The sequence below is a fragment of the Loxodonta africana genome, chromosome 3 (assembly GCF_030014295.1).
Source record: "Loxodonta africana isolate mLoxAfr1 chromosome 3, mLoxAfr1.hap2, whole genome shotgun sequence".
In the NCBI taxonomy this organism is placed as follows: domain Eukaryota; kingdom Metazoa; phylum Chordata; class Mammalia; order Proboscidea; family Elephantidae; genus Loxodonta; species Loxodonta africana.
In genome coordinates, this window is record NC_087344.1 from 143,177,329 (window position 1) to 143,321,507 (window position 144,179).

The 144,179-nt window shown below is 38.6% G+C and overlaps 1 protein-coding gene across 3 annotated transcripts; it reads left to right on the forward strand.

Moving 5' to 3' along the window:
• The first annotated feature begins 25,278 nt into the window (after positions 1-25,278).
• Positions 25,279-99,436, forward strand: ARHGAP29 (Rho GTPase activating protein 29). 3 transcript variants are annotated; one of them, XM_064282237.1, is made up of 23 exons: positions 25,279-25,371; positions 37,248-37,484; positions 54,569-54,703; positions 67,474-67,570; positions 68,129-68,201; positions 70,378-70,426; positions 70,866-71,003; positions 71,997-72,061; positions 72,479-72,589; positions 72,680-72,760; positions 72,931-73,119; positions 74,019-74,156; positions 82,252-82,409; positions 82,990-83,129; positions 83,324-83,428; positions 86,212-86,310; positions 87,873-88,012; positions 88,295-88,483; positions 88,764-88,901; positions 93,100-93,326; positions 94,686-95,013; positions 95,145-95,241; positions 97,628-99,436. In XM_064282237.1, the coding sequence occupies exons 2-23, from the start codon at positions 37,280-37,282 to the stop codon at positions 98,518-98,520; spliced, it is 3,795 nt and encodes a 1,264-aa protein (XP_064138307.1). In that variant the 5' UTR covers positions 25,279-25,371; positions 37,248-37,279; the 3' UTR covers positions 98,521-99,436. The 3 variants fall into 3 exon arrangements, with proteins under 3 accessions (XP_064138307.1, XP_064138308.1, XP_064138309.1); XM_064282238.1 differs by having other exon boundaries at positions 94,761-95,013; XM_064282239.1 differs by lacking the exon at positions 37,248-37,484 and having other exon boundaries at positions 25,321-25,371.
• Positions 99,437-144,179: the final 44,743 nt, after the last annotated feature.

The window sequence follows — 144,179 nt, forward strand, 5'->3', positions numbered from 1 at the left end:
ATGACTAACTGTGTGGTCTCTGGGAAAATTGGGCTGGGCTTTCCTTATAAAATAAAGGAGAAAGGAGCAGATGAGCTCAAACAACCTTTCTGACTCTGAAAATTATGAAATTCTCATTGGAAGAACAGATCTCATCTTTCCATCTTGTGGGTTGTTTTGAGGATCAAATGAAAAGATTTGCTCCAAAGCACAGTGCCATCCATAGAATAGAATACACATGTTAGGTGTATTGGTATTTGCTTTCTTATCTAGTCAGCATTTGGCAAGATAAATGGAAGCAAAACAATAGCAGAAAATATTTACTCTTCCATTTTAAAGAAGGAGGGAAACAATTTAAGTATCTAGAGTTATTTATAGTTCTTTAAGGCAAAGATTTGGTGAAGCAATTAAACTTGGCATGTGTTAGCATGTTGATTACAAGGAACTAATGTAAAATTTTTGTCAAGCAAGGCAATGTGAGTCTCTTAGTCTGCTTAAAATTTTCAAAATGTTAACAAGCTAATCTTTTCTAAAAATAAATCTAGTGTTTGGGTATACACTATTATTTTATTTAAATCTTTTAATTTATTGATTAATTCCAAGTACTTTCCCAAGGACTAGGGAAATAGTGGTGAACAAAACAGGCAGAGCCCCTTCCATCATGGAGCTTATAGTCTAGTGTGTGTGTGTGTGTGTGTATGTGTGTGTAGGGGGGGCAGAATAGAAAATATACAAATGAATGACGCTATACTGTGTCTGTAAGTATAAGTGCTATGGGAAAAATTAAAGCAAGGCAAAGGAGATTTAAAGCATCCTGAAGGGAATGCCTCAATGACAGGGAGAATTTGAGGAGAGATCAGAAGAAAGCAATTAATGAGTTACGTAGGAGGAGCCCATTCCAGGCAGAAGAAAAAAGAGGGTCCTTGGGGATCTCTGGGGAATAACCAGAAGACCAGAGCGGCAGCAGTAGAATAAGAGGGATGAGCCCCCACTATCTTTTTCTAAGAAAAGTATTGTCAAACATCTTAATTTTAATGTCAATTTTCATGCAGTCCAGCACAAATTCTTTATTGAACTATTTTGTTCTGTGCCTCAGTTTTTTCCATTGGTGTAATGGGATGATAATAGTACCTCACTGGGTTGTTGTGAGGACTAAATGACTTAAGTGTAAAGAATAAATCAAAAGTGTCTAGCACAGAGTAAACCATGAAGGATTAGTTCTTATTACTATTATGGCAATGATCATCATCATCTTTTTGTTCACATCAACATCAATAATTATGTTTTTAGGCCAATATTATTTTTTTCACAACAAACGTTAGTTATTGGGAGAGTCGTCTCACTTCTTAAGACATTAGGTAGGGCCATAGTATATGGTGGCTTAAGTACAGAGGTTTACGTCATCAAATAATCTAAAAGTTTGAGGTTTGAAATTCAACACTTTGATCTAGACATCAAATGAGTATGATATCATATTCATACACTCATTTATGGCTTTTTTACTTAAGTTTTTCTTTATTTTTTTTTCTAGCAATCTTGCTTCATATCCTCTCCTCAGGACAACACAATTCTTGGATGTTTGCAACGTCTTTTGCATTCATTTCGAGCATGTGGTCTAAATTGATTCCTTGTTTCTCAGTTACAACCATCATAGAATCAAGATTAATAACCTGCTTGGTGAGTTTTGTCCACTTTGGAATCTGGAGCCTTTGTATTCATTGTGGCCCGTCGGCTCTTGTTCTTTCTAAATGCTCCAGGAGTGAGGTCAAGGACAGCAGCAGTGACAGGGAGCTGGCCTGCCTTTAGGCTACCCCTTCCTGCTTTCATTATTTCATCTTCTCTCCCAGGCATTTTAATCATGGTTGAGGAGAATCTGAAAGTCGATTTAAAGCTTACCAATGTATTCCCAATGCTAAGGACAATGTCTGGCATGTTGGTGGTCCTCAATAAATATCTGTGAAATGAATTGAAAATAGGATAAGCCTGGGCGCATCCTGTTGCACCCTCCTAAACAGGACTGTCATTGCAGGATGGTTGAGAGGGACAGCACCTGCCCACTGTGCTGTCCTGTGATGCTGGGCTCCCACCTCCTGCCCACAGAGAACATCTACCAGCACCCTCACCTCAGGGCACAGGATAGCTGGGCAGGTGGTCTCCGCAGGTGGTTTTATAGCCCCTGAACTTGGATTAATGTTGTTGTGCACCCTTGAATCAACTTCAGACCCAGCGACCCCGTGTGATGGAGTGAAACTGCCCCGTAGGGTTTCCTAGGCTGTAATCTTTATGGAAGCAGATTGCCAGGTCTTTCTCCCACAGAGCCACTGGGTAGGTTCCAAACACCAACCTTTTCATTAACTGCTGAATGCTTAACTGTTGAACGACCAGGGCTCTTTTTTGTTCCAAAAGATACAACCAAATCGAGCAGACTCACGGTTTAAAAAAAAAAAAAAATGCAGGATTTGAATTCCTGGGCCCAATGGTCATTCTACCAATACTCCTCCAGAAAATACGTAGTAGGGGCCCATTCTGAGCCTAGCACAGAGCTGTGTAGTACTGTAGGTACTATAGTGCCTATATAGTACAGTAAAAAATGTAGTACTGCAGAACTTCAAAATCTAATTAGTATAAATAAACACAACCAAATAAACGTGGCGTAAAAAAAACGAGTGCCACAAAAATGTCACTTTATGTACCAGGTCATGTCAAATGGAATGATTGATTTTCATTAAGGAGAAAAGCAAGTTTTCTGAGCAGAGGCGTTATCCTATCTATCGTAGAAAGAATGAAGAACATTTCAATAGGCAGAGTGTTTATCTGTTATTAATATATACTGCAATTATAAAATAGCAATACTACACCAGCTGCCATATACGCTGCGTTATTAATCCATTATGCAGTTACGCTTCTGAGTTTTTGTTTGTCTGTGACTCTCCTCCACCTCCCCAAAAAGGGATCACGAGCCACTGTAACCATGAAAACTTATCAGTATAAAACAAGCTGGCTTATAAGGATGGTTGAGGGCATACTCTGGGACACTGAATTTGGTGGCGTTATTGCCCTTTCTTCCTTTGTTTCTTTGCCAAACACCTGAGCCACCTGTGCCAGATTGCAGATTTTTGAGGTTCATTCTTTCTCGGTTAATGATTATTTTATTTGAAAATGGACTCTGAAAATGTTTTCAAATATCATATTCCTCCCCACTAACAAAGAAGAGTGGAGAATATGGCAGATATTTAATGTATATTGAAAAAGATTTAAGGGGAGGATGAGATTGAGGGACTTTTCTATATGAGCTTTCCATAACTTTACTCATTTATTAAATCTAATATTTATGGAGTGCCTGATACTGAGTTGGAATCAAATTAATGGCTATGGTTTTTGTTTGTTTGTTTTGTTTTTGATACACATCAGCACAGACTAAAGAACCCATTGCGATTGAGTCTATTTCGACTCATAGAGCGACCCTATAGAACAGAGCAAAACTGCCCATAGGGTTTCCAAGGAGCAGCTATTGGACTCGAAGTGCCAACCTTTCAATTAATAGTTGGAGACTTAACCACTGCGCCAGGAGGGCTCCTAGCACAGACTAGGGGAAGGGTATTCTTGGTAGAGTTGTTTTGCATTACTAATATGTATTCTCACTATTCAACAGTAATGCCATTCTTTTCCCCCCATATAGGATGTGTTACTGATCTAACATCTAGTTAAGTGCTTTTCCCATCTTGTTGACTAATGACTCGCATTACTTAAGGACCATTTAATGGTAAGAAGCTAGTATGAATGCAAGGTTAGGGGGACATGTGTTCAACTAGTGTTTACTGAGTACCTCCTATGTGCCAGGTATTGCACGTAACAGTTAATGTTTTGAGTAATTTTGTCTTCTGAAATTGAAAGACAGTCGAAGACAGAAAAGAGGGTGCCAGTTTTAAAGTTAGGCACAAAATGTATTTTTGTTTCTAAATGGAGAAGGAGGATGGGGGAAGAAATTTATTCTGTCCACCTGAAAAATGTCCACTTAAACATTAAGGACTGCAGGCCTGATCCCTGCTGGAAGGTGTACAAGGTGACTTGTCCCTAAGGTTCGCTCCAGCCGCCCTGCTGCCACCCGCACAGGGCTTTAACACGTCCTGCAACGTTGGGGGGCAATCAGCAGACTGGGGCGCAGCTGACGGCCAGCACCCGAGAGCCCGCAGCCGCCCCACCTGCCAGAGGGCGCTTAACCCCGCCCCCGGGAGCGCGGACCAATGGGCTGGGCCCCGGGGGGCGGAGCGCGTCCGAGTGGGCGGTGCGAGGCTCGGGGGCGGGGCGGCCGCGGCCGGCGCGGTGGTGGCTGTAGCGGCAGGGGCGGCGGCGGCGGCTCGGCCGGGCGTCCGCGGGCCGTGGGGGATGGGGGCGGCGAGCTCCAGCCCTCGGCGGCGGCGGCCGTAAGTGCTGGGCGGGCGTCCGCGTCCGGGACGCGGGATGGAGCGCCGCGGTGAGTGTGGGCGTCGGCTCCGGGCGGGGGTCGCTCCGTACGGCCGTCCGCCGTTTGCCGTCCAGGGTCCGGGCGGCCCACGCGGCGGCCCCGGGGGAGGCGGCTGCGGGCTGCGTTGGTGGCCGGAGCCCCGCGGGCCGGGGTCGGACGCGGCGAGGGGCGTGCGGCAGGCGGGAGCGGAGGAGCGGGAGGACGAAGCGGGCGAGCGCGCACTTGGCGGACTGCGGGTTGCGTCCATAGTTGCTGCGACGCCGCCCGGGCCGCCGGGGAGAGGCTGGTGGGGGGACTTCCCTCCTCTGCCAGGTTCCCCGAGCGTCCCGCAGCCCGTCTCCCCATGCAGAATTCAGGGGCTGCTTTACAGGGATTGCTTCAGAGTCGTCAAGTTCGCCTTGCTCGCTTGGGATCTTTTTGGAAGTTTGGTTGCGTTTTTTGAAATTTCAGTCTGATAAATGCGAAGGCTTATGAAACAACAGACATCCCGCGTTCCATATTTGCCTTTTCTTACCAGACATCCCCTCACCTAGGCTCGGACTGGTGCAGGGTGGTGGTACCCAAAACACCCCCCTTCCGGTTCTCTCCAAGTGCCCCTGTCTGCTGCGTTCCTGTCAGTCTCTCCCCATCCGTGTCTTTCTTCCTCTGGTTGCTGTGCCTTCACTTACCCCTCCTCACCCCTGCCCCATCCACCTCTTCCAGCCCTGGTCCTACGACCAGCCTTGCACTTTGGAAAATAAAGAATTGACTGTCGGAGGATTGCAGCTACTACAAGGAGAGGGTGTCACTGTGAATTCTGGCCTGGATGTTCCAGGACTCTGACCTCCCCGTGCTCGCGGAGAGAGGAGTGAGGGCGGGCGGAGAGGGGGCCTTGCTTTGGCCGGAACAGAGAAGGCAGGGATTTTCCTTGTTTAAGCCCCTTTGAAATGTCCAAGATCTGTCTCGCTTTTTCGCCACCACATCTCTTTAGAGACCAAGGGTGGGTTCCTTTACCACCCGCTCCACATGGAGTTTTTTGGATCCTTTACATTCTCGGTCTTCTAAAGGTGAATCTTTGGGGGTACTAGAGAGTGTTTCTTGAAAGCCCCAAGGCAGTGGTGGAGCTGAATAGACAAGGAGCTCCCCCTGCCCGCCCCCCCCCCCCCCCCCCCGGTTACTTACCTTTTCCTTACCTCTTTGGAAATTACCTTTGCCTCCATATTCAGGGATTTTTTTTTTGGCGGGGGGGGGGGGGAAAGGGGGTGCCCCCTCTTTAAGAAAAAGAACTCAGAATTAGATATGAAAGATAATATTTGGAATAAGTAAAGAAATCACAACAAATTATACGAGTCTTGGAGATTTGGGTCCCTTTCTTCTGAGATTTTTTAGGAAGTTTGCCAGAAATGCGTACTTAGAAATGCTTCCTGATTGTAGGAACTGTGCAAGTAGGCACCCTGAAGCTTAAGCTTCATTAGCTTTACAGTACATAGCCTGTGGTCTCATGGTTCTGAGAAGAGTTTAAGAATGAACTTGAAGAAAGTAAGATAGGCCCAAGAAAGTAAGATAGGCCCCCGGTAGAAAATGTGTCGGTCCCCGAATTGGCAGGAAATAAAACTTTGGCCTAGAGAAAGAATATACTGTCCAGCTAATCTATGGTGGTTGGTTGTTCCCTGCTCTCCCCACCTCCTTAAATAGAACATTCTCCTAAGCACCTTCACTTCAACACCTCACATAGCAGGTTCTGTGTAAAAGCCTTTGACCCAGGAATGTGGACTTCAGCAGTCACTGATGTCGGTCCCAGGGGTTAGTACCACAGCAAACAGAACTTATGGTCTGAAACGAACCCAGTAAGGATTTTCATTCCTGTGCTCATTGCTGGTTTATTCAGCATTCACTCAAAGAATCTAGTGTGATCCCACTCTGTGCTAGGCAGGGTAGAGATGGACAATACCGAATAAATAAGGCCCCAAAAAAAAAATTTTTTTTTTTTTTTTAAGACATAGTAAAGGAGCCATGGTGGTGCAACAGTTAAGCACTCTGCCACTAACCATGGGTTGGTGGTTTGAACATACCCAGTAGCTCCTTGGAAGAAAGACCTGGTGATCTGTTTCCATAAAGATTATAGCCTAGAAAATCCTAGGGAATTTTCTGTCACGTGGGGTGGCCGCTATGAGTCGAAAATGGACTCAGTGGCACACAGCAACAGCAAAGGCGTAATAATGTGAGCTCCCCAAGAGAAGTGTGCCAGGTGGCCTATGGAGAAGTACAAGGATGATGTATTTTCAATGGCGAGAATGTGAAGGTTTCTTGGAAGAAGTGATTAGTTTGTGTTTGAAGTTTAGAGAATGATTGTAATTAGCACAGAAGCGAAATGGTCTTTCTGGGTAGTTCTGATCCAGCTTTTGTGTTTCTATTTTTAAGCTTCTGAGGCTTTTTTTTCTCTTCACCTCACCGCTAGCATGGTGATAAGCTGCAAAAATAAAGGCACTTTCACGTGTAAAGAAACAAAAGCCCCCACTGATTTCCTTCAAGTCAATCCTGACTTTGGCCACCCCCAGTGTGTAGAGTAGAACTGTGCTCTACTGAAGTGCCTCTGGGTGGATTAGAACCACCAACCTTCCAGTCCAGCATTTAACCATCTGTGCCACTCAGGGACTCTGTGTGAAGAAAATGGGGGATTTAAAGGGAAGGTTAGGAGCCCATTCTGGTATAATGAGGATTTTTGGGGGGGAAGGTTTACACTTTATTCTTTGACTTTATTATTACTCTGATAAGCAAATAAGCCACCTGTTTCAGAGAGCAGGCGTTTGATGCCACTGCCTCCCTGTATAAGAATATATATAGTTTAAATGTCCTGAGACAGTTTTCAAATAACATAGTCCTCCTTTCTGAGAAAGAAGATAGAAGAAGTGGGAGATATTTAATGTATTTTGAAAAGTCTTAGGGAAGGGAAAAAGTTGAGTTTGAGGGACTGACTATTCAAATAGAACCTCTCATAATTTTAATTATAATTTATCTAATATTTTTGAGCAACAGCATGATGTCAGATTTGTGCAAAGCATTTGTTTAGCTTGCTGGCTTTCAAATGGTTCTGTTTTCTGAAAATGACAGGATTAGATCAGCCCTGAGACACATATTACATGTATGCTTTGCTAGGGAAAAGCAGAGGAGTAAAGGGGAAAGAGGGAGTCCTGGGTGGTGCGAATGGTTAATGTGCTCAGCTGCTAAATGAAACGTTGGAGGTTCAAGTACACCCAGAGGCACCTTAGAAGAGAGATCTGGCAATCTACTTCAGAAAAATCAGCCATTGACAACCTTACAGGGCACAGTTCTACCCTGACACACATATTGGGTCACCGTGAGTTGGAATTGACTCACCAGAAGCTGATTTGAGAGCAGTGGTGGGTGGTTCAGTGGTAGAATTTTTGCCTTCCATGTGAGAGACCCAGGTTTGATTTCTGGCTAGTGTGCCTCAAGCTCCAGCCACTACTTGTCTGTCAGTGGAGGCTTGCTTGTTGCTGTGACGTTGAACAGGTTTTACTGGAGCTTCCAGACTAAGAAGAAAGGCCTGGTGATCTACTTCTGAAAAATCAGCCAGTGAAAATCCTAGGAATTGCAGCAGTTTGATCCCACTGTGCATGGGGTCCCCTGAGTTGGGGCAACTCAGTGACAGCTAACAAAAACAAAGGGGGAAGGAAGGGGATGGGTCTCTGGTCTGAGATGGGAGAATCTTAGGCTAGCCCAGAGTACAACCGAGGAGTAGATTCTTTTTTTTTTTTTTAAACAACTTTTTGTTACAGAACATTTCAAACACACAGGAAGATAGAATAGTATAATGAACTGCCATTTATTCAACCCCAATTTCAAAATTTATCAGCTCGTGACCAGTCTTGTTTTATCCATGTGATAGTATGCCGTCAAGTTGGTTCTGACTCATAGCAACCCTACAGGACAGGGTCAGGTGCCCCATAGGGCTTCTTAGGCTGTAACCTTTGTAGCAGCAGATTGCCAGGCCTTTTCTCCTGAGGAGTGAATGGTGGGTTTGAACTGCTGATCTTTTGGTTGGCAGCCAAGTGCTTACCTGTTGTGCCACTAAGGCTCTTTAGCCTGACTCATTCTGTCCTATTATTTTGAAGCAAATCCCAGACATCATGTAATTTCATCTGTAAACATATCAGTGCATTTCCAAAAAGACAAGATTGCTTTTTAAATACTGTTACCGTTATCAAATATCCAGTCAGTGATCACATTGACTTAAAGGTCATTTCTTTTTTGAACAGTTTTTTTGAGTCAGGATTCAGATAGAGTCTACACATTGTAATTGATACGACACACACACACACACACAATTTATGGAGGTATAATTTACATATGATGACACGTACTGTTTCTAAGTATACACTTTGAATGAGTTTTGACAAATGTATACACCCATGTAATCACCACCACAGTCAAGATACAGGGCAATCCCATCACTCCAAAAAGTTCTTCATGCTTGTTTGCAATACCCTCCACCCCCACACCACCACCTGTTTTGTCTCTAAAGATTAGGTTTTTTTCTAGAATTTCGTATGAATATAACAATACAGAATATATTCTTTTGTGCCTGGCTTCTTTCATTTAGCATAATGCTTTTTGAGATTCATCCATTATTTTTACAATATTATGGGTATTTATTATTAAGTGGTTAAGAGCTTGACGTCTAACCGAAAGGTCGGCAGTTCGAATCCACTTGGAAATCCTATGGGGGCATTTCTACTCTGTTCTGTAGGGTCGCTATGAGTCAGAATCGACTCGATGGTAATGGGTTTTTGAGTATTGTTAAGTAGTATTCCATTGTAAGGATATATCACGATTTGTTTTATCGATTTATCTGTTGATGGACATTTGAGTATTTCTGGTTTTAGACTATCAGGAAAATTTCTATGAACGTTTGTGTACATGTTTTTGGGTGGATGTATTTTTTCATTTCTTTTGGGTAGGAGAAAGAAACTGCAGGCTGTTTCTTTAGTGTTTCATTCTAGCCAAAATTTAAAATTCTGGTGGATGTTTAGCGGCATCTCGTTGTAGTTTAAATGTGCATTGCACTGATCATAATGATGTTGAGGCAGTTTCTTCTCATTTCCAACATCATTGGTGTCAGTGAAATGCGAATTTAAACCACAGCGAGGCACCACTAAATGCCTTGGAGTGCTGTTTCATGTGCTTGTTGCTCAGTCCTCCGTCTTCTTCGGTGAAGCGTCTGTTCAGATCTATCACTCCTTATTTTATAGGGTTGTTTGTTTTTATTATTGAGCTGTAAGAGTTCTTAATATAATTTAGATGTAAGTCATTTGTAAATATTTTCTTCCATTTTTGTGGCTTGCATTTCATTTCTGAATAGTGTCTTGCGAAGAGCAGAAGTTTTAAATTTTGAAGTACAGCTTATCAGTGTTTTCTGTTATGGTTTGTGCTTTTTTTTATGTCCTGGAACACTGTTCCCTAGATTTTGCCCGCTTTTCTTTTAGAGCAGGGATGCTCAAACTTTTTCTTAAAGGACTGAGAGTAAACATACCGTCTGAACTACTCAGCTGTGCCATTATTGCTCAAAAGCAGCTATAAAAACCTGATTCCGACTTCTGTGCACCTTCACGTGTTACAGAGTAGACCTGAGCTCCATCGGGTTTTCTCGGCTGTAATGTGTATGGAAGCAGATCGCCAGGCCCTTGTTCTGTGGCGCCTTTGGTTGGGTTTGAACCACCAGCCTTTGTTTAGTAGTTGAGCGCAGTTTGCACCACCCCAGGAACCGTAAAGCAGATAAAGACAATACACGAACAATTGGGCATGACTCGGTGCTAAAAAAAATTATTTACGGAAACGCAACTGCCTCCTCTAGTCTCTGAATCTGACAGATTGACGGTTTTAGGCTGTGTGTTCATGCCTGTGGCGTGTGAGGGGTTACTCACTGAGCATGCTCTGAAGTGGAGGTTGAGATTAATTCCCTGGCCCACCCCATGTGGGCATTATTTCAGTATTATTTATTGGAAAGATTACTTTTCCTCCTATCAAATTACTTTGGCGCCTCTGTAAAAACCAATTGGATATTTTGTATTATATCTGAACTCTATTCTCTCCATTGGTCTGTGTCTTTTTTTGAGGTCAGATAGTGTATGTCCTCCAGCTTTGTTCTTTTTGAAAACCGTTTTGACTGTAATAGATCTTTTATATTTTCATAAAAATTTTAGACTCAGCTTGTCAATTTCTACTCCACCCCCTACCCCCCACCCCACCCCCCCAAAAAAGCCTACAGGTGTTTTGTTTGGAATTGCTTGAAGCTATACCTCAATTTAAGGAGCCCTGGTGGCACAGTAGGTTGGCAGTTCAAGTCCACCAGGCGCTCCTTGGAAACTCCATGGGGCAGTTTTACTCTGTCCTGTAGGGTTGATATAAGCTGGAATCGACTGGACAGCAGTGGATTTGTTTTTTGTTTGTTTGTTTTGGGTGGCACAGTGGTTGACTGCTTGGCTGCTAACTAAAAGGTCGGTGGTTTGAACTTGTCAGCCTCTCGGAGGGAGAAAGATGTGGCAGTCTGCGTCCGGAAAGATTACAGCCCTGGAAACCCTATGGGGCAGTTCTACTCTGTCCTATACGGTCGCTATGAGTCACAAGCTATGAGTTGGAATCCACTTGATGGCAATGGGTTTTTGGTTTTATACATCAGTTTGGAGAAAATTGACATCGTAACAGTATTGAGTCTTCCAGTCCATGAACTTAGTATACCAGTCCATTAATTCAGTTCTTTAATTTCTTTCAGTAGTGTTTTAATAGTTTTTAGTTTAGGATCGTGTGCATATTTTGTTAAATTGATCCCTTAGAATTTCTTGTTTTTTTCTGATGCTTTTGTAAGTAGTATTCGTTTTTAAAATTTCATTGTCCAATTGTTTTGTTGCTACTATATAAAAATAAAATTGATTATAGTATATTGGCTTTGTATCCTGTAACCTTGCTATATTTATTTATTAGGATTTTTTAGGTACACAAACATATCACCTCTGAATAAAGAATTTTACATCTTCCTTTCCAATCTGGATGCTTTTTCATTTCTTTTTCTTACTGTCCTTGGTTCAGACCTCCAGTAACAATATTGAGTAGAAGTGGTGATAGTAAATATCCTTGCCTTCTTCCTGATTGTAAGGGAAAACATCTTTCGTCATTGACTGTGATGTTCACTGTAGATTTTTTGTAGATGCCTTTTATCATCTTAAAGAAATTCCCTTCTATTTCTAGTTTGCTGACTGCTTTAGTCATGAATGGGTGTGGAATTTTGTTAGATGCTTTCTCTTCATCTGTTGAGGTGATCAAATGGTTTTTCTCCATTGAATGTTAAGCTATGCTTGCATTCTTGGAACAAGCTGCAATTGCTTATGATGTATTATCTTTTTTATATATTGTTAGATTTAATTTGCTAATTCTGTGTTAAGGAATTCGGTCTGTAATTTTCTTTTCCTGTATGTCTTTGTCTGATTTTGATATGACAGTAATGCTGGCCTCATAGAATGAACTGGGGAGAGTTCCTGTCTCTTCTGTTTTCCAAAAGAGTTTTTATAGGTGTGATATTACTTTAACTGGTTGGATAGATTACACCAGTGAAGCCACCTGGGCTGCAGTTTTCTTTGTGGGAAGTTTTAGCTCGAGAATTCAGTTTCTTTAATATATATGGGGTTACTCAGATTTTCCGTGTTTTGTGTCAGGTTTGGTAATTTGTGTCTTTCAAGGAATTGTTCTATTTCATCTGAGTTGTTTAATTTATTGGCATAAAGTGTTCATAATATTCCCTTGTTATTATTTTAATATCTGTAGGGTCTGTACTGATGTCCCTTTTATCATTTATGATATTAGAAATGTGTGTTGAATTCTCTTTTTTCTTTCATCAGTCTAGCTAGATTTTGTCAGTTTATTTGATCTTTTCAAAGAACCAGCTTTTGGTTACATTGATTTTTCTTTATAGTCTGCTTTCCATATCATTGATTTCTGTTCTTATCATTATTTCCCTTATTTGACTTTGGGTTCAATTTGCTCTTCATTTTCTAGCTTCTTAAAGTAGAAGCTTAGATCCGGATTTTAGATTCTTTTTTAAAACGAAGTATTTAAAGCTGTACATTTTTCTCTAACCACTGCTTTAACTGTGCAACTTACACATTTTTATATGTTTCGTTTTCATTTTCATTCAGTTCAAAATATTCTCAATTTTCTTGTGATTTCGTCTTTGACCTATGGGTTATTTAAAGTTTGTTTTATGATTTCCAGTATTTGGAGATTTTCCAGCTATTTTTCTGTTACTGATTTTAAATTTAATTTTGTTTTCATCAGAAAACATACTTTGTATGATTTTAGCCCAGCCTGTTGCTGTTGAGTCGATTCCGACTCGTAGCGACCCTGTAGGACAGAGTAGAACTGCCTCATGGGGTTCCAAGGACTGGATGGTGGATTTGAACTGCCAACCTTTTAGTTAGCAGCTAAGCTCTTAACCACTGTACTACCAGGGCTCCTGTATGATTTTAGTCCTCTTAAATTTATTGGGACTTTTTTATGGTCCTACAAGTGGTCTGTTTTTAGTGATTATTTCATGTGCATTTGAAAAGAATGTGTATTTTGCTGTTGTTGTGTGGAATTTTCTGTGTCAGTCAGGTCAAGATGGTTGTTCAAGTTTTCTGTATTCTTATTAATTTTCTGTTACTTGTTCTACCCGTTAATGAGAGGTTTGTTGAAATCTCAGTGACCATTGAGGATTTGTCTATTTTTCCTTTCTGTTCTGTCAGTTTTTGCCCCATATATCCTGAGACTCTGCTTTAGGGGCATATAGTTTTAGGATTATGTATTTATGCTCAATTGACCTATTTATCATGAAATGTTTCTCTTTTCCTTTGGTAAAATTCCTTCTCTGATATGATAGAGCTATTACAGCTTTCTTACGATTAGTATTTGCATGGTGTATCTTTGTCATTTTACTTTTAATCTATTTGTGTCGTTATATTTGAAGTTTTTTATAGACAGCATATAGTTGGGTTTCACTTTTTTTCTTTTTAATCCAGCCTGACAATCTCTGCCTTTTTATTGGGGTCTTTAAGGTATTTATACTTAATGTAATTATTGATTTCATTGGGTTTAAGTCTGTCATCTTGTTGTTTGTTTTTTATTTGTCCCATTTGTTCTTTGCTTCTTTTTCTTTTCCTGCCTTCTTTTGGATTAATTTTTCTAAGTTCTGCTATGTCTACTATTGGCTTAATAATTATACCTTTAAAGATTTTAATATGGATCTTTAACTCATCAGTCTACCTTCAGATAATATTCTATTTCACATATAATGTAAGAATCTCGCTGTATACTTCCATTTCCCTCCTTTTACTTGGTGCTATTATACATTTTACTTCTGTATGTTATAAATGTCATTTAATAAATTAAAGAAATATATAAAATGAGGATTGTTTTGAAACTTCATTTTTGGTCTAGAATACATTTTTCTTTAGGACTAACTTAGATGTACCACTAAGGCATGACCCTTCTGGGGTCTGTCCTGAATGCCTTCAGTGTTCAACAGGTCTCTCCATTCTGGCTGATGAGAACCCAGTCTCTTAGCTCTGTGGAGCTATGGGAGTTGTTTAGCTACAGCTCTCTGGACGTTCTTTACCTATCCTTGTGAAGTTACATCCTACATTTGTGCAGCTTAGTCTTCAGCAGTAGAATTAAGAAATTGCCTATGTAAATTTCTGGAGCTCTCCCTCTGCCTCCGCATAGCTGTTTCCCTGGTATTTTGTCTTTCAAATTCCAGCTGCCATACTCTCCCTGAACTATGATTCATATCTCCTCAATTTAGCAAGAGTGCCATGCTCTGCTTGCCTCCCGCCTCCACATGTCATGGTGCAGAATGTGTCTGTAGGCAGAAAGTTGGAGCAATTGTAAGGCTCACCTCATTTGCATGTGACTCCATCTTTCAGGGCTGTCAGTAGTCCAGTGTCTGCAGATGATATTTTATATATTTTGTACAGTAACTAGTTGGTTACAATGAAGTGGCAAGTCTGGTCTCATTTATTCTTGTTCATGATGTATCTATATTTTTTTAATCTAGAGATTTCCCTTCTGTATTTTTTTCTTCCAACTTATTGAAGAAACTGTTATTTGTCCTGTAAAATTGCCTACAGTCTAGGTTTTGCTGGGTGCACCCTTTGGTATAATTTGGTATAATGTTCCTCTGTCCTCTATATTGCTTATAAAGTTGTAGTTGAATATAGAGCAGGGTTTTTCAACCTTGGCGCTATTGACCAGTTAGTGCCATGAAATTCTCTGGGGAGTTGTCCTGTGCATGTAGGATGATTAGCAGCTTTCCTGGCCTCTACCCACTAGATGTCAGTAGAACCCCTTCCCCAGTTGTCTCCAGACATTATAAGATGTTCTCTGACGATAAAATCACCTAGGGTGAGAACCCTGATCAAGAGACTTGATCAAATTCAAGATCACCTTTTTTGGCAAGACTCCTTCACAGGTACTGTTGTGTTTTTCCAGTGGCAAGCAAATAATATTTGCTGTTTTGTGATGTTAGAGGCCGTTGATGCTCAGTGAGTAGGTTCATTAATTTGTCGTTGTTAGTTGCCATCTAGTCAATTCCGATTCACAGCAACCCCATTGTGCCATAGGGCTTTCAAGGCTGTGACCTTTCAGAAGCAGATCTCCAGGCCTGTCTTTCAAGGTGCCTCTCTGGGTGGGTTTGAACATCAACCTTTCAGCTAGTAAATGAGTGCTTAACCGATTGCACCATCCAAGAACTGAGCATTAATTCATTAGAGATTATAAAATGGTGATATTCTAATTCTGTCATGCCTCCTTTGTTTATAAGGTGAAATACGTGTATAGAGAGAAACTTTCTGGGGCCAAGAGGTCCTCTTCAGCATTGCCTGCCTGCTCCTTGACAGCTGCTGTCCCTTCTCCCCGACTCCTGTCCAGCTCCGGTGAGGACGACTCTGTGTTTTTGGTGGTTGTGTCAGTCTGCTCACATTGATCTTCTGAGGTTAGAAGGGCATTTTCATCTGAGGTATTTTTGGTTTTAATGATGCATCATGATGATGGAAAGACATTTGGGCTTTGAAAGGCTTTATGTATTGTGTGTAAGTTTAGTGTAAGAAATCCAATAGCAGAGTGGAAGAGGAGTATTTCTTACTTCCTAACTTCCTCCATGGTAGGATTGGCCTCACCTCCTCAGAGTTCTACCTTTTGGGGGCAAACCAAGAACTGATGTTCACCTCCTTTTGTTTTGAGTCAAGATATAGGTCTTTGCTCTGACTCTTGTCTGTGCCACGCCCTCCCCCCGGTTAGTCCTTCCTGAAAACTCCAAGAGTCAGGTTAGGAGCTGCTCAACTCAACCTTAAGTGATGGTGTATGGGCACTGCCTGGCATTAGGCCCCTGCCTTCCTGTTTCTACTTTTCTTCCTACTCAGATATTTTTCTCAGGGTTCTGGAGAGTTTGAGAGTAGAGTTGAAGAAAATGAGATAGGCCTGGGTGGAAAATGTTTAACTCTCCCGGAGAGACATGAAGTAGAAGTGTGGCTGAGAGGAGGAGCACCTGTCCACTGTGTTCTCCTGTGGGGTTGGACTCCCCCACAGAGCATTCACCTCCATGTCTGCACCTACGCCTCAGGGGACTGAACAGCCAAGGCAGCCCTGGCTCTAGGATCTGGTTTCGGCAGCCACAGCTTGGATTCCAGGGGTTAGTGCTGAGTGGAGCGAAAATTCTGATAAAAATGCACCCTGGAAGAGTTTTCAGTCCTGTGCCTACTTGCCATCTTCGCTGTGGTTATTAAGAAAAGTTCCCAGAGGGCAGTTTGTTCCAGATAACTGTGTGCTAGGTGTTCAGTACTGAAAATCTCACTAGAATCCAGTAAGGACAAATCTAAAACACCAAATATATGTGGCACAAGACAAAGCGTACTATAAAGGCCCCAGTAAAAGTATATACCGCCCCCCCCTCAAAAAAAAAAGCCAAGCCTGTTGCCATCGAGTTGATTCTGACTTAACAGCAACCCTATAGGACAGAGGAGAACTGCCCCATAGGGTTTCCAGGGAGCAGCTGGTGGATTCAAACTGCTGATCTTTTGGTTAGCAGCTGAGCTCTTAACCACTGCACCACCAGGGCTCCAAAGTACATACAGTGCCCTATACAAGTGCACAGGGGAGGGAGACTGTCAGTGCAGAGGATGAGCAGGCTTCAGAGCAGGGAAGGCGTTCTATCTGGATAGGATCATGAGCCTGATTTCAATAGGCATAAAAGTGGACAAGGGCCATTCTGGACAGAGTTGTTATATGTTGCTAGTTTATAGTATTAGTGAAGTTAATACTGTAAAATTATGAGTTGTTATGAGGTGAAATGTTATAGATGAGATCTTTAAATTTTTATTTAATTCTTTTTTCCCCAAGTTTTGATCATGAGCCACTTTTATCAGTTGGTACCAAACTAGCTGGCTTATTTATAAAAGACAGTTTAAGGCATATGCTAGGACACTGGTATGGGGTATTTCACCTCGTTTTGCTATGCCAAATAAATGCATCCCTCTGCCCAGACAGCATTCATTTGATGACAATTCTTCCTCACAGGAGGGCGGGAAAGAAGATAAGGCAGTTAGTTGTAAGGTTTGTGTCTGAGAGGCCAGGACGCTTGGGGTAGGGAGTGACTGCTGGGCCCCCCTCCCCCCGCCATTAGGCTGTGTGTACGTGTTGTAAGTCAGTCTCCCACTGCCTAAAGCCCCAGCTGGCTGGGTCACTCACTCTCCCAACCCCCTTACCGGCCTCAGGGCCAGGACGGTGGACGAGAAGCTGGAGCTCCCATCCTTGCCTCAATGAACAGAAGGAGGGAGGAAGGGAGCAAGTAGCAGAAATTTTGTGGTCATCCTCCCTTGGATTCAAAGGTTCCGAGGAATGGACCTATCCTGTGAGACAAAAGATGCAGGAAATTGTACCTGGAGCGTTTTTTTTAGTTCTCCTGAAGTTAGGTTCTGATGATGCAACTACTACTACTTGAATTTCACAACTTCCTAGGAAAAACTCAATGGTTTTATAAATAATGTAACACCCCTGTGCTGTCAAGTGCCATTACAATGCACCATCAGCGTCTTCCACTGAATCTGACAATTCACATCATGCAGAAGGTTTTTAATTTCCTGAAAAATGGCTGGACAGACAAGTTGCCCAGGGCAGGGAACTGGGAATACTACAGGTAGGATTGACTCTAGTATGTTCCATTTATAATCAAATAGAAATCATTAAGTGGTTTTTGAACCAGTTAATAAGTCTGGAAGGAAGAAAATACTAAATACAAACATATAAAAATATATAGCTGCCTTGAAATCTGTTGAATTAAATCCACCTGTGTGCCCAGCTGCAGCACCAGGTGCCTCAGGCAGGACTGTAGCAATGACTGTGCTCAGTGCTTAGTGCACCCCAGGCTCCGTTGGAAAAGGCCCCAGGCCAGCACTCTGGCTGCCTGGGATCTCATTCACAACAAATCTACTGGGTGACCTTGCACAAGTTGCTTAGCCCTTTTTTGTCCCTTAGTTACTCATCTATAGGTAAGGATGTACGTATATCCATAATAAGATTATATCTGGGAGAATAGAAAAGAAAACCAAAAAAAAAAAAACCAAACCCAGTGCCATCGAGTCGATTCCAACTCATAGCGACCCTATAGACAGAGTAGAACTGCCCCATAGTTTCCAAGGAGCACTTGGCGGATTTGAACTGCCGACCCTTTGTCTAGCAGCCGTAGCACTTTACCACTGCGCCACCAGGGTTTCCGAATAGAGAAGAGCACTATTCAAATGCAGGGTTTTTTGTTTTGTGATTATGGTATAATACATTTCTTCCCTCTCCTTTTTTTCCCTAAATTTTATTTAGTTTGTTCTTGAGACTATAAACAGCAAAACATAAACCAATTCAACAGTTCCTACACATACAACTTAGTGACATTGATTATGTTTTTCAAGTTCTGCAGCCATTCTTATCCTCCTTTTCTGAGTTGTTCCTCCATCATTAACATTAACTGACTGCCCCCTGAAGTTCATATCTAACCATTCAAGTCCCTGTTATCGGTTTGGTCCCATATAGATAGTTCTTAAAAGAGCATAATGCTCAAGGCAGATGTTTTTTACTAGTTAAGCTAAACTACTGTTCGGTTTTAAGATGACTTCAGGGAATATTTTCGGTTTAAGATTTAAAGATTATATTAGGGCAGTAGTTTCAGGGGTTCATCCACCATCCATGGCTCCAGAAAGTCTAGAGTTCCTAAGAATTTGAAATTCTGTTCTGCATTTCCCCCCTTTTGATCAGGATTCTTCTATGGAATCTTTGATCAAAATGTTCAGTAATGGTAGCCAGGCATCATCTAGTTTTTCTGGTCTCATGGCAAAGGAGGCAGTTGTTTATGGAGACAGTTAGCTACACATTCCATATCTTCTTCCTATTCCTGACTCTCCTTCTTCCTCTGTTGCTCCAGGTGAATAGAGACCAATTGTTGAGCCTTGGATGGCTGCTTGCAAGCTGTTATGACCTCAGGCACTACACAACAAACTAGGAGGTAGAACAGAAGCACTAAACAAGTTAAGTGGGATGTCCCATGAAACCATGACCCTAAACCTCTGTACCAAGGAACCAAATTTCATGAGGTGTTTGGTTGTACATAAGCAGCCTCAGCAGCTACTCTTTTTTTTTTTTTTTTTGTCATTGTTGTAACTATATCTATCACACAACTTTTGCCAATTCAACTTTTTACAGGTGTACAACTTATTGACAGCAATTACAATAATTGACTGTGCAACCCTACCCTTAATGCAATTTTACCATCATCATTAACTCCTTTTTCCCCCTCCCTCCCTCCTGACCCTAACCACTAATAAACTTTGGTCTCTATATATTTGCCTCTTCTTGTGTTTAGTATAAATGAGGTCATAAAATATTTGTCCTTTTGTGACTGGCTTATTTCACTCATCATAATGTCTTTAAGCTCCATCCATACTGTAGCATGTATCAAGACTTCATTGCTCCTACTGGCTGAGTAGTATTCCACTGTATGTATGTACCACATTTTATTTATCCATTTATCTGTTGATGGGTATTTAGGTTGTTTCCTCCTTTTTGCTATTGTGAATAGTGCTTTAATGAACGTTGGTACATAAGTCTCTTTGAGCCTCTGCTTTCAAGTCTTTTAGGTATATAACACTGAGCATCTTTTCATGTGTTTGGTGGCCATTTGAATGTCCTCATTGGTGAAATGTCTATTCAAGTCCTTTGCCCATTTGATGATTGGATTATTTATCTTTTTGTGGTTAAGTTGTCAAATTTTTACATATATTTTGGTTGTTAGATTCTTGTTGGACATATGGTTTCCAAAGATACTCTCCCAGTTGGTGGCTCGTCTTTTCACTTTTTTGGTAAAATCTTTTGATGAACACACGTTTTTAATTTTTATGAGGTCTCATTTATTTTGCTGTCTTTTGCTGTTTGAGCTTTTGTTATTATATTAGATAATCCATTGTTGAAAGCTAGGCTTGACAGTGTTGCCCCTGCTTATCCTTCTGAAGGTTTTATGGTTTTGGTTTGCACAGTTAGGCCCTTAATCCATATTTAATTTGTTTTTGTGTATGGTGTGAGGCATGGATCCTGTTTCATTTTTCTGCATGTAGAAATCCAATTTTCCCAGCACCATTTACTGAAGAAAATCTTTCCCCATCGAAGGTACTTAACACCCTTGTCAAAAATCAGTTGACTTTAGATATGTGGGTTTATTTCTGGACTCTCAATTCTACTTAATTGGTCTATGTGCCTATTGTTATATGAGTACCACACTGTTTTGATTACTGTAGTTTTATAATATGTTTTAAAATCAGGAAGTGTTCTGATTGTTTCTTCTACATTGTTCTTCTCTTTCAACATTGTTTTAGCTATTCGGAGCCTCTTGCCATCCCATATAAAGCTGAGGATTGGCTTTTGTATTTCTAAAAAGAAAAACCTGTTGGAATTTTATCAGGATTGCATTGAATCTGTAGAGCAGTTTGGGTAGTATGGACATCTTAACAGTATTAAGTTTTCCAATCCATGAACATGGAGCATCTTTCCATTTATTTAAGTCTTTAATCTCTTTCAGCAGTGTTTTATAGTTTTTATTATGTAAATCCTTCACATCCCCAGTTAGATTTATTCCTAGGTAGTTTATTCTCTTAGATGCTATTGTAAATGCAATTTACAGCTAGAAATCCCTTTCTGATTTCTCATTGCTGGTGTATAGAAACCCAACTGATTTTTGTTTATTGACCTTGTTCCTGGCAACTTTGCTAAGTTCCTCTATTAGCTCTAGAAGTTTTCTTTGGACTCTTTGGGATTTTCTATATATAGGATTGTATCATCTATGAATAGAGATAATTTTACTTCTTCTTTTCCATTCTGGATACCTTTTCTTTTTTTTTCTTTCTTTTTTGTCTTACTGCTCTGGTTAGGATTTCTAATACAGTATTGAATAGAAGTGGTGAGAGCAGGCACCTTGTCTTGTTCCCGATTCAAGGGGAAAGCTCTCAGTTTTTCTCAATTAAGTATATTGTTGGCTGTCGGCTTTTCATATATGCCCTGAATCATATTGAGGAATTTCCCTTCTATTCCAGTCTTCTCTGGGGTTTTCATCAAGAAAGGGTGTTGAATTTATCAAATGCTTATCTGCCTCCATAGAGATGATCATGTGGTTCTTTTCCTTTGTTCTACTGATGTGATGCATTATGTTGATTGATCTTCTAGTGTTGAACCATCCCTTCATTCCTGGAATAATTCCCGCTTGGTCATGGTGTATGACTCTTTTAATATGTTGTTGGATTCTGTTTGCTAGTATTTTGTTGAGGATTTTTGCATCTATATGAGTAAGAGATTTTGTCTTGTAGTTTTCTTTTTTTGTGGTATCTTTGTCTGCTTTGGGTATCAAGGTTATGCTTGGTAAAATCTTAGAATGAGTAGAATGAGTTAGGGAGTATTCGTTCCATCTGTCTTTTGGAAGAGTTTAAACAGCATTGGTGTCAGTTCTTCTCTAAATATTTGGTAGAATTCCCCAGTGAAGCCATCTGGTCCAGGGCTTTTTTTTTCGCTGGGAGGCTTTTGACCTCTGATTTGATCTCTTCAGTTGTTATGGGTCTGCGGAGACTTTGTTTCCTCTTGAGTCAGTTTGGGTGGGTTGTGTGCTCCTAAGAATTTACCTGTTTCATTTAGGTGATCCGGTTTGTTGCCATTATACTTGTTCATAATTTTCTGTCATAATTGTTTTTATTGGATCAGTTGTAATATTCCCTCTTTTGCTTTTTATTTTAGTTGTTTGCATCTTTTCTTTGTCAGTCTAGCTAAAGTTTTGCCAATTTTATCGATCTTTTCAAAGAACCAACCTCTGGTTTTATTGATTCTTTCTATTGTTTTTCGGTTTTTGATTTTATTTCTGTTCCCATCTCTTTTATTTCCTTCCTTTTGGTGGGTTAGGCTTAGTTTGCTCTCCTCTTTCTAGTTCCTGGAGTTGTTGTGTTTGGCTGTTAATTTGAGATTTTTTTCTTTTTTTTGTGTAGGCATTTATTGCTATACTGATGGTTTTACTTTTATTTATCTATTTTTTTAACATTTTATAATTTTATTATAAGCCAAGAATTTTGGATTTGCAGAAGGATATTGTTGCAATAATGTGCTTTTCATACTTGAAATTTATTTATATGATATAAAATTATTTTTTTAAACAAAATGCAAGTTAGGGAGGATTAATAAAATTATTCTTTAAATTTAAATATGATCCTCCATTTTTGAGAATGTTCCCAAATGTTACCATCCTCCTTACTAAGAATAGGGGTGGAGAAGACGGCAATAGTTAACATTTTTTTAAAGATTTAAGAGGAAGGTTGAGATCGAGAGACTTTTGAAAATTTCCCTGAGATAACCTTACTTATAATTTAACCACCTAATATTCATTGAGGACCTGCTGCATGTCAGGTCCTGTACACAATAGTCGGTTGTTTCGGAGGCTCAGAGGTAGATCTGGTGAGGAGTGTCTTGAGACTAACTCAAGGGACATTTGAGAGTCAGACTTTTCTTTTCTTGAGTCCCCTGAGGGTTGCCCTGCCCCCCACCCTCCTTGGCCTTCAGAATCCCGTCCTCTTCTCCTATTGGTGTCCTTCAGTTTTGCATCATCAAAGGTTTCCAAGGTGAGTATCCATGGTACATCTTCCTCCTCAAGTAGGGTCTGAAGGTGTGTTTAGTTTTGAAGTGTCTTTTCTATCTCTAGTACGTTTGTCCTTTGTACTGATGTGTTTGGAGTTTGAAAGGGTAAGTTTGTGCAAGTTTAGTGTGGAAAATCAACTGTGGGTCTCAGGTAACTAAGGAGCTTTGGGCTCTCATATTTGTCTTTTCCATGTATCACCAGAAGGACCAAATTGGTTTCACTTCCCCAGAGCTCTTCCCTGCATGTATTCAAAGGTGTGGGAGACACCTCTTTTCTCTTTACTGGTAAATAGTTTCTCTCTTTTTCTTTCCTTCTTCTCTCCTGCCTGTCATCTTCTCTCCTTTCCTCCTTCTCTCCTCTTTTCCATTATTTTCCCCCACTTCTCAGTCTTTTTATTGCCATCCCTGCTCTCCTCTTTTTGCCTCCCTCTTACTATATTTGTTACTGTTTTTCCTTCCCTTCACACCCACAACCCTTTTCACTCTTCACCTCCCACTTCCCTGTGTCTACTGCCCTCCTTCTTTGCCTCTCCCTTCGCCTCTCCCTTCTTTTTATCATCCCCTCCCTCCTTGTGTTCTCCTTACTGCCCTATTTCCCTATACCCCACCCTTTGCCCTCACTCCCCTACAGGGCCTTTTGAATGTTGCCGGTTTGAGGTCAGTGACTGCAAGTTCCTCTAATCAGGAACCTTGATTGGGAAGAAATCTGTTTTATAAGGATAGTTCAGGGCATATGCTGAGATACAGTTGTGTAGTTTTGGTAAAGGTATTATACTTTCTTTTTTTGGCCTGGTTATTCCTCTGCCAAATGACTGGACCCCTGTGTCCCAGGTAGCAGATATTTCATGGTCATTTTTCCTTGGATTCAAAGAAAAAAACCTTTTTAAAAAATGCTGTGATTTTTGAGAAACATTAGAAGTGCAATAAACCTAGTAAAAGGGGATGGAGGAAATGACAGGTAATATTTAACACATTTTTAAAATGACTTAGGATGGAGATTTAGATTGTGGAATTTTCTCAAATTTCCCTTCCACATCTTCTTGATGATTTAGACATCCAGATATTCAATAAGGGCCTGCTTTGTACTATGCCCTGTGCACACTAGTGAGGAGGGAGCACATCTGAGGAGCAGACTTTTCTCCCTTGGGCTACCTGGGGGTTGCCCTGCCCCCATCCTCCTTGGCCTTCAGAATCTTGGCCTCTTGCCCCATTTGGTTTCCTTCAGTGCTGTCATCACTGGTTTCCAGGATGAGTGTTCATGGTATGCCCTTCTTTTCCACTGGAATTTGAAGGCATGTTTGGTTTTTAGGTGTCTTCACTATTTCTATTGGGTCCCTATGAGTAGGAATTGACTAGATGGCAACCGGTTTGATTTTTGTTTTGTTTTGTTTTCACTATTTCTAGTGCTTTTGATTTTTGTTTTGTTTTCACTATTTCTAGTGCTTTTGATTTTGGTACAGTTATGTTTAAGGCTTATTGGGTAAGTTTTAAAAAATTAAGTCTGAAAAATAATTGTGGAGCCAAGATGATGAAGGAGCCAATGGTTCTCATGTTTATGTTTTCAAGGTAACAACTTAGAGCCTAACTGGCTTCACTTCCCCAGAACTGTTTTACTGTGTGAGAGGTGTCCCTTTCCCTTTCTCTATCAATGGGTAGTTTCTCTCTCTTTATCCCCTCTCTTTGTCTCTCTTATCTTCCTTATCTCAGTCTCCATCTTATTTTCTCTTTCTCTGCCTCCATGTATCTCTGGGTCTGTCCCTGTCTTCTTTGTTCTTTCCATCTCTCTCTCCTGTCTCCACAGATGTCTCTCCAGCCTTCTCACACGTCTGTCTCTTTCCCTCCTGTGTTATTTTCTGTCTCTGTCTCACCACCACCTCCACCATCACGCTGTTTCCTGTCTTCCCCTCAGGACCTTTTGAATGTTCCAGTGTCATGGCCAGTTCCGCATTAATCAGGAACATAATCCATTTTATTGAGGGGAGTTGTTGGTAATACAGCACAAAGTAATGTAGTTTTAAATAAATTTAAGAGGGCGTTTGATATTTAGGGACTTCCTCAAGTTTACTTGTGAAAACCTTACCTATGATCTAATCAGGATTGTGCCCTTCATCCTCCTTTTGGCCGGAGGATTCCTTTCCTCTCTTATTCGTTTACTTCAAGTCAGGCCATCATTAGTTTCCATGGTGAGACTCCATGGTGCTTTTTTTTTTTTTTTTTCCCATTGCGTTAGAAGGGGATTAGAGAGGTAGAAAAGGTGATCAAAAGAATTAGTTTATAAGAAATGTAGATTATCTCAGAAGCCTGATCATTAGGTGATTTGTCCCTAAGGTTCGCTCCAGCCGCCCTGCTGCCACCCGCACAGGGCTCTAACACGTCCTGCAATGTTGGGGGGCAATCAGCAGACTGGGGCGCAGCTGACAGCCAGCACCCGAGAGCCCGCAGCCGCCCCACCTGCCAGAGGGCGCTTAACCCCGCCCCCGGGAGCGCGGGCCAATGGGCTGGGCCCCGGGGGGCGGAGCGCGGCCGAGTGGGCGGTGCGAGGCTCGGGGGCGGGGCGGCCGCGGCCGGCGCGGTGGTGGCTCGGCCGGGCGTCCGCGGGCCGTGGGGGATGGGGGCGGCGAGCTCCAGCCCTCGGCGGCGGCGGCCGTAAGTGCTGGGCGGGCGTCCGCGTCCGGGACGCGGGATGGAGCGCCGCGGTGAGTGTGGGCGTCGGCTCCGGGCGGGGGTCGCCCCGTACGGCCGTCCGCCGGTTGCCGTCCAGGGTCCGGGCGGCCCACGCGGCGGCCCCGGGGGAGGCGGCTGCGGGCTGCGTTGGTGGCCCGAGCCCCGCGGGCCGGGGTCGGACGCGGCGAGGGGCGTGCGGCAGGCAGGAGCGGAGGAGCGGGAGGACGAAGCGGGGGTCTGGAGCAGAAGATTTTGATCATAAAGCAAACAGAGCGGTTACTGCAGACTGCATCGTATTCTAAAAAACTTTACTCCTTTAATCCTCACGACATGTCCGTGATTATTTTCCCTGTTTTTTTACCTGGGGGAAAAGGTTAAAAACCTGCCTAAGTGCATAGACTAGTAATTTGCAGTCAGGATGAAACCCAAGGCAGTTTTGCTCCAGAACTTGTGCTGTTGACTACTAACTTCAGAGCCAGAAAGTCTCAGTCCCTCTCCCACCTGCCCCAGTTGCAGTCTTCACCCCAGTTGGGTTCTCAGTCCTGAGGTTTTAGGGTTTCTGGGATGCATGAGTTCTCCTCGTTTCTGTCTTTTGAGTTGAGAAGTGTTTGGTTCTAAGGGTCCTCACTTTCGATGGTTTGCCCCAATCCTGTTGTGGAGGTACTTGGAGTTTGACAGCTTTATTATTATTATTATTTTCACTTTGATATGTGAGTTCAGTTTGAAACGTTTCAAGGTGGAGCTGTAGTAACTGACCAGCCTCGTGTCTCCGTGTTTATCTGTGTTTACTCTTTTAAGGGAGAATTGTTCTCATACCTTCTCAGAGGGCAAGGTTGTTACCTGCTAAAGGTTAGAGCTGAGCGCCCCTTCCCCCTTCTCCAGTCTCCTTCACTATCTCTCGTCCGTCGCAGTCGTCGTCTGCTGTCCTAATTGGTTGATCCATTTTCCCTCTGTGTTTAAATCCTGGGATGAGAAACGTGCTCTTTGACATGAGTAGTTGTGGCCGGTCAGGGAGAGCCCTGCCTGCCAGGAATGCTAGACGTTGTGGAGACGTGGGAGGCTAGTCATCTTCCTCTTTTTCAAGCGTGCTGGATTCGAACTGCGCAGGAATGAAGTGTGTGTGTATTGCATGCCTTCCTTTAGAAGTTATAGTTACTGCGTATTACTAATAAAACTGTTTCTGATGTGCCCCTGTTTTGTTTTTGTTGGGGGGTGCTTTAAATGTAATCGAAGACTTCAGGAATGATCTCTTGTTACTTATTTTTTAGATCTTTTAGCAGATTCTTACTAAATCAGAAATTGTGCTGAAATTGCCGATTTCTGAAGTATTTGGTAATTTTTCCTGAGGTAAAAATAGTAGAATGGAATCTGTGAAGCATAGATTTGGGGCAGTTTTACACTTCAGTTAGATAGCCCAGTACCTAAAATAAAAATAAGTCCATAATGACGTTTTTGGAGAGGGGATGGTGTGTGGGATTGGAAGACATTTGATTGACATAGGCTACTGAAGTCTTGGAAAAGCTTTGTTTCGGGGCACTGGGAAGTTAATGTTTATATTTCTAATGCACTTATTACTTAGAATTTAAAACATACAGAGAATTTTGTACAGTAATTTTCTGTTTGATGCAGAGTTCTTTGAAAAGTGAGTAAAACATGTTTTTAGTGTTGATGGTTTGGAGATAGAAGAGTTACATGAGAATTAGGAGAGTTTCACAGATATTTTGCTGAGCAACCTGTTTGCACAGTTCAAACTTCACTTGGAAGCCTCTTAGGTTTTCACAGAGTCACTCCAGTTTCTGGGGTTGTTTCCAGTTGCGTATGCCTTGCACACAATCTACAGATATATTGCAATGAAGCCACATCTCATTTCTTGCTTAACTATACATAATTTTACAAAGCACTGCTAGTAATAATAGCTAACACTTACTGAGTCTTATGATGAGACAGGCACTGTGCTACATGCTCTCCATGCATTCTTATCTAATTTAATTAAAGTACAAGTTGCAGTCTGTTAGTAACTGCATTTTATGTTGCCACCAACTACAGAACATTCATTTTGACAATGGGAAAGTAGTACTTACAGTTTTGAAAAAGTGTATTGTCCAAACTTTTCCAATATCATAGTTCAGTTTTATGAAAGCTTGGATTGTTTATACTGATTTTATACTTTTTTCTGAATTGTAATGTTTCCTCTTTTTAGCTTGAAATATGAGAAGTTGTAAAGTACGTATAACAGAATTAGCACATTAATTGCCATAATGCTGACTAGAGGTGGAGTATAACCCTTTTTAGCCCCCTTTGCTGGATTATTTTAGTCTTGACTAAAAATGTTCAAGCATTTTTGAAACGTTTTTCACATTAGTAACTTGGGGTTACTAATTTGACATGGAATTACTTAAATTCTTTTTCTGAGCTAGGTGAAATGTTTTATTGCTCGTGATATATGTCTTCAAATTTTATAAATACCTTTACTGGTGTCAATGACCAGTTTGCTAATCTAAATTAACAGCTGTCAGAATTACAAAGAATGACTTTATTAAGTAAGGTACAGAAGCGATAAGATTTGCTATATTCACAGTCTTCTTAATTAGTTACTTGTAAAAGAACTGCCTGAGCAAGGCATTTGAGTTTTGTTTGTTTTTCTTTTGGGTATAAAAATAGTGCTCAAAAAGTTGTCCTAGTTTCATTTTAGAAGTTATCCACACTTTTGAAAGATTAATGTTAGTTAGGTTTGAAACTAGTTTAAATGTAGAAATTAACCTTCTCAGAAATAATTTGGGATTAACAAAAGAGTATTGAATAAAGGACCATTAAAAGTGATTAGAGATGTGTTGGAGAATCCTGAGGAGCCCTGGTGGCACAGTGGTTAAGAGCTTGGCTGCTTAACCTAAAGGTCAGTGGTTCGAATCCACCGGCCACTCCATAGAAGAAAGATGTGGCAGCCTGCTTCCATAAAGATTACAGCCTTGGAAACCCTGTGGGGCAGTGCTCTTCTGTCCTGTAGGATCACTGTGAGTTAGAATGGACTTGATGGCAACAGTAACATGTGTGGTGAACCCTGTTTAAAGGAGTGGAGAAACAATAGAAATTCAACTTTGATCTCAGTTTTATGTAATTTTGCCTTCACTCAGCTTTGTGTGCTTGTTTTATTTGAGTATCTTGTTTTATAAACTACTGTTTTTAGAAGTAGATTTTTAAAATAATTTATATTTTCCCCTCGAAACACTGCAGTAACCCAGAGTTGTCCATTTTTGTTTCTATAAAAATTAATTGAAACTTTATAAGTAAACGCCCATTTATTATTTATTCAGCAGATAGTTTTGGGTAGTTTATCCCTCATACACCAAGCAGTGTGCTCTAAGAAGAGAACACATGGTTAGCAGATAGACATGGTCTTGATTTCCTGGAGATTATAGTCTAGATGGGAAGACATGAATCATCTATTTGAACTGTGATACGTGCAGTGATGAAAAGTATAGAATGCTTTAGAGCATCCAAGAGGAGATTCTGCTCTAGTTTCTTTGGGGGCGGGGGGTGAGGGTCCAGGAAGTATGGTCTTTGAGCTGAGATCTGAGTAAACATAGGGGAAGAATTATTCCAGGCAAAAGGAACTGTAGAGATAGACAGGCCTCTGAGCTGAACAGGCCCTGGTTTTCAAGCTATAGAGTCATGACCCATTTATAGGCATGAAATCCATATGGTAGATGGCAGTAAGTGTTTTTGAAAGCAAAGTGGAGTAGAAGAGAAAACATCGAGGGCATCATATAGATACTTAGCCAGAATCTGTGTTGTATGAAATAAATCTATTATATCCTCACACAAACACATTCAGACACACAGAACGTTCAAATGTGACATACTTAATGTGTGTATTGGCTCATGATGTAAAATTATTCGCTACTGTGGGTCACAGGAAACAATCCTATTGAAAGAATGAAAAAAAGGTGTTGAGAGTCAGGAATTGTGACTTCAGATGACACTGCAGAGGTCTGTAGGAGCCACATTTCACAATGTTGAGCCTTGGACACAGTAGCTTCTCATTTATCCTATGGAAGGGTTTTTAACAGAGAAATATGATGATATTTATGTTTTGAAAAGTTAACTCACTGTATTTGGAATGGGACAAGAATGGATGAAGGAAGACCCTTATGAAGTTAGTGCGGTAGCTCAGACAAGAAATGGTAATACATACTAGTGTGGTAACATTGGAGATAGAAATGGATAGATTGGAGAGCTATAGATGAGGAAGTAAAAATCTATGGAGTTGGGTAAAGTGTAGGAAAGAGTAAATGATATAATAATAAGTGCCTGGAAAACAATATTAAATAAAACGTTCTGCAGTGCATTTCGTAGGAGTCCTTAGTCATTCTCCCATTTTGAAAGTATTGAGATAATCCAACACAAAATATTTGAAAACCATTTTAGTGATAGTACGTGAGCTAATTTAATTTCTCCAGTCATTTCCTTTTTGATTTTTAGAGATACAAAGAAAATCAGAATTCTTAATTCTGGAAAGGAGAAATGTTTGGATGAAAAGGAAACAAACTAAGATTTTCTTGAGTTCAACTGTGTGCCGAGATTAGGTATTTTCACGTATGAGATCTTTTGGTTTTGTGAACCCTTATAATCTTCCTGTAGCCTATAAGCAAATTACTGAAGTCAAATATCTAGAAAGTATTAGAACCAGGATTCAAATCCAAGTCATTTTCACTCTTACAAATTGTCTTTTTTACTATAGTATCCTGAAATTTGGAAACCCTGGTGGCATAGTGGTTAAGAGGTATGGCTGATAACCAAAAAGTCAGCAGTTCGAATCCACCAGGCACTCCTTGGAAACCATATGCGGCAGTTCTGCTCTGTCCTGTAGGGTCACTATGAGTCAGAATTGACTCGACAGCAACGGGTTTTGTTTTTTTGTTTTTTTAGTTTTATCCTGAAATTACCAAAAACAAACAAACTTGCCTTTGAGTGAATTCCAACTCATAGCAACCTTACAGGACAGAGTAGAACTGCCTCAAAGGGTTTCCAAAGCTTTAATCTTTACAGAAGCAGACTGCGGCATCTTTCTTCCACAAACGGGCTGGTGGGTTCAAACTGCTGACCTTTTGGTTATCAGCTGAACACTTAACACTGCACCACCAGGGCTCCTTTATCAAAAATCCCAAAAAAACCCAGTGACGTCGAGTCGATTCTGACTCATTGCGACCCTATAGGACGGAGTAGAACTGCCCTATAGAGTTTCCAAGGAGCGCCTGGTGGATTCGAACTGCTGACCTTTTGGTTAGCAGCCGTAACACTTAACCACTACGCCACCAGGGTTTCCTTATCAAAAATAGTACCCCAGTAATCATACATTTATTTACTCAGCCAAATAGGGGGAAATCAGATTAGTAGATACCCTTAGATCTAATTTTAAACAAACAAATATTCTTCATGAGGCTTGATAACACTTGTGTGTCTGTTCGTGTGTAACTAGGGAGAATCACCTGTAATTGATTATTTTATGTGCTGGACACTTGTAAACCATTGTCTCATTAATCCTTACAGTAATCTGATGAGGTAGGTGTTGTCAGGACGTTATGCCTGCTTTACAAATGAGCCTGCCAGAGTGAAGAGATGATAAACAGCTGTAAGGCCACATAATACCTGATGGAGGATTCTGAAAAAAAGGCTTTTTATTCTTTTCAAAGCACACATTTTATCTTTATTTATTGTGCTTTAAGTGAAACTTTACAGTTCAAGTCAGTTTCTCATACAAAAACTTAAACACACATTGTTATGTGATGCTAGTCGTTCTCGCTGCAATGTGACAGCACACTCCTTCTGTCCAGCCTGTATTTCCTGTGTCCATTCAGCCAGCTCCTGTCACCCTCTGCCTTCTCTCATCTTGCCTCCAGACAGGAATTGCCCACAGTCTCGTGTGTCTGCACTAGGCTAAGAAGCACACTCCTCACCAGTATCATTTTATGTCTTATAGTCCAGTCTAATCTTTGTCTGAAGAGTTGGCTTTGGGAATGGTTTTAGTTTTGGGCTAACAGAGAGTCTGGGGGCCATGACCTCTGGGTTCCCTCCAGTCACAGACCATTTAGTCTGGTCTTTTTACTAGAATTTGAGTTCTACATCCCACTTTTCTCCTACTCCATCAGGGATTCTCTGTTGTGTTCTCTGTCAGGCAGTCATTGGTGGTAGCCGGGCACCATCTAGTTCTTCCGGTCTCAGGCTGATGGAGTCTGGTTTATGTGGCCCTTTCTTTCTCTTGGGAGCATATTTTCCTTGTGTCTTTGGTGGTGTTCATTCTCCTTTCCTCCAGGTGGGTTGAAACCAATTGATGCATCTTAGATGGCTGCTTGCTAGCTTTTAAGACCCCAGATGCCACTCACGAAAATGGGATACAGGATGTTTTCTTAATACACTTTGTTACGCCAGTTGACCCAGACCCCCTGAAACCATGGTCCCCAGACCCCCGCCCCTGCTACTCTCTTCCTCAAAGTGTTTGGTTGTATTCAGGAAACTTCTTAGCTTTTGGATTAGTCCAGTTGTGCTGATTTCCCTTGTATTGTGTGTTGTCCTTCCCTTCATCTAAAACAATTGTTCTGTATTATCTAATTAGTGAATATCCCTCTCCCTCCCTCCCCACCCTGGTAACCATCAAAGTATATTTTCTTCTGTGTTTCAACCTTTTCTTGAGTTCTTATAATAGTGGTCTCATACAACATTTGTCCTTTTGCTACTAATTTCATCCAGAGTAATGCCTTTCAGATTTCTCCATGTTGTTTCACAAATTCATTGTTGTTTATCATTGCATAATATTCCATTGTGTAAATATACCATAATTTGTTTATTCATTCATCCGTTGATGGGCATCTTGGTTGCTTCCATCTTTTTGCTATTGTAAGCAGTGCTGCAGTGAACATGGGTGTATTCATGTGAAGGCTCTTATTTCTCTAGGATATATTCTGAGGAGTGGGATTGCTGGATCTTATGGTAGTTCTATTTCTAGCTTTCTAAGGAAGCACCAAATCTATTTCCAAAGTGGTGTACCATTTTACATTCCCACCAGCACTGTGTAAGTGTTCAAGTCTCTCCACAACCTTTCCAACATCTATTTTGTGTTTTTTGGATGAATGCCAGCTCTATTGGGGGGAGATGGTATCTCATTGTAGTTTTGATTTGCATTTCTCTAATGGCTAATGATCATGAGCATTTCCCCATGTATCTGTTAGCTTCCTGAATGTCTTCTTTGGTGAAGTGTCTGTTCATATCCTTTGCCCATTTTTTAATTGAGTTATTTGTCTTTTTGTTGTTGAGGTTTTGCAGTATCTTGTAGATTTTAGAGATTAGATGCTGATCGAATTTGTCATAGCCCAAAATTTTTTCCCAGTCTGTAGGTTGCGTTTTTACTCTTTTGGTGAAGTCTTTGGGTCAGTGTGTTTGATTTTTAGGAACTCCCAGTTATCTCGTTTCTCTTGTGGTGTTTGTGCATTGTTAGTAATGTTTTGTATACTTTCAATGCCATGTATTAGGGCTCTTAGTGTGTCCCTATTTTTTCTTCCATTATCTTTATCGTTTTAGATTTTATATTTAGGTCTTTGATGTTTTGAGATAGTTTCTGTGCATGGTGTGAAGTATGGGTCTTGTTTCAATTTTTTGCAGGTGGATATCCAATTATGCCAGCGCCATGTGTTAAAGATACTGTCTTTTCCCCATTTAACAGACTTTAGACCTTTGTCAAATATCAGCTGCTCATAGATGGGTGATTTTATGTCTGGATTCTCAATTCTGTTCCGTTGGTCTGTGTATCTGTTGTACCAGTACCAGGCTATTTTGACTACTGTGGTGTTATAATAGGTTCTAAAATCAGGTAGTATGAGGCCTTCCATTTTGTTTTTCTTTTTCAGTAATGCTTTTCTTATCCAGGGCCTCTTCCCTTTCCATATGAAGTTGGTGATTTGTTTCTCCATCTCATTAAAAAATGCCATTGGAATTTGAATCAGGATTGCATAGTATCTGTAGATCGCTTTGGGTAGAATAGGCATTTTCACAATGTTGAGTCTTCTTATCCACAAGCAAGGTATGGTTTTTCACTTATGTAGGTCTCTTGGTTTCTTGCAGTAGTGTCTTGTAGTTTTCTTTGTATAGGTCTTTTACGTCTCTGGCTAGATTTATTCCTGAGTATTTTATCTTCTTGGGGGCTATTATAAATGGTGTTGATTTGGTGATTTCCTCTTGGAGGTTCTCTTTGTTGGTATAGAGGGATCCTGCTGATTTTTGTATGTTTACCTTGTATCCTGATACTTTGCTGAAATCTTCCACTAGTTCCAGTAGTTTTCTTGTGGATCCTTTAGGGTTTTCTTTGTATAAGATCATATCATACTTCTTCCTTACCCATTTGGATGCCCTTTATTTCTTTTTCTATCCTAATTGCTTTGGCTTAGGGCCTCCAGCACAATGTTGAATAAGAGTGGTGGTAAAGGGCATCCTTGTCTGGTTCCTGTTTTCAAGGGGAATCCTTTCAGACTCTATTTAGGATGATGTTGGCTTTTGACTTTGTGTAAATGCCTTTTGATATGTTGAGGTGTTTTCCTTCTGTTCCCATTTTGCTGAGTTTTTATCATGAATGGGTGTTGGACTTTGTCAGATGCCTTTTCAGCATCGATTGATAAGATCAGGTCGTTCTTGTCTTTTGTTTATTCATGTGGTGGATTACATTGATTGTTATTCTAATGTTGAACCATCCCTGCATACCTGGTATGAATCCCATTTGGTCAAGGTGAATTATTTTTTGATATGTTGTTGAATTCTATTGTTGAGGATTTTTACCCCTAAGTTCATGAGGGATAAAACCAAAAAACCAAACCCAGGGGCGTCGAGTCAAATTCTGACTCATAGCAACCCTATAGGATAGAGTAGAACTGCCCCATAGAGTTTCCAAGGAGCGCCTGGCAGATTCGAACTGCCGAACCTTTGGTTAGCAGCCGTAGCACTTAACCGTTATGCCACCAGGGTTTCCTCATGAGGGATATTGGTATGTAATTTTCTTTTTTTGTGGTGTCTTTACCTGGTTTTGGTATCAGGGTTATGCTGGCTTCATAGAATGAGTTTGGGAGTATTCTATCCTTTTCTATTCTGAAATACCTTTAGAAGTAGTGGTGTTAACTCTTCTCTGAAAGTTTGGTAGAATTCTCCAGTGAAGCTGTTAGGGCCAGGGCTTTTTTTTTTGTTGGGAGTTTTTTAATTACCTCTTTAATCTCTTCTTTTGTTACAGGTTTGTTTAGTTCTGTCTCTGTTTATGTTAGTTTAGGTAGGTAGTGTGTTTCTAGAAATTGTCCATTTCCCGTAGGTTTTCAAATTTGTTAGAGTACAATTTTTCATAGTATTCTGTTGTGATTGTTTTAATTTCAGTTGGATGTATTGTGATATCACCCATCTCATTTCTTACTCAGCTTATTTACTTAGTCTTCTGTTTTTCATTTGTCAGTCTGGCCAATGGTTTATCGATTTTGTTAATCTTTTTAAAGCAGCAGCTTTTGGTCTTGTTAACTGTTTTGATTATTTTTCTATTGTCTAATTTAATTCTCTAATTTTTATTATTTTCTTCTGGTGCCCAAGGGCTTCTTTTGCTGTTCTCTTTCTATTTGTTCAAGTTGCAGGGTTAATTCTTTGGTTTTGGCCCTTTCTTCTTTTTGGATGTGTGCATTTATTGCTATAAATTGACCTCTGAGCACTGCTTTTTCTGTGTCCCAATGGTCCTGGTAGGATGTGTATTCATTCTCATTTGATTCTATGAATTTCTTTATTCCGTCCGTAGTTTCTTCTATAACCAAATAGTTTTTAAGCAAGGCATTGTTCAGTTTCCATGTGTCTAATTTTTTTTCCTTGCTCTTTCTGTTACTGACTTCTGCTTTTATGACTTTATGGTCAGAAAAGGTGTTTTGTAATATTTTGATGTTTTGGAATCTGTTAAGGCTTGCTTTATGGCCTAATGTCTGGTCTGTTCTGGAGAAAGTTCCATGTGTGTTGGAAAAGAAAGTGTACTTGGCTGCTGTTGGGTAGAGGGTTCTGTATATGTCTATGAGGTCAAGTTGGTTGATTGAGGCATTTAGATCTTCGTGTCTTCACTGAGCTTCTTTCTGGCTACTCTGTCCTTCACCGAAAGTGGTGTGTTGAAATCTCCTACTATTATTGTGGAGCTGTCTGTTTCTCTTTTCAGTGGTGTTAGAGTTTGTTTTATGTATTTTGGAGCCCTGTCGTTGGGTACATAAATGGTATGTATAATGGTTATGTCCCCCTGGTGTATTGACCCTTTAATCATTACATAGTTTCCTTCCTTATCCTTTGTGGTGGATTTTACTTTAAAGTGTATTTCGTCAAAAATTAATATTGTCACTCCTGCTCCTTTTTGATTGTTGTTTGCTTGATATATTTTTTACATCCTTTGAGCTTTAGTTTGTGTCTTTAAGTCTAAGGTGTGTCTTTCATAGGCAGCATATAGACGGATCATGTTTTTTAATCCATTCTGCCACTCTCTGTATCTTTGTTGATACATTAATCTACTTACATTCAGCGTAATTTTTGGTTGATATGAGTTTAGAGCTTTCATTTTGACGTCTATTTTTGTGTGTTGTTGACAGTTTCTTTGTTCCACTTAATTTTCTGTGCTGAGCCATTTTTCTTTATTTTCTATTCCTCTTTTTCATTGTTATTGCTTCTGTATTTGCTGAGTCTATGTTTTTCTTGTTTTTCATTTTGATGTGTAGGATTTTTAGTTTCCTTTGTGGTTACCTTAATATTTACCCCTATTTTTCTAAGTTTAAACCAATCTTTTATTTCTTTATATCACCTTCCTCTCCATATGAAAGATCTATGACTACATATTTTAGTCCCTTTTTTTGTTTTAATGTCGTCATCTTTTATGTAATGACATGCCTGTTTCCCTATTTTTAGCTCTTTAACTTTGGTTTATTTTTGTGATTTCCTTATCTGGTTGGGTTGATATCTGGGTGGGCTGATACCTGGTTGCTCTGTCCTGTGTTGTAGTTTTGGGTTGTTATCTGATGTTACTAATTTTGTAACTAGAGGACTCCCTTTAGTATTTCTTGTAATTTTGGTTTGGTTTTTGCAAATTCCCTAAATTTCTGCTTATCTGGAAATGTCCTAATTTCACCATCATATTTGAGAGACGGTTTGGCTGGCAATTTCTTTCCTTCAAGGATTTATATGTGTCATGTCATTGCCTTCTTGCCTGCATGGTTTCTGCTGACTATTATCTTCATTTTTGAAGGTGATGTCCTAGAGGGAGAATGTGCTGTTCCACTAAGTGACATTTCAGAACAACTTTAACAATTACAAAAAAAAAAAAAAAAAAGAACTGTAACTGAAGGGTCAAGGGAAGTGATAAAGAGCATGGATTTTGGAGTCAAGACAGATCTGGGTTTAAGTACCAGCTTCTCCATTTACCAGTTGAAAGCCTGAACAAATTCTCTAAGCCTGAGGTTCCTCACTTGTGAAATGAAGAGAATGGTAGTTCGCATATCATAGAGTTGTCAAGATTATTGGCACTTAATAAGTAAAAGGAAACTCTGGTGCTGTAGTAGTTAAATGCTACGCTGCTAACCAAAAGTTAGGCAGTTCATATCCACCAGGCGCTCCTTGGAAACTATGGGGCAGTTCTACTCTGTCTTATAGGATCGCTATGAGTTGGAATCGACTCAACGGCCCTGGGTTTGGTTTGGTTTTTTTTTAATAAGTAAAAGCTGGTATTAGTAAAATGGTGTTTTTGTTTTAAATCGAATACTAAGGTGGGCTGTGGACTGTTGGTGAAAGGCTAGTATAATGTTTCCCCTGCTTGATGTAGTATTTGCATTTCTCATTTATTTTTTTTCTTTGTTTGTTTCTCCTCCCCCTTAAGGATTTCAGTTTTTCTGACTGTTATATGAAAGGATGATTGCTCACAAACAGAAAAAATCAAAGAAAAAACGTGTTTTGGCATCAGGCCAAGTGTCTACTGATGTTACGACTTCTGAAATGGGGCTCAAGTCCATAAGTTCCAACTCCGTTTTTGATCCGGATTACATCAAGGAGTTGGTGAATGATATCAGGAAGTTCTCCCATATGTTACTATATTTGAAAGAAGCTATTCTTTCAGGTTTGTCACCTATTTTATCTTAGCATTCTTACTGGATAGTGTTTAAAATTTAAAATGCCGACCTAGCTACAAATATGTGTGTATGCAGTGGTAGGAACAGGGTATTCTGCTTTAGTTATTATATGCCCACCCCTAACCCAAATGTTTATAGTGTAAACTTTTTGATGATCAGATAAAGTGCAGTAGACAGTAGAACTTTGGTGAAGGAACAAGAGTATGAAAAGGAGTACAAGAATACAAAAAACAGCCTTTGGTTCTGAGCATTTGGGTCCATCTGATACAAGGAAATTTTAAATCATTGGAATTTTAATGGTAACAGTGCATTGGTTGGCCTTTAATAAGCAGACTTTATAATTTACATTGTTTACACTTTTGCATTGGCACAGCTTTTCATATTGTTGCTAAAATTTATCTAGAGTGAATTTTTTTGTCTGAAAAATCAAACTTTTTTCCTTTTTTCCCCTTCTTTAACTCTTCCTGAATTAGGGGGTCACCAAAGAATTCATTCTCTGTCTAGTTAGAAATGGATAATGGAGCAAGAGACTTGAATCTCTTGAAAGACTATGGATATATGTGCATTCCCCGACTTAATCTTAGTATCTAAGTCTTTTAACTCTTAGTGTCTCTTTGATATCCAAATTTGATGCTAGTAATAATTGATAAAGATGGATCTGTTCCTTTGTAACAAGTAGCAGTTCGTTGCTATATTCATAATGATATGTTTTTTAGATGTAGAAAAATGAAGATACCCAGTATTTTCATATTTATGTAGGACCCCCTGGGACTTCATAGAAATTTATGAGATTTCTATATATATAATTTTTGGGGGGGTATATTTTGGTTATATGCTAAATATTTATTTTCTGGTGTATATTCCAAAACCGAAAAGTAAAAGCACGTCTCGTGCTTGTACTAAATGCTGTTTTTAATGAGCTCCTTCTAAGTTTCAGGTTGAAAATGCCCAAGATAACTGGACTTGTAGTCTCAAAATTTTAGTATTTGAAGTTTTCTTAAAACAAGAGTCATACATGTCATTCTTTTGAGACTATGTAAACATAACTCAGAAAGTTGTTCATATTTCTGTTCATTTTAATAGCTTTATTTTAAGTCTAATTATGTATTATTAAATGGTGAAAAAGTTACTTTGTTACTGTAGAAAAATAGCATAAATATTTCAAGTATTATACTGGTATTTGAGTCCCTGGGTGGTGCAAATGGTTAAGTGCTCAGCTACTAGCCAAAAGGTTGGTGGTTCAGACCCACCCAGAGGCTCCTTGGAAGACAAGCCTGGCTATCTGCTTCTGAAAGGTCATGGTCTTGAAAACCCTGTGGAGCATTGCTACTCAGGGGTCACCATGAGTTGAAATCTGCGGGAGAGCAACTAACAACAACAACATGCTGGTATTAAATTTCCTACCAAAATGGCACATCTGCCATTCATTTAAGGAAGCAAGATTTGTTCTTAACTGGGTTAATTTTTTTTTTAATTTATGCAGTAAGATTTATTCTCTTTTGGTGGAGAGTTCATTAACTGGATTAATTTTTAAGGTGAAATGTGAAACAATTTGCTAACAGATCATTTACCTTAATTTAGGGCAAAACTTGATTTTATTTAATGTGTCAACTTAAGTTTGATAATATACGATTTTAGTCAGAATTTCTACTTGTTTTTATTTATTGTCCTTGGGGGATCTCATATCCTTTAAAATTCCCATCTTCACATTTATCCCTTGTTTTACAAAAAGATAGTAATTTAAAACAAGTTGGACTACTTCTTATCTCCAAAAATTATTTGAGTTTCAATTTGTGAGTAGACAATTCAGAGAATAGGGAGAAAGAGGACTGAAAGTTGATCCTAAATGAGAAAAGAGAAAACTGGTAGTAAGTATAAGATAGCAGAAGGAGACTGTCTCTTGAGATAAAAGGATGTATATGAAAATATAGTCACTGAAATTAATTTTGAGAATCTGTGAGGACATTATCCTTTTAATAAGACAGCCAGTACATCACAACTCAAATACTAGATTGTGTTGCTAATAATCATAAAGCTTGCAATTATGGCCGGTAAATTTGAAAAAAAAGGAAAAACTATTTTTTTGAACTGTCATTGAAAAATAGCATGCACATGGCCAGGGAATTTACATGATTTAACTTTCAGGTTGACTTAATGCCTGATTGATTCTTCAATCTGAGTTAAGAGGATATATGCATGTCGTTTAAGGATAAATCTTGGATTTAACAAGAATTTGTTTTTGGGTTTGGGGGAGTACCTTTAAGGTCAGTCTTAACAAACACTGGAAAGTTGGTTGATTTGCATTGACAGAACCATTTTTGTTCTCCTTAAGCAAAAAGTATTTATAACTGTATAAATTAACCCCATTTTAAAAGATTGGAAAAATGCTTTATGATAATATGCTTGTGTTTTATTTTGATTGTGATTTTTAGCTTCTTAGAGTCTCAGACTAATTTGTATTTACTTAACAAAATTATTATGAGGATCACATGAGATATAAGCTTGAGAAAAACAGATAAAAGGTTTAAATGCTGTAACTGTTTAAGCTGGCCCTGGTGGCGCAGTGGTTAAGAGCTCAGCTGCTAGCCAAAAGGTCATCAGTTCAAATCCACCAGCTGCTCCTCAGAAACCCTCTGGGGCAGTTCTACTCTGTCCTACAGGGTTGCTGTAAGTCGAAATCAACTCAAGAGCAACAGGTTTGGTTTTTTTTTTTTTAATTCATTTTATATGTTTGACTCAATGGCAACGAGTTTGGTTTTTTGGTTTATAAACATAGGTGATGGTTTCTTCTGGAGACTGAGAAATATCCCTGAGCTTTTGCTGTTTTTTAGTTACCACCACTGCTGTAAACTGTGGCTAGGCAGCAAAGAGCTGTTTCACTGTTTTTCTTTTAGAACGAAGGAGCCTTGCCAATATCTTGTCATTGGCCCTGCCAGTATTTTCTCTTTTGCCTTTTTAAGAGGAAGAATGCCAAATTTTGGGCAGTTTTATTACTTTTTAACACGTGTGTTAGCTGTTAAAATGTTTAAAAGTTAGCTTTTAAGAATATAGACCATAGATAAATAATTAAATCCTTTTTGGCCTACCCAGAATACTGTTTTCCATATGTGCTTTTATTATTTGCCTGTCATGAGGCATAGATGTGCAGTCACTTGACTGTTGCCTCAGGTGTTCAGTCATACGGTTGAGGCTAGGTTTAGATTAATAGCTTTGTGATTGGTTTATGGCCACCCTTCCCATTCTCTGAACTAGAGCTATAGAAATGATATGTAATTGTACATGGTGCTGTATCTTTTACAGAGTATGCTCACATGCACACAGTATTTAATCACATAGTCCCCATAAGGGAATGTCTTCTTAGCCCTAGTTTATAATGACATATATATATGTATGTGTGTGTGTGTATATATATATCATTTAGATTATGTGGTTCCAACAGTCTCTTACTGCTGAAAATTGGTGGCCTGGAGACTTGGAACCCAGAGGTCATGAATGCAGAATGGTGTGTTTTTCCATACCATCTCAGCTGTTTCACCTGGCAGATACTCTATAAAAACACTGCTCAGTTTTCATTATTTCAGTAGCCAATTCTATATTCAATGGGGATTATCTACACTTGTGCTGTCCAATATGTTAACTGCTAGTATATGTGGCTATCTAAATTTAATTAAAATTAAAAAAAAATTCAGCTCTTCACCCGCAGTAACCACCTTTCAAGTACTCAGTAGCGGCTTGTAGCTAGTGTTCACCATATTGGACAGCGAAGTGTGGAACGTTTCTGTCATCGCTGAAAGTTCTGTTGGACAATGCTGTTATAGACGTTTGACCTTTATCAGCATCAAGAATATTGAGATGATTCTTGAGCTATAAATATTTTTTCCTCTCTATAGCATTTAAAGGATTCCTGATGGTGCAGTGGTTAGGAACTTGGCTGCTGACTGAAAGGTTGGCAGTTCGAACCCATCCGGCAACTCCATGGGAGAAAGGCATGACAATCTGCTTCCATAAAGAGAACAGCTTAGAAAACCCTATGCTGCAGTTGTACTCTGTCACATGAGGTCGCTGTGAGTTAAAATCAGCTTGGCAGCACCTAATAGCAACAACAACATAGCATTAAAGGGAACCTAGAAAAGTTGATATTGAAGCAAATTAAAGAAAACTTTACATAAAAGTGAGAACTTCTGCTTGGAGTTTGTATGGAATTCCCTTTTTGAATTACCTTTGGAGTCTGTAGGTTTCACATCCTTCTTTGGTTTGAAGTAGTAGACCTGTTCCTAGCCAGTTTATTTAGTTGGGTCAGATTGATAAGAAGGGGTGGCAGAAAGAGCCCTGGAAGGAGAACCGCGTGATCTACGTTCTAGATCTAGTTCTGCTACTGATTCACTTTGGAATCTGGCTTAAGTCATTATGCCACTGGCCCCAGGTGCTATCAGTCTTATGATTCTGTGGTTTAAAATTTGATTGGAGTTGGAGATCATACGTTGTTTTGAATATTGACAGTTCAGAGCTGGAAAAAACAGCTCAGTGTTCGTTTTTAAATTATATCATGCATCCTCAACCGCATTCCCTAGGACTTTTTAAATGAGGCTTTTATGGTAACTGTCTTAGGAGTGGAAACCCTAGTGGCATGGTGGTTAAGTGCTACGGCTCCTAAGCAGTTCAGATCCACCAGGCGTTCCTTGGAAACTGTGGGGCAGTTGTGCTGTGTGCTGTAGTGTCGCTGTGAGTCGGAATTGACAGCAGTGGGTTTGGATTGGGATCTTAGGAGTGGTGTTTATGAAAATTTCCTGAGTGAGAATTTGAAACTGATATTGCAGTAGTTGTTGAGCTGATTAAAAGAACAAGTGTCTGCTGAAGAGCTCTGGGCCCCCTAATAGGGTTAAGGTATGTGTGCAGTTTGACTCTGATTTTTTTATTGACAAATAAAATGGAGAGCTTAAGTGGGAGTTCAGAGTACTGTGAAAAGACTCACTCTTTCTTTGATAGGATAAGTGATAGTATCTGGTCATTCTCCTTACACTACTTGTTTCTAGGAGGAGGTTACTTTCTAGTCTTATACAAGTGGCATAGGTGGAATTTCAAGTTTTAGATCTCTATCAAGTGGAGTAGTGGTTAAACGCTATGGCTGCTAACCAGAGGGTCGGCAGTTTGAATCAGCCAGGCTCTCCTTGGAAACTCTATGGGGCAGTTCTACTCTGTCCTGCAGGGTCACTAGGAGTTGGAATTGACTCGATGGCACTGGGTTTTTTGTTTATCAAGTGTCATTAAGGTGCGTTATGAATAATTATGGGGTAAATTTTGCGTCTTATATTAAAATGCTCAAGCTCTCGACACATTTGTGTTCTGTTTAATTATGACATGTACATCAATATACTCTCAGTGTATCAATTCAGGTTTTTAGTTGCCCCCCAAGGAATAATGTGATCTGAATTCTAAATAACAGTAATTATTGTTCTAGTTTATACAGTAGTTTTAAATTCTGTTTTTTGTGGCATACCTATCCTTTCCTGATTGGACCATCATTGAAGGAAGCTCAAAATCTGGGAATTTAAAAAGTGCAAGGCTTTTAAGTGGGTGATAAGAATAGTGCGAAACAGCTAATTTTTCTCGTGGTCAGTGATTGGAAGTGTCCAATGTTGGTATAAAAAAATCTATGAAGGAAAATCAGCAGTTCGTGTAATGCTATGTAATTTTGAAATGGATTTCATCAAAGCTTCTGTGACTGACGCCTTGTTTTTCTGTTTTGTTTTTTAAATAGACTAGAAAAAAAAAGATAAAAGATTATCAGTTTCACATAGTTAAGTTCTGTAGTTTAAAAAAAGGCTTTCTAGTTTAGGGTGTCACTTTTCATTTTGTACAGGCATAGCTCTGACCTCATAAGTGATAGCTTCCGAGGCAGTTTGAATCTACCAGCTGCTCCTTGGAAACCCTGGGGGACAGTTCTGCTCTGTCCTATAGGATCACTATGAATCGGTTTGGTTTTGGTTCTGGTAAGAGAGGTATGTTAACTTTCTAAAAAAAAAAAAAAATTATTGAACAGAAGAAGTCAAATGAATGTTTAATGCCATTAAGCAATATGTTCTGTTGCGAGGGGGAAGCTCTGGAAATATTTTCAAAGTCTTAATGAAAATCCTGTTAATGCAGTTTTTTTTTTTTTTTTTCCTGGATGAATGTATTAAAAAAAAGACAGATTTCAATTAGTGTTAATTTTCCCTTTGGTGATTGTTTCTTAACTTTCAGCCCTCACAGTGTGCCAGGTGCTTTATGAAATATTAGAAACGCTAAGTTGCCAGCTTCAGATCGGTCCTGCTCTGCTGTCTCTAGCAGTAAACATCTGTAGAAGTAATTTCCAATGGCTATCACTTAGAAGGAGTGAAAGTGAGTGTTAACAGGGTATGACTTAGTGGCTAGTAGGTGTGAAATGAATCTTTGAGGAGTGAAGTATGAAATACAGGTAACTTACTTATCATGTGTGTAAGAATTTCCTCTTCTGCACTTGCCTAGAATTATATACATAACTTAGCACCACTTGTAATAGTAACTGGCATATTCAATTGGTAGTTAATAGCCTGTTAAATCACAGATTACACAGAGTACCTGTCATTAAGCCATCACTTCTTTAACCAGGGCAGTATCACAGTGACCAAGAGCACAAGTTCTGGGGCCAGAGTGCCTGAGGTGGCATCCTCATTCTGCCACTTCCTAGTTGTACAACCCTGGGTCTGTTACTTACCTCCTCTGTGCCCCAGTTTTGACATCCATAAAAGAGAGATAATAGTACCTATACCACAGGGTGGTTGTGAAGATTAAAAGAGTTAGTTAGTATGTGTAACGTTCTTAGATAATAAGGGTTTTTAAAATCAGCTTTTATTATTTTTATAATCCTGAGGTACCTGGAAGAAAAGAAAGGTGCCTATTCCTTAGGCTTCTCTTTTATCCTTAACTTCAGAAGTCATTACAGAAAAAAAAAAAAAAGGGAGTTTCCTAGTAAGAACTTCCGAAGCTTTTTTTCCCTCCTGGTTTTCATTGCTTTCCAGAGAGACTGATTTTTAAAAATTACTGTCAGTTTTTTTTTTAATCAAGGAAAACATGTTTTTTTCCCCCTTCATTTATTTATTTAAGCATTTCCATGAAGTGTTTCAATATAAACACTGCATTATTGTGTTAATGTATGAGAACCAAAATGTGGAGCTGCCTAATCTGTTTTCACTTGATAAGCTGAATGCAGCAGAAAATAAATGGCATAGTTGGGTGAAACCATAAGTTAAAAGTCACATTACTATTCTAGATAGCTTTTTTTTTTTTTTAGTGTTAACACTTTGGTTGACTGTCATATTCATACATATAATATCCTTATAGTATAAAATCATTACCTTTGCAGTGTGGCCATTATAAAATTTTAAAAAATATCTTTAGTTATATGATTAAATATTGCTAACTTTACAGCTACAGAAATATTTTTCCAAAATATATCCTCATTACTATTTAAGAGTCCCTGGGTACATAAACAGTTAAGCACTTGACTACTAGCTGAAAGGTTGGTGGTTCAAACCCCCTCAGAGGAATGCAGAAGACAGGATTGGCACTCTGCTTCTGAAAGGTCACAGGCTTGAAAACCCTGTGGAGCAATTCTCCTCTGCACACATGGGACCACCATGAGTTGGAATCAACTCGAAGGCCTCTAACAACAACAGTACTATTTTATATTCAAGTAATTCAGTAATTGAAACTTTATGATCAAATGAAATTGAAACTTAAATCTAAATGAAACTTAACTTTAGTGTTTCTTTTTCATTAGCCAAAATATTATGGGACCTGGCTGTATTTGTTATTGAATTTAATTCTGTGTGAGATAGATCTGTTTTCAGATGTGCTTAGTTTGAATGGCTTACAGATTTAATAGTAATAATAGCTATGTAAATACACATGTATACGTTATAAACTTTTCATTTCTGTTAATTTATTTTATATTCATAACAACTTTATAAAATACATAGAGCAGGTGTTTTTACTGAGTCCATTTTACTGATGAAGAATCAGTAATCAGAGAAGTTAAGAGTTTTGTCTGCTTATTTCAAGAAAGTGGCAAATGAAGGATTGGAACCCACCTCTCAATCTAAATCTGTCCATCACACCAAGCAGCCACTTACCTTTTCTCAGTATTTGAGAACAATTACATTTTCTTTTGCTTTGCTCATTTTGCTGCTAATTTTTTTTTTTTTTGGAAGGGGGGAAAAAATAGTGTTGATGAAGGAGCTGCTTAATTAGCTACTAGTAACAAAACTTTAAACATTTTTTTTGTTTTCAGTTTAAGAGGCTTTTTGTGTTGTAAAAAGAGTTTGAGATAGTTTTATTCTGTTATGAGGGAAGTAAATATGTGGTAAAAATGGAACACGAGTACCAGTTATGAAACAGATAGTTGAACTTGCTGATGACACAGGTCTCAGGTGAAATACTGTCAGGATATACTGATGTCCTGGTAGTTGACCTTTCTGCCCAAATACATAAGAAAGTTCGTGAATCTTGGTGTTGAACATTTTATTTAGTTGTTGTGTTCATTTCTGCTGGTTTATAGGCTTCAGAAGTTGTTCAGTCACAGGAAACTGGAATTACTTATAGGGCACTTTGAGATACATCTGAAACTCCTAAGTAACTCAGTTACTGTTTTTCAGTATGTTAATTTGGTACAACTTCATTATCTATTTAAAAGTGCTTCTTTGTAGGAACAAAGAAATTTTAAGCTGGTAAAACATTTATGCTGACAGTTATTGGGGTGTTTTGCATTAATTAAAAAAAAAAAAAAACAAGCAGAGATTCTCAGGACCTTTTTATACTCTTAAAAATTATTGAGGACCCCAAACAGTTTTTGTTTATGTGGCTTTGTCTATTACTGTTTACCATATTAGAAATTGAAACTGAGAAAATTTTTACATATTTAATAATTTTGAAATCTATTTCAATATATTTAATTTTATTGACTCTGAGAAGGCCAGAATGTATTACCTTGGTTTATTTAGACATTTAGGTCATTAGTGTTTTGTAATATCTTGCTTGCTGCCCAGCACTAACTTTTGAATAATGATGGTTATTGTTGACACTTTTTGAAATTAAGCTTAGACTTAATCGACGAAATATTCTTAAAGTATTCCTCAAGTATATTAACATCTGGGGATTTTATCATGGAACATCAGAATAGGGAATAGAAATGCCTGGCTTTCCTTTCTCTCTAAGCATCACATATGTCAGGTTTAAAAAGAATATGGTACAATGCTTGAGTGACACAAGGTGGTCACTGGACCTTGGATTTAGGGAGAAAGAAGAATTACTGGCATATACTAGCTTTATTTACTTACATATGGGATAAAAAAGCAAAGAAGAGACTTTGCTATACAAGACTAGGGGGGAAAAGGAAATCTAGAAGTTTTTATAATTTCTTACAACTCTTCAAATTATATTATTTTCCCAGATGATTCTTTTGTTTCAGAGCTACTAGGTTCCATTTCAGACCTAAGCTATGTTATTTTACTAACCTATTTCTACTGTGTATAAAGTAATAGCATAAATATCTGCTGACATTTATGGGGGGCTTACTGTGTTCCACCACTTGTCTATCAGTTTGTCATACCGCTGTGGCTTCTGTGTGCTGTGATGCTATAAGCTATGCCACCAGTATTGCAAATACCAACAGGGTCACCCATCATGGACAGGTTTCAGCAGACCTTCCAGACTGCGAAGAAGGACCTGGTGATCTTCTGAAAAAGCTGGCTAGTGTAAACCTTATGAATAGCAACAGAAATATTGTCACATGTACTGCCAAAAGAGGAGCCCTTCAGATTGAAAGGAACTGAGAAGAAGACTGGGGAAGAGCTGCCTCTTCTAAGTAGAGTTGATCTTAATGATTTGGATGGAGTAAAGTTTTCAAGACCTTCTTTTGCTGATGTGGCATGACTCAAAATGTGAAAAAAAGCTGCAAACTTCCATTAATAATTGGAACATGCAATACACAAACTATGAATCTAGGAAAACTGGAAGTTGTAAAAAATGAAATGGAACCCTTGAAGGTGGATATTCTAGGCGTTAGTGAGCTGAGATGGACTGGTATTGTCCATTTTGAATCAGATGGTCATATGGTCTACTGTATCAGGAATGACAGGTTGAAGAGGAACGGCCTTTCATTCATCGTCAAAAAGAACAATTCAAGATCTATCCTGAAGCACAACGCTGTCGGTGATGGGATAATATCCATACACCTACAAAGAAGACCAGTTAATACGGATGTTATTCAAATTTACACACCAACCACTAATGGCAAAAATGAAGAAATTAAGGATTTTTACCACTTCTGCAGTCTGAAATTCGTCAAATATGCAATCAAGATGCATTGATAATTACTGGCAATTGAAAAGTTGGAAACAAAGAAGGCTCAGTAGTGGGAAAATATGGCCTTGGTGATAGAAACAATGCTGGAGATAACATGGTAGAATTTTGCAAAATCAATGCTTATTCGTTGTAAATAGCTTTTTTCAACAACGTAAATGGCGACTTTATACATGGGCGTTGCCAGATGGAATACACAGACTCAAATCGACTACATCTGTGTAAAGAGACGATGGAGAAGCTCAGTATCATCAGTCAGAACAAGGCCAGCGGCCAACTGTGGAGCAGACTGTTAATTGAGCATATGCAAGTTGAAGTTGAAGCTGAAGGAAATTAGAACAAGATCATGAGAGCCAAACTACGACCTTGAGTATATCCCACGTGAATTTAGAGACCATTTCAAGAAGAGATTTGACAGATTGAACACTAATGACCAAACACCAGACAAATTGTGGGATGACTTCAAGGACATCATACATGAAGAAAGCAAAAGGTCGTTAAAAAGACAGGAAAGAAAGAAAAGACCAAAATAGGTGTCAGAAATGACTCTGAAACTTGCTCTTGAACATAGAGTAGCTAAAGCAAATGGAAGAAATGATGAGTAAAAGAGCCAAACAGAGGATTTCAGAAGGAACCGTGCATAGACCAAGAGGCTGTTATTTGAAAAGCATAAGGGGATACTTCATGGTTTAAAGTCAGAAAGGGTGTGAGTCAGGATTATATCTTTTCACTGTACTTATTCAGCCTGTATGCTGACCAGATAATCTGGGAAGCTAGACTCTGTGAGGGAGAACACAGCACCAGGATTGAAGGAAGATCATTAATGACGTGCGTTATGCAGATGATACAACCTTACTTGCTGAAAGTGAAGAGGACTTGAAGTACTTACTGATGAAGATCAAAGACTACAACCTGCAGTATGGATTATACCTCAACATAAAGAAAACAAAAATCCTCACAGCTGGACCAATAAGCAACATCATGATAAATGGAGAAAATATTGAAGTTGTCAAGGATTTCATTTTACTTGGATCCACAATCAACACCCATGAAAGCAGAAGTCAAGAAATCAAAAGAAGCATTGCATTGGGTACATTGCTGCAAAAGACTTCTTTACAATGTTAAAAAACAAAGATGCCACTTTGAGGACTAAGGTGTGCCTGACCCAAGTCATGATATTTTCAATCACCTCATATGCATGCAAAAGCAGGACAATGAATGAGGAAGAAGAATAGATGCCTTTGAATTATGGTGTTGGTGAAGAATATTGCATATACCATGGACTTCCAGAAGAACGAAAAAATCGTCTAGGAGGATGTACAGCCAGAATGCTCATCAGAGGCAATGGTGAGACTTTGTCTCACCTACTTCGGACGTATTATCAGGAGGGACCAGTCCCTGGAGAAGGACATCATGTTTGGTAAAGTAGAGATTCAGTGAAAAAGAGGAAGACCCTTGCCAAGACAAATTGATACAGTGGCTGCAACAGTGGGCTCATGGATAATAACTATTGTTGAGTATGATGCAGGATCGGGCAGTGTTTTGTTTTGTTGTACCTTGGATTTTTTTTGGATAGCTATGGTTTGGAGCCAGCTCGACAGCACCTAACAACCTAACAAAAAATGTTAAAAAGCAAAGATGTCACTTTGAGGACTAAGGTGCACCTGACCCAAGCCGTGGTATTTTCAGTTGACTCATGTACATGCGAAAGGTGGGCATTGAATAAGGAAAGCCAAAGAATTGGTGCCTTTGAATTATGGTGTTAGCAAAGAATACTGTACATACCACAGACAGCCAGAAGAACAGACAAATCTGTCTTGGGAGAACTACAGCCAGAATGCTCCTTAGAAAGGAGGATGGTGAGACTTTGTCTTACCTACTTTGGACATGTTATCAGAAGGAACCAGTCCTTGGAGAAGGACATCATGCTTGGTAAAGTAGAGGGTCAGTGAAAAAGTGGAAGACCCTCAATAAGATGGCTTGAAACAATGGTTGCAACAATGGGCTCAAAAATACCAATGATGATGAGGATAGCGCAGGACTGAGCAGTGTTTTGTTCTGTTGTACGTAGGATTGCCGTTAGTTGGAATCAGCTCTGCAGCAACCAGCAGTAACGACAATTACTATGTTCCAGCTACTATGCTCTTCTGCCTCACCAAGTAAAGCTCTCCTACTAACATCCAAAATTACAGCACAGACAAAATAGTCATCATTTTTTAAGGTAATTTATTAAGCTGTACACCCAATCTTTAAACTACACACTCATTTTATGCCCTAGGAATTAAAAAAAAAATGATAAATGAGGGGTTTTTTTGGTCATAAAAGTAATAAGTGTTTACGGGGAAGAAATTCTAACAGTACATAAAAAAAATTTTTTAATATTTTTGCCAGTTGTATTTCATTTGTAAAAAATCATTCTATATTTTAGAACAGTTTTAGATTAAAGAAAAACTGAGGTGATAACACAGAGAGTTTTCATATGCCCCCACACCTACTTTTCCGTATTAACGTCTTACTTAAAAACAAAAACAAAAACCATTGCCATTGAGTCAGTTCCGACTCATAGCCACCCTCTAGGACAGAGTGGAACTGCCCCATAGGGTTTCCAAGGAGTGGCTAGTGAATTCAGACTGCTAACGTTTTGGTTAGCAGCCGAGCTTTTAACCACTGCGCCATCAGGGCTCCAGTATCTTACATAGTATGGTACGTTTGTAGAAATTAAAAAATCAATATTGGTATATTTTTATTAGCTAAAATCGATAGTTTATTCAGATTCCCATAGTTTGCCCCTTTAGTCATCCTTAAACTGCCCTTGTTTTTTATGATCTTGACAATTTTGAGAAGTACTGGTCAGGTGTTTCGTAGGATGCCCCTTTATGAGCATATGTCTGATGTTTTTCTCATAATTAGACTGGGATTATAGGTTTTGGAGAGGAAGATCAAAGAGGTGAAAGTGCCATTTTCATCACATTATGTTGAGGGTGCACACTGTCAATAGAATTTATGGCTGTCGAGGTAGTGTTTGTCAGGTTTCTCTGCGGTCAAGTTACTCTTCCCCTTCTCCCCCCTTTTTCCGTACTGTATTCTTTGGAAAAAAGTTACTAGGCGCAGCCCACACTTTAGGAGTAAGGAGTTATGCTCCCCCTCCTTTAGGACAGAGTACCTACATAAATTATTTGAAATTCTTTTGCAAAGGAGTTTTGTCTTTTCTCCCCCATTTATCTATTTTTTTCTGTCATTTATATCAATTTGAACTCATAGATGCTTATTTTATAGTAAATATCTAATATTACTCTATTTTGTTGCTGTAATTTTCCAGCTTTGACCATTAGGACCTCTTTCAGTTGGCTCCTGTTCCTCTTTGACATGTGTGTACTTGTGTGTGTGTGCATATATATGTATGTATATATGTAGATACAATTGGCCCTCTGTATCCATGGGTTCTGTACCCACAGTTTCAACCAACTGCGGATTGAAAATATTTGTGGGAGAAAGAATTTTCCAGAGAGTTCCAAAAATAAAACAATTAGGAAAGTGTCACCTGTGTTCTAAATGCCAACTCCGCTCTGCTGATCGGCCCCTGCCCTTGGGCTGGACATTGTGGGGTGAGTGTGCCTCTGCGTGCTCACAAATTGCCGCTACTTCCTCAAGTGGGAGGGGTGGCCAGGAAAAACGAAGCCCTCTTCTCCCCCCACTCCCTACCCAGGTTGAAACCAGAACCTGCCAGAGTAGGTGCACATGCGCAGTGGGCATCTCACAGTCCCTGCCCCTAGATCTAGCTTTACATACAAATACTATGCCATTTTTTATAAGGGATTTGAGCATCCAGGTTTTTAGTATCTGCAGGAGTCATGGAACCAATCCCCTGCAGATACTGAGGGGTGACTGTATATATACATCTTACCTCCTTACTTTCTGGCACTGCAAGATGCCCCAGGTTCATCTTATATATTTCCTGCCTTAATCCTAGGAGCCCTGCTTCTTTTTATTGGGGAATGGTATTAGAAACCAAGATCTGTGTACTGGGTGTGCCTGTTGCTCCTTGGGTGTAGTTTTTTATAAGCTTTCTCAGTTGACAGACCAAAGAAATATATATATATATTTATTAACATATGTATATACACTTATCTATAAATATATTCCTACTTAGATGTGTATCTAGATAAAGCTAAACGTAAGCTCCTACTGAAGTATCCATTGCCACATGGATTATTCTAACCTCCTCCTCTTGTTTATCTGTAAATTCCCACTTCAACACTGAGAAACATGGCTCCCACCACCCACCATCCATTGCATTGTTCATTTCCAGTATGCACTTAAAGTAGCATCAGAATTATTAACCCATACCTCCTTGGAAAACAGCTTTATCAACTATAGTACATTGCTTATGTGTACTTCCTTTTGTCTTTTATATTATAGACTCTACTAATTCCCAGAGTTGATTAGGTCAGCACCTTTTCCCCCTCCATTTTTTCTCTATTTCTGTTTATCTATTTCTGCTGCAAAAGACCTCTTTAAAGTATAAAAAAGCAAAGATGTCACTTTGAGGACTAAGATGTGCCAAGCCATGGTATTTTCAGTAGCCTTATATGTATGCAAAAGCAGGACAATGAATAAGGAAGATCCTTTGAGTTATAGTGTTGGTGAAGCATATTGAATATACCATGGACTGCCAGAAAAATGAGCAAATCTGTCTTGGAAGAAGTGTAGCTGAAACGCTCCTTCAAAACAAGGATGTTGAGACTTCGTCTTGCTTACTTTGGACATGTTATCTGGAGGGACCAATCCTTGGAGAAGAACATCATGCTTGATAAAGTAGAGGATGAGCGAAAAAAAGGAAGACCCACAACAAGATGGATTGACGCAGTGGCTGCAACAATGGGTGCAAGCATAACAGTGATTGCGAGGGTTATGCAGGACTGGGCCGTGTTTTGTTCTGTTGTACATAAGGTCACCATGAGTTGGAACCAACTCGGCAGCACATAACAACTTTGTTGTTGTTGTTAATAAAATTTCTTGGACGAACAAGTCACTTTTTCTCCTGGAAGACGTGTTCTCTCTACTTCTAGCACTATCTTCTGTTGCCTCTACCTTTGATAGTCTTCCTTGCCCTGATATAACCAGCCTCCCCTCCTCACTCCTATCTTGCTTGCCCTTCTACACATTGCTCTCTCTCAGTAATAACTATTAACAAATGGAATATTAGATGGATGATGTGGAATATTTTTTCTTTTTTTAGCCTGTAGACAATTTTTCTTCCTACTGATTAGTCTTTTAATGTTTCTGAAAAATACTGATTGTATTATTTTAACATAATATTGTATTTTAAAAGCGGTTTTTGTTTTTTTAACCATTTCATTAGGGAGGCACCATAACAATGAGAGCATAGATTGTGGAATTATACTTCCTGGGTTCAAATCCTGGCTCCACAGCTTAGTAATTTAGTGAACTTAAGTGTACCTGGGTTTTCTCATCTGTTCATTGGTGATATTATTATCTACCTAATACAGTTGATGTGAGAATTAAATAAAAACTATCCTTTAAGTGCTTTTAACAATGCCTGGCACATACTAAGTGCTCAGTAAATGGTAACTATTATTTTCTTTTTTTATTATTAAACACTAGTGCTGTGTAAAGATACAGAAAGGAAAATTACAGAGTACTGTATTTAAGGTGGTTGTCTTTTCAGACTTTTGAGGATTAATACTTCAGGGGTTTTAATGGTAGGGTGACTTCTGGTTTGCCTGGAATGGTGGTCCTGGAATATGCCTATTGCCCTGGCATGATTATTAGAAGCACCCATTTTCACTTGCAGACGTGTCATCATCATCTTTGAGTGATAAATTATACAGTCACCTATTTAAAAGGGTTGTAAAACTCTGCCAGCAGGGGCCAGGGATTGTGTAAATGAGTGGACTGGGCTTGGGGTAGACAAATGGGTACAGGGAAAAAACACGCGTATAAGACAGCAGCCACTACTCCGTACCAGTTGCTGGTGGTGCAGAAGAATGTGGGCCTGGTGTAACCAGATCTTGATTTTTTAAGAGTAGGGAGAAATCTGGAATCCAAATTTTCCGTCACTGGAGACTAATTCACATTATCTAAAAAGCACAAATATTCACTGAACTGTATAAAGATTTATGCATATTATCACATGTAAATTATATCACCATTTAAAAAATGTACAAGTCATATGATTAAAAAAAACCGAAACCCATTGCCATCGATTCTGACTCATTTATACATATATATCCCCGTTGAGTTATTGGTTTCCAATGTGATAATTTCATAGTAAAAGAATCAATTGTATGGAAATTCAACACAAGTGTTTTTAATATTGGTCAGTATGTCAGACATAGTAGAGTTTGGACTCTGTTAGTATGTGTTGAAAGTATATGATAATAAAAACTATAAGGTCAGAAAAACTTACCTCAAAGTTGCCTAAAGGGAAATCTGGTGAGCATATTTAGACTGAGAAAACTGGATCTTTACATCTAATAAAGTGTGTAGGTGGTGCTAAATCGATCATAACTGAGACCTTAAAAATCTTAATGAACTAAAATGGTTTAAGAATTTTCTAAAGGCTGTATAAGTTACATATAATTGCAATATTGAAAATAGATGTGTACTTTTAATAGGCAAAAATTGAAGAACCTCTGCTTTGGAAACAAATTTTTTTCTTTTTCTTTTTAAGACTGTTTTAAAGAAGTCATTCATATACGTCTGGACGAACTTCTCCGTGTTTTAAAGTCTGTAATGAATAAGCATCAGAATCTTAATTCTGTTGATCTTCAGAATGCTGCAGAAATGCTTATTGCAAAAGTGAAAGGTAAGAAAGCTATATTAAAAGTGGGCTGATGTGGGCAAAAAGACCCAAATGATATATTTTGGTCCATATTGAGCACATATCCATCTCTTACGGCATTGGGATGGTATGTATCAATAAGGAATTATATATACTTTGATATGTAAATATTCCTACTGTCACTCCTAAGGGTTTCTTCCTTTCTAATATTAAAACTTTATTTTACAATAAGCATTCTAAAAATACTAGCTTAAATAAACCAAACAAGTATCATTTAAAAATTTTGAATTTTTTGAAAGAGTGCATTGTGTGTTCTTTTGGGGTAGGTTATTAGTATATATACAGGAAGTGTTTTTTACGTGAGGCTAAATCATGCTGGAAGATGGTCATTTTTGGTGATTCCAAGTAAAAAAGGAAACCAGATGGAGAAAAATAAGCTTTAATTGGAACTTCATTTTAAAATGTGAAAGTGAAAAACAGTTCATGATATATGCATGTGTGTGTATATGTAGAAAGCAAATATGTGCTAAAACTTAGAATTAAGAATTGGGATATTATCCTTTGGTGAAATCACTTAGAATTATTCTGGAAGCCCTGGTGGCGAAGTAGTTAAGAGCTTGACTGCTAACCAGAGGTCTGCAGTTCGAATCCACTAGCCACTCCTTGGAAACCCTATGGAGCAGTTCTCTTCTGTCCTTTAGGGTAGCTATAGGTTGGAATCAGCTCGATGGCAGTGGGTTTGGTTTTTGGTTTGGAGTGTTTAAGAAGAATTGAGGGTGAAGGGAATATTTGAAAAGAGATGAAACTGGAAGCAGGAAGATCAATTAGGAGATCGTTAGGAATAGGGCTAGAAGAGGGTTGATACTCTGATCTAAGGCAGTAGCTGGGTTGTGTAGTGGTGGAATGTGAGTGGTGACATAAGGGATGGCTGCGGATTTGTCAAAACATAAAGACAGACTGAATGTTAAGGGTAAGGAGAAGTCTGAGTTGAAGATGTAAATTTGGGAGTTGTTGGTGTAATGGAAAAGGTAATGGAAAAGGAAGACACTGACTTAGGGTGTCCAAAGTAAATAGAGGACCAAGTATGAAATTCCAGGGACATAAAGGAGAAGATAGAGGAACCCAGGAAACACTTAAGAGGCAGGAAGACGATCTGGAGAGAGATGTCACAGAACTTTAAAAAAGTACAGGGTTTTAAGAAGTGGTCATCATTGTCAAATGGCATTGGTAACATAATATAAACTCAACGGAAAAATGAAAAGTGACCGCTGGGGAGCGGTGGTATAGTGGAGTCAGACAGATAAGGTAACAGCAATCCTGTGACCAGTTCTGTGATAGAGGTAGCATAGGTGCTATGCGAGCACACAGTAAGGGGCCCATCCTAGGTTGAGTAAGGAAAGGCTTCTTTGGAGAAAAGGGGTTACCTGTCCTGAGTCGTGAGGATTGAGTAGGCATTAAGAGTGGGGTTTGAGGACTGTGAGACATAGGCAGCTTGCACAGAGACTCAAAATGGAAGGTGAGATTGGTGAACTCACTACTTTCTGGAAAGGGCAAAGTGAAGATGTCAAGGGATGAGGCAGGAAAAGAAAATAAAAAATTTGTCAATAGAATATACACCATATTTCTTCCCCCCTTTCGTTAACATAGATTTGTCTTTTTGTAGTTCTTTTTCCTGTATTTCAAGCACCGAAAAAAATACAGATGATTTTAAATAGGAAATATGAATAGCTTACGCTGTGACTTCTAAAAATGTGCTTAGTAACCAAGTTTGTTTTTAAATAGATTGTTTACAAGTATCTTTTAACTTAGATAGGGAAATTCGCGTCTATAGATAGTAAAATTTCCATGCTTGGAAATAGCGACCGTGGTTCAATTGTTGTCAGTAGCTATTGTGCGCAGTCAGGATGTCCTGGGGAAGGAGTGTGCCTGTGTGGGGTTGGTGTCCACATTCCAGAAACAGACATGAAGACAGTGGTCTCTCAGCTGCCTTGAAGATCTTTTTATCTTTGAGGTAAAATAATCTTTTGCATATTGTTTCCCACTATGACTGTCTTTATCCTTCGGGTTATTGTTATTATCTTACTTTGGTGCACGGACAGAATTTAAAAGGGAACGATTACTTTATGGTTGAGAAAGTTGCTCTGTTTCAATAGGACTCTGCGGGACTTTAAAACTAAAAATTGTCTATTTTCTCTGGGGTGAATTTTTACCTTTTAAAAATAAAACCTTCCTCCCCACCCTCACTCCCCATTGTTGAGCCCATGAAAAATCTCATTGATAACACCAAATGAAAATATTCAGTGACCTGAAAAATTGAGATCAGATCAGAACATTTAATTCTTTCACTTAACACTAATTTTGTTTTCAGACCTTGGAAAGGCCAGGGGGAGGTAGGAACCTTTTTGAATGTCTGTTCTATGCCAATCAGCCTAGGTGCTTTGCATATGCTGTCTGTATTAATCTTTGCAAAGAACCTATAAAGGTAAATTTTTATTATCTCTGTTTTAGAGAGGAAAAGTTAAAAACTATTGTATGGTAAGATAAGAAAACTATCAGAAATGTAGAGATCATTGAGTCTGAAACCCCTTTATTACATTTAAAAAATCATGGTGACCTGAGCAGCTGACTTGTTTGGAGGTCTTAATTGTCAAGTGCATTTTTTTAAATATACCAAACTTAAAAAACAAAAAAGGTTCAATAGGGTAACTTTAGAATCAGGGATGTCTAATTTTGCTGGTGCTGCTATAATTTTGAATACAGGAAATCCATCTACTTCATATGTGTAAGACTAAAAACTTGGAATTTTTAACTCAATTTTTATTTTATAAGTGGAATTTACCGTTGAATAACCTTAAAAGAAATATCCTTAGCTTATCCCCATTCATTCTAGTAGTAATTTTTATTTCCTGTGTCTCCTCCTGTTTCCAAACAGGAAGTTTAATCTGACAAAATATTTGCAGTATGGTAAGAGGGATACAACCTATTTTCAAAGCAGATAGAGACATCTTCAGCACCCATTACTAATTTATTGTGTACCGAATATTTGTGTTTTAATTATTTTGGTCAATCTTACTTGTAAAATAAATGGTAAGTACCATTTGTTTAGGTTTTACATGTCTATTTTTTGACCTATATTTAAAAATTGGCAGATAAAGAAGAAAAGTTAAGTCTTAATTATGCATCCACAATTGTAGAAGCCTCATATTTTCGTCTGTCTTAAAAACCTGTTTTTTCAGTAGGTAATACAGTCACTCTTCAAAACGTAGATGGTATAAAAGGGTATGCACTAGCGAAGTCGCTCTCATAAGTCCCTTAGCCACCTATTCCTTTCCTTAGATAAGCAACAACTATTGTTGGTTTCTTGTGTATCTTTTCCAGAGGTATATTACAAATATACAAATTTATGTTTTATGTATGTGTTCTCTTTTTTACACTCCTTTTTGGCAGCATTTGCTCTGCTTGCTCATTCCTTATCTGTACATAAAGGGTTTTTTTATTCTTTGTTTTTATATTCAAAACTGCATGGTAATCTTTTATATTGATGTACTGTAATTTATTCCCACCACTCATCTGTCAGTTTGTCGTGCTGTGGTGGCTTGTGTGTTGCTATATGATGCTAGAAGCTATACCACTGGTATTTGATATACCAGCAGGGTCACCCACAGTGGACAGCTTTCAGCAGAGCTTCCAGACTAAGACAGACTAGAAGAAAGGCCTTACTATGTACTTCCAAAAATCAGCCAATGAGAACCTTCTAAATAACAACCGATTATGAAGATGGACAGAACTGGGAAGGCTTTTGTTCTGTTAGACATAAGGTTGCCATGAGTCAGAGCTGCCCTGATGGCCGCTAACAACAACATTATTTAACAGTTCAATATTCATAGACTTTAGAATTGTTGCCAGTCTTGCTCTGTTACAAACAATGCTTCCATGAATAACTGTATAAATTCCTAGGTGGGCAATTGCTGCATCAGATGGTGTGTGCATTTATATTTTTGATATTGCCAAGTTGCCCTCTGTAGAGGTTCTGCCCTTTTGCCAGCAGTGCTGAAGAGCCTGATCTCCTGTACTTTTGCCAACAGAAGTGGTTACCAGGCTTTTTTATCCAGTCGGGTAGTGACAATTTGGTATCTCAGTGTAGATTTGGTTGACATTTCCCTTGTCTTGAGAGCATAGCTTGAGAGCATTTCGTATGTTTAAGAGCCATTCGTAGTTCCTTTTATGTGAATTGATACTTTGTCCATTTTTCTCTTGGTGGTTGGTCTTTTTTTCTTTTTTTATATTGATTTATAGAAAAAAGTACGTGTGTGTATGTGAAATTAGCTCTTAATCTTTGATATAAGTTGCAAATTTTACCAGTTTTTTTGTCTTGTGATTTTGCACATGGTGGTCTTTTCAGTTTTATTTTTCCAGTTAAATTTATCAATCTTTTCTTTTATGGTTTCTGGGTTTTGATTGTTAGGAATGATTTCCCTGTTTTGAGATTATAGTAGACTTCTCCAATGGTTTTCCTTTTTATGTTCTAATAGTATCATTTATTAAAGTCTTTGGTACATTCTAAAGTATCTAGGTGTCTAGTTAATTTATTGAACAATTCATCTTTTTCCCACTGATTTGAAATGCTGCCTTTATCATATACTAAATTCTCACATATATTTGTATCTATTTCTGGACTATTTATATATATATGAGGTACATATAACTGTAATATATGTATCATAGATTATTTTTTTATTGTTGTTATTGATTGAATTGTGTCCCCCCAAAATGTGTGTCAACTTGGCTAGGCCATGATTTCCCTGTATTGTGTGATGTCCACCATTTTGTGATCTAATGTGATTATCCTGTGTTGTAAATCCTAACCTCTAGGATGTTAATGAGGCAGGATTAGAAGCAGTTATGTTAATGAAGCAGGACTCAATCTACAGGATTAGGTTGTATCTTTGGTCAGTCTCTTTTGAGATATGAAAGAGAGATGTGAACAGAGAGGAACCTTATGCCACCAAGAAAGGAGTGCCAGGAGCAGAGCGTGTCCTTTGTGCCCAGGGTGTCTGTGCTGAGAAGCTCCTAGATCAGGGGGAGATTGATGACAAGAACCTTCCTGCAGAGCTGACAGAGAGAGAAACCCGTCCTCTGGAGCTGGTGCCCTGAATTCGGACTCTTAGCCTTCTAGACTGTGAGAGAATAAATTTCTGTTTGTTAAAGCCATCTACATGCGATGTGTCAGTTACAGCAGCACTAGGTAACTAGGACAGAATTTTGTACGGGAAGAGTGGGGTGCTACTCCAACAGAAACCTACAGTGTGGAAGCAGTTTTGAAACTGTGAGCCTAGATTGCCTTGAATGGACTGTTGATGGAATTATGGACATCAAAGTCAGTTTTGGTGAGGACTCGGAAGGAAGTGAGGAGAGTCGTAACACCAGAGATGGTACAGACAGCGAGAAGCAGCAACAGAGAAACAGCAGCATCCGGACCATGAGACTGGTGCAAGATGGTGCAAGAGGCTTCCTGGCGGAGTGGGGTACCTCTGGGAGCTTACTGGTGAAGCTAGGCTTGCTGACCCATGGAGCAAGAGAGCTGAGTACCTTCCGACCGAGGTTTACTGGCAGAGTGGGGTACCTCAAGGCACTTATCAGTAGAGCTAAAGAGCATTAGAATAATTACCTGAATGGGGCAGACTCTGGGCCAGCCCAAGAGGCCTGAGGGGGCAAGAGGCCAAGGAACCAGGAAGCAGAAGCTAAGGAGACAAGGAACACAGGAAGCAGAGCTGCCTCCGTTTGAAAGGGTAGAGCTACAACTTCCGGGTCTCAAGGGGTGCAGCCATAGCCTTTGGGCCTTCAAAGGGTGGGGCCGTAGCCTCCTAGGTTTCAAAGAGTCAGATATCCACCAACTCAGTTCCAGAGTGTGGGGCAGATAACTAAGACAATTGTGTGTATATTATATATTACTAATATATATATTATATGTTGGGAACCCTGGTGGCTTAGTGGTTAAGTGCTACGGCTGCTAACCAAAGGGTCAGCAGTTTGAATCCTCCACGCGCTCCTCGGAAACTCTTTGGGCCAGTTCTACTCTGTCCTATAGGGTTGCTATGAGTCGGAATCGACTCGACGGCACTAAAATGTGTTACTGTGTAGTAATATGTGTTAAAAAAAAAAAAAACCTCAAGCACATTACCATCGAGTTGATTCTGACTCACAGTAACGCTATAGGACGGAGTAGAACTGCCCATATAGGGTTTCCAGGGAGCCATTCCTAGAATTGGGAATTTCAACTTGTATTAGTATTGTGGATTCAGACTGCCGACCTTGTGTAGCAGCTGAGCTTTTAAGCACTGTGCCACCAGGGCTCCATGATATATGTGATATAATTATTATCCAGACACTGTTTTTATTGTAGTTTCATAGTATGTTTTGGTATCTGGTAAGTGTAGTAGCCCCTCTTTTGTGCAGAATTTTAATGTCTGGACTTTTGAATTGACCTGTATAGTTCTAGAAAATATCTATTTGTATTTTGAAGGTGACTTAAGTTAAAGTTACAGATTAAATTAAGAAGAATTTATATGTTTTGTGTTTCTAATCAAGAATATAGTGCGCATTTCATTTCTTCAAGTTATCTTTTCTGTCTTTAGGAGCAACTTAAAAGTTTTCATTTATAGATCATGTAGCTTGTGTCCCACCCTACCCCCTGGTATGTTAGTTTTTCATGCAAATGACGGCGTTTCTTCCACTGTGTCTTTTAAATGAGTGGCTTTCAAACTGTGAGCCCTGATTCACTAAGTGGGTCATGACATCAAGTTTAGTGAGTTGTGACTAGCATTTTTAAAGTATGAAAGAGAATAGAAAAGAAAAACCATAGTGTAACACTCGTTATGTAAGACTTAAATATGTTTCAGGAACTTTTGTTATTGTTGTTTTAGGTGCCATTGAGTCAGCCCCAACTCATAGTGACCATATGTATAACAGAATAAAACGTTGTCCAGTCCTATACAATCATTGCTATGTTTGAGTGCAATTTTGGCAGCTACCATTACAGCTACTGTTGCAGAACTTTATACGTATTACATCATGCCCAAGTATGTAACTATTACGTGTGTATGATATACTTGGGCATGATGTAATATGTATCTCTTACTGAAGGTTGTAGTCAAGAAAATTTGAAAGCTACTGTTGTAATGGGAAATATACATGAAAGCTATTCATGTGATTTCTTAAGCAGATGCTGAATGTGTCTCTTTGGCAGTGCTATGACTTAATAGGGAACCCAAGAGGGACAGTTTTTTAAACTTCTACCCAAATTTTGATGACATTGTAAAGAATGGCCTATGGATGGGAGAGAGTGGAGACAGACCCATTATCAGGCTGTCACATAGTCCAGATTAGAGGTAAAATGTGCCTTTTGAGCTAAGTCAGTGGCAAAGGGAATGGAAACGAAGGAAAACATTCTAGAGGCATTTTGAAAGTGAAGCTAATGAGCTAAGGAATGTGTGGAAAAATAGTTTTGGAAGGGCAGGGTAGACTGGAAGGTAGAGTTCAAGGTTAGCACATATTGAGGTGTTCTGATGCTGGCGGGTAAAGACTGGGCAGTAAGAGAAGGAACATACCAAACAGCCTATTGGAAACACGGGTTTGGAGCTCAGAAGAAGGTTAAAACTAGACAAGTAGTTCAGGGATTCATTCCTTTAAAGGGATGGAAGAAGGTGAAGTCTGTGGAGTCAATGAGTAGAGAAGACAGCCAGGGTGAAAACTGCAGGCTGAGTGGGGAAGACTCTGTGAAGGCCAGTTTGTCTTCAGATGGGTACAGGGCCGAGGAAGGAAAACCATGCTTACTAAATACCAAGCAGTGTTAGGCGCTTTGCATTTGTTTTCTTAGTCAGCCTTCTCAATAATATGCCGTTTTACTTACGAAGAAATCAGAGTTAGGTAATGTGTACAGGGTAACAGAGGAAATGGTACAGGCCAGGTTTGAACTCAGGTCTGAATAATTTTGAAGCCTTATTCCTTCCTAATTACCGTAGCACTTTGCTTCTGAGAGAGCAGCATACTCCCAGGTGGAAAGCCAAACACCAAAAACCACTTGCTGTAGAGTCAGCTCCGACTCGACTCATAGCAACCCTTTAAGGACAGGGAAGAACTGCCCCATAGGTTTTCCAAAGTCGTAATCTCTACAGAAGCAGACTGCCACATCTGCGGTCAGTGGGTTCGAACTGCCAACCTTTCAGTTAGCAGCCAAGTGCTTTCACCACTGTGCCACCAGGGCTCCTGGCCAAGACAGAAGTGGTTAATGTTTATAGTAATAATAGCAGACACTGTTGTGTATGTGCTTACTATATGCCAGACACAGTTAAGCTCTTTACATGGATTACCCCATTTAATCTTCACGACAGCTTTTTGAGGTCAGTACTGTATTGTTCTGTCATCTCCCCTTTTGCAGATAAGGAAGCTGGGACATACAGATTTGTCCAAGGTTGCATACGTAGTAAGTGGTAGAGTTGTTCAAAGCTGAAGAAAGGTTAAGTAGGATGAAGATTTAGAAGAAAAAAGAGCTCCAATTTTGACTGATCGGAGGTTATTGATGACAGATGTTTCCGTGTTACTGTGGAAAAAAGTAAAAATAGCTAACATTTATTATTTCCTGTGCTCTAAGTTCAATTAATCTTCACTTATTATCCCTATTTTATAAAAGAGGAAGCTGGGGCGCACAGAGGGATTAAGTTATTTAACCTAGTAAGAAACAGAGCCAGGATTTAACAAACATAGGTTAGCTTCAGAACCCATACTCTTAACCAGGGTTCGGCACACTAAGCCTAGTAGGCCATATCTGGCTTGCTGCGTGTTTTATGAATAAAGTTTTATTGACACACAGCCACTGTAATCCATTTACATGTTGTCTATGGCTGCTTTCATGTTACAACAGCAAAGTGTAGTTGCAACAGAGACTGTATGGTCCAAAAAGCCTAAAATATTTACTATCTGCACCTTTACAGGAGGTTTCCCATTAAGTTGGGTTTAAAGACAAGTCCTGGCAAATTAAGGATTAACTCGGGAGGTAAGGCAATACATGCCATGGCCAGGACCTATTTATACAAATCTGACATTGAAGAAATGATAAATTAGATTGGCTAGTAGCTTTAACAAGAATATGGTAAAAATGAAAAATTTTGTTTTTGCACAGGGAAGATTTGAGTATGTTAATAGCATAAAAAGGTCAGTTGAGTGGGAGATTGTGAAGCTTTGAAGGAGGGGGAATGGTGGTATAGGGTTTTGGAAAGTGCAGGAGGGAGTGGGATGATTTATTATTGGAAAGGAGCCAAAGATTTTTCGTTGAACCACTGAACAGGAGCAAAAATGAGAAAGGATGTTAGGAATATAGGGCTGTTTTGAAGTAGAGGAAAGAGCAGTGACAGGAATTTTGATTGGATGGATGTCACATTAAAGGAGGGATGAAGGTAAGAAAGGAAGATGGTTTGAGCAATTGTCTTCTCACTACTCACAATTATTGCAATTACTATTGTTTTTTTCATTTCCCAGTCAAGATGAGTGCCATGAAAAGGTGAAGTGTGTTTATAGAAAGAAAGGATAATTAAGAATTTTGGATAATGTGGTAAAGTTTTTTTTTTTTTTTTTTGTCTTTAAAACCTAACAGGTTAAAGTTAGAAATATGAGTAGGCTTTACATTTTTGTTGATGTTATGTTAAAAATTACTATTTATTTTAAGTTTACTTTCTAGAGAGATTTTTTAACAATATTATTAAGGTATAATTGACATACAATAAGCTACATATTTAAAGCATACAATTTGATAAATGTTTACATATGCATACTTCTGTGAAACCATCAGCACAATCAAGGTAATGAGTGCCCCTTTGTAGTCTCACCCTTCTGCACCTCTTTGCCCCCACTTTACAAATTTTGTTTTCATTTCATTCCAGTTCAAAATAGTTCTAATTTCCCTTTAATTTTTTCTTTGATGCATGGGTTATTCAGAAGTGTATATTTAGTTCCCAGATATCTGGGGATTTTCCAGGTATCTGTCTGTTATTGATTACTAAATTAATTTCATGTGGCCACAGAACATATTTTGCCTGATTTTTTAAAATCCTTTTAAATTCATTGAGAGTTGTTTTATGGCCTATAATATTGTCTTCCTTGATAAATATTCAGCATGGACTTGAAAAGATTGTACATTTTGCTGTTGTTTGGTGGAGTGTTCTATAAATGTTGACCGGGTCAAGGTGGTTGATAGTGTTGTTCAAGTCTTCATACCAATACTGATTTTTCTGTCTAGTTGTTATGTCAGTTATTGAGACAAGGTTATTGAAATCTCTGGCTGTAACTACAGATCTGTCTATTTCTCATTGCAGTTGTGTCAGCTTTTTGCTTCATCCACTATGAAGCTCTGTTTGTTAGGTGCCTAAATGTGTAGTGGGGGGGCCCTAGTGGCACAGTGGTTAAGCAGTTGGCTGCTAACCAAAAGATCAGCAGTGCAAACCCACCAGCCATTCCGCGGGAGAAAGATGTGGTAGTCTGTTTCGGTAAAGATTTACAGCCTTGAAAACTCCATGGGGCAGTTCTCCTCTGTCCTACAAGGGTCGCTGTGGGTTGGAATCAACTCCACAGCAGTGGTGTGTGTAGATGTGTACAATTGTTATGTTCTGTTGATGAATTGACTCTTCCATCGTTTTGAAATGACCTCCTTTATCCCTGATCATATTCTTTGCTCAGAAATCTACCTTGTGAAAACTAATAAAAGTAGCTTACTACAGGGAATACAGTGGGGGAAGCTGGTGGACTAAGGCCGAGGTGGAGCAAGACTACTCCTTGTATCCAACTTATATTATTTTGATTTTTGAACCTTGTGAATTATTAACTCTTCAAATAAAATTAGACTGGAAGAGGAAAAAAAGAAAAATTACCTTGTGATACTAGGCAGTAAGCTGGGGCAATTGGAAAGCTCACCTCGTGTGGTTTTTGTCTGTCAGGGATCACTGTCCTTTGTTGCCTGATGTCCAGTGTCTTGAAAACTGTAATTTCATGTATCTTGTATGTTTGTAAAAAAATTTTTATTGTAAAAATATACGTAACACATTTGCCAATTCAAAATTTTCAGGTGTACAATTTAGTGATAACAATTATATGAATCGTGTGCAGCAATCATCCATAATCATTGCCCTATTTCCTGTCACTATAAACAGAAACTCAGTGCTTCCTAAATGACTTTCTCTTTCCCCTCCCGCCTGCCCTTGGTAACTATTAACAAACTTTGGTCCCTGTACATTTGTCGCTGCTTGTCATCCGTATAAGTGAAATCATACATTTGTCCTTTTGTGATAGAATTACTTTACTCAGCATAAAGTTTTCAAAGTTCATGCACGTTGTAGCATGGATCAGAACTTCACAGCCTCTTCATGGCTGAGTAGAATTCTATTGTATGTATTTACCACATTGTGTTTTCCATTCATTCGCTGATGGACACTTAGGTTGTTTACATCTTTTGGCTTTTGTGAACAGTGTTGTTTGTGTGTGTGTGTGTGTGTGTGTGTATAAGTTGTTTCATGTAGGAATGTAAGCCTAGTGCCCATTTCTCTGCCTTGGCCAGAGCAGAAGTCCTAGAATTTAAAAAAAAAAAAAAAAATTATTTGCAGTGGTTCATATGTTTTTGTTTGTATCAGGGGTACTTACGAAAAACCAGTGAAATGTATAGATGGATCATAACCCCCCAAGTATACGAAGACTTAAGCATATAAAATTTTGGTTGTAATTTCATGGGGTTTACAGGCTTGAGGTTTAATTCATCTCCACCCAGGAATCCTTACTTTTCAGTAGGGAATGTTCAACTTCAGTTGTATGTTAAAATCACCAGGGAGAGCTTTTGAAAAAATATCCATGCTTCACCATGAAAGAAAAAAAAAAAAACCCATTGCCGTCGAGTTGATTCTGACTCATAGCAACCCCATCGGACAGAGTAGAACTGCCCAATAGGGTTTCCAAGAAGCGCTTGGCGGACTCCACCTGCCTACCTTTATGGTTAGCAGCCAAATTCTTAAACCGCTGCGCCACCAGGGCTTCCGTGCTTCACCATCCGAAAACGAAACCCATTGCCATCGAGTAGGTTCCGACTCATAGCTTCACCGTAGATGTATGAAACCTGAATCATTGGTTGGGGGGCCCAGGCTGCCTTTGTTTTTAAAACTCCCCAGGCAGATCTAATGGGCATCCAAGGTTAACAATTTTGTTTTAGAGTAAAGGATGGCGTCCTCTCCACTTGGTCTCTCTCTCTTCCCTTTATTGTAATGCAGCATCTGGTGTTTTATGATAAGCTTTTTTATAGGTTTTATGTTCTGTCAAATGTATATATGACTTCAATTACTGGTAATTCATGGTAAAAAATGTACTTCATATTGTACTTAAGTGAGCTGCGCTGTGTTTAGCTGTTTAAAAAATGCCAGGAAGCAGTAAGCAAGAGAAAATAGCACAGAGCACTCTTGATATGTGAACAGTTTGGCTCTAAGGCCAATTGATTTCACATTGAATCACTTTTTTTTTGAAAGTGTCAAATTATGTAATGCATGGAGTAATTAGTTTGGAATGCAAGCCGATTCTGTTGCGTGATTTCCTTAATAAAGAGCTTGAATGTATTACACATTTTGTATATTAGGCTTTTCAGTTTCTGAATCTGAGAACACCTCTTGAAGTAAAATGATAGGGTTTTAAAGGAATAAGTGACATTTGTATAAACCTAGTTTAAAATATTTTCTTCCTCATTTATTGTAACCAACCTTTCCCTATAGCTGTGAACTTCACAGAAGTTAATGAAGAAAACAAAAACGATCTCTTCCGAGAAGTGTTTTCTTCCATTGAGACATTGGCATTTACCTTTGGGAATATGTAAGTATAGGACTGTCATTTAATACATTTGGGCTTAGGTGTCTCAGTGATAGTATGTGACAAAATTCAATAAGATACATGGAAAATAGAATATTGAATAGTATAAAACTGCACAACTTTGGTAAAACTGCATTCTGTATTGCTTTATTACTATCTTTGGATATGTCATTATAGCTGTTTGGAGTCCCTGGGTTGGAAAGGTTGAAAGTTCAAGTCTACTCATAGGCACCTCAGAAGAAAGGCCTGGCAATCTACTTCTGAAAAGTCAGCCATTTAAAACTCTGTGGAGCACATTTCTACTCAGACACACACGGAGTAGCCGTGAGTCGGAGTTCACTTGGCAGCAGCTGGTTTATAGCTGTTCAGAAGCAACACCGATTTGCGAGTGATTATGTTGTGCTTTACGTGAATAGATTCTTAGTAGTTTTTTTTCCCTCCTAAGTTTTCACTTAAGAAGTTATCCTAGGTGACATATTGAATATAAAGTTTGTGACAAAGCAATGTAATGGCTTCTCTTTTTATTTCTATTTCTTCCTTTTTTTAAACCTCCCTGGATAGCCTTACAAACTTCCTTATGGGAGATGTAGGCAATGATCCATTACTGCGACTGCCTGTGTCTCGGGAAAGTAAGGTAGGCTAAGTGTGTGTGAAACCAAAGACTTCAATACTTTTGACTTAACATTCCAGTCACTTCCTAATACTAATTCCAGCGTTACTTTTTGATAATTTTCAAGCTTGGAAATTACCGTATTGTAGCAGGAACACAAGATCAGTTTATTTTAAATGACGATCATTTTAAATTTATGGTTAGTTTCTAAAGCAACAATTTAGTTGTACTTCTTAAGTGGGACTGTCACTTGAGAAGAACATATCAGATACTTTTATAGTGTCTTATATAGTGAATCTAAATGTTCTGTAGTTCAAAATTTTAGTAAGTCTTAATCAGTTTTCCTTCTTGACATCGTCACAGTCTTAAAGAGTGGTGGAAACTTAGAAAAATAATGCAGGAAGTAAAGAGGGTGTTGGCTTTTTCACACATACAGTTAATGTTTGTTACTAGGAGACACTTATTAACAGCCTTGTGGGTCTTAAATCTCCCTAAGAACGTCCCTAACAGCATGTCATAAAGTCAGGTTTCTGATTCCTGATTGGAAGAAAAATCACTATGGAATAATAGAACATGAGGAGTGTATGTAGAATATTGCCTTAAAGATTCAGAGAAGTCGTATTATTTCAATTGACTGGATCCTTCCACTGAATGCAAGATATTTAAACAGTATGCAATAGGAACATATGTTGATCATTTCCTGTTAAGAATGATGAGATCTAAGAAGGATTTCAACAAATATTTGGAAATGTGCCAGGTACTTGTACTTTATCAACAATAATATAAAAACCTCAGGTCTTTCTTAAAAATGATATGAAATATGAATGCCTGATTAGGGCAGGCATTTGTTATATGTATTACAGTCTTGTGAAAAAATTATTTCTGAAGCCGTTGATGAGTCAAGGAGGCTAGTCTATAAACCATATCAGAATGATGAAGAATTTTAAGATCTTTATCTTGCAATTATTCATGATTCTTCTTCGATGTTTTTCCTCAAACTGTTACCGCTGCTTCAGAAAATACAAGAAAACATTTTATCTCTGTGGCAAGGCTCTGAACAATTTAAATTCTAGATGTAAATCGTATTTCCTGTTCCTGTGACTTTATTGTGCACACATAAACTAACTCTTAATAGGCATTTTTTTTTCCTTTTTCTCTTTTGCACCTTGCTTTCCTTTTTGCATTTTTTAATTTATCCTAGAGGGTTGGAATAAAAAAGCCCATGATGATAGAATTTTAATAATAAAATGATTTCAATTTGATAAAGAGTTTCATAAGATAGTCTTTAAAAATTGTAACTGCCGTTTATTCAACAGTGTTCACTGTGTACCGTGCACTGTGCTAAGCCTACATCATCTTCTTAAAGCAGATGGAGTTAGTGTTCTTATTCCCATTTTACAGAAGAGCAAACCAAAGTTAAACAAGCTTAAATAAGTAATCCAGTGTCATACAGCTAATAAGTTGTGGAGCTGGACTTCAAATCCAGGTCTGTTTGATCCCCTTTACATTGAATCCCTGCATACCTCATATTGTCCAACATAAATAAATAAATTTCTTTAAGATGTCACAATCATTGGTAAATGGTGTCTTTCTGCACTGTCCAATGAGATAGCCACTAGGCACATGGAGCTCTTTCAATTTTCAATTAATTAAAATGACAAATTCGCTTCTCATTCCCACTAGCCGCTTTCAGATGTTCAGTAGCTATATGCACCTAGTACCTACTGTATATGGCAGTGCAGATACAGAACATTTTCATCATCGCAGAGAATTCTGCGCTAAGCTGTCCAGTAGACTTTCAGAGAAATGCTTGTCATAGCAAAAGGTGACTGGGAAGAGATCTGTGTCTTCTATTTAGATAGCAGTCTATATTTAGACTGCTTTGCTAACTTCCTGACTAGAATTTTTGGGATGTACAGAATTTAAAGTTTTGAATGAATTCATTAATGTTAACTAATGCCGTTAGGAAACAATGAGGTTGTTCATTCTTGGGCCTTGAGAACTGCTGTTGTAAAAAGCTATATCACTCTTAAAAAGTGTTCTGGCATCTATACAGACTTCTCAGGCCCTTTGAGTTTTAAATGCTTGAAATTCTTTAGCAGGAATTATGTCAGACTAACAAATTGGGGGAGATATTTCTGAAGCAAAGATCTGTTATCTTCTGCCCTAATCTTAAATTTATTTTCTTTCATGTTGTAAGTCCTTTGAAAACATTTCTGTGGGCTCAGTGGACTCATCCAATGAAAAAGGTAAGGCTCGAGTCACTTAGATCTTTTGTCAAATGTCTTGCAGCCACTTTGGAGAAATATTTTGCAGAATTTAATCTCTTCTTGCTTAGTATTCTGATGTATCATTATTAACATAAAATGATTAATAAAGTTTTACATATAATACATAAGGAAGAAAATCCACTGGAGTAGATATTTTAATGATATAAACTGATCAAGAATTGTATTGGGGCTTTAACTTGATGAGTAATAGAAACACATATTCAGATAAATACAATATAGTTTGAAAACATTTTAAGTTTAAACTATGACCCTTTAATTCTAAATTTCTGTAATTTTTTTGTTGTTGTTGTTTTACCAGCTTTCATTGAAGCAAGTCTTAGGATCTGAGTGCTTCTTCGTTTAGAATTATTACATGATCATATTTAACATATACTTACCTTGATATTATTATTTTCAGGAAATTTTTCTCCTATAGAACTAGACAACGTGCTGTTAAAGAATACTGACTCCGTAGAATTGGCTTTGTCCTATGCTAAAACATGGTCAAAATATACCAAGAATATAGTTTCATGGGTTGAGAAAAAGCTTAACTTGGGTGAGTTGCCCTTTGGGGCATCTGATTAACTTTGGAGTGTAAGAACTAAATTGTATGTGATTCATTTTGTACAGACTATGAGTAATGTGATTCCAAATTAGTAACTGTTTCATTGTAATGAATACAATCATTGTCCGTTTTCTCTTCTTGGGATAGGAAAAGACTGTCTCACTAAATGTACTTATTAAATATTTACTGTGGGCCAGCTGCTAGATCTATGGACGTAAAGGCAAATAGGATACTGTCTCTGCCCTTAAGGAGGTCATAATCTAGTAGGTAAAAACAAATCAGATGATATCGTTCAAGATGATAAAAGCAGCAACAGATGCATGAGCAGAAGGCAATGAAGGCACAGAAGGGACATCTTAATAGCTACTACTTTCCCAGGGCTTTACAGTTGACAGAATGCTTTCACATCTATTTTCATATTTGATTCTTAAACAAAAACCAAAACCAAACCCACTGCCATCAAGTTGATTCTGACTCATGGTGACCCCATAGGGTTTCTAAGGCTGTAAATTTCTGTGAAAGCAGATTGCCACATCTTTCTCCTGCTGATCCTCACAAATCCCTGGGAACTGGCAGGACAGGAATTATTATCCCCATTTTACAGCTGAGACAGCTAAGGCAAGTGATTTGTCTTAGTAACTGGAAGAATGTAGACTATAACCCACAGCCTGTGCTCTTTCTACTGCGTTATTTGCTTTGAATAGGAAATGTTCATCAGAATCACCTGAATAGTCCTAAAAAGGACAATACCGAGACCGAGGTCCCGTTCCCCCAGTGGTGAGGTCTAAGCAAGTGTATTTTGGAGAAGTTCCCCAGTTGATTCTGATGAGTACACTGGACTAAAAATCCCTGCGTTATATCATAATGCAAACTAGTATTTGTGATCACTTTTAAACTGAGTAATTACAAATAACAATACTTTAGAGTATGGAGGGGGAAAATAAGTTAATTTTTCCTTCTGATAACCTTCTTTGACCTGTCTAGAATTGGAGTCCACTAGAAATATTGTCAAGTTGGCGGAGGCAACTCGAACTAACATTGGACTACAGGTGAGCTCTGTGAACTGCTTGGTTCTCTAACAAGAGACTACTCAGATGAACACCCAATATTGCCCTGCAAAATTAGAAATTTGCGTAATTAATATGGGAAAGTATTTAAATGCTCACCTTTTTATTGGCATAGTAAAATCCTTTTAAATTTAGGTGAGTGTCCATTATAAAAAAAAAAAGGAAATTCATTATGTACTAATGTTGATCATCTTGATAGCTACTAATTTTGCTAACTAGTTTTATAATTATAATTACTTGTCTTCAAGATTTTTCTCTTATAGTTATGTTTATAACTGGTCATTTTCTGAAAAAGAAATAGTCTCAAGGAAAGTTTTTCTTTGGAAAAAGAGCAGTGGTGGGTCTAAAATTCTAGCATTGTTTCTATTGTAAAATTTACTTTTCAACTTTAATTTCTAGGAGTTCATGCCACTGCAGTCTCTATTTACCAATGCTCTTCTTAATGATATAGAGAGCAGTCACCTTTTGCAACAAACAATTGCAGCTCTCCAAGCTAATAAATTTGTGCAGGTAAAAACTCGTTTATATGTAGAATACTCATTTTTTATAACAGCATACTTGAGAAAAACAGTTTGTTTTTTTTTTTAATACCCTCAACAGCCTTTACTTGGGAGAAAAAATGAAATGGAAAAACAAAGGAAAGAAATTAAAGAACTTTGGAAACAGGAACAAAATAAAATGGTTAGTATAGTAATGGGGTTTTATGTACATGTGTGTGATCATCTGAAATCCCTGGCGGTTATCTAAGTATCTGCCTTACTCCTTCGTTTTTTTAAAAATACTGTCTTAACTATTTTGCTAAATCAGAAGCTTGTACATTAGGGTCTCTTTCATATTTTGTGTGTGTGTAGCTTGAAACAGAGACTGCTCTTAAAAAGGCAAAATTGTTATGCATGCAACGTCAAGATGAGTATGAAAAAGCAAAATCTTCCATGTTCCGTGCAGAGGAGGAGCAGCTGTACTCAAGTGGAGGATTAGTAAAAAATCCCAACAAGCAACTAGAAAAAAAGCGAAAGCTGGAAGAGGAGGCTCTCCAAAAAGTAACGATCTTTTCTGTTATTTGCAAGTTGAATTAGCAATAATCTGTTAAGACTTCGGTTATCAAACTTTAGCATACATCAGGATCACCCAGAAGGCTTGATAAAATGCAGATTATTGGGTGCGATCCCAGAGTGTCTGATTCAATAGGTCTAGGGTAGTAACTGCAGCCTTGGTGGCTCAGTGGTTAAGAGCTACGTGCCAACCAAAAGGTTGGTAGCTCAAATCCACCAGCCACTCCTTGGAAACCCGATGGGGCAGTTCTCCTGTATCTTGTAGGGTCGTTAGGAGTTGTAAGCAACTCCACGGGCATGGGTTTTTAGGATAGTAACTGGAAGAACGTAGACTGTATTTCTAACTAGTTCCCAGGTGATGAAGGTGCTGCTGGTGGGGTCCCACACTTTGAGAACCACCTTGCTGAGACTTTTACTTATCTTTGGAATTTTGGGTTTGTTTGTGAAAGAAGCATCTTGGAGAAGGCACTAGTTAAACATTTTTGGCTTGATTGTTCAGTAAGTTCACCATTTAGGCAACTGTGTGTGCTCTAATTCAAGCATCTAGTAGCAAGGATAGGCAGAAGCTTTGTATTATTCATGAAAATATAATTTGATAAGCAAATAAATTCTATAAGATTTTATGGAAAATACTAAATTTAAATAGAAATAGCAGTTTTAAATAGAAGTGGAGATTTGTAGACAGACAATATACCAATTGTAAATCAAATGACTCTCCATTAAGGTCAAGTGCCCTTGAATCTCAGAGTAAAACAAATTATTTTATCTTTAGAAATATTTCAGAATTTTCATGAATAAAGGATTTTCTATTATTTAAATTCAGTTTACTACAATGAGGGTTTTAAGATATAAATTCTAGTGACCAATGTTGTTTTCAATACTTGAAGGTAGAAGAAGCAAATGAACTCTACAAAGTTTGTGTGACAAATGTTGAAGAAAGACGAAATGATCTAGAAAATACCAAAAGAGAAATTTTAGCACAACTCCGGACGCTTGTTTTCCAGTGTGATCTTACTCTTAAAGCTGTAAGTAATTTCTTCAGGTTTTTGAAGACAAGAGAAAAGAAAAAAGCTATGTACCTGCAGTAGACAGATGCCTGATGAGCCATGATTCTTAGGGGATTTGATTTCTGAGGTGAATGGAACATGTTGAGCTTGAAAATTGACTTTCAGTTTTTGAACCAAAACCAATATGTGGTTTGAGTTATGTTTTGATCTGTTTTCTCCCTTCAGTGGATTGATGATTTGTTTGGTTAGAATTGAAATCTGAGAATTTGAAATTGCCTGTAAGCCATTGTCTGTCTTTTTTGGTTGATACAATGGATATCACTCCTGAAACATGTACCAGTACTATGAGACCTTCAAAATTTGAGTAAAATATTAAATTGAACCCAGTGATTTATTTGAAGACAAAGTGTCCTGCCCTCAAGTGTTTTTTATTTGCCTCTTTAAAATGGCTCTTATAAAAAATTTACGTACAGTAAAATTGACCCTTTTGGGGGGAGGGGCACATATTTCTGTGTGTTTTAAAGAATTTATAAATTTGTATAACCATCACCACAATCAAGATTCAGAAAGATTAATCATCCTGAAACGTTCCCTCATGCTGCCCCTTTTAGGCTGACCTTCCACCTACTCACGCCTGACAAGCACTGATCTGTCCTCCATCTTTATAGTTTTTTCTAGAGTGTCATATCAATGGAATCGTATGTGTATAAGCATTTGAGATTGGCTTCTTTTCCTCAGCATAATGCCTTTGATATTCATCAATATTTTGACTGTGTCAGTAGTCCATTTCTTTTTATTGCTTAGTGGTTATTCCATTATATATAAAGAGCCCTGGTGGCACTATGATTAAGCTCTCAGCTGCTAACTGAAAGGTTGGTGGTTCAAACCCACCAGATCCCCCACAGAAGAAAGATGTGGCAGTCTCCTTCTGTAAAGATTTACAACCTTGGAAACACTATGGGACATTTCTACTCTGACATACAGGCTCACTGTGAGTCGAAATCGATTCAAAGACAATTATTCCATTATATGAATGTACCACAATGTTTCTCCATTCACCAGTTGGCCATTTGCGTTGTTCCCAGTTTGGGGTGATTACAAATAGAGCATCTGCAAATACTTGTTACAGGTATTTGTGTGAACATAAGTTTTCATATTTCTAGGTTAAGTACCTAGGAGTGGGATTATTGGATTGTATTGTAAGTGTGTATTTTTTTTTTTATAAGAAAACTGACAAACTATTTCCCAGATCGGTTGTAACATTTTAAATTCTAACCAGCAATGCATGAGAGTTCAGTAGTTCTGCACCCTTGACAATGTCTGTTATCGTCAGTTGTTATTGTCGTCTTTAAATTTTAGCTGTTTTAATAGGTGCGTTGTTGTTGTTAGTTGCCATCAAGTGAATTCTGACTCATGGTAACTCTGTGTGCAGAGTAGAGCTGCTCCATAGGGTTTTAAGGCTGTGACCTTTTAGAAGCAGATCACCAAGCCTGTCTTCCCGGGCACCTCTGGGTGGGTTCAAACAGCCAACCTTTTGGCTAGTAGTTCAACTGTTTGTGTCACCCAGGGACTTAGTGATACCCAGTTGTGGTTTAATTTGCATTTCCTGAATTACTAGTGATGTTGATCATCATTTCAAGGGCATATTTTCCATCTGTATGTCTTTGGTAGAGTGTCAGTTCAGAGCTTTTGCCTATTTTTTATTGGGTTGTTTGCTTCCTCATTTTTGAGCTTGCATGTATTTTTTCCCACTCTGAGGTTTGTCTTTATTCCCTTAGCAGTGTCATTCAGAGAGCAATAGTTCTTAATTTTGATGAAGCTCAATTTATCCATTTCTTATTTTTATGGGTTGTGCTTTCTGTGTCATACCTAATAATGCTTTTCCCAACGCAAGGTCAGAAAGATTTCCTGTGTTCTACTAAAAGTTTTTTTGTTTTACATTTAAATCTAATGATCCATTTTGAGTTAATTTTTGTATAAAGTGTGAAGTAGGTTGAGGCTCATTTTTTTCATATGAATGTCCAGTTATTCCAACACCATTTGTTGAAAACACTATATGCTATTTCCATTGAATTGCCTTTGTGTTTTTGTCAGAAAACAATTGACCGAATTTGAGTGAGTCTATTTCCTGATTTTCTATGTTGTTCCATTGATTTATATGTCTGTTCTTTTGCCCAAACCCTACAGTCTTGATTACTGTTGCTTTATAAAAAAAAAAAAAATCTTCCAACTTTTTTTTTTCCAGAACTGTTTTGAGTATTCCAAACCCTTTGATTTCCCATAAAATGTTAAAATCAGCTTATCTCTATCTGCAAAAATTCTGGCTGGCATTTTGATCGGAATTGCATTAAATCTTAGATCAATTTGGAAGAGAATTGGCATCTTAACCGTAGTGAATTATCCAATCCATAAATACTGTATGTCCATTTATTTAAGTCTTTGATTTTTTTTAAATCAGCGTTTTGTGGTTTTCAACATATAAATCTTACACGTTTTGTTAGAGTTGTACCTAAGTATGTATGAATGTCTGTATGTATATATGCATTTTGTATTTGGAGCTATTGTAAATGATATAAATAAGTATATATACATATGTATATATATAAATTGTGTATATGCATCTATAGATACATACATACACACACATCGATAATTTTGAATTCCAATTGTTCATAGCTAGTATTTGGAAATACAGTTGATTTTTGTATGGTGACCTTATATCCTGCAACCTTGCTAAGCTCACTTTTTAGTTGTAGGAGCTCTTTTGTGGATTCCTTGGGGTTTCCTTCATAGAAAATCATGTCATCTGCAAATAGGGACAGTTTTGTTTCTTCCTTTCCAATCTGTCTATTTTATTTCTTTTTCTTACCTTATTGCACTTAGGACTTCCAGCACATTGTTGAATAGGCGTGGTGAGAGGGGATAGCCTTGCCTTGCCTTATTCTGTCATCATTCAGTGTCATGAATGGATGTTGAATTCTGTCAAATGATTTTCTGCATTTGGTGTGATGTGTGGTTTTTTCCCCCTACTTTGGTCTGTTAATTGGTGGTTTACATTGATTGATATTTGAGTATTGATCCAACCTTCCCTTCCTGGGATCAGCCAAACTTGGTGGTGATGTATTTTTATATATTGCTGGATTCAATTTGCTAATATTTTGTTGAGGATCTTTTTCTTCCCTTTTTATGAAGGATATTGGTATATTGTTTTCTAGCACTGTGTTTGCCTTTGGTATCAGGATAATTCTAGTCTTACAAAATGAGTTGGGAAGTATTCACTCCTCTCCTGTTTTCTGGAAGAGAATGTGTAGAATTTGTGTTATTCCTTCTTTAAATGTTTGGTAGTATCACCAGTGAAAGCATATGAGCTTGAAGCTTTCTTTTTCAGAAAATTTTTCACTGTGAATTCAGTTTCTTTGACTTGGGCCTATTCAAATTAATTATTTCTTCTTGAATGACATGTGGCTTTCAAGGAATTAGTCCATTTTATTTATTCAATTTATGTGCATAGAGTTATTAGTAATATTTCCTTATCATCCTTTTAATGCCTCAGGGTTCTATAGTTACACCAAAACCAAACCGAACCCAGTGCCGTCAAGTTGATTCCGACTCATAGTGACCCTATAGTTATAGCCTCTCTTTTATTCCTGATATTGGTAATTTGTGTCCTCACTCTCTGTGTGCTGTGTCTGGCTAAAGGTATGTAAGTATTGATCTTTTCAAAGAAACAGCTTTTGGTTCCATTGATTTTTCTGTTTTTCCTTTTTCAATTTTATTGATTTCTGCTTGCTTTTTTTCATGCTCTTTTTAGTTTCTTAGGGTGGAAACTTAGATTGTTCATTGAGACCTGCTTTTCTATATGTGTACTGAATGCATTAAATTTCCCTCTGAGCTCTGCTCACCTGCGTCCCACAAATTTTGAAATGCTGTACTTTTATTTTTGTTCAAGTCAAAAGATTTTTCTAATTTTCCTTGTGATTTCATCTTTGACCTGTGGATAATGTAAGTATTGTTTAATTTCCAAGTATCTGAGAATTTTCTAGATACCTCTCTGATCACTGGTTTTTAGTTTAATTCCATTGTGGTGAAATAAATACTTTGTATGACTTCAGTTTTTAAAAATGTGTTCTGGTTTGTTTTGTCACCCAGGATATGGCCTATCTTGGCCAATATTTCTTGTGCACTTAATGTGTATTGCCCTTTTGATGGTGTGTTCTGTAAATGTCCATTAGTTCCTGTTGGTTTATGGTGTTGTTCATTTCTATATCCTTGCTGATTTACTTTTTATTTCTTCTATCAATTACTGAGAAAGCAATGTTTAAGTCTCCAACAAAAATTGTATTTGTAGTTGTCAGCTTCTGCTTTATGTATTTTGAAGCTCTGTTGTTAGCTACTTATAAATTAATGATGGTTATATCTTCTTGGTGAACTGATTCATTTACCCTAATGAAATATCCCTCTTTATTCTGGTAACTTTCCTTGCTCTTTAGTCTCCTTTATTTAGTATCAATATATGTACTTTGATTATTTTTAGTGTATCTTTTTCCATTCCTTTACTTACAATGTAACTTTATCAGAACAGATAGAAGACGAAAAGATCTAGAGGCATGATGACTTTTGAGGTACCACTGAGGTGGGTCACTTCAGTGAAAATGTCCAGCAGGCAGTCCGCAGGATCTGCAGTGTGGGGCGACCACTATTTAAGAACCAGAGACAAACATCTTCAGCCGATAAGTAGGTTATGCCAGTATGTTCATTTGGCTTATTAAAATACTGGTGTTTTTTTAACTAGATTCATGAAGTTTATTAAAAGATATTAAAATTTCCAGTTACCTTTAGGATGAAGAGAGTAAGTTCAGTTTACCACTAGCTGGAGAGTTCCCTGATGACCAGTTTAGTCAGTTGCAGGACTTAAATTGTGCTCTTGGTTGTTTGAATTTTGTTACTTGAAGGAGTTAGGACACAAGTGAACTATTCTCTTTGTATGTACTTTTAAATACTATGTGTGCTGAGTCAGTTTTCCTTGGGGAAATGCCTGTCTACCTTGGAATAGACTCAATGGCTCATCAGAAGTCCCATAATTCATCTGGTAAATCCAGAGAAATGAAGAGATATGTCAGTGTTTGAAATAACACTAAGCTAATAGAAATTTGGCATGCATGCTCATTAAACCCATCGCTATTGAGTCCATTCTGACTAATAGTGACCCTATAGGACAGAGTAGAACCTGCCCCATAGGGTTTAGAGTTTCCATGGAGCACCTGGTGGATTCAAATTGCTGACCTTTTGGTTAGCAGCCATAGCACTTAACAACTTCACCAGGGTTTCCTATGCATGTTCATTGTTGTTGTTAGGTGCTGTCAAGTCGGTTCCGACTCGTAGCGACCCTATGCACAACAACAAAACACTGCCCTGTTTTGAGCCATCCTTACAGTCGTTGTTATGCTAGAGCTCATTGTTGCAGCCACTGTGTCAGTCCACCTCATTGAGGGTCTTCCTCTTTTCTGCTGACCCTGTACTCTGCCAAGCATGATGTCCTTCTCCAGGGACTGATCCCTCCTGACAACATGTCTAAAGTATGTAAGACGCAGTCTTGCCATCCCTGCCTCTAAGGAGCATTCTGGCTGTACTTCTTCTAAGACAGATTTGTTCGTTCTTTTGGCAGTCCGTGGTATATTCAATATTTTTCGCCAACAGCACAATTCAAAGGCGTCAGTTCTTCTTCGGTCTTCCTTATTCATTGTCCAGCTTTCACATGCATATGATGCAATTGAAAATACCATGGCTTGGGTCAGATGCACCTTAGTTGTCAAGGTGACATCTTTGCTTTTCAACACTTCGAAGAGGTCCTTTGCAGCAGATTTACCCAGTGCAATATGTCTTTTGATTTCTTGACTGCTGCTTCCATGGCTATTGATTGTGGATCCAAGTAAAATGAAATCCTTGACAACTTCAGTCTTTTCTCCGTTTATCGTGATGTTGCTCATTGGTCCAGTTGTGAGGATTTTTGTTTTCTTTATGTCGAAGTGCAATCCATACTGAAGGCTGTGGTCCTCTTCATTTTCAGCAAGCAAGGTTGTGTCATCTGCATAACAGGTTGTCAATGAGTCTCCCTCCAATCCTGATGCCCCATTCTTCTTCATATAGTCCAGCTTCTCGTATTATTTGCTCAGCATACAGATTGAATAGATATGGTGAAAGAATACAACCCTGACGCATACCTTTCCTGACTTTAAACCACTCAGTATCCCCTTTATCTGTCTGAACAACTGCCTCTTGATCTGTGTAAAAGTTCCTCGTTAGCACAGTTAAGTGTTCTGGAATTCCAGTGCATGTTCATTGGTTCCTTTAAGTTCTTTCCTTACACAGGTTGCAGAGTGTCTTTAAAAAAAAAAAAAAAATCAGATCCCATTAAACCCTTGCTTAAACTCTTCTGTCAGCTTCCCGTGGCACTTAAATCCAGGCTCCTCACAGTAGTTTAAATGAGTGTTATTTTCTGGCTTCATCTCAAACTGAAGCTCCACCTCTTTGAATTTGCTTTGGACATATTGATCTTTCACCTGTTTCTTGAGCAAGACAAGCTCTTATTCAGTTTTGCCCTAGGACCTTTGTACTACCTTTTCCTTCTATTTGGATTGGTCTTTTCTCTGAAGCTTTGCTGGCTCTTTCTTAAATTAGATCTCAGTTCAAATGTTACCTCGTCAGAGAAGCCTTTCCTAACTCATCGTGTCAAAAATACCCTTCGACAAAACACATGTGGTCACACTCTATAACTTGATATTCTTATTTGTTATTCATAGCAGTTTCCAGTGCCAGAATTCATCTTACTTGTTTACTTATTTCTCACCTTTCTCCACCACCACCCTCACATAAAGTCCATGAGGGCCGGGGCTTGTTCCCTTTTTCTTTCCTACCATGTTTTCGAAGCCTGATATAATTGCTGATCTAGGGAGGCCCTCAGATATTCGGACTGACACGGACGATTTGTAGGAGCTGCTTATCTGTTAGGGTAGTATTTGTCTTATGTGTATGTTACAAATACATATTCCCAGTCATTTTTTTTTTTTAACTAGGGCTTTTTTATCTTTATGAAGTTACTGAGTTTTATGCAGTCAAAGTTGTTAATACTTTTCTTTATGGATCCTTGATTGAATATCCTTCTCAAGCAGGTCTTCCTCATTCCAAGAGGATTAAAAACATTTTCTTACATTTGCTCTTAATTGTTTTATGCTTTCTTTATCTCAGTTAGGGCCTTTAACTCATCTGGAATTTGTCTTTTAAATGCTTATTACCATAATGGTAAGGGCTGTGGACCCAAACTGCTTGGGTTTATGTCCAGGCACCACCACTGACCAGCCAGGTGCTGTGACCTGATGGAAGTACCCGACTCTCCCTGCACCTCAATGTCTTTATCTTTACAATTGTAGTGCCTATACCGCGTAGAGTTTTGTGAACATTAATTTCATGTAAAGCTTTCAGAATGGGTCTTCTATATTGTAAGCACTCGATAAATGTCAGCTACTATCTTTACTCTTGTTATTACAAGAGTAATATGCACTTCGACATATTTAGGCCCTTGTAGATGCTTAATGAGATAAAATAACTGTAATTATAAAAACTGAGTACTATAGGGTACATTAATTATAAACAGCAACCCTATAGGACAGAGTAGAACTGCCCATATGGTTTCCAAGGTCTGTTTTTCTAGAACTGAAAGCAACAGTGCTCTCATCCGAATATGTCCCCCATGTTTCTCACTTGAGCATTTCAACAGTTGTGGTCAGACCATCAGATTAGTGCAGTGTGGATTCTCAAAAACATGTTCATCTCCTAAAATGGTGGACCAGCACGGAAGCGTGGTTGTATTTTTTTAACTTTTCAGTCTAAAGCCAGTTTTGGTGGAAATGATTTACCCTGAATATCAGATTAAAACTACTTTTTTTTCTGACCTAGACCTTGCACAATGCCAGGCAGTATAGTAGGTGCACAGATATTCAGCGTTGTTTCCTTCACTGTGTGGCTTTTTATTGTTGCTATTTCTGGAAGTAACTGCTTACACAGTGTTCTGTATATCATGAGTTATTCCTCCTTTTGTCTCTGTCTGTGACTGTAGGTAACAGTTAACCTTTTCCAGATGCAGCACCTGCAGGCTGCCTCCCTCGCAAATAATTTACAGTCTCTCTGTGACAGCGCCAAACTCTATGACCCAGGCCAAGAGTACAGTGAATTCGTCAAGGCCACAAACTCAACTGAAGAAGGAAAAGTCGATGGGTAAGAATATATAGGTGAAATCGTTACAAGAAATAAAATCTAAGTTCCTGTCCAGTGAAAGCAAGTGTCTTTTCTAACATTGGCAGAATTGATAAAAAATTTCTGAATACTTTTATATTATTTCATGGTTTCTAAATCAGTATATTTAAGAAATAGATATAACTCACATTAGAGTAAAACTTTCCATTTTGACACAGACTTAGTTCTTCGAGACTTAAAAATCCTTTAAAAAAAAAAGGGAGGGGGCATGGCAAATCACAGCCAAAAGTTTTTTGAACGTCCACAAGATATAACCTATGTTTTACTTTCCAAAGATGTTATGTTAGAAGAATTTAAACATGACATGAGTTATTGATTCTACTTTTGCTATACCTTTTCATGTTTCAATTGTGATAGATACAAGTAATTAAAAGATTTTATTCACATTTCCTATAAGAAGTTGAACCATACGGTGTAGTTCTTAATAAATATTTAAATCATTCTATCTACATTCACTAAATTAATGATTTTTCCAAAAGTAAAATAAAATAGACTGATTAGTCATTCTTCTTAGTGATAAGTTTCACTTGGACTTTTTTAGGAATATAGATAAACAATTAACAAACAGTCCCCAAACTTCTGGATACGGACCTGCTGACTCTTTAGAAGACGTTGTGCGCCTTCCTGACAGTTCTAATAAAACTGAAGAGGACAGATGTTGTAACAGTGCAGATATATCAGGTAGCTTTTCACACTAAAGAGGACGCTCATTTATGAAAGATCAAACTGTTTAAAGTCGTAAGCCCAGTGCCTCTCTTATAGTAGATAATAGGTAATTGTTAAGAAATTTATGTCTTGTTTTATATAATTTTAGTATTTTCCTTTATGAAATCTACCTATAGCCAAGTTTGACTTTCAATGTTTTTCTTTTAAAGGTCCTTCTTATATAAGGTCATGGACATCTGGGATGTTTAGTGACTCCGAGAGCACCGGGGGGAGCAGCGAATCTAGATCTCTGGATTCAGAATCTATAAGTCCAGGTACATAAATATTTAAGTCAATGAAAGATTAAAATATTATTCCCCTTTTTTAGTATTTTTAACTACCCTATTTTTATCCTGAGCTGTTTCATAAATACAAAAGTACAAACATATTTATGTATACTTTACAGAAAAGTAATAAAACAAACCCTTCTATATTCACCACTAAGCTTAAGAAATACATGATCGGTTTCTTAGGAGCCCCCTCTATATACCTCCTTGATAATATTGCCAAATTTCCAGCAGAAGAAATCACTGTCCTAAATTTTGCTAATCATTCTCTAGCTTTTCTTTGTTTTTAGTACCTGTGTTTCGTTGGGTTTTGTTCTCTTTTGAATGTTGTAGAAATGGAATCATACTGCTCACTGGTATTCCCTTTATGCATCCTTTCTTTTTTTTTCGAGATCCGTGTTGATGAGGGTAGCCATCTTTATTTTTACTGCTGCGTAGTTGTCTATTCTATGAATAAAACTATTATTATCTATCTTAATTTTTGGTGAAATTTGGATTGTTTCTATTTTTCTATGATGAACAATGCAGTTACACAAATTCCTGTGCCTGGTGCTTGTCATTACTTACTACTTTTTTATAAATGCACTTTAAGGTACTTGAATATAGACTGTCTCATCACTCTCAGAGAGGCAGAAGTGGTGTGTTCTGGGCTCTCCCTTGGTGGAGAGAAACAGGCTTCAGAGGGGGTAACTTGCCATAGATTATACAGCCAGCAGGAGAAGAAGGTAGCACGGTTACCCATGTCTCTCTGCTCTAACTTTTGTCTGTCTTCGACATTTTTTCTTCTCTACTGTAATACCAAAGACTGGTCCAGTTAAGTTCTTCCTGGCTGTGTTCCTTTCTTGCAGCTGCGGGAAATACAAAATTTAACCGACCTCAAACTCCAAGGCCTTTATTTAGGGCTGTACGTATTTCAGAAGTTTTATTCATTTAGATAAATCTCTTGAATTTAAAATGAGAAAAACTTTTCCGTGCAGCACCGGGGTTTGTACACTGTTGACAGCTACTTGGCAGCCTTATTTAAAATTAGTGCTGTTCAAGGGACACCCTAGAGATGTGAACCTAGAGAACTTTAACTGAGTATTTGTGATTACCTTTGTCAAATCAAAGTGGTTCTGGCTAGCCCCAGTAAGACTCAGTCTCAATAAAAAACCAAAACCAAACCCATTGCCATCAAGTTGATTCCAACTCATAGTGACCCTGTAGGACAGATTAGAACTGCCCCATAGGGTTTGCAAGGAGTGGCTGGTGGAATCAAACTGCAGACTTTTTGATTAGCAGCCGAGCTCTTAACCACTGCATCACCAGGGCTCCAGTTTTTAGTCAAGCCCTGCATTATTTGGGATCTTGTAAAACTTTCATGTGATAGACAACAATTTTCTGGCATGCAGGAGTTGAGTGGGTTACATTAATTACCAATTTTTTGGTTATGCATTGAATAGGGATCTTTTCTTTCTTATTCTGTCCCTCTCTTTTAAGCTAAGTTTGATGTTAAAGGGGATTTTTTAAAGCACAAAATCCTATTTGGGTTAAAGTATTTTTTGATCAGGTTCCTCATAAAATAATGTTCCCAGAGCTGTTCAGGGTTTCCCTAGTGTTTTCAGACTTCCTTGTTATCATGTTGAAGTCATCATTGGTCTGCTATTTGAAGTATAATGTGAAATAATTCAGTGTATGATTTAAGGACAATATAAACAAAAAATTTTTTTTTTTTATAAACATAAGGCTGTTGGCAGTGGGGCTGGAGCACCAGGGACTTATTCAAGAAATGTTTAGGAACCATCATCGACAGAATTTAGTGGTCTGTTGTAAATGTGGCATTGGGAAAGATGTGGGTGGAGTTGGACAGGGTAGACAATGGCCAGAGTCTGGAAATCGGGCCACATGATAAATGGGTTTAGACCTGGGAGCCGAGCCTGGGAAAGAGGAAACTGGGGACATGACCGCTGTCTTCAAATATCAGAGTGAAAAAGGGTTAGAGTTAGAGTGCTTCTTTGCTCCTTTAGGGAGAGATACCCAAAGGCTGGGATTATAGGGAAGGGAGATATCTGCTCACTGTAAGGAATCCATTTTACAATTAGAAAAATCCAAAATGGAATGTGCTACCTTGTATGTCTCAGTCACTGGGGACCCGTTCAAGGCAAAAAGTAAATGACAACTTCTAAAACATTATGAAGAGGATTCCTTTTGGGCACAGGATGTTACTTTAAATCATGTGTAAAGACCTTCCTAGTGCTGATCCTAAGAGTGTTAAGACCTTCAGTTAAAGTGGAGTGAATTCTTGCAGTCAGATAGTCCCGTGCTTGTCAGTGTCAGCAGGGAGCAAATAAACCTCACTGCCCTAGCCAGTCTGCTTGCTAACCTGCTTCCACACACCCGGTGGTGTCTTTTGCTGGCACAGCTTTTATCCTGTGGTCTCAGCACCCTGCCAGGGATTGTCGGGCTATAAGACATGAATAGAAAATATTCCTTGTCCTTGTGGAGCTTACAGCCTAATACTTAACTGTCAGAAGTTGGCACTATAAAGCCTCATTTGGATATATGAGCCTCAGTTTTTAAACTTGCTTCAAAAAGTCAGATTTGGTTTAATTCCCTTTTGTTCCCAGGAGTGAGTATCAGAATTCCCTATATCTAAAGTCTGAGAATGAAAGCAGATTTTTACATTGACGCTAATAAAATAGTATGAATTACATTATTCCAAAAAATGTTGTCATAACTTATTTCTAATTCTACAATGAATGATCAGGTCATTGTATCCGTAATTTTCTTAGGAGACTTTCATCGAAAACTTCCACGCACTCCATCTAGTGGGACCATGTCTTCTGCAGACGATCTAGATGAAAGAGAGCCACCTTCCCCTTCAGAGGCTGGTACGGTAGTGAAACGAACTAAGTTCCCATGACACCATTTGAATTAGTAGCACTGCATGATATTAGGAAAATAGTATAATTTGAGGAATCATTGCTGTGTATTATACAAAAGGCATCATAAGGACTCAAAAACATCTCAACAATTACATATAAATATGGGCTGATCAAAAAGATTGGGGGGCAAACCCCCCCAGCTGCTCCATGCAAGAAAAGCCTGGTGATCTGCTCCCTTAAAGATTACACCCAAGAAAACCCATGGGGCAGTTCTATTCTGTCACATTGGGTTGCTGTGAGTCAAAAACCGACTCAATGGCACCAGGTAACAACAAATTTCTTAATCAGGTGCTGCAAAATACAAAGATAAGAATAAGCAGCATAACTACTACATCTAAAATGTACTGGCATGGTGCTAAAATAGCAGGCTCTAGATATTTTCCTTTTTTATAAAGCTAACACAGTAACTTACTGTTAAAAGAATTCCAATGCAGAGAAAATTCTGAAGAAGACTTTTCAGAAGAAACAGTGCCCAAACTTAGGCAGGGAGTCTAAATAATATCAACAGCAGGGGGTTTGTTTTTTTTTTTTTTTATATTTCCTGAGGACAAGGAAAGTCGTGGATGTTGAAGTATATTCAGTTATTCAGTTAATGACTTGAATTAGACTCATGTACATTAGTTTTGTATATTTGAAATTTCCAGACAACTCTCTTGGCACCATTTCATAGAAGAATGGAATATCTAACTTTCCATAGGGTATCGATATATATCTAGCCAACCTTAACTACAATTTTATGATGAATTAAGAATAGCTTTTTCCTAAAAGCACATAAAGCTAACCTCCTATAGCTGTTTTTTTCTTTTTCTTTTTTTAAAGCATTTTCTAAGAATATAATGTCACCTGTAATACACTCAGAAACCCTGGTGGCATAGTGGTTAAGTGCTACAGCTACTAACCCAAAGGTCGGCAGTTCACATCCACCAGGCGCTTGTTGGAAACTCTATGGGGCAGTTCTACTCTGTCCTGCGGGGTCACTATGAGTCGAATTCGACTCGATGCCAGTGGGTAGTGGGTATACAACACTTGGAAACCGTGGTGGTATGTATATTGGTTAAGTGCTACAACTGCTAACCAAAAGGTGGGTAGTTAGAATGCACCAGGCACTCCTTGGAAACTCTATTGAGCAGTTCTACTCTGTCCTATAGGGTCGCTATGAGTCAGAATGGACTCAATGGTAATGGGCTATACAACACTCTTCCCATATCTATAAAGGGCATATTATTAGCAGTGTCAATTTGCCAATTCTGAAAATGTCATTCTCTTTTAGAAGTATCTTAATGGTTTGGTGGTGATTTTTACTCATAGCTAAAACATTTAATACATTTAATAAATGTGTGCTTGCTAATAGACCTATAAATTTGATACTTATTTTGGTGTTATAAACTCCATAACTTTTTGTAATGTGATTTGAAAGTCTAAAGATTATTCAAAACACAGTTTTTATTGTGTGGGATAATTTTTCTGTTGTCTTAAAATCTTGTACACTAACGTATTTATGTGTTAAGGACCTAGTTCTCTTGGAACATTTAAGAAAACGTTGATGTCGAAAGCAGCTCTCACTCATAAGTTTCGCAAATGGAGATCCCCCACGAAATGCAGGGATTGCGAAAGCATTGTGCTATTCCAAGGCGTTGAATGTGAAGAGGTACGACCATCCTGGAATTGCAATAGCCTCTTTATGTATTTTGCCTTATACATTTTTTGTTATTACTTTTACTGATTAGAATCTTTCCCAAGTATATTTTTAATAAATTGCACAGTGTATACTCCATAATTTTATATTTGGTTTTGTTAACGTGTATTTCAGACACCACAGATAATACCTTTTAAACCCATTTTTGTTATGTTACTACCCTACCTGTAATTTGCCCAGTTGGTGAATGGTTTTAAGGTGAATTAACCGCTCTAAACTATTCTTTTCTTATAGTGTCTCCTTGTTTGTCACCGAAAGTGTTTGGAAAATTTAGTCATCATTTGTGGTCATCAGAAACTTCCGGGAAAAATAAACTTATTTGGAGCAGAATTCACACAAGTCGCAAAAAGGGAACCAGATGGCATCCCTTTTATACTCAAAATATGTGCCTCAGAGATTGAAAATAGAGCATTATGTCTTCAGGTATGTTTTAATTTTTAAAATTAAAACTTAACATAAATGCTTGTATAATATGTTCGAACGAAAAGGGAACTTTAAAGGGGAAAAATCTTGATTTTCAATCAGTAACTGAATTTACCCAGATTTCTTTGGAAAATATTACCTCATTTGGCACTGACTAGTGTTTTTGTTTTCTGAAATACTAATAAAAATTGAAGTAGACACATCAGATGTATTTTAGCTGTCTGCATTTAGCCGTTTGTACTAAAACAGAATTTTGCACTCTTTTATTTTTTTACTCAAGGGAATTTATCGTGTATCTGGAAACAAAATAAAAACTGAAAAACTGTGCCAAGCTTTGGAGAATGGAATGCACTTGGTAGACATTTCAGAATTCAGTTCACATGATATCTGTGAAGTCTTAAAAGCATACCTTCGACAGGTAAAGTTTCTATTCTTGAGACCTACCACTAAATAGAAAAGAGCAAAAATAATGATTTCTATTTTGCTGATAAAGCTTGTCATACGTACGTTTTCATTGGCATAGACCTCTTATTATCCATTCATCAATATGCATATCAAAGAGTGTTTAAACTGTCTCTGCACAGTTTCAAAATAATAATCACACTCATTTTCCAGTCACTCAGCTTAAGGAATTAGAGCATTACTGTACTTTGTAGACTACCCCTCTGATCGGAATCGACTCGATGGCAACGGGTTTTTTCCTGTGCACCCCTCCCCAGCTGCAGCCCCCAGCTCCACTGCAGAGGTTTTTCCTACCTATGTTAATCACTCCTTTTCTTTTCTTAATAGTTTATTCCTAAATAATATATCCTTAAGCTATGGAATACTGAGCAGGAAGCATAAATCTGTCTATGGAAGGAAAGGCTGGCGTTGATACTATTAGATGAAGGATTTGGTCAGTAGACCATGGTCTGGCTTTACCTTCGTTGAAATTTTAAAATAGCCATCATGAGAGGTCAGTGGGCAAAGTCATAAATGTGCCCTGGGAATGAGGTTCACCATACTTGGGGCATCAGACAGGGCTATCCTATTAGCCGGGCACTGGAAGTCCAGCGGGAGCATGGTTAGGGGAGTGGGTTGTTGTGTATTTTCTGTTTCTGTGCTCACCTTTGTAACTGCAGTTTACAGGAGTTAGGTCCAAAGAAAACACTTCTGTGGGGGTGAAATAAATGGCCTTAGTGGCTCTAGGCAGCAGCTCATGGAAGCATTGCACATTGTCAGGATGAACCAAGTAAAAAAAGTTTATGGACCAGGCCTAGCTGGCATTCTTGATGAAAAATGGTAAAATGGCAGAGAGCATCTCTGTGCTAGTAGTGCTCCACTTGTCCGTCTTTCAAGTCCTGCTGATCGTTTTTTTCTCTGGTGAATAGCTGCCACCCTGGAATCTCTCGTCTCCACCTTCCTCTCTTTTGTGAGGGAACACGTGTCTTCGTGTCTCATGCTTTTCTCCTTTTTGGTTTCTTCTCCTGTTTTGATCGTGCCCATCCTTGAATAAGGTGAACTTGGAGTAAATATTTGAAACCTTGTTCAAATACTCTCTTGAACTGGAATAGAATAGTGTGGAAGATTATAGTAGTATTCTAGGCTGGAAATTTTTTTTCTTCGGAACTTACAAGGCATTATGTTTTGTCCTCCGAAGCCGCCTTCTTTGTAATGGCCTGTTGTTTTCTCCCTATAAGCTTGCAGAATCTTCTTTTTCTCCCCGTTGTCCTAAAATTTCACAATGACCTGCCTTAATATAGGAGTGATTTCATCCAGTATTCTGGGCATTGTCCTGTAGTTCTTAGAAATTTTCTTTATTTTGTTGCTCGCTTCTTCCCTTCTGTTTTCTCTGTACTTACTTTCTGGAACTTGTATTTCAATACTGGACGACCTAGACTGGTTCTCTAGGTCCTCTACCTTTTCTCTATTATTCACATTTCTTTTTTTTTTTTCTTTCATCACTTTCTAAAGAGATTTCCTCAGCTTTATCTTCCAACTCTGCTATTGATTATTTGTTATCATGTTTTAATTTCCAATAACCCTGGTTCTTTGAATGTTCCCCTTACAGCATTTTTCCTTTTTAAATGCTTGCAGTGTCTTTTATCTACCTGAGGATATTGATAGCTTTCTAAAAAGGATTATTTTCTCTGCTTAGTCTCTAGCCCTTTCCAATAGAAATATTATGCAAGCCACATATGTAATATTAAATTTTCTAGTAACCACGTTAGAAAATAAAAAATAATTATTAAATATTATCATTTGAACATCTAATCAATATTTTTAAATTCTAAATATTTTGTGTTCTCATTCTTTATACTAAGTCTTTGAAATCTGGTGTATATTTTTTACTTGGAGCACTTTGCAATTCAGGCCAGCCACACCTTTGGTTCTGGGTAGCCATGGTGATTAGTAGCTACCATATTGACAGCAAAGTTCTAGACTTTCAAGTTGCTTTTTTTTCTACCTATTTTGATTTCTTTCTTCCATGGTTGTCTGCTCAGAATGAAAGAGCTGGGAATTGAAATCTCTGTGGAAGCTCTTGAATGTGAGAAAGTCTTGGAGACTTGAGCTTTACTATGGGGTGGTCTCAGTGGGCTCTTTGGGAAACACCTGATGCCTGTATTTCTAGGTCTCTTCCCTCAGTCTGATCTGGTACACCACACAAGAGTCTTTCTCTGCCTATAGAAGCTAAGTCTGGTGCCAGTATTCTGGGAGCCAAGTAGGGTAAGAAGGCTGCAGGGGTCTCTTATCAAATCACCAGATCTCCTGTTTCAGTAGTTGCCCACCCTATTCTTGTGCTTGGCCTTGCCCATCCAGAGACTCTGTTTTACACTGACCGAAGAAGAAATCTCTAGACTTCTGGGGAAGAGGTTGCTCAGGAGCATGGAGTGGCAATAGGAAACAAGAGATGTGATGCTTTTCAGATAGCCAGATAGCCCACCCTCCCCTGTGATCAGAGGACCAGGTGCTGCCGGTCTTTCTAGAATTCTGTAATTCAAGTTGGTTCTCAGTTTGGGATTTCAGCTTTCCCAGGACTACTAAGTTAACATTTATTCATCTGCTCTTGGTCTTATAAAATTGCTTTTGTCTCTTCCCCTATTCTCCCAGTCCTTGTGGGCTTACTGTTTTTTGGTAGGATTGCGGGAAGGAGAGAAATTAGATACAAATGTTGGATCTTCAGGTCAACCCAGGAAACTACTGATATCTTTTTAATCACGTTTATAGGACTCTCAACTGCCTGAGAGATGGATGCAGAGTACCTTTGAATGTCTGTAAATCTCACAAGGAGTCATCCTTTATCTCTTCTTGCCAGTCACGGAGAGGGAGTTGATGGGGTTTGATACTATCAACTCCCGTTCTTTCTCAGGAACATTATGAGACCAAGACTTTAGACTTTCCCTCTCTAGGACTAGCAACGTACAACACTGGTAATGGGGGAAGATGGAGGAGGAGCCAACTCTCACCACTGATAATATAGGACAATATAGTTTTCATTGCCAGCGGCCAGTAGGCAGATCAAAATGGCATGACTTTAGCCATAAAGAGAAATGAAGTTCAGATACATGCTACAACACAGATGAACCTTGAAAACATTATGCTAAGTGAAATAGACACAAAATGACAACTATTGTGTGATCCTAAAAAAACCAAAAAACCAAACCCATTGACGTCGAGTCAGTCCAACTCATAGCGACCCTATTGGACAGAGTAGAACTGCCCCATAAAGTTTCTGAGGAGCACATGGTGGATTCTACTTATATGAAATATCTAGGATAGGCAAATGCATAGGGACAGAAGTTTTATTAGTGCTTACCAGGGGGTTGGGGGAGTGGGAAATGGGAAGTTACTGCTTAACAGGTGCTGAATTTCTGTGTCGAGTGATGAAAACTTTCGGAAGTACATAGTGGTGATGGTCACTCAGTGTGGTCGATGTAATTCATGTCACTGAATTGTAGACTTAAAAATGGTTAAAACAGCAAATTTTTTGTTATATATGTTTTATCACAATGAAATTTTTTTAACGGCATGTCCTTTAATATTTTCAGAGTGTAGGGTTTTTTTTTTTCAACTAACGGCAGTTGACATTGTTTCTAAAAATTAGATAAATGACATGTTGATAGTTTCTTGCTTGTGGGCTATATTATCTGATGCTGATCTTCAGTCTGGCCTAAGTAAAGCCCAAGGATCCTGTAGCGTTTTGTTCTTTCTGTCCCACCCCCCCCATACCCGTAAAATTCAGAAGATTAAGCTTTTTCTAGTAATCTAATTTATTTTGTACATTATCTTGGTTTATCTCAATTAAACAGTTGAAGTTCATGCTAACTTTGGGGCAGCCATGATGTAATTGGTATAGGATACAGATCAGAGTTTTAAAATCCCATCGTGTAGCTTTAGGCTTGTTGATTATCAGTTAACTCATTTTTCATGTAAATATATTTTATGGTAGTGATTTCAGATTCACTTTATAGGTCTCAACTGTAGCAAAGTTGTGTACATCCCTAAACATGGATTAGCATTAAATCTTGTTAATCTAAAGGGAGATGCTAACCATTCAGCAATTGCCATTAATGGTTGAATGTCGACAGAAAGAGAATATATAGAATGATGTTCCTGATGTCGTTTTATTTCTTCAGCTCCCAGAACCATTTATTTTATTTCGATTGTACAAGGAATGTATAGATCTTGGAAAAGAGCTCCAGCAAGTAAATGAAGAACAAGAGACAAAAAAGAATGGCCCTGAGGAGAAAAAATGGCCCAGTATAGAAATAAACCGAATTCTTCTAAAAAGCAAGGACCTTCTAAGACAATTGCCAGCATCAAATTTTAACAGTCTCCATCACCTCATAGTACATCTTAAACGGTAAGACCATTGTATAAGAAGAATATCCACTAATGGATGGATACTTGATTAGTTTGTTGGTGTTTTTTTTAAATGGACATTTCCTTTCTAATATGTGCTGGCACGAGAGAGAGAGTGAAACGTGTTCATGCACACACAGCTTTCCCTGAGATGCTGCTATGCACCAGCTGTGGCTGAGAAACAGGTGAAAACAAGGTTTCTGCCATCTGTTGTGCTCATCAGCTGGAGGGACAGATTTACACACAAATATCATTCTTATTCTAATGGGGGAGCCCTGGTGGCACAGTGGTTAAGAGCTTGGCCATTAACCAAAAGGTCGGCGGTTCACATCCACCAGGAGCTCCTTGAAAATTGTTTGTTTTTCCACATATGTAGGTCTCTTTTGGTTTCTTGCAGTAGTTTCTTGTAGTTTTCTTTGTATAGGTCTTTTATATCTCTGGTAAGATTTATTCCTAGGTATTTTATCTCCCTGGGGGCTACTGTAAATGGTATTGATTTGGTGATTTCCTCTTTGATGTTCTTTTTGTTAGTGTAGAGGAATCCAACTGATTTTTGTATATTTATCTTGTATCCTGATTCTCTGCTGAACTCTTCTAGTAGTGTCAGTAGTTTTTTTGAGGATTCTTTAGGGTTTTCTGTGTATAAGATCATGTCATCTGCAAATAGAGATACTTTCACTTCTTTCTTACCAGTCCGGATGCCCTTTATTTCCTTATCTAGCCTAATTGCTCGGGCTAGGACCTCCAGCACAGTGTTCAATAAGAGTGGTGATAAAGGACATCTTTGCCTCGTTCCCGATCTCAAGGGGAATGCTTTCAGATTCTCTCCATTTAGGGTGATATTGGCTGTTGGCTTTGTGTAAATGCCTTTTGATATGCTGAGGAATTTTCCTTCCATTCCTATTTTCCTGAGAGTTTTTATCATGAATGGGTGTTGGACTTTGTCAGATGCCTTTTCTGCATCAATTGATAAGATCATGTGGTGTCTTTTGTTTTATTTATATGATCGATTACATTAATTGTTTTTCTAATGTTGAACCATACCTACATACCTGGTATGAATCCCACTTCGTCATGGTGAATTATTTTTTTGATAGATGGGAGCAATTTTTAGGAATACTTTTTTTTTTTTTACTAGTAGAACTTCACTAGTTCCTTTCACCTACCTGAATTTTACCCTGATATAACAATTGTGAAACCTAGTTTTGTGTGTGGTCAATATTTTAATCAAATACATTTTTCCACCCATATTCTACAGCTCAGTTTTTCTCCACTCTTTCCAACCCATTTAGTGAACTACTACCATCAAGGAAGCCTGATAGGCATATCTCATGTTGCTTCATATGTGTTTATTTTGCAGAGTAGTAGATCATGCAGAAGAAAACAAGATGAACTCCAAAAACTTGGGGTTGATATTTGGGCCATGTCTCATTAGGCCAAGACCAACAGCTGCTCCTGTCACCATCTCCTCCCTTGCTGAATATTCACATCAAGCGCGATTGGTAGAATTCCTCATCACTTATTCACAGAAGATCTTTGATGGGTCCCTACAGCCACAGGATGTATGTGTGGGCAGTACAGGTGTGGTTGCACCTCAGGTTGATCAAGGCTGCCTTCCAAAGCCTGTGTTATCACAAGAAAGAGACCCAGAGCATCTCCTGAAGTCACTGTTTTTTTCATCAAAGGAAGTAAGTTCTGACCTTGATGAATTGTGTTAGAGCTTTGTGATGTTTACATTAATAAGTTAAAAACCTTTGAACTATTTATCTTGAGGTATGTGTTCGCGTCATGAACTTTAAGTATTCTCTTTCATCAACAGGATATCCATACTTCAGATAGTGACGGCAAAGTTTTGGAACCAGCTACATCGTTTGAGGAATCAGAGCACAAGCAAAATGCATTAGAAAAATGCATTGGTGAGTGGCCATGTAAAAAAACGTGTTTGCTGACTTAAAACTGTGCCAGTAAAGCATAGTTAATAGCCAAGATCAGTGGAATTGAGTGAAGTCAGAGAAGGAAGCTTCATTAGTAAATGGATCTGTGGCAGCCATTATAAAAGTTGTCTTTGAGTGTACCTTGCATTTAAATGAACGCCATTCTTCATTATGGTCTTTCTCATAAAAACATATCTTGGAATTCAAAGGTATTTTTTGTGCTTCTTCTGAAAAAGGTTTTTGTTTTCGCATTATGCCACCAATTAAAGTCAGGGCAGAGATGTGTTAAGCAGTGTGATAGTTAGCATCCTCTTTTCAGTATATTGATCTAATTGCTGCTTAAGAAATCAAACTAGCCTTTTAAAATTCCTGAGTGCTTTTATTCCACATGCTTTTTCCTGTGGCCTGCCTTAAACACATTAAGCACACATGTATGTATGTCTTCTGTTTTTTTTTTTGCTATAGCCAGTTTATTCGTTGTTTTTCTCTGTATGATTTGTTGCAGTAATTGGTAGCTGTGAAGCTGGTAGAAAAGATTCCCTTTGTTACTGTAATTCTATACATTAAAAAAAAAAATAGGGCTAAATTCCAATTTTTCAAAATATAGCCATATTTGATGTGGAATTTATCGATGATCATAGCCTGACAGGGTCTAAAAGAGAAGGGGCTGATGCTCACTGAGTGGCTGTCTGCCCTGCGCCAAGCCATGTGCTTATCATTTCATTCCATTGATCTGATTTGATCTTCATAACAGTTCTGTGCTATAGAGTAGGAAGTATTAACCCCACTCAACCCATAGCCTAGCAGTCTAAGAAAGGTTAAATAATTCCCAAGTTCATGCCCCTCATAGTCCTGTCAGGAGGCAAACCCAGTCCTGTGTGATTGGTAAACCTGTGTTTATTTCACTGTCCCAGGAAGTAGTGTTCCCAGTTAGGAATAGTAACAATAATAAATAATAAAGTCATTTGTTGAGTGTTTGTTTAAGCTCTTTCCTTATTAGATCATTTAGGCCACATAACAACATAGCTACAATTGCGAGGTTTTTGTTTTTTAAGACAGATGACAACACTTAGGGACAATAAAATTGCTTCCCCGGTGCAAAAGTGGTAGAGCTGAGGTTGGAACCCAGGCAGCTGGGCTCCGAAGTCTGCACACTTACCCGTTACGCTGTAAGTTTTTCCATCAGAACATACTTTGGTGCTTCCAGCCCGAGGGCAATGGTCAGATCCCTTACAATGGCCTATAAATGTGGGAAAGGACCTGGGGAAGCACAGTGAGAAGGCACTGCCTTGGAAGCCCAGGGAGGAGGGGTCAGCAGTGTCAGGTAGTGAAGGGGGTCAAGTGAGTTGATGACTGAAATGTGACTCTGATGGGTGCCCTGTCTGCAAACTGGCCTACGAGATGTGGGAAAGGACCGGTGAAAAGGATTGCACAGCTGTGCACAGGGCAGCGGAAGTTTAAAGCAATAATGGTGCCAAGGCACAGAGTTATTTGCTGTTTTTGCAGCAGTAAAGGGGAGAGTGAGCAGAGGGTTGGAATTTTCCAGGAAGAGGAAATTTGGGGGTTGGGGGGAGATGCAGCAAAAAGGGCCAGGGTTTGAAGGAGCTGAGGATTCTAGTTTGAGAAAGCGTGGACCAGGAGTCCCGACTAGACAGGAATGTTGTTGTCAGTTGCTGTCTAGCCAACTCCGACACATGGCAGTGAGAAGAAAGGAAATCTGGGAGCAAACAGCAAACGAGAAGAATGGCGCGTGTTTAAGGTTGGGAGTTTTTACTTAAAGTAAAACTTCAACCATCATTGGACAGACTGAGTGTGATACTCCATTTACTAGCTGATCAGCTATGAAGGGCATTTAAGGCATTTAGTATATTAGGCTGTCGCTGTGGGTTGAGGGTAAATGAAAGGCAGATTAAGTGAGCTGACAATCTCTTTAGAATTCAGGGTACAGCCACATTTGGTTGGTGTGTAAATTGTTATAACTTCTCTGAGGTTAGTTTGCTAATGTCTGCCTTTTGAAATCCTGACAGTCCTTTCACCCAGCAAATAACTTTTTCATGGATGACGCATTAAAAAAGTTACTTTAGTGATTTTTATTGTTTTTGTGTGTGTATTTTTACTAACCTATGGTGTATTTTTTACCTGTTTATTATATTTACAATGAATATAAAATTCTAACATTTTTATTCAAAGTATACCTTTAAAATTGTTGAATATCTAATTCCTCTACTTAGTAACCAAGAATAACTTGCTGAAAGAAATTCGTAAAACCGTTGTTGTTTTGAGAGGGTATCCATCTATAACTCATTCAGATCTCTTTTTAACTACATGCCACAAAGTTTGATTTTTAACTAGGTCTTTCCTTTTTCAGATGACAAAGTACGTTTGCTACTAGACCAAGATCTTGAAACAGCTTCTCAGAAAATGGAAGATGTGTGTAAATCCCCTAAGCCACTGACTCTGAAATTTGATAGGGAAGCAAGCACTGTTGAGAGGCATACTCGAAGGACCAAGGTAATGGTTAGACCTGTAAGTTTGCCTGTAGACAGACTCCTCCTTGCAGGCCTTCCTAATGAGAGAAATGGCAGACTTATGGGAAATATAAATTCAGACCGGTTTTGCAAGAGTCCTGCTGTTGAAGGAGCTAATAGAAAAGACACCCCTGCTACTGTTTGTCCCAAACTTGATGGCGGTGACCTGCAAACTCTACCAAAAACTTGGGACAAACAGTATGAACAAAACGACCTGACCACAAAGACTGCAGGGGCTGTACCCAGTGCACTGCAGGATAAAGGAGTGACAACAAGCATGAGGACTAGTGGGGACCATTTGGTCAGTGCCTCGCAGCCCAATAAGCCATACACAGAGCCAGTCAGGTCAGCAAGAGAGGTGCTAGAAAGACGGTCCTCGGATTCAGCTCCTCTTGCTCCTGTCAGAGCACCCAGAACGCTGCAACCACAACACTGGACAACATTCTATAAACCACGGACTCCCGGAAGCAGTGTAAAGGGGAATGAGGAGAGCCCTGCCAAGCCCTCTGCAGCAGTGCCTCCTGGCACAGCTCACACTTCCCAGGGTCATGTGGTGAAATCACGTGCAGACTCAGAAAGCCCAGCAGCTTGTCCTGAGGAGCCTGTTGGTAAGCCTAACAATAACTCTGAGGAACATGACCTGCCTGATGTGAACCCAACGTGTCAAAGACCAAGACTAAAACGAATGCAACAGTTTGAAGACCTTGAAGATGAAATCCCACAATTTGTGTAGGGTTGCCAAAATTTGGGTTTTCTTTTTGGGTTGTTTTGTGGTATTGTGTTTGTTTTTCAAAAGAGTGTTTGACGGGCCCACTTTTGTATAGGATTGCCAAACGTCGGATTTTGTTTTTTGTCATCGTATTGTTTTATCCTGTGTTGGTTATATTGAATGGTGGAATGTTTTGATAGGGCCACATTTGTGCCTCACTGGAATTGTCTTTAAATTCTGTATTTTTGAAGTTGTGAATAAAATAGGTGGACTCATGTTTTTAAAAGGTCAGTTGATTTTCCCCATAAAATAATCCATTTAAATGCATCCCTAATGCATAGTATGGTCCTCGACTAATAGGTGCAGTTGGGGAAAATCAGCTTCATTTTTTGAAGTGAAACTAAGTGCTTATTTATGAAAGGAATGTTTCTGAATGCAAGTGCGTAAAAGACCTTTGTTACCATTGTTCCTGCAAACACTGTTACTGTGCACGCATCTATTGCCATTTGCGCCTTGTTGTTTGTAAGCTTTTCTTTTTCAATTGGCAATTCACTTTTTAACTTCTTAACATTTAGGTAATGGCCAAAAGGCTTGCAAATCTGTATTTAATTGCATTTTAATTAATTGCCAATTTTTACATATGGTAGTCAATTGAATTGTACAAAGAAAATGCACTTAAACCTGTTTCCAAATTGTATAGTTCAGTTTTGTCTCATTTGGCTCCAGATGGCTTTAAAACATTTGATAGATTATTTTTCACCCCCTTGGGTTTTGTTCTACTTAAGCTTTTGTTTTTCAACAGTTCTAAACTTTTTGGTATTTTGTATAATGGTCCAAAAATGCCTGTTTCAGAAGTTTTTAAATTCAGTACATTTCTTCGTAATATTGTATGGGTTTTATTTTAACCATTTCTTTTGTATTAAATGTTTTCACTTCTGAATCCTTTTCTGTGCTTTTTTCTACCTGGACTTTCAATCGTTGACAATATTTATTCATCTGAATTGAGCAGAGATTTAAGTTGATTCTGTGGTAAGTTCAATAAGCCTCTTTGTTCAAAATTTGAGAAAAGGTTTAGAAGATTGAATTCTCAAATTTTAGAACTAGTACAGTCCTATTACTTTCTGGGGTTCATCATTTTGTCTGAATAGGATATAAAAGGGACCAAAAGAAATGGCTTCTTTGTGTGTGTGAGTTACATTTGTAATAAATACTTTTGTATGACTATGACATATATATATGACGTATATATATATGTGCTTTTTAAATTGTCTCCAGGTCTCGTGGCTTCTCTGAAATTGTAGCCCCTCAGGATGTGAGATTTTAAGGTTTATTAGCCATCTGCTTAGTGATCATACATGGACCTTACATTCCTTGACTAGGATATGAAATGCATTTTATGGGAAGTTGTTTGTACTTCTGTGTGACATTGAGGACTAGGGAGAAATGAATAGCCAGGCCTTTTTGTGGTGGATCCTTGTTTTCTGTCCTCATTGTACAAAATATAAAGGAATCATATTGCTTATGAAAACCTAAAAAGAAAACAAGAGCTCTCACTATGTGCCAGTAACATTGTTAAATTTCCTATATACATTATTTCATTTCACATTCACAGCAGCCTGTAATAGGTAGGTAAGTATTTTGCTGTTCCTCTGTTAGACATAAGGAAACTGAGGCTTAGTTAACAATTGGCCCAACTTTCCACTGGGGTGGCAGGCAGAGTGCAGTCTCAAACAGGCCTGTCGGATTCTGATGGTTAGTGCTCTTAATGACTATGTAGTTATGTCAGATAGTGTTCAACAATAGAAAATGCACGTTTAAACTCCTTCAGTTTTCCTTTTATTTGTTGAGACAACCTGGGCAAAGAATATCATACATAAGCTGGCATCTGTTTCCCTCACTATCAGACCTCACAAGTGAGAGTCCCTGCTCTTGGCAGAGAAGGATCTATCTACCCAGTTCCTTTTTCCCCACGACAAAGCCACCTACTCTGTGAAGGGGTTGAGTTCTTTCTGCTCTCTGGTATCTTGTCCAACATGGAGCTGTCACATAGATGCTTCCTTGTTTCCTAGGGGCATTAAGCAAGTATCTCCTAAGAAGATGTTGCCATTTCTAGAGCACCCACAGTTGGCACTGTGTCCTGCTACCCAATCAAGGGGTGGAAATCATTCATCTAGTGGAAATGAATATAGTAGATCATTCATAAATACCTTGATGTATTTCCTGATACGTGGAAAAAGATGTGAGCAAAGGAAAAGGGCAATAATGAGGAGACCTTTAAGGGCTGAGGAACTACCGGAAAGCTTAGTGGGAAGCCTTTTGTTCAAGTTCAGAGAAGTCATTTGTGAAAGATAGACTGTAACTTCTGTAGATAGGCTTATTTTTGCATTCTGACAACTTAGATTTTTATGAGTATTTAAAACTACTTTTAGCGCTCCTTAGGTACAAGGTATTTCTTTTGACACAGAGATGAAGAAGGTATGATTGCTGTGAGGGACTTCTTGCCTAGCAATCTCAGGAGCAGATAGGATAGGACCTCCCATTCTTGGAGTATTTAATTTCGAGATGGTACTATGGCTTCACTATCCCCAGCTATTGTTGTGTTACAGTATTTGTACAACTCTAAAAAATCTCTTTTCAGATGGCAGCCATTCTGGATTTTTGTGGTAAGTTGCAGTCAGTGTAATTCTCTGAATTTTTCTTTCCTAGAGGAAGGAAATTATTTTGATGTGTTGGCATGATTGTATATGTAGACAATTCAGTAACAGAGTTTAGCAAGGTTGCTACATTCACAATTTAGTATGCAAAAGCCCATTGTATTCCTGTATACTGGCAACTAATAGAAAATGAAAGTTTTTAGAAAGATCTCTTCAACAATAGCATAAAAAATTTTTTTAGTGTGCTTTAAGTGAAAGTTTACAAATCAAGTCAGTCTCGCATACAAAAACTTATATACACCTTTTTTATGTACTTTTTTTTTTTTTATGTACTCCTAGCTGCTCTCCTTCTAGTGAGATAGCACACTCCTCCTTTCCACCCTGTATTCCCCATGTCCATTCAACCAGCTCCTGTCCCTTTCTGCTTTTTCATCTCGCCTCCAGACAGGAGCTGCCCACATAATCTAATGTGTCTGTTTGAGCCAAGAAGCTCACTTCTCACTCTGTCTTACAGTCCAGTCCAATCTCTGTCTGAAGAGTTGGCTTTGGGAATGGTTTCAGCCTTTGGCTAACAGAAGGTCCGGGGACCATGACCTCCAGGGCCCCTCTAGTCTCAATCAGACCATTAAGTCTGGTCTTTTTACAAGAATTGGAGGCCTGCATCCCACTGTCTCCTGCTCCATCAGGGATTCTCTGTTGTGTTCCCTGTCAGGGCAGTCATTGGTTATAGCCAGGCACTATCTAGCTCTTCTGGTCTCAGGCTGATGTAGTCTCTGGTTTATGCGGCCCTTTCTGTCTCTTGGGTTCATATTGACCCTCTCTCTTTGGTGTTCTTCGTTCTCCTTTGCTCTAGATGGGTTGAGACCAATTGATGCATCTTAGATGGCTGCTCACTAGTGTTTAAGACCCCAGATGCCACTCACCAAAGTGGGTTGCAGAATGTTTTCTCAATACCTTTTGTTATGCCAGTTGGCCTAGATGTCCACCAAACCTATGGGCCCCAGACCCCCGCCTCAGCTACTCTGGCCTTCAAAGCATTCAGTTGTATTCAGGAAACTTCTTTGTTTTTGGTTTAGTCCAGTTGTGCTGACCTCTCCTATTTTGTGTATTGTCTTGCCCTTCACCTAAAACAGTTCTTGTCTACCATCTAATTAGTGAATACTGTTCTCCCTCCCTCCCCACTCTTGTAACCATCAAAGAACATTTTCTTCAGTGTTTAAACTATTTCTTGAGTTCTTAGAATAGTTCTCTCATACAATATTTGTCCTTTTGCACCTGACCGATTTCATTCAGCATAATACCTTCCCGATTCCTCCATGTTATGAGATGTTTCATGGAATCATCATTGTTCTTAATCGTTGTGTAGTATTCCATTATGTGAATATACCATAATCTATCCATTCATCCATGGATGGGTATCTTGGTTGCTTCCGTCTTTTTGAACAATAGCATAAAAATTTTTAAGTGCTTAAGAATAAATCTAACAAAAAATGTACAGTATCTTCATGGAGAAAATTTAAACCATATCAAGAGTCATTTAAGGAGATCCTAAATAAATGGAGCACTCTACAGTGTACATGGATTGGAAACCTTGATATTGTAAAAATGTTTACCTCACACTTACAGATTCCTTGTGATCTCAGTCAGAATATTTTTTGAACCAGTTGCAGATGTGATGCTCCATTACCCCCAAATACTTACATGTGTATTTTCTTAAAACAAGGCCACTCCTACGTAACAATAGTAAAAACCATCAAAATCAGGAGATTAACACTGATGTAATAATGCCATCTAATCCACAGACGCCACTCAGACTTTGCTTATTGCCCCAATAATGGCCCTATCTGTTCATTATCCCAATCCAGGAATACATGTTAGATTTCATTGTCTTATCTCTTTTGTCTCCTTCAATCTGTGAAAGTTCCTATCTTCCCTTTTTTTCATGTCTTTGCACTTTTTTTTATTATTGTACTTTAGATGAAGGTTTACAGAGCAAACTAGTTTCTCGTTAGACAGTTAGTACACATATTGTTTTATGGCGTTGCTTAACAACCCCACAACATGTCAACACTCTTCCTTCTTGACCTTGGGTTCCCTATTGCCAGCTTTCCTGTCCCTTCCTGCCTTCTTATCTTTGCCCCGGGGCTGTTGTGCCGCTTTAGTCTCATTTTGTTTTATGGGCCTGTCTAATTTCTGGCTGGAGGCTGAACCTCTGGAGTGACTTCAGTAATGAGCTAAAAGCGTGTCCAGGGGCTCTACTCTCGGGATTTCTCCAGTCTCTAGTCAGGCCAGTAAGTCTGGTCTTTTTTTGTGAGTTAGAATTTTGTTGTACATTTTTCTCCAGCTCTGTCTGGGACCCTCTGTTGTGATGCTATCAGAGTAGATGACTTTGACACTTTCAAGGAACACAGCCCAGTTACTTTGCAGAATGTTCCTCAGTTTGGGTTTATCTAATATTTCTTCAATATTAAATTTAGGATATGCATTTGTGTTAGAAATATCACAAAAATGATGCTGTATTCTCAGCATAGGAAGCACACAATGTCATTATATCCCATTACTAGTGATATTTACTTTGATCACTTAGAATAGCAACTACCATGTTTCTCCATTGTACAGTTGATAATTAAAAAGTACTTTATGAGATTCTCTGAGTCTGTGTAAATATTCTGTTTCTCATCAAATTGTTACCAGCTAGTTTTAGTCCATTGACCATTCTTGCCTGAATCAGTTATTACCATAAATCTGTTGCCATGGAGTCAATTCCACTTATGATGACCTGGAAGGATTTTCTTGGCTGTAATCTTTACAACACAGATTGTCAGGCCTTTTTCCCACAGTACCACTGCGTGGGTTTGAACTGCCAACCTTTAGATTAGTAGTTCAGCGCAAACCATTTTACGCCACCAAGGGACAATTATTATCGTGATGTTTCCAAATGGTAAGTCTTAAATCATTTCTTCTACTTTGACCTGCATTCTGTAAGGAAGAACTGCCCCTTCTCCATTTGTTGATTCATTCTTTTATGTCAGTATGAGCTCATGGATTCCTACTTAGATTACAATATATTATTTTTATTTATTTTAATACTAAAATGTCCCCAGATTTGAGAGTCTTTTCAAGCTGACTTCTGTGTACTTTTGCCATGTCCTCATCTACTTTTTGCACATCAACATGTTCCAAGCTTATCTTGTACTATACGGAGAGCAAAATCTGACAAGTGCTCGTTGCTAATGGGAAGTCGTTGACTTTAAGCCCTATTGGACAAATCTAAGAAACACACAAATGTGTATACACACTCAAACACACATAGATCTAGATGTACATATTGTGTGTGCAATGTATAAATCTTGAATTCACTTTGGTGTTGTCAACTATAATTCAATTCTTGGGGTTTAATCCACCTTTTCCTTTCTATATTCATAACACTCTTCTAGTAAAAACCCTGGCTCCCACAATCCTAGACACATTATTTGCTCACTCTCCCCGTATGTACCAAACTCTTGACAATGCCAGTTGCCGCCTCGGCCCACCCAGCCCCAAAATACTGAATAAGTCCTCAGCAATGGCCGCACTAGTTCTGATCACACCAATCCCAAACATACCAGTAGAATCCCTGGCTTCAACCACATTGGCTTTCACTATGCCAGCTGAATCCTTGATCTGGTCCCCAGTGATGCCAACCTCGTCCACACCATTTGAGCCCTAGGCTGCAATCATCTAGCTGAATCGTTAGCCCCACTGGAGGGGAAAAAGGGGGCAAATTCACAGTCTTGATAATGAATAATTATGGAATTTTAAAAAATTTACTCGGAAAAGTTTAAAAATGAATGGACATATTAGAAATGTTTGACGTACTTATGCAATTTTTAGAAAAATTTAAATTATGATTTTGCTACCATTTTTTGGTCTAGACTGTAATACTTGCAAATAACTAATAATATTACTAATATTTCCTGTAATAGCTAAATTATATTGTGTACTATCTCCTTTTTAAATGTCTTTAGGACGAAGCAGTGTGGTTACTTTGTATACACAAAATTAGCATGCTTTTCAGAAAATAGAGACTAGTTAGCTATGTTTCTGAGTTGCAGGTTTTATTTGGGTTTGTCTTCAGCCCTTATGTAAACAACTAATAAACAGTAGCCGTACATTACATGAAAACGTGTGAGGTTTCTGGGTACGGCCCTGTGTAATCGTTACAGGGTGTTGTAGGCCGGCCTCATAGTGATGAAAAGAAGAGATGTCGTAGTAGTGTGGATGCACCAATGAGCTTTTCACTGTCAGTGGACTCGTAACTGACAAGTGAACATGGCCCTGGAGGAAGTCTTGGTGGCCAAGTGGTTAAGAGCTACATCTGCTAACCAAAAGGTCGGCAGTTTGAATCCATCAGGCGCTCCTTGGAAACTGTATGGGGCTGTTCTACTCTGTCCTATAGGGTCGCTATGAGTCGGAATCAACTCGATGGCAATGGGTTTGGCTTTTGGGGTTTGGCCCTGAAATTTAAAAATCTGGACATGAACTCTAAGTATTTACAATTGTAGACACAGAGCCTAGCACATAACAGTTGATGTCTGCTAAGCTAATTTTCTGTATCTCATTTTTTTTTACATCAGAAATTTGGTTTTTGAAATCCATGTCCAGTAAAATCAAAGTTCTGTGAGAACCTAGTTAGCTCACGGTCAAGTGAGTAGAATGTGTTGTGACTCGGTACTGATGAAAGGTCTGTAGATTCTCTATCTACAGGTGCAGATGCACAAATAGTTCATAATTCAGACTCAGTGAGAGTTTTAAATGATCCTTCGTTTTCTGACTTACCAAATGCAGAAGTGTGTGTTTATGTATCGTTTAAAAAGTAATTATATATTAAAAAAAAAATTTGCCCCCAGCCCCCTTATTAGAATATTCAGGAGCCACCAGTGCAACCCCCCCCCATCACAGGACTTTTTCCACCAACACCCTCCCACCCCCCACCAAAGGTAACCACTGTCCTGAATTTTATACTATTAATTCCCCGGCTTTTTTTCTTTTTCTCTCCCTACCTGTGTATTGTTTAATTTTATGGGTTTTTTTAAAATCCTTTTACAAGTGGAATCATTGATTTTTTTGTGACTTCTTAAATCAACATGTTTTTGAGATCAGATTAATCCATGTAGATGTTTGTAGCTGTAGTTTATTTTTCCTTTTTTTTAAACTGCCGTAGAGTATTTCACTGGATGAATACACAACAATTTATTAATCATCCCACTGTTGATGGACATTTAGGTCACTTCCATTTTTTTTTTTACTATTAGGAACAATGCTGCATTGAAAACTTAATCTTTACTTTCTCTTTTTTTTTTTAAATAAATCTACTTTAAAATACTTATGTGGTTATCTCATTTCATCTTTACCTGACAAGTATTTTTAACTCCCTTTTTTAGAGGAGCAAATAGGCTTCAAAGACTTCAACGTTCCGTAGGTTATGTTAGTTGCCTTTGAGTCCATTCCAACTCATGGCAACTCCTATGTATCAAGATAGAACTGCTCCATAGGGTTTTCAAGGCTGTGACTTTTCAGAAGCAGATCACCAGGCCTGTCTTCCAAGGTGCCTCTGGATGGGGTCGAACCACCAACATTTGGGCTAGTAGTTAAGCATGATCCAGGGAAACCATAGGTTGTATCTTGTTGTCATCAAGTCAATTCCGAATCATAGTGACCCTACAGGACAGAGTAGAACTGCCCCAAAAAACAAAACCAAACCCATTGCCATCAAGTCGATTCTAACTGATAGCGACCCTGTAGAACAGGGTAAAACTGCCCCATAGAGCTTCCCAGGAGCACCTGGTGGATTTGAACCGCTGACCTTTTGGTTAGCAGCCATAGCACTTAACCACTACACCACCAGGGTTCCCAGAATTGCCCTGTAGGGTTTCTAAGGAGAGGCTGGTGGATTCAAACTGCTGACCTTTATGGTCAGCAGCTAAACTCTTTACCACTGTGCCACCAGAGCTCCCATATGTTATAGGTAGTAGGAAAAGGTGATAGGACTTGAGCCCAGCTTTATTATAAATTCTCTCTCACTTCTGAATTCTCTCACCATTTTTTAAGCCAGTGGTTGCCACAAATCTTCCAGGCTATATATGTTTCATTTTAGTTGCTAAGATACTGAATCTAAGGGTTATGGCAGCCCAAATCCAAGGCCATTTTTAGTCTGCATATTAAAGTTTATTCATTTAATTAAAATCTTTATATCCAAAATTTCTAAAACTTTTCCAGGTTATGGTGAGTTTTGTAGGTTAAACTTTACTGATAACGAGAGAACAACAGAACAGATGACAGAATTAACAAATCCACCACTCCACCCTCTATTGAAAAACAGTTTGGAAAACAATGTAAATGGAGAGCTGTTGAAGAGTTTAAGCTTAGAGAGAATAGGGTTTGGATAAGGTCTTTTAGCTTCCACTCATAATCAGGGAACGGATCAGTAATCCAGGTGGGAACTGGTGAAACCATAAATTAAGCCACTGTCTGTAGGGATGGTGACCTAAATTCCAGCGTATTTTTAGGAACACAATTGACAGGAATTAGTGACTCATTGTGAATGTGCAGTTGGCGAAGCTTGAGGGGTAGAGTTGGGCAGGGGAGAAAAAAGAATGCTTAACCTGGAAACCTAGAGACATACTAATTCTCTTCCCATATGGGTTTTTATCATAAGTGAAAACAAGGGATTAAAATTGAATCTCTTGCTTGTTCCTTTGGGCAGAGCAAGGTCCCATGACTGCGAGTTAGAGGGAGGCAGCTTTCATATGGAAATCATTTATGATCTGAACTGTTTTAAAATGGAATGCATAATCTTGTGATTTGGTGAACTTCCCCAAAACTGGGGACACTTTCAAGGCAAAAACTGAACAACCACTAACTAGGATTATTAAAACTAGGATTATTATTAGGTAGGAAATTGGGCTAAATGATCTGTAACGTCCTTTCAGACCAAAGACCTTGAATTTAAAGTGAAGAAGGTTTTTCTAGGTGCTTTAAATCCTAAAATCACTACACTAAGCAATTTCAATATTTTCACTGTGTCACTGCTAATAATCCAGCAAGGAAGCATTTAAACCTCATTACCTAGAAGACCATAAATGACATCTTTAAAGTACTGAGGAAAATAAAAGAGCTGTCAATCTAAAATTTTATATAGAGTGACAACATCTTTCAAAAATGAACGTGAAATATAGCTGTTTTCAGGCAAACAAACAAACAAAAAAGACAATTAGTTACCAGCAGTCTGCATTAATTGAAATTCTGAAGAAAGGACTCCAACCCAAAACCAAACCCACTGCCATCAAGTGGATTCTGACTCATAGCAACCCTATAGGACAGAATAGAGCTGCCCCATCGGGCTTCGAAGGCTGTAAGCTTTACAGGAGCAGACTGTCACATCTTTCTCCCTGCGGAGCAGCTAGTGGGTTCAAGCCACCAACCTTTTGATTAGCAGCCGATCGTTTTAACCTATGCACGACCAGGGCTCCTTAGGAAGGTCTGTAGGCAGAAAGAAAATGATCCTGGATGGAAATACAGAAATGCAGGAAGGAATGACAACTTCTAGAAAAGGTAAATATAAGTGAATATAGATTGTTACAAAATAATACTAGTAATGCCTTGTGGAGTATATTTATGTAGAATTAAAGCACATGACAGCAATAATGGAAAAGACAACTAAAATTGGAGTTAAAATATTCTAAAGTCTTAGCGTTGTCAAGGAAGTGGTAAAAGTAATCATTTGTATTAAACTTAATCAAGATGTATGTTGTACTATCAAGGATAATGATAAAAAATAAAAAGTTTAAAAAACATTAAAATAATTAAAAATTTTTTGAGGAAACTAAAGGCAAGACAGGAGAAAAAAGGTAAATGAAATAGTGGGACAAATAGAAAATAAATGTAAATGAAACAGTGGGACAAACAGAAAATAACAGTAGGATGATAGCTATAAACCCACCTGAATCAGAAATTATATTAAAAGAAGATGGACTACACACGCCAAGTAATAGACTAATGTCAGAAAACAACACTGATCTGTACGCTGTTTCCTGGAGGCACGCTTTAAATAAAGATGCACACAAAATACACGGATGGAAAAAGATATATACCAGCCAACTACTATAAAAAAAAACTGTTGCGGCTATATATTGTCAAACAAAGCAGATTTTAAGTCAAGGAGCATTACTGGAGATAAAGAGGACTATCCGTAATCATAAAGAGGTCAATTCACCAGGAAGACTTCACAATCCTAAATAATACCATTTCTAAATATAGGGCAATAACTGACAACTAAAAGGAAAAACAGACAAATCCACTATCATAGGGTTACTTTAACATACCCCTGAACAGACAGACAAAAAAAGTAGTAAAAATATAGACCTAAAGAACACAGTTAACAAGCTTGACGTCATTGACATAGGGAGAACACTGTCAACAATGACAGGATTCTTATTTAAGTCCATATTTAAAATTTATCCAAATTGACAATATGCGGGCAACCAAGTCTCAAGACATTTCACAGGATTGAAATAATTTGAAATATATTCTCTGTCCACAGTGAATTTCATGCTAGAAATCCGTAAGAAAAGTTAACTAGAAAATCCCCAACTGCCTGGAAATTAAACAAAACACTTCTAAATAATCCACATATCAAAGAAGAAATAACAGATATTAGAAAACATTTTAAACTGAATTATAATGCAGATGTGACATATCGAAAATTGTGGTCTGAACTAATGCACTGCTTACAGAGAAATTTATAGTTTTAACTGCATGTATTAGACAAGCAGAATGGTTAAAATCAATTAAGTTTTTTCTAAAGAAGCTAGAAAAATAGCAAATAAAACCTAAAGAATGTAGAAAAAAGGAAATAATAAAGATAACAGTAGAAATGAGTGAAACAAAAAGCAAAGTTAAAAACAATGCTAAAAGTTAGTTCTTTGAAAAGGTTAAGAAAATTGATAAACCCCAAGTAATACTTATCAATTAAAAAAAATGTTAAGAATGAAAAATATGACTAAGAGATTCTACAAAAGATAGGATATACAAACAACTTAACACCAATTTAACAATTTGAATAGAAACAACTTCCTCAAAAAGTAAAACTGACAAATAGAAAATCTGAAGAGTTCCCAATAATGAAGATTGAACCAGTTATTTGAAACAGTTCAAAAAAGAAAATCAAGCCTTACCAGTGAATTCTTTCAAACATTTAAGGAGGAAACTACCCAATTTTATACAAATTCTTCCAGTGAATAGATAAAAGAGAATACCTCTGAACTCCATTTTTAAGTCTATCCTAACTTTGATACTAAAACCTGAGAAGAACATCACAAGAAAGGAAAATTATAGACCAATGTAATCTATCTCATGAATATAGAAGCAAAAAAAAAACAAAAAAAAAATAGCTAGCGGTATGTAAAAAAAACTAAAAATATATGGAAAAAGATAACATATCATTACCAAGTGAAGTTAATTGCATGTGTGCATAAGTGGTTTAACGCTTAAAAAAATCAATCAATATATTTTGCCTCATTAATTTTTTAAAGGGAGAAAAATCATAGTTATCTCAATAGATGCAAATTTTAAAAAGGGATTTGATTCAACACCCACTCATGATAAAAAAAATAAAACTCTTAAACTGTAAATACAAGATAACCTCCTTAATCCGATTGAGATAGAGTCTACTAAAGACGTATTTAGTGGTAAAATATTGAAAGTTCTGCCTTGAAATCAGGAATGAGACAAGAATGTCTTCAATTGTTACTTTTATTCAACATTGTACTAAAGATTCTAGTGATTCAATAAGGCAAGAAAAAGAAAAGAAAGGCATAAAGATTGGCAAAGGAACTAAAATAGTCACTGTGTGTAGATGATAAAAACTACGTATATAGAAAATCCAAAAGCATTTTCAAACTATTAGAACAGGTGAATTTAGTAAAGACATTGCATATAGGTCAGTCATATTTATATATCAACACATAACAAATAGACAGTGAAATTTAAAATAACATCAAATAGCTAAGAAATCTAATGAGAGATGAGGAAGCTTTCCACGGAAATATGCCAAATATTTTTTTGTAAATTAAAGTACTAAATAAATGAAAGGAGATACCATTTTTGTGGATTGGAAGATTTAATATTATGATGATAGCAGTTCTCCCCCAGATTGATCTACAGATTCAGACCGGTTTTCCTTATTCCTGTAACTTTTTTACAAATGCGCTTTAAGATATTTGGATGTAGACTGTCCCATCATCCTGAGAGAGTCAGAAGAGGTGTGTTCTAAGCTCTCCCTTGGTGGAGAGAAACAGGCTTCAGAAGGGGTAGCTTGCCATAGATTACACAACCAGCAGAAGAAGGTAGCACCAAAGCCCATATGCTTTGTTCTAAATCCTATCTGTCTTCAATAGTCCTTCTTCTCCAGGCTAGTACCAAAGACTGCTCCAGTCCCGTTCTTCCTGGCTATATTCCTTCCTCCTAGGAGCTCAGCACTATGGGAGATATATTATAGAACTTAGCATTCTACACATTACCGAAGTTGTATTCACTTAAATAAATGCCTCAAATTTAAAGTTAGAAAAACTTTTCCATACACCACTGGGATTTGTATGCTGATTGTCAACATCTACTTTGCTGCGTCCTTTAAAATTAGTGCTGTTTCAAGGGACAGTCTGGAGATGTGAACCTAGGGAACTTTGAATATTTGTGATCTGTTTCTGTAAAGACTTCTGTTGTTGTTAGGTGCCATCGAGTCAGTTCCGACTCTTAGTGACCCTATGTACAACAGAATGAAACATTGCCCGGTTCTGCACCGTCCTAGCCTCACAATAATTGCTGTTTGAGCCCATTGTTGCAGCCACTGTTTCATAAAATTCAAACAAAACCCATTGCCATCGAGTTGATTCTGACTTGTACTGAACCTATAGGACAGAGTAGAACTGCCCCCATAGGGTTTCCAAGGAGCACCTGGTGGATTTGAACTGCTGATATGTTGGTTAACATCCAGGCTCTTAACCACTGCGCCACCAGGGCTTCACAGTAGATTCAATATTCTTCACCGATGCCATAACTCAGATGCATCAATTCTTATTTGGTCTTAATTATTCATTGTCCAGCTTTTGCGTGCTTATGAGATGATTGAAAATACTATGGCTTGGTCAGGCACACCTTAATCCTCAAAATGACATCTTTGTTTTTTAACACTTTAAAGATGTCTTTTGCAGCACATTGTCCATGCAATACATCATTTGATTTCTTGACTGCTGCTTCCCTGGGCATTGATTGTGGATCCAAATAAGATGAAATCCTTGGCAACTTCAATATTTTCTCCCTTTATCATGATGTTGCTTATTGGTCCAATTGTGAGGATTTTCGTTTTATGTTGAGGTGTAATCCATACTGGAGGCTATAGCCTTTGATCCTTAGCAGTAAGTGCTTCAAGTTCTCTTCACTTTCAGCAAGCAAGGTTGTGTCATCTGCTTATCACGGGTTGTTAATGAGTCTTCCTCCAATCCTGATACCTCGTTCTTCTTCATATAGTCCAGCTTTTTGGTTTATTTGCTCAGCATACAGAACAAGTGTGGTGAAAGGATACAACCCTGATGCACATCTTTCCAGATTTTAAACAATGCAGTATCCCCTTGTTCTGTTTGAACAACTGCCTCTTCGTCTGTGTACAGGTTCTGCATGAGCACAATCGAGTGTTCTGGAATTCCCATTCTTCCCAATGTTATCTATAATTCGTTATGATCCACACAGTTGAATGCCTTTGCATAGTCCATAAAACACAGGTAAGCATTTTTCTGGTACTCTCTGTTTTCAGCCAAGATCCACTGGACATCAGCATGACATCCTTTGTTCCACATCCTATTCTGAATCTGGCTTGAATTCCTGGCAGTTCCCTATCCATGTACTGCTGCAGCCATTTTTTAATTATCTTCAGCAAAATTTACTTGCATGTGATACTAATGTTACAGGCATACCTCATTTTCGTGTGCTTCACAGATACTATGTTTTTTACAGATTGAATGTTTCTGGGAACCCTGCATTGAGCAAGTGTATCGGCACGATTTTTCCAACAGCATGTGCTCACTTCATGTCTCTGTGTCACATTTCGGTAATTCTCACAACATTTCAGTCTGTTTCATTATTATTATATCTGTTATGGTGATCCGTGATCAGTGACATTTGATGTTACTATTGTAGTTGTTCTGGGGCACCATGAACCATGCCCATATAAGATGGCGAACTTAGTTGATAAATGTTGTGTGTGTTCTGACTGCTCCAACACCGGCCGTTCCCCCGTCTCTCTCCCTCTTCTTCGGCCTCCCTATTCCCTAAGACATGACAATATTGAAATTAGGTCAACTAATAACCCTATAATGACCTCAAAGTGTTCAGGTGAACGGAAGTGTCGAATGTCTCTCATTTTAAATGAAAAGCTAGAAATGATTAAACTTAGTGAGGAAGGCATGTCGAAAGCCAAGACAGACCAAAAACTAGGCCTCTTGTGCCAAACAGTTAGCCAAGTTGTGAATGCAAAGGAAAAGTTCTTGCATTCACAAGGAAGTGAAACAGTCTTAGTAATGATATGGAGAAAGTTTTAGTGGTCTGGATAGAATATCAAACCGGCCACAACATTCCCTTAAGCCAAAGCCTAATCCAGAGCAAGACCTTAATTATCTTCAATTCGATGAAGGCAGAAAGAGGTAAGGAAACTGCAGAAGAAAAGTTTTGAAGCTGGCAGACGTGATTCATGAAGCTTAAGGAAAGAAGCCATCTCTGTGACATAAAAGTGCCACTGTAGAGGCTGCAGCCAGTTATCCAGAATGTCTAGCTGAGATAATTGATGAAGGCGGCTGTGCTAAGCAACAGACTTTCCGTGTAGACGAAGCAGCCTTCTATTGGAAGAAGATGCCATCTAGGGCTTTCATAACTACAGAGGAGACGTCAATGCCTGGCATCAAACCTTCAAAGGACAGGCTGACTCTCTTGTTAGGGGCTGATGCAGCTGGTGGCTTTAAGTTGAAGCCAGTGCTCATATACCATTTCAAAAATCCTAGGCTCCTTGAGAATTATGCTAAATCTACTCTGCCTATGCTCTATAAACGGAACAACAAAGCCTGGATGACAGCACACCTGTTTACACCATGGCTTACTGAGTATTTTAAGCCCACTGTTGAGACCTACTGCTCAGACAAAAAGATTCCCTTTCAAAGTAGTACTGCTCATTGACCATGCGCCTGGTCTCCTAGGAGCTCTGATGGAGATGTACAAGGAGATTAATGCTGTTTTCATGTGGGCTAACACAGCATCCATTCTGCAGCCCATGGTTAAAGGAATAATTTTGACTTTCAAGCCTTATTACTTAAGAAATACATTTCATAAGGCTATAGCTACCATAGATAGTGATTCCTCTGACGGATCTGAGCAAACTAAATTGAAAACCTTCTGGAAAGGATGCACCATTCTAGTTGCCAGTAAGAACATTTGTGATTCATGGGAGGAGGTCAAAATATCAACGTTAACAGGAGTTTGGGAGAAGTTGATTTCAACCCTCATGGATGACTTTGAGGGGTTCATGACTTCAGTGGAGGAAGTAACTGCCAATGTGGTGGAAATAACAAGAGAACTATAATTAGAAGTGGGACCTGATGATGTAATTGGATTGCTGCAATTTCACAATAAAACTTTAATGGATGGGGAGTTGCTTCTTATGAATGAGCAAATAAAGTGGTTTTCTTGGGATGGAAACTACTCCTGGTGAAGATGCTGTGAACATTGTCGAAATGATGACAAAGGATTTAGAATTTTACACAAGCTTAGTTGATAAAGCAGTAGCAGGGTTTGAGAGGATTGACTCCAATTTTGAAAGATGTTCTACTGTGGGTAAAATGTTATCAAACAGCATCGCAATGCTACAGAGGAATCTTTCGTTAAAGGAAGAGTCGGTGCATGTGGCAAACTTCATTGTTGTTTATTTTAACAAATTGCCACAGCCACCCCAGCCTTCAGCAACCACCACCCTGATCAGTCAGCAGCCATCACCATCCAGGCAAGAACCTCCACCAGCAAAAAGATTATGGCTTCCTGAAAGCTCAGATGATCTTTAGCAGTTTTTTAGCCATAAAGTACTTTTTAAATTACGGTATGTACACTGTTTTTTTTGGACTTAATGCTATTGCACACTTAGTAGACTACAGCATAGTGTAAATATAACTTTTATATACCCTGGGAAACCAAAAAATTCCTGTAACTTGCTTTATTGCAATATTTGCTTTATTGTGGTGGTCTGAAACCGAGCCCACAATATCTTCAAGGTATACTTGTATTGTTCAATAATTTTTGTATTCTGATGAATCACTTTTCTTTGGACAGGGGACAAGTGTGGATCTCTTCAGTCAGTTGACCAGGTAGCCACCTTCCAAATTTCTTGGCATACATAAGTGAGCACTTCCAGCACTGCATCCGTTTGTTGAAACATCTCAGCTGACATTCCATCAATTCCTGGACCCTTGTTTTTCGCTAATGCTTTCAGTGCAGCTTGGACTTCTTCCTTCAGTACCATCAGTTCTTGATCATATGCTATCTCCTGAAATGGCTGAATGTTGATCAATTCTTTTCGGTACAGTGACTGTATTCCTTCCATCTTCTTTTGATGCTCCCTGTATTGTTTAGTATTTTCCCCGTAGAATCCTTCAGTATGGCAATTTGGGGCTTGAATTTTTTCTTCAGTTCTTTCAGCTTGAGAAGTGCCAAGCACGTCCTTCCCTTTTGGTTTTCTCCATGTCTTTGCACATGTCATTGTAATACTTCACTTTATCTTCTCAAACTGCCCTTTGAAATCTTCTGTTCACCTCTTTTACTTCATCATTTCTTCCATTTGCTTTAGCTACTCAACGTTCAAGAGCAAGTTTCAGAGTCTCTTCTGACATCCATTTTGGTCTTTTCTTCCTTTCCTGTCTTTTTTAAGACTACAGCCTAGAAAACCCTATGGGGCAGTTCTTTGGACTACCTTGGGTGGCTATGAGTCAGAATCAACTTGATGACACCTAACACCTAACAACAACAACAAAGCTTCATACAATAAAGACAAAATTCTTCTAGCATGAAGGAGCTGAAGGGGTTGCATTAGTTATAAATTCTTTTGGTTATGCATTGAATAGGTATCTTTTCTTCTCTCACTTCATCCCTCCTCTTTTAAATTAAGTTTGATGTTAAAAGCGGATTTTTCAAAGAAAATAATCCTACTTGGGCTAAACTATATTATCTTAACCCAAATCAAACCCATTGCTGTCAAGTCGATTCTGACTCATAGCAACCCTATAGGACAGAGTAGAACTGCCCCATAGGGTTTCCAAGGAGCAGCTGGTGGATCTGAATTGCCGACCTTTTGGTTAGCAGCAGAGCTCTTAACTACTGGGCCACAAAGGCTCCATATTATCTTCAAGGCTACTCATAAAAGGTTCCCAGAGCTGTTCAGGGGTTTCCTAATGTTCTCAGACTCCCTTGTAATCATGTTGATGTCATCATTGGTGTGACCACATTTGAAGTATAATGTGATCTATTGTAAATGCAGAATAGGCATAAATATGGATCTCTTCCAGTCATTTGGCCAAGTAACTGTCTTTGAAATTACTTGGCATAGACGAGTGAGTATTTCCACCGCTGCATCCGTTTGTTGAAACACCTCAATTGGTATCCCATCAATTCCTGGACCCTTGTTTTTTGCCAATGCCTTCAGTGCAGCTTCGACTTCTTCCTTCGATGTCATCGGTTCTTGATCATATGCTATCTCCTGAAATGGTTGAATTCTTTTTGGTACAGTGACTGTGTATTCCTTCCATCTTCTTTTGATGCTTCCTGTAGAATCCTTCAGTATTGCAATTAGAGGCTTGAATTTTTTCTTCAGGCTTTTCAGCTCGAGAAATGTTTAGTGTGTTCTTCCTTTTTGGTTTTCTAACTCCAGGCCTTTGCATGTTTCATTATAATACTTTGTCTTCTCCAGCTGCCCTTTGAAATCTTCTGTTTGGCTCTTTTACTTCATCATTTCTTCCATTTGCTTTAGCTACTCGATGTTCAAGAGCAAGATCCAGAGTCTCTTCTGAGATCCACTTTGGTCTTTTCTTTCTTTCCTGTCTTTTTAATGACCTTTGCTTTCTTCATAGATGATGTCCTTGATGTCATTCCACAACTCATCTGGTCTTCACTCATTAGTGTTCAAGGCATCAAATCTATTCTTGAGATGGTCTCTAAATTTGGGTGATATATATTCCAGGTCATACTTTGGCTTTCGTGGACTTGTTCTAATTTTCTTCAGTTTCAACTTGAACTTGCATATGAGGAATTGATGGCCTGTTCCACAGTTGGCTCCTGGCCTTGTTCTGACTGATATTGAGATTTTCCATCATCTCTTTCCACAGATGTATTCGATTTGATTCCTGTGTATTCATCAGATGAGGTTCATGTGTATAGTCACTGTTTATGTTGTTGAAAAAAGTTATTTGCAATGAAGAAATCTCTGGTCTTGCAAAATCCTATCATGCGATCTCTGGCATCATTTCTATCACCAAGGCAATATTTTCCAACTACCATTCCTTCTTCTTTATTTCCAGCTTTCACATTCCAATCACTAGTAATTATTAATTATTTCTTCACCTTTGGCCTTAGTGGTTGGTGTGTAAATTTGAATAATAAATTTGGAAGACAGGTACCTGGCCAACCGACTGGAAGAGATCCATATTTATACCTATTCCAAAGAAAGGTGATCCAGCCAAATGCAGAAATTATCAAACCATAAAAGTCACAGGCAAGTAAGATTTTGCTGAAGATCATTCAAAAGCAGCTGCAGCAGGACATCAACAGGGAGCTGCCAGAAATTCAAGCCGGATTCAGAAGAGGACGTGGAACTAGAAATGTCATTGCTGATGTCAGACAGATCCTGCCCGAAAGCAGAGAATACCAGAAAGTTGTTTACCTGTGTTTTATTGACTATGCAAAGGCATTCAACTGTGTGGCTCATAACAAATTATGGATAACATTGTGAAGAATGGGAATTCCAGAACACTTGATTGTTTTCTTGAGGAACCTATACATAGATCAAGAGGCAGTTGTTCAAACAGAACAAGGGAATACTGCGTGGTTTAAAGTCAGGAAAAGTGTGCATCAGGGTTGTACCCTTTCACCTCACTTAATCTGTTTGCTGAGCAAATAATCTGAGAAGGTGGACTATATAAAGAAAAACAGGGCATCAGGATTGGAAGAAGGCTCATTAGCAACCTGTGTTATGCAGATGACACCACCTTCCCTGCTGAAACTGAAGAGGACTTGAAGCACTTACTGATGAAGATCGAAGACCACAGTCTTCCTTACAGATGTTATTTCAACATAAAGAAAACACAACTGGACCAATAAGCAACATCATGATAAACAGAGAAAAGACAGAAGCTGTCAAGGATTTCATTTTATTTGGATTCACAATCAACACCCATGGAAGCAGCAGTCAAGAGATCAAGATTTGCATTGGGTAAATCAGCTGCAAAAGATCTCTTTAAAGTGTTGAAAAGCAAAGATGTCACCTTGAAGACTAAGGTGTGCCTGACTCAAGCCATGGTGTTTTCAGTCGCCACACAGCATGCGAAAAAGCTGGATGATGAATCAGCAAGACCAAAGAAGAATTGACGCCTTTGAATTGTGGTGTTGGTGAAGAATACTGGATATGCCATGGACTGCCAAAAGAATGAACAAATCTGTCTTGGAAGTAGTAAACCAGAAATGCTCCTTAGAAGCAAAGATGGCAAGACTATGTCTCACATACTTTGGACATGTTATCAGGAGGGACCAGTCCCTGGAGAAGGACATCATGCTTGGTAAAGTAGAGGTCAGCAAAAAAAGAGGAAGACCCTCAATGAGATGGATTGACACGGTGGCTGCAACACTGGACTCAAGCATAGCAACAATTGTGAGGATGGCACTAGACTGCGCAGTGTTTCGTTCTGTTATACATAGGGTCGCTATGAGTAAGAACTGACTCATTGGGACCTAACAATAATATTGTAAATGTGGCATTGGGAAGGTGAGGGTGGAGTTGGACAGGATAGGAAATGGCTAGAATCTGGAAACTGGGTCCCATGATAAATGATTTCAACCTGAGAGCCTTGGCTTCGGAAAGAGGAAACTGGGGACATGACCACTGTCCTCAAATATTGGAGTGAAAAAGGATTAGAGTTAGGGTGCTTCTTTGCTCCTTAGGGGGGAAATATGACTAAGGGCTGGGATGTGCTGTGTAAAGTGATGGTTCAGGCGCACGTTCTGCTTTTACAGTTAAATACGTTGATCTAACTTTTCAAAAAGTGTCAAACTAGATATCTGAAATTTGTGGATGCTTTTCCTAATTGCCTTTGCCTGTGGCCTGCCTTTAACTCATTATGCACATATATGTATATTTTTTATGTCCTTAAATGTAATTATTTTATTCACTATTTTTCGTTGATTTTTTTTAGTTTCAGGGATCCATAGGTAGAGTTGGAGAAGTTTCCACTGTTACTGCAGTTTTACACTCAAAAAAAAAAAAAAAAAAAATTCCAATTTATGTTTGAAAATCGTCACATATATTAGGTTTGGAGTCCCTGGGTGGTGCAAAGGTTAATATGCTCAGCTGCTAACTGAAAGGTTGGGGGTTCAAGTCCACCCCAAGGCTGGGAAGAAAGGCCTGGCTATCTACTTCCAAAAAAGAAAAAAATCATCCATTGAAAACCCTGTGTAGCACAGTTCTGCTCTAACACACATGGGGTCACCATGGTCAACTCGACAGCAACTGATTTCATGTTAGGTTTAATCTGTAATCAATGATTACAGGACCTAAAAAAGGATGACATTAAAAATACAGTAACTTTATACTTGCTCTATGGTGAGCATTGTGCCAGGTACTTTATAAAAAATATACTTTGTCTTATTTATGTAGCAACTCTGTCATATAAAATAGGTGCTCTATTTGGTACCTAGTCTAGTAGGGCAAGATTCGTTTAAGTAATTCACCCCAAATGAGGTCCCTAATAAAATTTTTTTTTATTAACTTTTATTAAGCTTCTAGTGAATGTTTACAAATCCAATCAGTCTGTCACATATAAGTTTACATACATCTTACTCCGTACTCCCACTTGCTCTCCCCTTACTGAGTCAGCCCTTTCAGTCTCTCCTTTCGTGACAATTTTGCCAGCTTCCCTCTCTCTCTATCCTCCCATCCCCCCTTGAGACAAGAGTTGCCAACACAATCTCAAGTGTCCACCTGATATAATTAGCTCACTCTTCATCAGCATCTCTCTCCCACCCACTGTCCAGTCCCTTTCATGTCTAATGAGTTGTCTTCGGGGATGGTTCCTGTCCTGTGCCAACAAAAGGTCTGGGGAGCATGGCCGCCGGGATTCCTCTAGTCTCAGTCAGACCATTAAGTATGGTCTTTTTATGAAAATTTGGGGTCTGCATCCCACTGATCTCCTGTTCCCTCAGGAGTTCTCTGTCGTGCTCCCTGTCAGGGCAGTCATCAATTGTGGCCGGGCACCAACTAGTTCTTCTGGTCTCAGGATGATGTAGGTCTCTGGTTCATGTGGCCCTTTCTGTCTCTTGGGCTCTTAGTTGTCGTGTGACCTTGGTGTTCTTCATTTTCCTTTGCTCCAGGTGGGTTGAGACCAATTGATGCATCTTAGATGGCAGCTTGTTAGCATTTAAGACTCCAGACGCCACATTTCAAAGTGGGATGCAGAATGTTTTCATAATAGAATTATTTTGCCAATTGACTTAGAAGTCCCCTCAAACCATGGTCCCCAGACCCCCGCCCTTGCTCTGCTGACCTTTGAAGCATTCATTTTATCCCAGAAACTTCTTTGCTTTTGGTCCAGTCCAATTGAGCTGACCTTCCATGTATTGAGTGTTGTCTTTCCCTTCACCTAAAGCAGTTCTTATCTACTGATTAATCAATAAAAAACTCTCTCCCTCCCTCCCTCCCTCCCCCCTTCGTAACCACAAAAGTATGTATTCTTCTCAGTTTTTACTATTTCTCAAGATCTTATAATAGTGGTCTTATACAATGTTTGTCCTTTTGCCTCTGACTCATTTCGCTCAGCATAATGCCTTCCAGGTTCCTCCATGTTATGAAATGTTTCACAGATTTGTCACTGTTCTTTATCGATGAGTAGTATTCCATTGTGTGAATATACCACAATTTATTTACCCATTCATCCGTTGATGGACACCTTGGTTGCTTCCAGCTTTTTGCTATTGTAAACAGAGCCGCAATAAACATGGGTGTGCATATATCTGTTTGTGTGAAGGCTCTTGTATCTCTAGGGTATATTCCGAGGAGTGGGATTTCTGGGTTGTATGGTAGTCCTATTTCTAACTGTTTAAGATAACGCCAGATAGATTTCCAAAGTGGTTGTACCATTTTACATTCCCACCAGCAGTGTATAAGAGTTCTAATCTCTCCGCAGCCTTTCCAACATTTATTATTTTGTGTTTTTTGGCTTAATGCCAGCCTTGCTGGTGTGAGATGGAATCTCATTGTAGTTTTAATTTGCATTTCTCTAATGGCTAATGATCGAGAGCATTTTCTCATGTATCTGTTGGCTGCCTGAATATCTTCTTTAGTGAAATGTGTGTTCATATCCTTTGCCCACTTCTTGATTGGGTTGTTTGTCTTTTTGTGGTTGAGTTTTGACAGAATCATGTAGATTTTAGAGATCAGGCGCTGGTCGGAGATGTCATAGCTGCAAATTCTTTCCCAGTCTGTAGGTGGTCTTTTTACTCTTTTGGTGAAGTCTTTAGATGAGCATAGGTGTTTGATTTTTAGGAGCTCCCAGTTATCGGGTTTCTTTTCATCATTTTTGGTAATGTTTTGTATTCTGTTTATGCCTTGTATTAGGGCTCCTAAGATTGTCCCTATTTTTTCTTCCATGATCTTTATCGTTTTAGTCTTTATGTTTAGGTCTTTGATCCACTTGGAGTTAGTTTTTGTGCATGGTGTGAGGTATGGGTCCTGTTTCATTTTTTTGCAAATGGATATCCAGTTATGCCAGCACCATTTGTTAAAAAGACTATCTTTTCCCCAACTAACTGACACAGGGCCTTTGTCGAATATCAGCTGCTCATATGTGGATGGATTTATATCTGGGTTCTCAATTCTGTTCCACTGGTTTATGTGTCTGTTGTTGTACCAGTACCAGGCTGTTTTGACTACTGTGGCTGTATAATAGCTTCTGAAATCTGGTAGAGTGAGGCCTCCCACTTTCTTCTTCTTTTTCAGTAATGCTTTGCTTATCCGAGGCTTCTTTCCCTTCCATATGAAGTTGGTGATTTGTTTCTCTATCACATTAAAAAATGACATTGGAATTTGGATCGGAAGTGCATTGTATGTATAGATGGCTTTTGGTAGAATAGACATTTTTACTATGTTAAGTCTTCCTATCCATGAGCAAGGTATGTCTTTCCACTTAAGTATGTCCTTTTTAATTTCTTGTAGTAGTACTTTGTAGTTTTCTTTGTATAGGTCTTTTACATCTTTGGTAAGATTTATTCCTAAGTATTTTGTCTTCTTGGGGGCTACTGTGAATGCTATTGATTTGGTTATTTCCTCTTCGGTGTTCTTTTTGTTGATGTAGAGGAATCCAAGTGATTTTTGTACGTTTATCTTATAACCTGAGACTCTGCCAAACTCTTCTATTAGTTTCAGTAGTTTTCTGGCGGATTCCTTAGGGTTTTCTGTGTATAAGATCATGTCATCTGCGAATAGAGATAATTTTACTTCCTCCTTGCCAATCCGGAGGCCCTTTATTTCTTTGTCTAGCCTAATTGCTCTGGCTAGGACTTCTAGCACAATGTTGAATAAGAGCAATGATAAAGGGCATCCTTGTCTGGTTCCCGTTCTCAAGGGAAATGCTTTCAGGCTCTCTCCATTTAGACTGATGTTGGCTGTTGGCTTTGTATAGATGCCCTTTATTATGTTGAGGAATTTTCCGTCAATTCCTATTTTGGTGAGAGTTTTTATCATAAATTGGTGTTGGACTTTGTCAAATGCCTTTTCTGCATCAATTGATAAGATCATGTGGTTTTTGTCTTTTGTTTTATTTATGTGATGGATTACACTAATGGTTTTTCTGATATTAAACCAGCCTTGCTTACCTGGTATAAATCCCACTTGATCATGGTGAATTATTTTTTTGATGTGTTGTTGGATTCTATTGGCTAGAATTTTGTTGAGGATTTTTGCATCTATGTTTATGAGGGATATAGGTCTATAATTTTCTTTTTTTGTAATGTCTTTACCTGGTTTTGGTACCAGGGAGATGGTAGCTTCATAGAATGAGTTGGGTAGTAGTCCGTCTTTTTCTATGCTTTGAAATACCTTCAGTAGTAGTGGTGTTAACTCTTCTCTGAAAGCTTGGTAGAACTCTGCAGTGAAGCCGTCCGCGCCAGGGCTTTTTCTTGTTGGAAGTTTTTTGATTACCGTTTCAATCTCTTTTTTTGTTATGGGTCTATTTAGCTGTTCTACTTCTGAATGTGTTAGTTTAGGTAGGTAGTGTTTTTCCAAGAATTCATCCATTTCTTCTAGGTTTTCAAATTTGTTAGAGTACAATTTTTCGTAGTAATCTGAAATGATTCTTTTAATTTCATTTGGCTCTATTGTGATGTGGTCCTTTTTGTTTCTTATTCGGGTTATTTGTTTCCTTTCCTGTATTTCTTTAGTCAGTCTAGCCAATGGTTTATCAATTTTGTTAATTTTTTCAAAGAACCAGCTTTTGGCTTTGTTAATTCTTTCAATTGTTTGTCTGTTCTCTAATTCATTTAGTTCAGCTCTAATTTTTATTATTTGTCCTAATAAAATTTTTTGTGAGGATTTGAACCCAGGCTGATTTGTAAACCTGTGCTTATTTCACTATCCCAGGAAGTAGTGTTCCCAATTAAGAATAGTAACAATAATAAATAATAGTAAAGTCATTTGTTGAGTGTCTATTTAAGCTCTTTCATTATTAGATCACTTAGACCACACAACAACATAGATACAATTATGAGGATTTATTTATTTTAACAGATGAAGACACTTAAGGCCAGTGAAGTTGCTTCCTCAGCGCAAAAGCAGTGGAGCTGAGGTTGGAACCCAGGCAGCTGGGCTCTGAAGTCTGCACAGTTTTCCGTTATGCTATAAGTTTTTCCCTCAGAATGCTCCATCAGAACATAATTTGGTGCTTCCAGCCCGAGGGCAATGGTCAGATCCCTTACAATGGCCTATAAATGTGGGAAAGGACCTGGGGAAGCACAGTGAGAAGGCACTGCCTTGGAAGCCCAGGGAGAAGGGGTCAGCAGTGTCGCGTAGTGAAGGGGGTCCAGCGAGTTGATGGCTGAAAAACAACTCTGATGGGTGCCCTGTCTGCAAACTGGCCTACGAGATGTGGGAAAGGACCGGTGAAAAGGATTGCACAGCTGTGCACAGGGCAGCGGAAGTTTAAAGCAATAATGGTGCCAAGGCACAGAGTTATTTGCTGTTTTTGCAGCAGTAAAGGGGAGAGTGAGCAGAGGGTTGGAATTTTCCAGGAAGAGGAAATTTGGGGGTTGGGGGGAGATGCAGCAAAAAGGGACAGAGTTTGAAGGAGCTGAGGATTCTAGTTTGAGAAAGCGTGGACCAGGAGTCCCGACTAGACAGGAATATTGTTGTCAGTTGCCGTCTAGCCAACTCCGACACATGGCAGTGAGAAGAAAGGAAATCTGGGAGCAAACAGCAAACGAGAAGAATGGCACGTGTTTAAGGTTGGGAGTTTTTACTTAAAATAAAACTTCAACCATCATTTGACAGACTGAGTGTGATATTCCATTTATTAGTTGATCGGCTATGAAGGGCCTTTAAGGCATTGAATATACTAGGCTGTCGCTGTGGGTTGAGGGTAACTGAAAGGCAGATTAAGTTAGCTGACAAAATCTTTGGGATTCAGGGCACACTCCCATTTGGTTGGTGTATAAATTAATATCACTTTTCTGAGATTAATTTACAAATGTCTACATGTTGAAATTCTGACAATCTTTTCAGCCAGTAGTTTTACTTCCATGAATTTATCTCATAGAAAGACTTGCTCACGTTTCTATAAAAGGAATTTTACTGAAGTGTTTATTTTTTAAGCTAACAATGTGTTTTGTAATTCTTTATTACATTAATTATATGTACATAAATTTGTGTGTAAATGTATATATTATATGCACACATATACGTGTGTGTGTGTATTTCTACCATTTAACTCAAAGTGTACAAACTCTTCATGTAACTTTTGGGATACGTACTTTTATTGAATGAGTAACAGTTTTTATCTGCTAAGCAGAAAGGAGCATTCCCTAATTTCCATTTATCTTTTAGACTCGTTTAAAATACATTTTATTAAAAAAGAATAACTTATTTATTAAATTATGTAATTTCTCTATTGTTTTGTGAGTGAGTCCATCAACTCATTCAAGATTTCTTGTTACCAAGTGCCTTACGAGTTTTGTTTTGGTATATAAATTATAAATGCCAACCTGTTTTTTTTTTTTTCAGATGACATGTACCTGGTTGAAGACCAAGAGTTTAAAATATCATTCCTTCCAGAAAATGAAAATTATCTTTAAAACCCCTAATCTACTTCCTCCGAAATCCGATCAGGAAGCTAGCCACCTTGAATCGTATACTCCAAACCCCAAGGTAAGGCCTGCACCTGCAAGTTTGCCTGTAGGCAGACTACTTCTTGGAAGCTCTCCTAATGAGAGGAATGGCAGGATTATAAGAAATGTAAATTTAGACTGGTTTGGCAAGTATTCTTCCATAGAAGCTGAAATATCACCATTTTGCCCATGATGAAACTGTCTGAGGGAGGTTAAGTAATCTGGTTCAGGCAGGACGTGAACCTTGGCCTGTCTGACCTCTAAGCCTCTGTTTCTTCTACTGCCCCACGATGTATTGTATGCTACAGGAGACATGGATCATAACAACATAGCTAAGTGTACTGAAAACTTATCAGGCCAGTGTATTAGCTTCTTAGGGCTGCCCTGACAAATTACCACAAAAAGAGGTAGCTTAAAATAACAGAAATTTATCGCCTTACAGTTCTGGAGCCTTGAAGTCTGAATTCAGAGTGTCAGCAGGGTCATGCTCTCTTCAAAGGCACTAGGGGAGGATCCTTTCATATTTCTCCCAGCCTCTGGTAGCCCCGGGTGTTCCTTAGCTTGCAGCTGCAGCGTAACTTGAATCTCTGTCTCCATCGTAACATGGCTGTCTTCCCTCTATGTCTGTCTCTGTGTCTCTTCTCTCATTTTTTTAAAATTTGTGGTGAAAATATACATAACGAAACATGCCACAAGTCAACAATTCCTACATGTATAATTAGTAACATTGATTACATCCTTCATGTTGTGCAGCCACTCATGCTATCTTTTTCCAAATTACTCTACTGTCTTCTCCTCTTTTAGAAATAACATCACTCAAGTTGGGCTAGGAACCACCCTACTCTAGTATGGAGCCCTGGTGGTATAGTGGTTAAGAGCTCACTGCTAACCAAAAGATCAGCAGTTCAAATCCACCAGCTGCTTCTTGGAAACCTTATGGGGCGGTTCTACTCTATCCTATAGGGTCGCTATGAGTTGGAATCAACTCAATGGTACTGGGTTCAGGTTTTAGCTGCGAACCAAAGGGTTGGCAGTTTGAATCTGCCAGGTGCTCCTTGGAAACTCTATGGGGCAGTTCTACTCTGTCCTACAGGGTCGCTAAGAGTTGGAATCGACTCAACAGCACTGGGTGGGTCCGGTATGACTCCCTGTTAACTGATAACATCTTCAAAGACCTTATTTCTAAATACACAGGTACCGGGAGTTAGGACTTTAACGTATCTTTTTGGGGGACACAATTCAATCCATAACAGTCAGATACTGGTCTAAAAACATTGCATCTATCTCTGAGACAAGAATAACTCACTCAGCAAACTTCAGCGAGCTCACTGGTGTGTGCATCTATGTATGAACTCAAACTTGGCTGCTGATTAAATGCCCTTCGGGTTTGGTCTGTAAAACAATTCACATTTATTTCTTTTTTCAGAAGACATCAGGTTTCTGGCCTTGGACCAAGATGTTCTCCAAAAAAAGAAATCAATAAATGTCCGGATCTCACTCAGCTTCAAATTCTCGAACTACTTTCAGAGTGCCCAGAACACCGGAGCCCAAAACTTACATAAGCCTCCTCTGTCAGAGTAATAGATACAGTATTCCATCCTGTGTTTTGAAACTTATAAATAAAACATAGTCGTTTAAAATTTTTAAAGTTCTGTTGATTTTTGCCTCCATAAAATGAACTCTCAATCTATTACCAATAAAATAGAGTTTTCAGCTGATAAATGCAATCAGCCAGAAGCAGCTTCAATTTCTAGACTGAAATTAAGTATTTACTTATAGAAATAGTGTTTCTGTATACAGAGGTTAAAAAAAAAAAAACCTCTAGTATAAATTATATGAAGGTAAAACACATTGGCAGGTTTTTCTGGTTTTTTTTTTTTTTACCGTTGTCCTATGTTAAACGTAAGCTTTTATTTTCCAAATGATAGTTGATTGCTTTGTTTTCTAAAAATTTTCTGTAATGGCCACACACTAGCACTGTATTTATGTATTTTCATGCCAAGATTTGTATTTTAGCAGTTTTTCCTGGTGACAATCAGCTGGACTGTACAGAGAAAATCCATTCAAACTTGTTTCTGAATCATGTGGTTTAGTTAAATCTCATTATTTGGATTTTAAAACAATTTCATAGTTTATCTTTCAGTGCTTTAGGCTTTGATATATGTAAATTTTTAATAAAATTCAATGCTGACAACCTAAATATTTTATGCAATGGCCTAAAAAGTTCAGAGCTGGCTTGCAGATTAAAAAAATTAAAGTATGCATACAATGAAGCAAAAATATTGGGAGAGATGAACTATTATTGTTTTAAAGACAACAAATCATATCCCAAATAATACGACATCTTTGAACCTCCAACTCAAAGATGAGTTTTACCACATTTTTTCATTGTAAAAAGGACACAATATAAAACTGTCAACAACTGAAAATATGGGCATAAAAATAAATACGATACAGTTTTAAGTTTTTCACTATTATATAAAATATTTAAAACTTTATTATACATTCATAATAAATCAATTACATATACTGTCTATATAAACAACCCATTGCCGTCAAGTCGATTCTGACTCATAGCGACCATATAGGACAGAGTAGAACTACCCCATAGCGTTTCGAAGGAGAGCCTGGTGGATTCTAACTGTGGACCTTTTGGTTAGTAGTCGAACTCTTAACCTCTGCACCACCAGGGTTTCCACCATCTGTATAAGCATACATAATACAGAATTATGTATCTTCATTTGTGGACAATGCCCAAATTGTCATCTAAATTGTACACAGATCAGATCCACGTAAGCTTGTTCCTGAATAATAAAGTTCAGTTAAGTTGCCTTATTTGGAATACGATATACAGTTTAGATCAGGGGTCAGCAAACTACTGCCCACAGGCCAAATCTGTTTTTGTAAATACGGTTCTATTAGAATACAATTATACCCATTCATTTATTTGTTGTCTATAACTGCTTTCCCACTACAAAGTCAGAGTAGTTGTGACAGAGATCCTGTGGTCTGAAAAGCCTAAAATATTTGCCATTTGGCTCTTTACAGGAAAGTTTGCTGACCTATGGATTCAACTATGAGTCAGATCGTGAGGTTAAATAATTTACTTGCTATTCCAATAAATGTCTGTTGTGGGTACATGCCTTACTTAATCTACTGCTGCTTTTACAGAAGTACCGTAAGTGGGTGGCTTTAATGAACAGAAATTAATTTTTTTACAGTTTAGAAGGCTTTTTGTTTTTAGGTGCCGTGGATTCGGTTCCGACTCATAGCAGTCTTAGGTACAACAGAATGAAACACTGCCCAGTCCGGTGCCATCCTGATAACCGGTGCTATGTTTGAGTCCCTTCTTGCAATCACTGAGTCAATCCATCTTGTTGAGAGTCTTCCCCTTTTTTGCTGACCCTCTACTTCACCAAGCATGTCCTTCTCCAGGGACTGGTCCCTCCTGATAACTTACCCAAAGTATGTGAGACGTAGTCTCGCCATCCTGTCTTCTAAGGAACATTCTGGTGTTACTTCTTCCAAGACAGGTTTGTTTGTTTTTCTGGCAGTCCATAGTATATTCAATATTCTTCACCAACACTATAATTCAAAGGCATCAATTCTTCTTTGGTCTTATTTATTGTCTGGCTTTCTCATGCATATCAGACAATTGAAAATATCATGGCTTGGGTCTGGCACACCGTAGTCCTCAAAGTGACATCTTTGCTTTTCAACACTTTAAAGAGGTCTTTTGCAGCAGATTTGTCCAATGCAATACGTCCTTTAATTTCTTGACTGCTGCTTCTATGGCTTTGATTGTGGATCCAAGTAAAATGAAATCCTTGACGAGGTCAATCTTTTTTCCTTTTATCATGATGTTGCTTATTGGTCCATTTGTGAGCATTCTTGTGTAATCCATAGTGAAGGCTGTAGACTTTGGTCTTCATCAGTAAGTGCTTCAAGTCCTCTTCACTTTCAGCAAGAGAAATGCCAAGCATATTCTTCTTCCCTTTTAGTTTTCTAACTCCAGGTCTTCGCACATTTCATTATAATATTTTCCTTCATCTTCTGAGCCGTCCTTTGAAATCTTCTGTTCAGCTTTTTTACTTCAGCATTTCTTCTGTTCCCTTTAGCTACTCTACATTCAAGAACAAGTTTCAAAGTCTCTATATTGGCTTTTTTTTTCCTGTCTTTTTAATGACCATTTGCTTTCTTCAGGCGTAATGTCCTTGATGTCATCCCACAACTAGCCTGGTCTTTGGTCATCAGTGTTCAATGCATCTATTCTTTGGCAGTCAGAAGTCCAATTTCAGTGCATGGTTTTAGGGGAAGATGCTCTCTGTCTGCTCTGGGGAAAAGGCAGATAACCAGTAAGCACAGGATGCACTGGTTTACAGTAAGAAATGCACGCATAGTCTTAATTGTAGTGAGGAAATGCAGGTGAAATTGGGCACTACAGATTAGTAAACAAGCACAGTTAAGCCCGAGTGTACCTTGCTTATCGGGCAAGCCATCCCTGTCTCAGAGGAAATCCTTGCTTCAGTTTTCTAGTGTTCTTCTCTGTGTTCCTTGGAGATCTCCACATGACATCCATCTTCCCCAGTTCATCCTTGCTTTTCTGTGCCTAATCTGCTCTTTTTATATCTCAGACATGATTAGTTTAAGTCATACCCTACATTGACATGGCCTCATTAACATAACAAAGGAAATCCTATTCTCAAATGGGATTACATCTGCAGGAATAACCCGTTGCTGTCGAGCTGATTCCAACTCATAGCAACCCTGTAGGACAGAGTAGAATTGCTTCACAGCGTTTCCAAGGAGCAGCTGATGGATTCGAACTGCCCACCTTCAGGTTAGCAGACCAAGCTCTTAACCACTGCCCCACCAGGGCTCCATCCACAGGTATAGGAGTTAGGATATACAACACATATTTTGGGGGGACACACTTCAATCCATAACAAAACAGGAATTTCCTCATGTAGTTTTTGACTAATGTGTCTAAAGTAGAAAATAAGAGAGGCCAAAATAACTGAAATGGCCATGTTAGTACATGCATATTATATTCCCTTTTTAGTAAATGTATGACCATGCTTAATTTTCCAACATATTCCAAGGACTCATGGCTCCACTGAAATTATTGTCTCTTAGACTTTATTCAGGTCTTTTATCTTGTTTTCAACATTCTAAAGCATACTTCCCTGGCTATGATATGAAATGCATTTTATGGGAAGTTGTGTTATAGTTCTGAAGGACATTAAGAGCCAGAAGGAAATGAATAGCCTGCCCTCTCTGCCCTGGAGTCTTGTTTTTAATCCTCACTGTGCAAAATGTAAAAGAATCATATTACTACTAGCCCAAAGGACTAAAGGACCAAATGAACCAGAAACTCCACTAGCCTGAGACCGGAAGAACTAGATGGTGCCCGGCTACCACCAGTGACCACCCTGACAGGGAACACAACAGAGAGTCCTTGACAGAGCAGGAGAAAAATGTAGAACAGAATTCAAATTCACATAAAAAGACTAGATTTAATGGTCTGAGAGAGACTGGTGGGACCCCTGAAACTCCTGCCCCCCATATGCTCCTTTAACCCAGAACTGAAACCATTCCCAAAGCCCACTCTTCAGACAAAACTTAGAAAAGACTATGAAACAAAAAATAATACTCGTGAGGAGCATGCTTCTTAGTTCAATCAGATATATGAGACCAAATTGGCAGCTCCTGTCCAAAAAGCACTATGAGAAGGCAGGGTGGGATAGGAACTGGTCAAATGGACACAGGGAACCTGAGGCGGGAAGGGGGGAGTGTGCTGTCACATTGTGGGGATTGCAACCAATATCACAAAGCAATACGTGTATGAATTTTTGAATGGGAAATTAACCTGAGCTGTAAACTTTCATCTAAAGTACAATTAAAAAAAAAAATCCACTGCCATTGAGTCAGTTCCAACTCCTGGTGACCCCACGTGTTACAGAGGAGAACTGTTCCATGGGATTTTCTTTGCTGTAATCTTTACAGAAGCAGATCACCAGACCTTTCTTCCACAGTGACACTGGGTAGATTCAAACCACCAACCTTAAGGTTAGTAGTCAAGTGCAAACCGTTTGTGCCACCCAGGGACGTTATTTTTTGGTTAAAATGGTGGTATTACTTTACTATATTGTATTTGCTTGTTCTTTTCTGAAGTATAAGTACTTTTAGGGCAAGGGTCCTACATGTCCATTTCTGTGTCACTAACACTATTTCTGGAGCCCTGGTGGCACAGTGTTAAAAGCCCAGCTGCTAACCAAAAGGTCAGCAGTTTGAATCCACCAGCTGCTCCTTGGAAACCGTATGGGGCAGTTCTACTCTGTCCCGTGGGGTTGCTATGAGTCGGAATTGACTTGATGGCAACAGTTTTTTTTGTTTTTTGTTTTTTTTGAGCACCATTTCTGGCATACTATAAATACTGTTTTGTTTTACATCTTTAAGTGAACCATGAGCTCCTGATATTTTCTTCCTACTTTCCTCCATTCTACACGAGGTTTGAACAATCCAAAAGCTTTAGGTGAAACTCCCTACTGATTTGAATGGGATTTCTCTAGTGTCAGAGGAAAAATGATTGCAAACAGCAAAGCTGGGAAGTAGATTTCACTGAAGAGATAAAGTAATGTCTGTAATTACCATGTAGCTAGTTAGTGTCATTGTTGTCCCCAGGCGGTGCAAACGGTTAACACAGTCATCCGCTAACTGAAAGGTTGGCAATTCAAGTCAACCCAGAGGTAAGGTGCCTTGGAAGAAAGGCTTGGCAATCTATTTCTGAAAAGTCAGGCATTTTAAACCCTGTATGTCCGACTACCACTACCAACCATTCTGACAGAGGACACAATAGATGGTCCCAGACAGAATGGGAAAAAAAAAAAAAAAAACATAGAACAAAACTTAAATTCTTGAAAAAGGCCAGACTTACTGGCCTGTAGAAACTAGAGGAACCTCTGAGGCTATCACCCTGGGATACCCTTTAAACTTGGAACTCAAACCACTCCTGAAGGTCACCAAAAGACAGAGTGGCTCAGAAAATATATAATACCACCTATGAGTACTGTGCTTCTCTAATCAATCATCTAAATGAGATCTAACGGTCAACATTTACCCTAGACCAAAGACGAGAAGGTAAGGAGGGCTAAGAAAGCTAGGTTAATGAAAACAGAACAACCAGAACGGACATAATGAGAATGCTGATACACTGTGAGAAGTATAATCCATGTCACTAAACAATATGTATAGAAATTGTTAAATGAGAACCTAATTTGCTATGCAAACTTTTTCCAAAATCACAGTAAAATATTTTTAAAAAGAATCACCTTATTTATGGAAACCTAAAAAGCAAATATTAGTCACTAGCATTCAGTGAGCCTTTATTGTGTGCTAGGCTCTACACTGGGCACTCTGCATGTATTCTCTCATTTCATTCTCACAAGTTTCAGAAGTAGGTTGGTGTATTACCCCTGTTTTACAAATGAGGAAACTAAAGCTTACTTAAGTCACCTGCCCAAGATCATAACAACCAGGACTCATGGTTAGGGTTGTTAGACAAAATCAAAGCTCTTAAACACCATCTTATTATTAAATAATAGCAGTCAGTATTTACATCCCTTAAAAATACCTTCACATGTCTTTTAACGTGCTAAGACAACCAAGCCAGAGGATATTACAGAATCACCTGGTAAAGCGACATATCTGCTTTCCCTCGCTGGCAAAACTCAATGGGAATGTCATTCTTTTCTGTTATGCCTTCCTTCTTGCCTAATGTCCCTTTCACATTCCCCAACATGGCCCACATGCTTACTCTGAGGAGAGTTGGGGAATCCTCTGCCTTCGGGGATTCTGGCGTCTCATCATACTTAAAACCCTCAGCCTGTAGACACTTCCCAGTTTCTGAAGGACATTAAACAAGAATTCCCCGAGAAGATGCTACTATTTCTATCCTGGAAATCACTAGTCTGGAAGTTGATTTATTATAATGGGCAAAAAGATGTGACCAATGGAAAAGGGCAAAAGTATTGAGCTCTTACAAGCCCCCTGAATACCAGAAGTCTTCATCAATAGTGTACTCTGTGGGTTTATGAGAGGCAGTGTCTGGAGTTGAAGAACTCTAGGTAAGCTTGTTTTATGACTTGAAGATTCAATTACAAATATTGAGTGTATTTGAAAATGTTTATTAGGGTATACATTCAAGCAATGAATTTTTATGGACACAGATATGGATAAGGTATGACTCCTGTGATGAATTTTCAGTCTAGAGATCTCAAAAGCAAATTGATAGAATTACCATATGCTCCAGTAATTTCACTCCTAGGTATATGCCCAAAAGAATCAAAAACAGGGACTGAAACAGATACTTGTACACCATTGTTCACTGTAACATTATTCACAATAGCCAAAAAGTGGAAACAGCCCAAAATGTCCATTAACAGATGAATGAATAAATGAAACATGGAGTAACCATATAATGGAATATTATCCAGCCAATAAAATGAAGTTCTGATACATGCTACAATATTGATGAACCTTGAAAACATTACGCTAAATGAAATAAGTCAGATACAAAAGGACAAATATTACATGACTCCACTTCTGTGAAATATCTAGAACAGGCAAACTCACAGACACAGAAAGTAACTTCTGTGAGTTGGGTCTTCTGATCATTATCAAAAGAAAAGCGACTTCCCAGGGAAGGATTACTGTAGCTCTTATACTAAGCATCATGCCTGTGTCTCCCGTAATAATACTTAAAATCAGATGACGCTGACCCAGTTAGAGCCAAGGATTAAAGAAAGCTGCTTAGAATTGAATTGAGTCTGCTAGAGCAACTGCAAGAGAAATACATTCCACAAATGCCCTTCAGAAACCTCTCATTAGCCAGACGGCAAAACTTCAATTTTTTTTTTTTCATTTGATATACAACTGCCTGGAATTCATTTAAACATGAGTATAATTTTTTTTTATAATATACGTCCATACATGTTCATAGCATATTCATTTAGTCTTTCACTTCTCCTGGACAGCATATTGTCCTCTTGTGCAGGACTTTGCTATTTGTAGCTCTATCCTAAAATAAAAACGAAAAGTTACATAATTTTAATACAAATTGTATATGTACTATATAATTTCTTTGTATAGTTTTTATGATTCAAACACTTGCATCATTATTATGAAAAAGTTAAAGCATTGTCTTTTAAACCAGAACCAGCTTTTTTGAGTATGAGCTTTAATTTGAAATTAAAAAAAAAAAACTACTTAATTGTGTAATACAACAGAGTCTATGACTTCTCCCCAACAACCAGACGAAAGAGAATCTACCCAGAAATAACTTCATGACTTCCCTCTTGTTATTAAGTACCGTACAATTGGTTCTGACTCATAGTGACCCCATGTGACAGAATAGAACTTCCCCCCATAGGGGTTTCTTGGCTGTAATCTTTATGGAAGCAGATAGTCAGATCTTTCTCCCGTGAAGCTGCTAGGTGGGTTCAAATCACCAACCTTTTGGTTAGCAGCCAAGCTCTTAACCATTGCACCACTGTGGCTCTTTGTGTTTCCCCTTACCTCTACCAATTCACACTCATTCTTCCATCCTATACATTCGTTTCTGTTATATTTGATGTTATGTATCACTGTTTACTTGTGTTTTGTCTAAATTGTGTACTTGCTACATGTCCTATTACAGATGTTTTTGCATTAATATTACCGATTGCTGACTAAAAATTCCCAGAAGGGGAAGACTACAGGATTTAACACAGGCGTTTTTTATCTGGGTGCTGTATTAAGGATCACCTGGAGAGGTTTTGTAAATTCAGTTGCCTGGGCTCTGCCCTTGAAGTTCCGATTCAGTAGGTGTAGCTGGGACCCATACTTCAGTATTTTTAAAAAGCTTTACAGGTAATCCTGACACACCACTAAGAGTGGAGAGCCACTCTTCTAATACGATGCATGATTCTATGCACAGTACCCAGCATAACTGCCTGACACGCAGAAAACCCTCAGTAACTGTTTACATATTTGGTGAGTTGGTTTTAGATTAAGCTTTATGAGACTCATTCCTTTTCTTGAGGGGTCATTGGCAATCATTACATCAAGTAAGACCAGTGATTCTAAGTAAATAAAATGATGACAATGCCGTCGCTGCAGTTGCTGTCATTTAGCCCATCAAATTATTGATTTAACCCGGACAGGCCCAACCTCTTTTGTAAGTAAAAAAATAAATGAATTTTAAAGGACAGTCTGGTTGCTAACATCTGAGATTGCAGAAAGAATGTCTTTGTTATCATAAAACATTGTTATCCTTGAATGAAAAAAATGATAACCATACATTCGAATAAGAGCCTTACATAAAAGATCCCAGAGCTAAGTCATACGATTCAATCAGTAAAGATCCCCAAAGATTTGAGGGTTTGGTTTTTGTAGGAGGCACCAATTCTGCTCTTGATGCATCCTACAACAGTGATCGGCTTGTAGCAATCCTAAAGCTATGAAGATTAACTGGACTTGGACGAGAGAGCCTCAAGGCAAACCCTGGTACACTGGTGGAAGACGAACCTGTCTTTCTGATCTCTTCTGAGTGGTTCTCAAATGTTAGGGGCATCAGAATCACCTGGAAAGCTTGTTAAACATGCAGATTGCTGTGCCTCACCTCCAAAGATTCGGATTGAGTAGCTCGGCTGTGGAGGCTGGGAATCTGTATTTCAACAGCCACTCCAGTTTGATTCTGATGAAGGGGGTATGATACCTACAGAAAGATTGCTCTGGATTGTACTTTTTTTTTTCCCCCACTTCCATTAGCTGATGGAAAACCTATGCAAGGCCTTAACAACCTAGGCCATCATGGGAGTTTCTTTGAGCTGGGCATATATTAAGCTGTTTTACGTAAACCTGGTTTTTGGGTTTTTTTTAATTGTGCTAAATTATATATAACAAAACATTTGCCACTTCAACCATTTTTTCCATGTTAAGTTCAGCGACATGAATTACATTTACCAGGTTGTACAACCATCACTACTCTCCTAAACCAGTTTTTTTTTTTTTAAACAAATATATTTATAGACAAAAGAGCCTTATATGCTCCCTTGGAGACATTAATTCCTGGTTGAAATTCAATCTTGGAGCCAATGCTTTCAAACCCAAATGAATCAAACTGGTTGTCACCATGAGTCAGAATTGATTTGATGGCAACTAACAACCAACAACAATAACAACCAGAGCTGTTGGGAATGTTTTCACAAATCCTACCCTTTAATTGGAATGAAAATGGGGTACAGGTTCCATTAAAATAACTTCAAATATAAGTCATAATATAATCAAAAGAAATGACTACTATGTAATCCGACATGCTTAAATCTGACATGCTAGCGGCTCTTTACAAAAAAAAAAAGAACAAACCCCTTGCAGTAGATTCTGACTAATATTGACCCTATAGGACAGAGTAGAACTGCCCCATAGGGTTCCCAAGGAGCAGCTGGTAGATTAGAACTGTCGACCTTTTGGTCAGCAGCTATAGCTCTTAACCACTTCGCTACCAGGGCAGTTCTTTATAGTGGTAAGTAAACACGTTAAAAAGTAAGTAGACACATTAATGTTGCAAAAGTGCTGAATTAAAATGGTGGTTAAGGCTGTAAAGCTTTGTCGCGGGAGAGGAAGAGAGACAGAAAACAAATATGGACAGTTTCCAAATGCTTGAGTACCTCTGGGATTTCCCTACTTTGGGCAGAGAAGTACCTGAGGTTAGTGCCACTCCCTTCTCCTGTCTGCCCTCAACTTTTCTAATCCTTTTTCTCTTCTCCTCCTTCCTCTTCATTTTTTCTTTCTCTTGACTTTTCTAAGGCACGAACCCAGAGCCCATTCAAGTCTCTTGTATGCCCTTTCAAAGAGGCCCTAGTCCAAAGGTCTCATCTTCAGGAGACAAAAAGCATACCATTTTTAAAAACCAACCCATCTTTTCCTCCCTTTGGCTGCTTCCAGTGGTAATTAAAGTCCATTGTGATAATTTCTGAAACTGGGAGGAAACAGGAAATTAGTACTCCTGGAACTGAACTGGAACCCCAGACAAGCTGCCAATGTGTAGATGAGTCACCCAAAGGCCTGGGAGCAGCTATTTGCCATCCATCAGCACAGAACGCGGTTAGAATGGAAATCAGCAAAAAACAAATGACTCAGTTTTCCTTTTTAGAAAATTCTTGGTTCCAGCTGCCTGGTTTCCCCATTTAAATAAAAGGGATAAAACCATGACTGGCCAATGGCAGTCTAGGATGGAGCATTAACAACTGCTTCCTGGACTTGTATCAGCTGAAAATGAGGTTCTTTCACACTCTTCGATGCCTTGGGTAACTCTTGCAGAAACTGATGAACTTATGTACCAGGAAGGGGAGAAATAAGTCAAAGGAAGTTTTAACCAGGTATTTCCTGCCTTGTCAGGGGCTCATGGGATGGCAAAGAATGAGAAGTCCTGTGTTTGCATCCCAACTTTTCTATTTACACACTATGTGGCCTTGGCAGGTCACCTAACCTTTCTGAAAGTGTTTCCTCATCTGTGAAATGAGAATAATACCTGCTTCCCAGGGCACTTGTGATAGACAGGTGAGTTAGTATCCTGGAGGTAATGCACATTTTTAAGCCCTAATAAAAATGTAAAGTATCTTTGTTGCTGGGAAGGTATTTGAAGGGATGGCAATGGTTACTGGGTCACAAAAATGAGGCAAGAGAGAAAAGAGTGTACTTGTCTTGGAATAAGAGAGAAAAGAGTAAATGTATGAATGGATACACCTATTCAACAACAACAACAGCAAAACAAAACCGTTATCAGTGAGTTGATGCTGACTCGTGGCGACCCCAGGTGTTTTGGAACTGTGCTCCGTAGGGTTTTCAATGGCTGTAATCTTTCAGAAGTAGATCACGAAGTTTTTCTTCTGAACCAATTCTGGGTGGATTCGAACTACCAACCTTTCAGTTAGTAGCTGGACACTTAACTGTTTGTGCCACCCAGAGACTCCTTATATACCTATTACCACAGGTATATTTTTATATGTATGAAGATGGGCCTCCATTTTAAAAGCTCAACCATATCATTATTGATTTTAAGACATTAAGCAGCAAATGACTCATAAAAAGGCACGTCTTATCAAAGTAATAAGTTCTCATTCAACACTCCGGTTAGACTGAGCACAGTGATAAGCTCTTCTTTTCATATCATTTCCTTTACTCACAACCCTGTGACATAGGACTCTTAACAGCCACTATCAACAACCACCCTAAGGGACAAGTATTATTATTCCCACTTGACAAATGATGAAACTGATCCAAATAAAAGATTTTAAAACACTCCAAAGGTTACACTCCTAGTAAGCAGTAGAACAGTGTATCTGACTCTGAAACATATGTTCTTAACCATCAAAATCTTGAAGAGAATGGAAGCCACACTATAACTGAATTGGAACGGATGTCCTGACTCTAAATTGACCTTGACCAAAGTTCCTGTCTTTGAAATTGGCATTTGATGATGAGAGTAGTTCAAACACACACACACACACACACACTCACACACTCACACACTCACTCACACACAGCTCCCACCTGGTCTCTGTTCAATGTGAGTATGGTGAGAAGGAGAAGCGTGATGTAATTGACTGCTGAGGTATCAGAAAGCTTTATGTGTCTTTGAGTAAGTAATTTAAACTCTGAGCCTTAATTTCCTCTGTAATTGGAGGTCGTAATGTTTGCTAAGCCCACTTCTTAGGCTAGCTGTGAGGACCAAGTAAGGTGGTGCATATGAAATGGAAGATTTTTAGATATTAAAGAAAGGGAAGGCTGTATTAAGATTCTCTGGAGCCAGAAGGGAGTTGGAAGAAGGTTTAATAAGTAGTATTGAAAAAGAAAAACGACCATTAACCCCCTGACTGTGACAATTACTCCTATCACGATATACTTGATCGTCTGAAGAAGTGTTTTCCAAAGTACGGTCTGCCTACTGGCGAGACACAAGATAATTTTAAGAGGTGCACTGGAAAATGTAATTTAATCTTTCTGTGATCTAATGTACTCTAGAAAAATATAACATAATAAACCTGTGATTTCCCAGGTTATCGTTTAGGATTCGACTAAATATAAAAAGTGAGTCAATTCAAAATCAATTAAAGATAATAAAATACAGGTGTGGCATGGTTATGGCAAACATAGTCAAAGTAGAATGCAAATAGCTGATTTTAGGATGTACTGACAAAAGCCTGCTCTCTCTGAAAACAAAGACTTATTCCAGAGGAATTTCCCAGGGCAAAAAAAAAAAAAAATTTTTTTTTTTTTTTATCTCTGATTGATCTCTACTGATCTCTTCACGTCCTCAACGACAGAAATAATGTTCAAGTGGTCTGTTGACATTCTCCCCAAAGCTGACCCTGTGCCTCCTTTCCTTGCTCTGGTTGAAATATTCACCTTATAAGGAAGGCTATTTGAGCCAAAGGGTTGGTTTTTCCCTTCTCCAAGAAATAGGCTTTTACTCTGCATTACATAGTGGATCAAAACCATGGATGCACCTTCTACACAGGGCTTGAGTCTCTACTTTGAAAAGTGAAAATTTACTCTTGGTATTTTTATCTTTAAAGGCCTGATCTAACATTTCTCCCAGAGAAAGCGTTAAGTGCTCTGGAAAAAGTTTGTAGCAACCCTGCTGGGATTAATTCCTTACTTTAGGCCTAAGAGTTTGCCATTCCCTAGGTTTTTGGTTTAGCTGAAAGTTAGATGCTAAAGGTCTAAAGCCAGTGATAACTACTTTACAGCAAGGTTTGTTTTGTCTTTGATAACAGGGCTTCAATTTAAAATGGGCTTCTCCAGGCACTGTTGAGAAACCACTGTTGACCTGATGTAACCACTAAAAAAAAAAAAACCAATATAACCTTCTGTATCAAAAGGCTATAAAAAAAAAAGTTAAGAGCTCGGCTACTAACCAAAAGGCTGATGGTTCGAGTCCACCCAGAGACACCTGGAAAGAAAGCCCTGGCAATCTACTTCCAAAAGGCCACAGCCATTGAAAACCCTGTGGAGCACAGTTCTAGTCTGATACACACGGGGTCTCCGTGAGTCAGAATTGACCTGACAGTAACTCATTTGGTTTGGTTTATGGACAGTATTCAAATTTTCTTCACACATAATCTAGCAACTTAAACAACAGTTGAGAAATCCCTTGATGTATTTTCTTCGAGAAGCCCCTGATGTAATGTGGGTACCATTTTGATAGCAAAATCCTGGTTTTAAAGACTTAGAGAAGTTTAGACATTTGCCCAGCAGTCACTGCTAAGTGGCAGATGTGAGATCTGAACCAAGTTCTGTCTGGTTCCAAAGACTATGATCTTGCCACCATACCACAGCCCAAAACCCACTGCCATACCACAGCACCTGCACTCAAATCTTTATCAAAGAAGCCATACTACAGAGTATCACTTTTTAAGTAATTTAACTTCATAACGGAATGAAGGGAATCAGCATTTGATTAACCCAACAGGATGGAAACCACCTGCACGCCATTCAAGGCGGCACCTGGGATGACTGCTATGGGGCCTGCTTGGACCAATTGCTGCCACGGCTATCTGTGTTCATAAAAAAACTGTGCAAACATTCCCACTAGGGGTTGAGCCAGAAATAAGTCCATAGCAGAAGTAAGAGCTGACACACAATTTGTAGATAAGCTTATGGACTCTTCCACACCTTCCGCCCCTGCACCTCCAAAAACGTACAGAGTAAGAGAGGAGGATGCAGAGGGCCAGAGAGGGTATGAGTCATTGAGGAGGGAGATATGGAACTGTGTGAAGAAAGATATTTCTCGCACACAAGAGAAGTTTTTTCTCCCTTTGACACATTTAGTTGAAGGAATCTGACAGCAAACCACAAGCTTTCTTTGTTAGGCTGAGTAGGCAAGAGGATTGGAAATATTTTCCCACGCCCTTGCCACCACCTCACAAAATGCTGCTGAAGTGTTTTCCATTTTACTTCTGTTTTCCCCATGCTCAAGGTCAAACAGTAACTAAAAAGCTGATATCATTATTGGTCATTGTTTGGTTTTGCCATTTAGTTGGTCAGTTGGAAGTGAGTTCCTCCCGATCACGTGTTTGTGGCGAGGTTGCAACAAGAGGCATGTGCTGTTCCTGTGACTGAAAGTTACCCAGGTACTAGCGAGCCTGGGGTCTGCAAGATTTCATTTTCCAACTTCCTGATTGCAAAATCTGAAGGTAGAGGGCTGATTCTTCCTTAGCAGTGTAAAAAGTACTCAAATTATTACGATTAATCTTATTGAATAGATTACTACAGGAACTTGTTCTGAATTAGTCTAGATCCTTGATTCTCAAAAAATACTTTTGGCACTGAAATGCTTCTTTCCCTCTGTTCTTTAATTTTATCACTTGGCTGTGTTACTTGCCCTGGCCCGAGCCTTTTGGAAGGTTACGATGCTCACGATGCCCTGAGATTGCAATGACAGGTCTGGCCCTGTGTACTGAGGTGTTATCAGACCTTGCACACTACCAAAGCTCAAAACCCCCACTGAAGCTCATGTGATAATAGCCCAGACTAATGGTCTGCTATGAAACACTCCTCAGCCTCCCTCTAAAAGCCTGTTATCTGGCAAGTATTTTATACTAAGTACCCAGAAAATATAAAATCTCTGGGCTCTTGTGGTTTTTCTGACTGTGAAGTCAGCAAAACTCTAAACGGCTTTTGAAGTGAGTCTGTAAAATGTGCTTGGTATTGCAATCTGCCTTCTCATTTCTGATAACGTGATTTAGCTTTATGCTAGAGCAGAGCTCTTCATACTGGGGTATGTGGGCTCCTGCCTGCCCCTTGGAGTCTGGGAAGACTTTCCAAAGTGTACCAGGCCGAGGTTATTTAAGCAACTACATTTTTTCAGATCCTTCATTCCCATACTACAATTTCCCCCTATTGGTCTGTCTTTAATTAGGTACCAGTAGAAGGCCCAAGAGGTCTGAAGAATGAGAAAAGAGTTGGGTCGATTCCAGAGGTGTACTTGGGGCTGGGTGCCCAGGAAAGATGGAAACCAAACAGAGGGGTGGTAGAATTAGAGGATAAGACCCAGAGACTAACAGTTGCCATCAGGTCAACTCTGGCTCACGGCAGCCCCATGTGTGTCAGAATAAAACTGTGCTCCATTTTCAATGCCTGATTTTTTGGAAGTTAATCACCAGGACTCACTTCCAAGGAGCCTCTGGGTGGACTCGAACCTCCAACTTTTTGTTTAGCAGTGTGTTTACCATTCATACCACACAGGGACCCCACCCAGAGACTAGAACCTTGCTTTCCCAGAAACCAATAGGACTTTGAAAAGGTCCAGTTATTCTGAGGCAGAAGCAACTGTAAATTGGGAAGAGAATCTTCAGAAAACAATTTTTATTAGCTCTGATAATCGTGTTAACTGTCAAGTTGAACTGAATAATAAAATGTGTGTACCTGTAATATGTGAACTAATTAGATGAATATAATGATGAGGGCAATTAATTTGGATCCCTAAAATCTCCACGAACTGAAGAAAAAATTCAAGCCTCAAGTTGCAATAGTGAAGGATTCCATGAGGAAAATATTATATGATGCAGGAAGCATCAAAAGAAGATGGAAGGAATACACAGAGTCATTATACCAAAAAGATTTGGTCGATATTCAACCATTTCAAGAGGTAGCATACGATCAGGAATTGATGGTACTGAAGGAAGAAGTCCAAGTTGAACTGAAGGCACTGGCAAAAAAAAAAAAAAAGGCTCCAGGAATTGATGGAATATCAATTGAGATGTTTCAACAATCGGATGCAGCGCTGGAAGTGCACGCTCTTCTGTGCCAAGGAATTTGGAAGACAGCTACCTAACCAACCAACTGGAAGAGATCCATATTTATGCCTATTCCCAAGAAAGGTGATCCAACCGAATGCAGAAATTATTGAACAATATCCTTAATATCACATCTGAGCAAAATTTTGCTGAAGATCATTCAAAAGCAGCTGCAGCAGTATATCAACAGGGAACTGCCAGAAATTTATGCTGGATTCAGAAGAGGACGTGGAACCAGGAATATCATTGCTGATGTCAGATGGATCCTGTCTGAAAGCAGAGAATACCAGAAGGATGTTTACCTGTGTTTTATTGACTATGCAAAGGCATTCGACTGTGTGGATCATGACGAATTATGGATAACATTGCAAAGAATGGGAATTCCAGAACACTTAATTGTGCTCATGAGGAACCTGTACATAGATCAAGAGGCAGCTGTTCTGACAGAACAAGGGGATACTGAGTGGTTTAAAGTCAGGAAAGGTGT

Bases quoted from the DNA above. Each gene is read 5' to 3' on its own strand.
- ARHGAP29 (XM_064282237.1), top strand. From the start codon at position 37,280: ATGATTGCTCACAAACAGAAAAAATCAAAGAAAAAACGTGTTTTGGCA. The intron at 37,485-54,568 runs GTTTGTCACCTA...TTTCTTTTTAAG, and splicing joins GAAAGAAGCTATTCTTTCAG to ACTGTTTTAAAGAAGTCATT. The intron at 83,429-86,211 runs GTACATAAATAT...TAATTTTCTTAG, and splicing joins TTCAGAATCTATAAGTCCAG to GAGACTTTCATCGAAAACTT.